The 144,179-nt window shown below is 32.7% G+C and overlaps 3 protein-coding genes and 1 long non-coding RNA gene across 6 annotated transcripts in view; 1 reads left to right on the top strand and 3 right to left on the bottom strand.

The window, feature by feature from the left end:
• Positions 1-26,949: 26,949 nt before the first annotated feature.
• LOC141285108 (protein FAM131A-like) lies at positions 26,950-77,707 on the bottom strand. Of its 3 annotated transcripts, XM_073818160.1 has the most exons (6): positions 77,562-77,707; positions 52,571-52,704; positions 42,780-42,873; positions 41,418-41,600; positions 35,795-35,926; positions 26,950-28,276 (listed from the first exon to the last, which is right to left on the bottom strand). In XM_073818160.1, exons 3-6 carry the CDS (start codon positions 42,847-42,849, stop codon positions 27,753-27,755), a joined length of 909 nt encoding a protein of 302 aa, XP_073674261.1. In that variant the 5' UTR covers positions 42,850-42,873; positions 52,571-52,704; positions 77,562-77,707; the 3' UTR covers positions 26,950-27,752. The 3 variants fall into 3 exon arrangements, with proteins under 3 accessions (XP_073674261.1, XP_073674260.1, XP_073674262.1); XM_073818159.1 differs by lacking the exons at positions 52,571-52,704; positions 77,562-77,707 and adding an exon at positions 46,403-46,621; XM_073818161.1 differs by lacking the exons at positions 52,571-52,704; positions 77,562-77,707 and adding an exon at positions 43,030-43,225.
• Positions 77,708-80,293: 2,586 nt separating this feature from the next.
• LOC141285439 (uncharacterized) lies at positions 80,294-88,026 on the top strand. The gene is made up of 4 exons (XR_012338607.1): positions 80,294-80,830; positions 80,979-81,059; positions 81,864-81,955; positions 87,987-88,026. It is a non-coding gene; the product is annotated as an uncharacterized lncRNA (long non-coding RNA).
• Positions 88,027-98,719: 10,693 nt separating this feature from the next.
• On the bottom strand, positions 98,720-119,181 carry LOC141284674 (alkaline phosphatase-like). Its single transcript, XM_073817665.1, has 11 exons — positions 119,111-119,181; positions 115,759-115,875; positions 111,843-111,958; positions 110,470-110,644; positions 109,168-109,340; positions 106,924-107,064; positions 106,731-106,800; positions 105,347-105,481; positions 104,982-105,173; positions 100,260-100,376; positions 98,720-100,190 (listed from the first exon to the last, which is right to left on the bottom strand). Exons 1-11 carry the CDS (start codon positions 119,166-119,168, stop codon positions 99,883-99,885), a joined length of 1,602 nt encoding a protein of 533 aa, XP_073673766.1. The 5' UTR covers positions 119,169-119,181; the 3' UTR covers positions 98,720-99,882.
• Positions 119,182-125,479: 6,298 nt separating this feature from the next.
• The window catches only part of LOC141285217 (eukaryotic translation initiation factor 4 gamma 1), a 35,549-nt gene continuing 16,849 nt past the window's right edge, over positions 125,480-144,179 (bottom strand). Inside the window, exons 5-16 of the mRNA XM_073818257.1 lie at positions 144,026-144,137; positions 143,826-143,940; positions 140,118-140,365; positions 137,896-138,020; positions 137,556-137,728; positions 134,848-134,973; positions 134,653-134,734; positions 133,563-133,661; positions 133,330-133,467; positions 130,342-130,423; positions 129,162-129,302; positions 125,480-125,845 (exon numbers count right to left, since the gene is read on the bottom strand). Of these exons, the coding sequence (XP_073674358.1) occupies positions 125,664-125,845; positions 129,162-129,302; positions 130,342-130,423; positions 133,330-133,467; positions 133,563-133,661; positions 134,653-134,734; positions 134,848-134,973; positions 137,556-137,728; positions 137,896-138,020; positions 140,118-140,365; positions 143,826-143,940; positions 144,026-144,137 (1,623 nt within the window). The 3' untranslated portion in view covers positions 125,480-125,663. The remainder of the gene's footprint in view (positions 125,846-129,161; positions 129,303-130,341; positions 130,424-133,329; positions 133,468-133,562; positions 133,662-134,652; positions 134,735-134,847; positions 134,974-137,555; positions 137,729-137,895; positions 138,021-140,117; positions 140,366-143,825; positions 143,941-144,025; positions 144,138-144,179) is intronic.

The raw sequence follows: 144,179 nt of genomic DNA, 5'->3' as shown, positions 1-144,179 counted from the left end.
GAAATCCACCTGGTGACATAGTTCACAGAAGTCAGCCACATACTCCTCAATAGGCCGGTTGTTCTGGCGAAGACGAACTAGACGGTCTCCTGGGTTGGCAGACATCTTATGCTGTGGCTCTGAGCTGGAACTTACTGTGGAAAGATGGTCCTCCTCCACAATTCCCACAGTAAAAGGAGAGCCACACAACAAAAGAGCAAGATCCACATAATATTGCAAAGTCCAGCCAGGTTCAAACATTGGCATGAGGGAAGCCAATGGCTCTAAGAGTCCTCCACGGAAGAAAATCATAAGGCATTGATCATCCATAGAAGACAGATTTGCCAATTCAATAAAGTCCATAGCATAATCCTCAATAGTCCGCTCACCCTGCTTGAGACGCATGATCTGTACAGTGGGGTTCGTGCTGGAACCGGATGACACCAAACTAGCTGCTGGATCCTTGTAGCGGCGAAGTCTTCTGTCACAAGGAAGGTCAGAGACGTACGGATCCATTTGCAGCATTTATTGAAACAAAACAAACACAAAGGGGCAGGCAGAAATCGTCGTCAAAAAACAGGCAGAAAGGTCGGGGCTGGCAGCAAGAATCAAACACGGGAGGGAGTCCAGGAATCAAAACACAGGGAAAACAAACTCGGGAAGAAACGCTCGGAAATACAGACCATACGGAACAATAAGACTTCGCAAGGTGGCTGTGTGTGTCAGTGGCTTAAATGCATGAGAGTCAATGTGAAACAGATGTGTGCAGCAATCAGTGCAGTGGGAAACGAGGAGCAGCTGTGTGCAGTGATTGGTGCAGTGGCTTATGGGGATTGCAGTCCAGAATGTGTGTGCAAGAGTTGATGATGACAAGACGACCAATACGTGACACTATGAGAATTAAGTCAAAATACTACCAGAATAAAGTCGAATACTATGTGAAGAAAGTCGAAATACTACCAGAATAAAGTCGAATACTATGAGAAGAAAGTCGAAATACTACCAGAATAAAGTCGAATACTACGAGAAGAAAGTCGAAATACTACCAGAATAAAGTCGAATACTATGAGAAGAAAGTCGAAATACTACCAGAATAAAGTCGAATACTACGAGAAGAAAGTCAAAATACTACCAGAATAAAGTCGAATACTATGAGAAGAAAGTCGAAATACTACCAGAATAAAGTCGAATACTACGAGAAGAAAGTCAAAATACTACCAGAATAAAGTCGAATACTATGAGAAGAAAGTCGAAATACTACCAGAATAAAGTCGAATACTACGAGAAGAAAGTCGAAATACTACCAGAATAAAGTCGAATACTACGAGAAGAAAGTCGAAATACTACCAGAATAAAGTCGAATACTATGAGAAGAAAGTCGAAATACTACCAGAATAAAGTCGAATACTACGAGAAGAAAGTCGAAATACTACCAGAATAAAGTCGAATACTACGAGAAGAAAGTCGAAATACTACCAGAATAAAGTCGAATACTATGAGAAGAAAGTCGAAATACTACCAGAATAAAGTCGAATACTACGAGAAGAAAGTCGAAATACTACCAGAATAAAGTCGAATACTACCAGAATAAAGTCGAATACTACGAGAAGAAAGTCGAAATACTACCAGATTAAAGTCGAAATACTATGAGATTGAAGTGGAAATACTACCAGAATAAAGTCGAAATACTATGAGAAGAAAGTCGAAATACTACCAGAATAAAGTCGAAATACTACCAGAATAAAGTCGAAATACTATGAGAAGAAAGTCGAAATACTACCAGAATAAAGTCGAAATACTACCAGAATAAAGTCGAAATACTATGAGAAGAAAGTCGAAATACTACCAGATTAAAGTCGAAATACTATGAGATTGAAGTGGAAATACTACCAGAATAAAGTCGAAATACTATGAGAAGAAAGTCGAAATACTACCAGAATAAAGTCGAAATACTATGAGAAGAAAGTCGAAATACTACCAGAATAAAGTCGAAATACTACCAGAATAAAGTCGAAATACTATGAGAAGAAAGTCGAAATACTACCAGATTAAAGTCGAAATACTATGAGATTGAAGTGGAAATACTACCAGAATAAAGTCGAAATACTATGAGATTGAAGTGGAAATACTACCAGAATAAAGTCGAAATACTATGAGATTGAAGTGGAAATACTACCAGATTAAAGTCGAAATACTATGAGATTGAAGTGGAAATACTACCAGAATAAAGTCGAAATACTATGAGAAGAAAGTCGAAATACTACCAGAATAAAGTCGAAATACTACCAGAAGAAAGTCGAAATACTACCATGTTACAGGTCCCTGGCAGTCGGGAAGACTGTAAGCAGTAGTCTTTGCAGTAAATAAGAGAGAGAGACAAGAGTTACTTGTTGCTTTCACGAGTCCTCTTTGTTGTCTGTTTATTACACATACACGTTTGTATTTTAGAGTCAGTAAGACACTTTAAATCTCAATAAATAAATCAATACACACATAACAACATGAAACCTTGACCATATGTACAGAAATGCTCTAATCCTTATACAAACTGGCTAAATTAACATTAGTGTGTCAGGTAGACAGCTCAGGTAAGTAGTTACGGTAAGTAATAAACATAGATCACTCAGTTGGATACATGAACAAACTTCTATATGACATAGACATCTTAAAATTATTAATAAAATAATCAGTTGAAACAAATTATATGTACATTAAAGCATGTAAATTACAGTTTGATAAGATATTTAATTAATTTAACCAACCTTTGCTGTAAATAAGAGAGACAAGAGTTACTTGTTGCTTTCACGAGTCCTCTTTGTTGTCTGAGGATGCGCTGCAGTCGTCGTGGTAACCCAACTCTCTCAACTGCCACTCGGAATTCAGAAGATGCAGCTAAACTGTTCAGTGTAAACCACTGATCTATAATAGAGAATTATCATTATATAGATCAGTGGTGTAAACTCACTATACACGGTTTCAACGGCAACAACATAAACAAACGTTACTGCGCATGAGCGCTTTTGTGGCCCAAACTTAACTTCCGGTATACATCCAAATAGAATCAATAACAACAGCTAAGTCCTTCTAGAATAGATTATTTTTTTAATAACAAGCGAAATATGTTGGCTGCGTAAATTAGACTGATTTATTAAAAATGCAAACTCATTACTTCCCAGTAGGAGGTGCTTTAAGCACGAGAAACGAGGTTTCCCCGGTAATGGCTATAGACAAAGCAGCTCTTAATTTAAAAACGCTGCCTCATGCAGGATGAAATGAAAATGACATTTTCTAAAGACAGTCTTTCTTCAGAAATACAGTGATATAAAAACACCAACGCCTGGGTTTGATTTTTAAACGTGTATTACGTTTATTCAACGAAGTCTATTAACAGATTAAAGAATTAGTCTATTAATTCCAATTTCCAATTGTAAAATCAGTCGGTTTTTATATCGTGGCAGGTCGCCACAAATAAATAAATGTTTGGGAAACACATACCACAGCACAATAACCTGAGACCAACTTCATTACTCATTATTAGCTGCGTTTGTAGCCCGCGACACGAACCAGACAGATAAACAAACACAGACCGGAAGTTAACTTAGGTCCAGGCGCGTGCGCCCGATGAAACCGTCTCGGTCTGGTTCGTGTCGCGGGCTACAAACGCAGCTAATAATGAGTAATGAAGTTGGTCTCAGGTTATTGTGCTGTGGTATGTGTTTCCCAAACATTTATTTATTTGTGGCGACCTGCCATGATATAAAAACCGACCGATTTTCCAATAGGCTTTGTTGAATAAACATGAGCACGTAATGCACGTTTAAAAATCAAACCGAGGCGTGGGTGTTTTTATATCACTGTATTTCTGAAGAAAGACTGTCTTTAGAAAATGTCATTTTCATTTCACCCTGCATAAGGCAGCGTTTGTAAATTAAGAGCTGCTTTGTCTATAGCAGGGGTGCCCACACTTTTTCGGCTTGTGAGCTACTTATAAAATGACGAAGTCAAAATGATCTACCTACTATATTCTTTATATGTTGGTGTAGCTTGCTTAACTACATGAACCCATATTGCACAATACAACTACATACAAGCACATTTTTTTGTAATCACTTTACTCTGATGACTTGCACTGAATGGAATCAGCCACTTGGCGCCGCTCTATGCACGTTCATGCGCGGTGATTCGTGTCATAAAAGGACAGATTTCAGACTGGCTGCCTTGTACGTCAATCAAGTGACAAAATGAATAGTGAGGACGGATGATTGGCTGACTACATTGGCTGATCGTCTACTTTATTTGACGTCTAATTAATGCCGTGCGATCTACCCACACCACCTTTGCGATCGACCGGTAGATCGCGATCGACGTATTGGGCACCCCTGGTCTATAGCCATTACCGGGGAAACCTCGTTTCTCGTGCTTAAAGCACCTCCTGCTGGCAGAGAATGAGTTTGCAATTTTAATAAATCTAATTTACGCAGCCAACATATTTCGCTTGTTATTAAAAAAATAATCTACTCTAGAAGGATTTAGCTGTTGTTATTGATTCTATTTGGATGTCTACCGGAAGTTAAGTTAGGGCCACAAAAGCACGCATGCGCAGTAACGTTTATTATGTTGTTGTTGTTGAAACCGTCTATACAGTACATGCTTTTAAGTTATTTAAATACAGAAGAGCTCATATACACATACACATAGAAATACACAAATAAAAGTGAAATATATAAATCATTTAATTTGTGACCCAAACTATATGTGGGATGGTCACAACCAGAAGAAAGTCGAATACTATGAGAAGAAAGTCAAAATACTACGAGAATACTGTCTAAATACTACCGGAAGAAAGTCAAAATACTATGAGATTAAAGTCGAAATACTATGAGAATAATGTCTAAATACTACGAGAAGAAAGTCAAAATACTACGAGATTAAAGTCGAAATACTATGAGATTAAAGTCAAAATACTATGAGATTAAAGTCAAAATACTATGAGATTAAAGTCAAAATACTATGAGAATAAAGTCGAAATACTATGAGAAGAAAGTCGAAATATGACGAGAATAAAGTCAAATACTACGAGAAGAAAGTCGAAACACTACGAGAATAAAGTCGAATACTACGAGAAGAAAGTCGAAATATGACGAGAATAAAGTCAAATACTACGAGAAGAAAGTCGAAACACTATGAGAATAAAGTCGAATACTACGAGAAGAAAGTCGAAACACTACGAGAATAAAGTCGAATACTAAGAGAAGAAAGTCGAAATATGACGAGAATAAAGTCAAATACTACGAGAAGAAAGTCGAAACACTACGAGAATAAAGTCGAATACTAAGAGAAGAAAGTCGAAATACTACGAGAATAAAGTCGAATACTAAGAGAAGAAAGTCGAAATATGACGAGAATAAAGTCAAATACTACGAGAAGAAAGTCGAAACACTACGAGAATAAAGTCAAATACTACGAGAAGAAAGTCGAAACACTATGAGAATAAAGTCAAATACTAAGAGAAGAAAGTCGAAATACTACGAGAATAAAGTCGAATACTAAGAGAAGAAAGTCGAAATATGACGAGAATAAAGTCGAATACTAAGAGAAGAAAGTCGAAACACTACGAGAATAAAGTCGAATACTAAGAGAAGAAAGTCGAAATACTACCAGAATAAAGTCGAATACTATGAGAAGAAAGTCGAAATACTACCAGAATAAAGTCGAATACTATGAGAAGAAAGTCGAAATACTACCAGAATAAAGTCGAATACTATGTGAAGAAAGTCGAAATACTACCAGAATAAAGTCGAATACTATGAGAAGAAAGTCGAAATACTACCAGAATAAAGTCGAATACTATGTGAAGAAAGTCGAAATACTACCAGAATAAAGTCGAAATACTATGAGAATTAAGTCAAAATACTACCAGAATAAAGTCGAATACTATGTGAAGAAAGTCGAAATACTACCAGAATAAAGTCGAATACTATGAGAAGAAAGTCGAAATACTACCAGAATAAAGTCGAATACTATGAGAATTAAGTCAAAATACTACCAGAATAAAGTCGAATACTATGTGAAGAAAGTCGAAATACTACCAGAATAAAGTCGAATACTATGAGAAGAAAGTCGAAATACTACCAGAATAAAGTCGAATACTATGTGAAGAAAGTCGAAATACTACCAGAATAAAGTCGAAATACTATGAGAATTAAGTCAAAATACTACCAGAATAAAGTCGAATACTATGTGAAGAAAGTCGAAATACTACCAGAATAAAGTCGAATACTATGTGAAGAAAGTCGAAATACTACCAGAATAAAGTCGAATACTATGTGAAGAAAGTCGAAATACTATGAGAATTAAGTCAAAATACTACCAGAATAAAGTCGAATACTATGTGAAGAAAGTCGAAATACTACCAGAATAAAGTCGAATACTATGTGAAGAAAGTCGAAATACTACCAGAATAAAGTCGAATACTACGAGAAGAAAGTCGAAATACTACGAGATTAAAGTCGAAATACTATGAGATTCAAGTGGAAATACTACCAGAATAAAGTTGAATACTATGAGATTGAAGTGGAAATACTACCAGAATAAAGTTGAATACTATGAGATTGAAGTGGAAATACTACCAGAATAAAGTTGAATACTATGAGATTGAAGTGGAAATACTACCAGAATAAAGTCGAATACTACGAGAAGAAAGTCGAAATACTACAAGAATAAAGTCGAAATACTATGAGAATTAAGTCAAAATACTACCAGAATAAAGTCGAATACTATGTGAAGAAAGTCGAAATACTACCAGAATAAAGTCGAATACTACGAGAAGAAAGTCGAAATACTACGAGATTAAAGTCGAAATACTATGAGATTCAAGTGGAAATACTACCAGAATAAAGTTGAATACTATGAGATTGAAGTGGAAATACTACCAGAATAAAGTTGAATACTATGAGATTGAAGTGGAAATACTACCAGAATAAAGTTGAATACTATGAGATTGAAGTGGAAATACTACCAGAATAAAGTCGAATACTATGAGATTGAAGTGGAAATACTACCAGAATAAAGTTGAATACTATGTGAAGAAAGTGGAAATACTACCAGAATAAAGTCGAATACTATGAGATTGAAGTGGAAATACTACCAGAATAAAGTCGAAATACTATGAGAATTAAGTCAAAATACTACCAGAATAAAGTCGAACACTACGAGAAGAAAGTCGAAATACTACAAGAATAAAGTCGAAATACTATGTGTCACAAGGAAGGTCAGAGACGTACGGATCCATTTGCAGCATTTATTGAAACAAAACAAACACAAAGGGGCAGGCAGAAATCGTCGTCAAAAAACACGCAGAAAGGTCGGGGCTGGCAGCAAGAATCAAACACGGGAGGGAGTCCAGGAATCAAAACACAGGGAAAACAAACTCGGGAAGAAACGCTCGGAAATACAGACCATACGGAACAATAAGACTTCGCAAGGTGGCTGTGTGTGTCAGTGGCAGACCGACGGAGGTGGAGCCGGTGGAGCCCGAGGCGGAACCGGAGAGTCGATGGTCCTGGACGACACAGAGGATCCGGAGGGCCAAGGCGGAACCCAAGGCTCTGGCGACCCCGGCGGAGATTGAGGTCCGGAGGTACGCAGCGGAGCCGGAGTGACAGAGGATCGAGGCTGTGCCCACGGGAGGGAGGAGGTCCACAGAGCCGGCAGGACGGAGTGACGAGGCGCAGCCGGAGGAGTAGAGTCCAGAGGCGAAGGTGGGGCGACGACTGACCGGGGCGGAGCCGGAGAGACGATGGAGCCCCGAGGAGCTGGTGGGCCGACGGCCGACAACGGAGACGAGGGAGCACAGAGCCGGGGTGGAGCCGCAGGGTCGGAGGGCCGAGGTGGAGTCCAGGACTCTGAGACTGGAGGTGATGGTGAGGGATCCTTCAGTCTGGACATCGATGGAAACTGGCAGTCCCACGGCAAGTCCTCTGCACTGAAGGTGGGATGTGGGTGAGCAGAGGGACTGTCAGGAGACAGAGGTGGCGGGACTGGAGCAGCAGGGAGGGTGGGTGGGAGAACCCACACAGTCCATGCATGGGTGGGTGGGAGAACCCACACAGTCCATGCATGGCCTCCGTGACCAGAACCGCGCAGACAGGAATCTCAGGACGACTGGATGGAACCAGCGGAGGCTCTGGAAGACTGGGCTGAACCAGCGGAGGCTCTGGAAGGCTGGGCGGGACCAGCGAAGACTCTGGAAGGCCGGGCGGAACCAGCGGAGACTCTGGAAGGCCGGGCGGGACCAGCGGAGACTCTGGAAGGCCGGGCGGGACCAGCGGAGACTCTGGAAGGCCGGGCGGGACCAGCGGAGACTTTGGAAGGCCGGGCGGAACCAGCGGAGACTCTGGAAGGCCGGGCGGGACCAGCGGAGACTCTGGAAGGCCGGGCGGGACCAGCGGAGACTCTGGAAGGCCGGGCGGGACCAGCGGAGACTCTGGAAGGCCGGGCGGGACCAGCGGAGACTTTGGAAGGCCGGGCGGAACCAGCGGAGACTCTGGAAGGCCGGGCGGAACCAGCGGAGACTCTGGAAGGCCGGGCTGAACCAGCGGAGGCTCTGGAAGGCCGGGCTGAACCAGCGGAGGCTCTGGAAGGCTGGGCTGAACCAGCGGAGGCTCTGGAAGACTCTCTTGAGGAGAGGGCTCTGGACGGCGCTCTTGAGGAGCGGGCTCTGGAGAACTGGACGACCCCAGCGGAGACTCTGGAGGGCTGGGCGTCTCCAGTGGAGACTCTTGAAGAGCAGGCTCTGGGCGAGCGGTCACAGGAGGGCGCTCTGGCGGCGCGGTCACTGGAGGGCGCTCTGGCGGCGCGGTCACTGGAGGGTGCTCTGGCAGCGGAGACTCTGGAAGGCTGGGCGGAACCAGCGGAGACTCTGACTTGGCGGTAGCCATCTTGGGTGCATACTCAGGCGTGGCAGCCATCTTGCTTGCAGACTTGGGCGGTTTGGTAGATGTGGCTCGAACCGTTCCAGGCATGACAGATGGGATGTGTGAAAGTTCTGGTGATATGGGTGCTGTAGGACTGTGGGGCTCCTCATCCGCAGTCCCAACAGTAAATGTTGAACCGGCCAGCAGGAGAGCATAGTCTATGTATCGTTCAAGTGTCCAGTGCGGGGTGTGTAAAGGCATACTGGGTTTTAACTCCTGGTTCAGTCCATAATAAAAAATGTGCTTGAAAAAAATGACAGTGAAATCCACCTGGTGACATAGTTCACAGAAGTCAGCCACATACTCCTCAATAGGCCGGTTGTTCTGGCGAAGACGAACTAGACGGTCTCCTGGGTTGGCAGACATCTCATGCTGTGGCTCTGAGCTGGAACTTACTGTGGAAAGATGGTCCTCCTCCACAATTCCCACAGTAAAAGGAGAGCCACACAACAAAAGAGCAAGATCCACATAATATTGCAAAGTCCAGCCAGGTTCAAACATTGGCATGAGGGAAGCCAATGGCTCTAAGAGTCCTCCACGGAAGAAAATCATAAGGCATTGATCATCCATAGAAGACAGATTTGCCAATTCAATAAAGTCCATAGCATAATCCTCAATAGTCCGCTCACCCTGCTTGAGACGCATGATCTGTACAGTGGGGTTCGTGCTGGAACCGGATGACACCAAACTAGCTGCTGGATCCTTGTAGCGGCGAAGTCTTCTGTCACAAGGAAGGTCAGAGACGTACGGATCCATTTGCAGCATTTATTGAAACAAAACAAACACAAAGGGGCAGGCAGAAATCGTCGTCAAAAAACAGGCAGAAAGGTCGGGGCTGGCAGCAAGAATCAAACACGGGAGGGAGTCCAGGAATCAAAACACAGGGAAAACAAACTCGGGAAGAAACGCTCGGAAATACAGACCATACGGAACAATAAGACTTCGCAAGGTGGCTGTGTGTGTCAGTGGCTTAAATGCATGAGAGTCAATGTGAAACAGATGTGTGCAGCAATCAGTGCAGTGGGAAACGAGGAGCAGCTGTGTGCAGTGATTGGTGCAGTGGCTTATGGGGATTGCAGTCCAGAATGTGTGTGCAAGAGTTGATGATGACAAGACGACCAATACGTGACACTATGAGAATTAAGTCAAAATACTACCAGAATAAAGTCGAATACTATGTGAAGAAAGTCGAAATACTACCAGAATAAAGTCGAATACTATGAGAAGAAAGTCGAAATACTACCAGAATAAAGTCGAATACTATGAGAAGAAAGTCGAAATACTACCAGAATAAAGTCGAATACTATGAGAAGAAAGTCAAAATACTACCAGAATAAAGTCGAATACTATGAGAAGAAAGTCGAAATACTACCAGAATAAAGTCGAATACTACGAGAAGAAAGTCGAAATACTACCAGAATAAAGTCGAATACTATGAGAAGAAAGTCGAAATACTACCAGAATAAAGTCGAATACTACGAGAAGAAAGTCGAAATACTACCAGAATAAAGTCGAATACTATGAGAAGAAAGTCGAAATACTACCAGAATAAAGTCGAATACTACGAGAAGAAAGTCGAAATACTACCAGAATAAAGTCGAATACTACGAGAAGAAAGTCGAAATACTACCAGAATAAAGTCGAATACTATGAGAAGAAAGTCGAAATACTACCAGAATAAAGTCGAATACTACGAGAAGAAAGTCGAAATACTACCAGAATAAAGTCGAATACTACCAGAATAAAGTCGAATACTACGAGAAGAAAGTCGAAATACTACCAGAATAAAGTCGAATACTACCAGAATAAAGTCGAAATACTATGAGAAGAAAGTCGAAATACTACCAGAATAAAGTCGAAATACTACCAGAATAAAGTCGAAATACTATGAGAAGAAAGTCGAAATACTACCAGAATAAAGTCGAAATACTACCAGAATAAAGTCGAAATACTATGAGAAGAAAGTCGAAATACTACCAGATTAAAGTCGAAATACTACCAGAATAAAGTCGAAATACTATGAGAAGAAAGTCGAAATACTACCAGATTAAAGTCGAAATACTATGAGAAGAAAGTCGAAATACTACCAGAATAAAGTCGAAATACTATGAGAAGAAAGTCGAAATACTATGAGATTGAAGTGGAAATACTACCAGAATAAAGTCGAAATACTATGAGAAGAAAGTCGAAATACTACCAGAATAAAGTCGAAATACTATGAGAAGAAAGTCGAAATACTACCAGAATAAAGTCGAAATACTACCAGAATAAAGTCGAAATACTATGAGAAGAAAGTCGAAATACTACCAGATTAAAGTCGAAATACTATGAGATTGAAGTGGAAATACTACCAGAATAAAGTCGAAATACTATGAGAAGAAAGTCGAAATACTACCAGAATAAAGTCGAAATACTACCAGAAGAAAGTCGAAATACTACCATGTTACAGGTCCCTGGCAGTCGGGAAGACTGTAAGCAGTAGTCTTTGCAGTAAATAAGAGAGAGAGACAAGAGTTACTTGTTGCTTTCACGAGTCCTCTTTGTTGTCTGTTTATTACACATACACGTTTGTATTTTAGAGTCAGTAAGACACTTTAAATCTCAATAAATAAATCAATACACACATAACAACATGAAACCTTGACCATATGTACAGAAATGCTCTAATCCTTATACAAACTGGCTAAATTAACATTAGTGTGTCAGGTAGACAGCTCAGGTAAGTAGTTACGGTAAGTAATAAACATAGATCACTCAGTTGGATACATGAACAAACTTCTATATGACATAGACATCTTAAAATTATTAATAAAATAATCAGTTGAAACAAATTATATGTACATTAAAGCATGTAAATTACAGTTTGATAAGATATTTAATTAATTTAACCAACCTTTGCTGTAAATAAGAGAGACAAGAGTTACTTGTTGCTTTCACGAGTCCTCTTTGTTGTCTGAGGATGCGCTGCAGTCGTCGTGGTAACCCAACTCTCTCAACTGCCACTCGGAATTCAGAAGATGCAGCTAAACTGTTCAGTGTAAACCACTGATCTATAATAGAGAATTATCATTATATAGATCAGTGGTGTAAACTCACTATACACGGTTTCAACGGCAACAACATAAACAAACGTTACTGCGCATGAGCGCTTTTGTGGCCCAAACTTAACTTCCGGTATACATCCAAATAGAATCAATAACAACAGCTAAGTCCTTCTAGAATAGATTATTTTTTTAATAACAAGCGAAATATGTTGGCTGCGTAAATTAGACTGATTTATTAAAAATGCAAACTCATTACTTCCCAGTAGGAGGTGCTTTAAGCACGAGAAACGAGGTTTCCCCGGTAATGGCTATAGACAAAGCAGCTCTTAATTTAAAAACGCTGCCTCATGCAGGATGAAATGAAAATGACATTTTCTAAAGACAGTCTTTCTTCAGAAATACAGTGATATAAAAACACCAACGCCTGGGTTTGATTTTTAAACGTGTATTACGTTTATTCAACGAAGTCTATTAACAGATTAAAGAATTAGTCTATTAATTCCAATTTCCAATTGTAAAATCAGTCGGTTTTTATATCGTGGCAGGTCGCCACAAATAAATAAATGTTTGGGAAACACATACCACAGCACAATAACCTGAGACCAACTTCATTACTCATTATTAGCTGCGTTTGTAGCCCGCGACACGAACCAGACAGATAAACAAACACAGACCGGAAGTTAACTTAGGTCCAGGTGCGTGCGCCCGATGAAACCGTCTCGGTCTGGTTCGTGTCGCGGGCTACAAACGCAGCTAATAATGAGTAATGAAGTTGGTCTCAGGTTATTGTGCTGTGGTATGTGTTTCCCAAACATTTATTTATTTGTGGCGACCTGCCATGATATAAAAACCGACCGATTTTCCAATAGGCTTTGTTGAATAAACATGAGCACGTAATGCACGTTTAAAAATCAAACCGAGGCGTGGGTGTTTTTATATCACTGTATTTCTGAAGAAAGACTGTCTTTAGAAAATGTCATTTTCATTTCACCCTGCATAAGGCAGCGTTTGTAAATTAAGAGCTGCTTTGTCTATAGCAGGGGTGCCCACACTTTTTCGGCTTGTGAGCTACTTATAAAATGACGAAGTCAAAATGATCTACCTACTATATTCTTTATATGTTGGTGTAGCTTGCTTAACTACATGAACCCATATTGCACAATACAACTACATACAAGCACATTTTTTTGTAATCACTTTACTCTGATGACTTGCACTGAATGGAATCAGCCACTTGGCGCCGCTCTATGCACGTTCATGCGCGGTGATTCGTGTCATAAAAGGACAGATTTCAGACTGGCTGCCTTGTACGTCAATCAAGTGACAAAATGAATAGTGAGGACGGATGATTGGCTGACTACATTGGCTGATCGTCTACTTTATTTGACGTCTAATTAATGCCGTGCGATCTACCCACACCACCTTTGCGATCGACCGGTAGATCGCGATCGACGTATTGGGCACCCCTGGTCTATAGCCATTACCGGGGAAACCTCGTTTCTCGTGCTTAAAGCACCTCCTGCTGGCAGAGAATGAGTTTGCAATTTTAATAAATCTAATTTACGCAGCCAACATATTTCGCTTGTTATTAAAAAAATAATCTACTCTAGAAGGATTTAGCTGTTGTTATTGATTCTATTTGGATGTCTACCGGAAGTTAAGTTAGGGCCACAAAAGCACGCATGCGCAGTAACGTTTATTATGTTGTTGTTGTTGAAACCGTCTATACAGTACATGCTTTTAAGTTATTTAAATACAGAAGAGCTCATATACACATACACATAGAAATACACAAATAAAAGTGAAATATATAAATCATTTAATTTGTGACCCAAACTATATGTGGGATGGTCACAACCAGAAGAAAGTCGAATACTATGAGAAGAAAGTCAAAATACTACGAGAATACTGTCTAAATACTACCGGAAGAAAGTCAAAATACTATGAGATTAAAGTCGAAATACTATGAGAATAATGTCTAAATACTACGAGAAGAAAGTCAAAATACTACGAGATTAAAGTCGAAATACTATGAGATTAAAGTCAAAATACTATGAGATTAAAGTCAAAATACTATGAGATTAAAGTCAAAATACTATGAGAATAAAGTCGAAATACTATGAGAAGAAAGTCGAAATATGACGAGAATAAAGTCAAATACTACGAGAAGAAAGTCGAAACACTACGAGAATAAAGTCGAATACTACGAGAAGAAAGTCGAAATATGACGAGAATAAAGTCAAATACTACGAGAAGAAAGTCGAAACACTATGAGAATAAAGTCGAATACTACGAGAAGAAAGTCGAAACACTACGAGAATAAAGTCGAATACTAAGAGAAGAAAGTCGAAATATGACGAGAATAAAGTCAAATACTACGAGAAGAAAGTCGAAACACTACGAGAATAAAGTCGAATACTAAGAGAAGAAAGTCGAAATATGACGAGAATAAAGTCAAATACTACGAGAAGAAAGTCAAAACACTACGAGAATAAAGTCAAATACTACGAGAAGAAAGTCGAAACACTATGAGAATAAAGTCAAATACTAAGAGAAGAAAGTCGAAATACTACGAGAATAAAGTCGAATACTAAGAGAAGAAAGTCGAAATATGACGAGAATAAAGTCGAATACTAAGAGAAGAAAGTCGAAACACTACGAGAATAAAGTCGAATACTAAGAGAAGAAAGTCGAAATACTACGAGAATAAAGTCGAATACTAAGAGAAGAAAGTCGAAATACTACGAGAATAAAGTCGAATACTAAGAGAAGAAAGTCGAAACACTACGAGAATAAAGTCAAATACTACGAGAAGAAAGTCGAAACACTACGAGAATAAAGTCAAATACTACGAGAAGAAAGTCGAAATATGACGAGAATAAAGTCGAATACTAAGAGAAGAAAGTCGAAACACTACGAGAATAAAGTCGAATACTAAGAGAAGAAAGTCGAAATATGACGAGAATAAAGTCGAATACTAAGAGAAGAAAGTCGAAACACTACGAGAATAAAGTCAAATACTACGAGAAGAAAGTCGAAACACTACGAGAATAAAGTCAAATACTACGAGAAGAAAGTCGAAACACTATGAGAATAAAGTCGAATACTACGAGAAGAAAGTCGAAACACTATGAGAAGAAAGTCGAAACACTACGAGAATAAAGTCGAATACTAAGAGAAGAAAGTCGAAACACTACGAGAATAAAGTCAAATACTACGAGAAGAAAGTCGAAACACTATGAGAAGAAAGTCGAAACACTACGAGAATAAAGTCGAATACTACGAGAAGAAAGTCGAAACACTATGAGAAGAAAGTCGAAACACTATGAGAAGAAAGTCGAAATATGACGAGAAGAAAGTCAAATACTACGAGAAGAAAGTCGAAACACTACGAGAAGAAAGTCGAAACACTACGAGAATAAAGTCGAATACTACGAGAATAAAGTCGAAACACTACGAGAAGAAAGTCGAAACACTACGAGAAGAAAGTCGAAACACTATGAGAAGAAAGTCGAAATATGACGAGAATAAAGTCAAATACTACGAGAAGAAAGTCGAAACACTACGAGAATAAAGTCGAATACTACGAGAAGAAAGTCGAAATATGACGAGAATAAAGTCAAATACTACGAGAAGAAAGTCGAAACACTATGAGAATAAAGTCGAATACTACGAGAAGAAAGTCGAAACACTACGAGAATAAAGTCGAATACTAAGAGAAGAAAGTCGAAATATGACGAGAATAAAGTCAAATACTACGAGAAGAAAGTCGAAACACTACGAGAATAAAGTCAAATACTACGAGAAGAAAGTCGAAACACTATGAGAATAAAGTCGAATACTACGAGAAGAAAGTCGAAACACTATGAGAAGAAAGTCGAAACACTACGAGAATAAAGTCGAATACTAAGAGAAGAAAGTCGAAATATGACGAGAATAAAGTCAAATACTACGAGAAGAAAGTCGAAACACTACGAGAATAAAGTCGAATACTACGAGAAGAAAGTCGAAACACTATGAGAAGAAAGTCGAAACACTACGAGAATAAAGTCGAATACTACGAGAAGAAAGTCGAAACACTATGAGAAGAAAGTCGAAACACTACGAGAATAAAGTCGAATACTAAGAGAAGAAAGTCGAAACACTACGAGAAGAAAGTCATACTATGAGAAGAAAGTCGAAACACTACGGGTAGAAAATCAAAACACTGAGAAGAAAGTCGAAACACTATGAGTTTAAAGTCTAAATATTATGAGATTAATGTCATAATATTTCAAGAATAAAGTCAAAATATGACGAGAATCAAGCTGAAAGGAAATGTCAGTAAACCACACTTTTCTGTTTTCTTTTTTATCACTTTTATTTCACATTGATTTAATCTTCTCTCCACAGTTCAGTGCAGTCGGTTGTGGTCTCAGGGCAGCTGTAGCTCACATAAAGCATCAGTTTTGTGGTTAGTTTGAGTCTGGGTGATGATTTATTCTGTCTAGAGTCAAACTGAGTCTCAGTATGTTTCATTACTCACACCACTCCAAACCCAGGGGAGAGAAAAGTCAAATGAGTTTGAGAGTTTCACATCTCAAACTTGGCAAGAGCAAAACATTTCAGATCAAATTCATCTAGAGTTGAATGTTCGAAGCTCCTATTTACATTCATTCATGTTCTGAAGGAGCAATAAGAGGAACAGTAGAAACAATACTTACATGAAAACAATTAACTCAGTCTCCTGAACTGAGAAAACAAGCTCTCAGTGAACAAGTGATCATCAGTGGTGTATCATTTTAATTATATTGTTCTGCCAACAGCTTGATATTTATAAACATTTTACTTCACAAAAATATCCACAAATAAATGTTGCATCTTTGTGAACTTTACATTGTGCACTAAAATGAACTATCCTCACTTACCCTGTATGTTGTCACCAAGACTCCAGTCGATCTGGTTTCCTGCTTGCGCGTACTGATGCTCTCCATGGTAACCTCCAAAAGACTCTTCATCACTTTGGTAACCTACAAAACACTTGATTAGCTTAGTAACCCAAAAAAACTTTCTAAATCACCCTGGTAACCTATCAAAAAACTAAATCACCATGGTAACCTATAAAAAAACTGAACCACCTTAGAACCATAAATGACTCTTGATCACCTTAGTAACCTTTGAGACACTTAATTACCTTGGTAACCTATAAAACATTCTCAGTCACCTTGGCAACCCATAAATGACTTGATCATTGTAGTAACCCATGAAACACTTGATTACCATGGTAACACATAAAAAAAAGATAAAACACCTTGGTATCCCATAAAAGATTCTTGAACATCTTGGTAACCTATAAAATATTTGATTACCCTGGTAACCCATTAAAGATTCTAAATCACCATGGTAACCCATAAGAGACTCTCAATCACCATGGTAACCAACAAAATACTTGATTACTTTGGTAACCTATCAACATTTTTGATTACCATGGTAACCCATAAAAACCATCATCCACCGTGGTAACCTACAAAACACTTGGTTACCATGGTAACCTATTAAAGACTCTCAATTACTACTGTGGTAACTAACTTGATTACCATAGTAACACACCTTGGAAGGCCATAAAAGCTAGATTCTTGATTGCCTAGGTAACCTATAAAACTATTGTCTTGTAACCTAGCAAAGATTTTAGATCACTCTCAGCCACCTTAGTAACCCACAGAACACTTGATTACCTTGGTAACCCAACAAAAAAAAAACTAAATTACCATGGTAACTTATAAAAGCCTTGGTAATTTATGGAACACCTAATCACCTTGGCAACCTATCAAAGATTCTAAATTACCATGGTAATCTATTCAGACTCTAAATCACTGTGGTAACTAACAAAATACCCAAAAAAACTGAACCACCTTAGTACCCTACAATAATCTTGATTACCTTAGTAACCCACAGAAACACTTGGTAACACCTTGGTAACCTAGAAACACCTTGGTATCCTATGATTTTTAAATCACCCTGGTAACCTATTAAAGACTCTCGGTCACTGTGATAACCATCAAAAGGCTTGATTACCATTGTAACCTATCAAAAATACTAATGCACCAAGGGAACCCATAAAAAAACTCTCTCAACCATTTTAGTAACCTACAAAACACTTGATTACCATGGCAACACAAAAAAATAATCAAACACCTTGGTATCACGTAAAATGTTCTTGATCACCTTGGTAACCTATAAAACGCTTAATTACCTTGGTATCCCATCAAAGACTAAATCACTGTAGTAACCCATATAAAACTGTCAAATTCCTTGGTAACCTAATTAATTACTTTGGTAATCTTTCAGAAGTTTTTAAATCATCATGGTAACCTATTAAAGACTCTCAAGACCTATAAGACAGTTAAGTAAGTACAATGGTAACTTGTCAAAGATTCTCATGAACCATTGTGACCAATACAAGACTCTTGATTACCTTGGCAACCCCCAGTGGACTCGGCCCAGGATGACTGGTCCAGTGTATCACCATGGTATCGACTGAAGCGGATGGAGGATTCCTCCTGGAAGCAGCTGTGCAGTCTGGGCCGGAGCGGAGCGCCACTGACGGAGCTGGTGCTGTAACGAGACGCCATGAGCTGACGGATTGCTGGAGAACAAGAGCACTGTCACTCTCTGCTGACATATAGAGAGCTGAACCAGTGCATTATGGGATGTCTGGACTCAAGAACCACACCATAAAAGGCAGAGCTCCTGGAATCCACTCCTGGAATAACGGTCAGAGAGATAAGACGTGGAAAACTGCTCCAAACCAGCGGGAGAAACTGTGTTATCAGAACCAACTGCAGAATCCCTCTCTGATAAACAACTCAAAATAAATACAATCATAAAATTAAATGCAACAAAAAAAGTTTTTAGCAATTTTATTATTTAATTTAATCAATTACTAGTGAATCCAGTCAGTCTCATCAATAAATAAAAAAATAAAATATAAATATCAAAGATTCCAAATCACCACAGTAACCTAAAAACACTCTTAATCACCATGGCAACCTATAAAAAAACTCAATTACCTTAGTCATTCATAAAACACTCAACCACCTTTGCAACCCATCAAAGACTCTAGATCACCATGGTAACCTATAAAACAATCTTAATTGCCATGGTAACTCATAAAACACTCAACCACCTTGGTAACCCATTAAACATTTAAAATAACCACGGTAACCTATGAAACACTCTTAATCGCCATGGTAACTCAAACACCTTGGTAACCCATCAAAGATTTTAAATAACCACGGTAACCTATGAAACACTCTTAATCGCCATGGTAACTCAAACACCTTGGTAACCCATCAAATATTTTAAATCACCACGGTAACCTATGAAACACTCAAACACCTTGGTAACCCATCAAAGATTTTAAATAACCACGGTAACCTATGAAACACTCTTAATCGCCATGGTAACTCAAACACCTTGGTAACCCATCAAAGATTTTAAATAACCACGGTAACCTATGAAACACTTTTAATCGCCATGGTAACTCAAGCACCTTGGTAACCCATCAAAGATTTTAAATCACCACGGTAACCTATGAAACACTCAAACACCTTGGTAACCCATCAAAGATTTTAAATAACCACAGTAACCTATGAAACACTCTTAATCGCCATGGTAACTCAAACACCTTGGTAACCCATCAAAGATTTTAAATAACCACGGTAACCTATGAAACACTTTTAATCGCCATGGTAACTCAAGCACCTTGGTAACCCATCAAAGATTTTAAATAACCACGGTAACCTATGAAACACTCAAACACCTTGGTAACCTATCAAAGATTTTAAATAACCACGGTAACCTATGAAACACTCAAACACCTTGGTAACCCATCAAAGATTTTAAATAACCATGGTAACCTATGAAACACTTTTAATCGCCATGGTAACTCAAGCACCTTGGTAACCCATCAAAGATTTTAAATCACCACGGTAACCTATGAAACACTCAAACACCTTGGTAACCCATCAAAGATTTTAAATAACCATGGTAACCTATGAAACACTCTTAATCGCCATGGTAACTCAAACACCTTGGTAACCCATCAAATATTTTAAATAACCACGGTAACCTATGAAACACTCTTAATCGCCATGGTAACTCAAACACCTTGGTAACCCATCAAAGATTTTAAATAACCACGGTAACCTATGAAACACTCTTAATCGCCATGGTAACTCAAACACCTTGGTAACCCATCAAAGATTTTAAATCACCACGGTAACCTATGAATCACTCTTAATCGCCATGGTAACTCAAACACCTTGGGAACCCATCAAAGATTTTAAATCACCACGGTAACCTATGAAACACTCTTAATTACCATGGTAACTCAAACACCTTGGTAACCCATCAAAGATTTTAAATCACGGTAACCTATGAAACACTCTTAATGGCTATGGTAACTCATAAAGTCTAGATCACCCTGGTATTACTTATATTGCATTACAATGTATTGCTCTTTTTGTATGTAATATTTTCTGCATTGATTTTTAAACTTCATTTTTATTCTTTCATTTAAACTGTAATGTTTATTTAATAATGCATACATTTGTGTTCTTAAAACCAATTTGTGATATTTATAAAAGCTTGACAGTTACAAATAATCACTATTGACAATTTTAAAATATGTAAATAAATACAAAAATAATAATTCAAAAATAAATTCAGGACTAAATACAATAAAATAAATGAAATAACTAATAAATATATATAGTTTTTTTTTGTTATAATTTAAATTAATTTAGTGTAATTTTTACATTTTTTTTCTTCTTACTTTTAACGCTCAGTGGAGATGATTTGTAAGATATCCAGACAGCAACTTAAATAACATTAAGCACTTTTATTTACGATCCAAACAAGATGCAAAAACACTCTGATATTAAAATAAGCAATCAAGCAGTCAAATACCCAAAAGAAAAAACAAAGTGTACAAAATGAAAGGTGCCGAGTCAGACTGTAACACGTGTGGTTCGTTCACTACCGAGGGACTGAAGAGAGTCTAATTAAGCGCTGAATGAGAGACTTGAGTCCACAGAGAGAGTCACTTCCAGAACACAAACCTGCAGAGACCCGTGAACGGATCTAATTAAGACACGAACGCATGTTTAACACTCGCACATAATGACGCCCTGACTGCTGATTCTAGAGACGAGGTCAATATTTGTCTATTTATAGATGTTAACCTCACGTCACACTCACATAAACACACACTCAATGTCGTCTCTGGCCCCGGGAAAGTGTCCGCAGAAGGGGGCCTTCACTCCGTCACAGTCTAGCGACGCCATTGGACGGTTAAATGTGCATCACAACAGGCATCATCCAGCCAATCAGAGCGCAGAGTGACAGACAACTTAAGACGCTTTTTATAGAGTTTAACCTTAAAAAGAGCTAATCTTCACAGAGAGAGAGAGAGAGAGAAAGAGTTAAAGGACAAACACAAGGAGAAAGAGAAAGATAAGAGAAAAAAAATCTATCTGAGGGGTGCCAAAAAATTCAATATCGAGAAGATTGCCTTTGTTTTAAGATTGCCTTAGCAATGCATATTACTTATCAAAAATTAAGTTTTGATATATTTACGGTAGGAAATGTACTAAATATCTTCATGGAACATGATCTTAATATCCTAATGATTTCTGGCATAAAAGAAAAAATGATCATTTGAACCCATACTATGTATTTTTGGCTATTTCTACAAATATAGTTTGGGATCACTTAGATTTTTAATGCTTTTTCTGCTCATCTAGGCTGTGTTTATTTGATTAAAAATACAGAAAAACTGTAATATTGTAAAATGTTAATGCAATTTAAAATAGAGGTTTTCTACTTTAATACACTTTCAAATATAATTTATTTCTGTGATGCAATGCTGAATTTTCAGCATCATTACTCTAATATTCCAGTGATCCTTCAGAAATCATTCTAATATGCTGATTTATTATCAGTGTTGGACACAGTATTTCTTTTTGTAACCTGTGATACGTTTTTAGGATTCTTTGATGAATAAAACTTTTATTTAAAATAGAAAAATGTTGTTATAAACACCTTGTTTAAATTTTGGGGTCAGTAATTGGCTGATGAAAATTCAGCTTTGCATCACAGAAATAAATTATATATTAAAATATATAAATAGAACTGATCCCAAACGTTTGAGTGGCTATATATATATATATATATATATATATATAATTTTATTAAAAATATTACATTTCTGTATATTGTTTTAAAAGTAACATATTCGTTCAGTTTATTAGAATGATTTCTGAAGGATAATGTGACACTGAAGACTGGAATAATGATGCTGAAATTCAGCTTTGATCACAGAAATAAATTCGATTTTTAATATATATTAAAATAGAAGAATGTTATTTTACATCGTAATATTTCACAATATTAAATTTTTTCTGTATTTTTGATCAAATGAACACAGCCTTAATGAGCATTAGAATGCATTTATTTAAAATACAGTAAATTCTTATTGATCCCAAACTTAAATTTGGAGGGAAAAATATAATTATAAAATTATATTTTCAAAAAATATTTTTTAAAACTGTATTGATAGAAAATCTATCTTAGCCTTATTTTTTATTTTTAAAAATAGATTTATTTGTTGCTGTAATGCAATTGAGGATGAAATGTAAAATCGGTACGACACTTGTTGTGTTTGAAATGGAGTCCAAGCGATGAATCATAATCAGACTGTAAGAGGCTGTTGGCAAATGGAGCATCAGTGCGTTACATAAGCGACTCCTGCAGAGACACTGAGAGACGCTATTGATCATCAACCAGAAACTAAACCGCAGAAAACTCACCACAGTCACACAATCATTTGGAATATCGCATGCGTTTGATAAGGTGTTCAAAATACATTGGAGTGTGTTGCTGCTATAGCGATCTAACAACAGAGAATACCATAGCAACCGCATGACAATGTGACAACATTTAGAACACAAAATATGCATTTTCAAATATTTGAATTTTTAAATATACAGTTGACGTCAAAAGTTTACACCCCCTCTTCAGAATCTGCAAAAATGTTAATTATTTTACCAAAAATAAGAGGGATCAGACAAAATGCATGTTATTGTTTATTTAGTACATTCTCTTGATTCATAACACTGTGTTGTTACCTAAATGTTTAGTGATAGTTGTTCATGAGTCCCTTGTTTGTCCTGAACACTTAAACTGCCTGCTGTTCTTCAGAAAAATCTGTTTCTGTTGGTTTTCCAGCATTTTTGTGTGTTTGAACCCTTTCCAACAATGACTGTATGATTTAGAGATGCATCTTTTCACACTGAGGACAACTGAGGGACTCATACGCAACTATTACAGAAGCTTCAAACACTCACTGATGCTCCAGAAGGAAAAACCATGCATTAAGAGCCAGGGGTGAAAACTTTTGGAATTTGTAGATGAGGGTAAATTGAACCTATTTTGTCTTCTGGGGAACATGTAAGTATTTTCTGTAGCTTCCGAAGGGCTGTACTAAATTAAAAAAAATTATGATTATGGCAAAAAATAAGAAAAATGCACACATCTCCATTCTCTTCAAAAGTTTTCACCCCCGGCTCTTAATGCATGGTTTTTCCTTCTGGAGCATCAGTGAGTGTTTGAACCTTCTGTAATAGTTGCATATGAGTCCCTCAGTTGTCCTCAGTGTGAAAAGATGCATCTCTAAATCATACAGTCATTGTTGGAAAGGGTTCAAATACACAAAAATGCTGGAAAACCAAAGAATTTGTGGGACCTGAAGGACTTTTCTGAAGAACAGCAGACAGTTTAACTGTTCAGGGCAAACAAGGGACTCATGAACAACTATCACTAAACAAACAAACAAACAAAAAACATTACGAATCAAGTAAATGGGGTCCTTTTAATAAATTCAACTATAATTTTCTCTTGTGGACTATAAATAATGTCTTTTATGTGAAATATCTTCTTCAGGTCAGTATTAAATAAATAATAAGCATTTTGTATCCCTCTTATTTTGCTAAAATAGTTAGCATTCTGCAGAGGATGTAAACTTTTGACTATTTTTTTTAAAAAATGTGAATATTTTTAAAAAGCATTTAAAAATAAATAGTTATATATTTAGCTATTCATATATTTTAATTCAAGTAAATAAAAGAAAAATTAAGAAAAACTTGATTTGTTGGATGTTGAGATTTTAATTTTCTAAAATATTTTAACATTTTGAAATATATTTTTATGAATCGACTTTTTTAATTTACAGTGAAGTTCACGTTTTTTTTTATTGACAATTTTTCCTTCTTATGTTCATCTTATGTTGTTAAATGAGTTTACTTCATTGTTTTAGTGTTGTGTGTTTTTGCATTTGTGTTTAATAATAACTTTAGACTTTTTAGACTTTGAACTATTAGTTACAATCTCATGTGGACTATATGTAATGTATTTTATGAGATATATCTTATTCAGGTCAGTACTAAATAAACAATAACATGCATTTTGTATGATCCCTCTTATTTTGATAAAATAATTAATATGTAAACTTTTGACCTCAACTGTATTTTTTTTTAAATTTTGAATATTTTTAAAAAGCATTTAAAAATAAATATTTAGATATTTAGATATTCATATATTTTAATCCAAGGAAAAAAAAAAAAGAAAAAAGATTTTTTGAATTGAACTGAATTTTCTAAAATATTGCAATATTTTTAAAAATATTTTAAAATATATTTTTGTGAATTGATGTTTTTAATTTACAGTGAACAACATTTTTTCTTCTTATGTTCATCTGTGTTTTGCATTTGTGTTTAATAATTCAGTTCATCAAAAAAGCTGTGAAATCAAGGCTAATTCGTAAGACAAATGTATGACATCTTTAGCTGGTAATAATCTCATCTGCAAACAAGCAGCTGTGTCTCTGTAGGACTGCTGTTGCTATGGAAACACTGGATGAGACAGGAAGTGGCTGGCTGAAGGGGGGAAGTGATGTAATGAGGTTTAGAGTGCAGTCTGGCATTTGGACATTATTCACAGCAACCAAAACAGATCTGAGTGACCACAGATAAAAATGAAAAATCTGTTGTTGCTTCAAACCTGTATACATTTCTTCAGCAGAAAAAAGAAGAAGAAACACTGCAGAGTATTTTACAGTTTTTAATTTAAATAGCTTTATTTTAATAATTTCAGTTTGCTTTGGTCATTTCATTGTGCTTTGGCATTTTTTTATATTTCTCTTTGGCTGTAATTCATAACTTATTTAGTTCAGTTTGAGTTTTAGTAATTTCAGTACTTCAACTTAATGGGAAAAACAGAAATAATTTCTTAAAAACTTTTAAGTTCTTTACATAAAATTGTAAAATGTATTTTTTTAATTTTAGCTTTATTCCAATTAAAAATAATAATTATATATATATATATATATATATATATATATATATATATATATATATATATATAAACAAATTAAATATATTTATTGAATTTAAACACAAAGGGTAAAATATAAAATTTTGAAAGTGTTTTGAAAATTATATTTTTATTTGTTAAATATATTTTTTTTAAAATGCAAAAATATATTGGCAGAAAATAAATGTTAGCAAATAAATTTCTTGTCCATATTTTAAAATAGTTAAAAAATAGAACGCTTTTTGCTGTAATGCAATGAAGAATAAAATGGAAAATTGTTGTGCTTTTGGCATTTCATTTTTTAAATATTTTTATTTAGCTGTAATAATGTATTTAGCTATAGTTAGCTGTAATTTTTTTTTTTACTTCAGTGTATGTGTGTGAAGTTTTAGTAATTTCAATACTTTCAATACAGAAATAAATTCTTTTAGCTTTATTCCATGCAATAATTGTGTGTGTGTGTGTGTGTGTGTGTGTGTGTGTGTGTATTATGATTTTTTTAAAAGTTCTATACATAACATTAATTTTTTTGGTAACACTTTACAATAAGGTTCATTAGTTAAACATTAGTTAATGTATTAACTAACATGAACTAACCATGACCAATACATTAGTTACTGTATTTACTAATCTTCATTAATGTTAGTTAACGGAAATACAGTTGTTCATTGTTTGTTCATGTTAGTTCACACTGCATTAACTAATGTTAACAAGATTTTAATAACGTATTTTTAATGATGTATTAGTAAATGTTGAAATTAACATTAACAAAGATTAATAAATGCTGTATAAGTGCAGTTCATTATTAGTTCATGTTAACTAATGTGGTTAACTAATGTTAACTAATGAACCTTATTGTAAAGTGTTACCATTTTTTTTTATTTCAGCTATATTTCAGTTAACAAGAATTATTTTTTTAGTTTTAGTGTTAACAATAACAGAGAAAGAAAGAAAGAATACATGTATATAAAAGCCTAATTTAAACCCTTAATGACTATAATAGTATATAAATGATCCTAAAACAACACTGGTTGGTGTTTCAGTTAATAACTTAGATTCGTTTAATATATTATGAATTATCTTCATGTTTTTTTTTTTTTTTTGGAGTTTGCCACTCATAATGGAAAAAAGCAGCATGAACATTCAGCTAAACATCTTTTGTGTTCCACATAAGAAAAGTCAGGTTTTTAATTGTATAAAAGAGAGAAAATTGAGTAAAGGGAACATAATTTCCATTTTTGGTTGAAATATCCTTTATATCACTCATTTAAGTGTGTGTGTGTGTGTGTGTGTGTGTGTGTGTGTGTGTGTGTGTGTGTGTGTGTGTGCACTAATTAGATTGTCAAAACTGTCTGATTGACTACAACCCATAATTTGCCGGCGAATCACCGATCTCCATGGTAACACTGGAACATCGGAGAACAAAAGTGGCCCTTATAGCAAAACAGAGAGTGCTTGACATTTACCGAAAGCGAGAACAAAAGCCGGACGAGCAACAGGAACACAATCACACCGAGACAAAGAACGAAAAAGGGCCGTGGTTTGGTTTTCACATTAGTCTTATTTTTTCCTGATGTAGACAATATCACACAGTGATAATTCAGAGACAGAAAGAGAGAGAGAGAAAGCAATAAACAAGCATCTTGTGAACAAACCACAGCGTTACTTAGTCCAAATGCACCGCAAAAACCACACAGTACAAAAATAGAGCAACTCTCCCAAAGTCCTTCAGACTGACCCACATTTACGGTTCACGACTCCTAAACATTCATCGCGTTCGTCAGGTGACGATAATGCTTTAACGGCTGAAAAGCAAACATTCCATTCAATTAATAATCATAACAATAATAGAAAAACAGCATAACTTGATTGATCGTCGGTATTCTTACGCATTCTATGTTTTGAAACGTCAGTTTTCGCCGTAATCAGCAAGCCATGCCAACCGGGGACCAGGGAACAGGCGTCATGTGATCAAGACCCAGAATGCAATGGGGCCAGACGTCACATAAGGAGCGGGATTACACAACAGCCAAATCCACAAACCGTGCTAAACAACATCCGGACCCGAACACTTAAGGACTTCACGTTCAGTTCGGCACTTGCGACACATGCATGATAATGAGGTCGACGTCAGTCTTGCGTTCCTCCGTTAAGTTCGTCAAGATGCATTTTTTTTTATTCGTGAGCCTGAGAACCAGTTAGTGTTTTCGAAAAAATACAGAATTAAGACGCAACTGGCGCCCAAAATGCAAACGAGTGGGCGGAGTCCAAAATGCAAACGAGTGGGCGGAGCCCAAATGCAAAGTAGTGGGCGGAGTCCGAAAGAAAACATGCACTGTTCCGTTCACTGTTCCTCTCGCTCGTCTTCCTCTACGTCTACGTCTTCCTCGTCGAGCGAGACGACGCCGGAGGAAGCCACGTCTGACACCTTCCTGCGCGTCGAATATTCTGGCGGGAGACAGACTCCGCCTCCACCTCCGCAGTCCTTACAAGGCATGTCGTCATCTTCGAAAGTCTCGGAAAACGTTTCCAAGCTGCAAGGGGAGTGGCCTCGTCTATGCCCCGCCCGGTGTAGGCGGGCTAACAGTAGCTCCTCCCCTCCCTGAAGGGCGCCGAGGATCTTGGCGGTGAGGTCGGCGGTGGGCGTGTCCCCGTGGCGCCCGAGGTCCCGCAGCAAGGGGTGTCTCTCGTCCAAACTGCACATGCTGGAGCAGAGCGTGTCTGACGGTGACCCCGGCGAGCCCACAGGAGGAGAGAGATCAGCACCCACGCCGCTCTCGGCCTCGCACAGGCCACGCCCCCGCAGGTGAGCCTGACACACCTGGGTGTGCAAGAGATCCCGCAGGTAGTGAGGGTACGAGGACAGATCTGAGAGGAAAGCATAGGTGGGTTAGAATCACAGTATATATATTTATAACATTTCCACTAGTGCTGAGAAATATAACAAGGCTGGTAATCTATTTTAAGGGTATTTTTTCTCACTTAGCTGGGAAATTTTTTCTTGTTTAAACGTCTCCAAAATGTTTTAGTTAGGCTCAAAATTTAATAAGTGCAATCTGTGAATATATAAATGCAGCAAGAAATAAATAAAATGTATATAAATAAAGTATATGTGAATATAGTAGGAAAGAAATATCTGCAAAACATGCTTTACAATATATATGTAAAAAAACAATATATTTATTTATGTATTAATAACACACATTTATGCAATATTTTCTTGGTTTTATATTCTTATTTGTTCATTAAGTCACTTATTCATTCATTTATTATTATGATATAAAAAAAATCTATAATTTAGGTGTGTGTGTGTGTGTATATATATATATAATATAAATGAATAATTATATAGTAACCATAATTAATAATACGCATATATATATATATATATATATATATATGCAATTTTTCGAATATATTTCCTCTTAAAATATATTAATTTAATTATTTATTTAATTATTATTTTATTAATAATAATAATAATAATAATAATAATAATAATATGTATAAAAATTAATAACACAAATATGTGTTTTTAAAATTGTATTTTCTTAGTTTTTATTCTTATTTATTTGTTCATTCATTCACTCATTTATTCATATAATTATACATATATAAATTAACAATATATGTATGTGTAATAGTTATAATTTTTTAGTATAATATTATAATTAATAATTATATAATTAATCATATGCAATCATATTAATTATGAATGCACATTACATGTATTTACATATATACACATAAACGTAAATTAACAATTATATAATAATTACAATTAATATATTATAATTAATATATTAAATTATATAACATCATTTGCAAATTATTATTATAACATAATTAATCATATGCAAATTGATTATATATGCACATTTTATGCATTTACATACACACATGTAAATTAATTATTATATAATTATAATTAATAAATTATTGTAATAATTTATATATTATATTATAATTAATATATATAATGTATCATATGCAAATTTATATATTTCACATATACATACACACAAATGTATTTATGCAATTTTTAATCTATCTATCTATCTATCTATCTATCTATCTATCTATCTACCTATCTATCAATCATAAATAGTAATAATTAGGGCCGGGACTCGATTAAAAATTTTAATCTAATTAATTAGAGGCTTTGTAATTAATTAATCGAAATTAATCGCATTTTAATCGCATGTAAATATTTGACCTGAGAACAGTGAGAATTAAGATTTTTACATGGATTTTTAGTATACCATTGAATAATGACTGAATACATAAGCTTAAGCAACAAAATATTGTTTATTTTTGTTCAACCAAGTCCAACAGACCAGTACAATATTGCCATTAAAAGTGTAGCAAGAGGCACGTTCTTTAACGAGTCTTTCATTCCGAGAACTCTGCTCTTGTGTTTGCTTAATTGTGCATTTAAACTTTAATGACCAAACCTATCATTATAAATGTTGCTGCACATGGAATATAACGCGGATAACATTTAAAAAAATAGTTTTTATCAGGTTACACACTGATTATTTATCACTCAAACCCCTTTCTCTACCTGTCCGTTGGTCGCGTATATCCTCCATGTTTGTAGTTTTTTAACACTTTTTATGCGTGTTTGTAGTTCTAATCGAATCCATGTTCACGGCGCAGTGTGTTGCTGGCAATATAAGCAGTTAAGAGTGTGCATTGATCGTTAAGTAGTAGACCATCCGGGAATCTTTGGAATACTTTTTAAACATACTACGATTTGGGACATACAATACTATTTAGGACGGACGTCTTTGGCTTGTCTGAACCTGAACGCTAGTTTGTGCTCCAGTATAAATGGTCCGCCGAATCTCATCTAGTGAGAAACGTTCCGCGGTGCAAAACGTATTGCGATTAAAATGCGTTAAATTTTAACGCGTTATTTTTGTGTAATTAATTAATCTAAATTAACGCGTTAAAGTCCCGGCCCTAATAATAATACAACTAAGACATGAATAAATGATCCAAAAATTTAATAAATATATAAAAAGTAATATAAACACCAAGAAAACACATTAAAAAGTATCTAAAATTATTATATATTTATATTTATGTAGTGTACATAAATATAACTGGCATAAACTATTTACATTGCATTACGCTATTTTGATATGTCACTTTCCATTAGTCACTTCAGTGTTTTCCCCATTCACCATCATTTGGCTGAGAGTTTCCTTTTTCCATAATGGTGGTTATATATTAAAGATCAAATATGTCCTGATTGTCTGAGATTGTCAGTTAATTGCCGCTGGAAGCGTGTCGTAATGCGTCTAGTTAGAACACGCTGTAAACCTGCAAACTGTATCTGTACAAAGAGACGAGCTGGATGAGGTTCAGCTTCACTCTCTGTCTCTACGGTCTGCCGCAGCAGAACACATTAAACTTGCAAGAGAAATGAATGCTAGGATATCAAATAGCGCCGGAGAGCAAAACGAGAGAGAGATGTTTTCTGAATGAAAGTAGGGCACTAGGACAATAATGTCTGTGCTGCGTTTCTGCGTTTAGTTTGATGGGGAGAAAAAAAAAGAAAATAAAAAAAGAAAATAGATAAAAGGATGGATAAAAGAAACATACTGATATGCTGCAATTACATCTGTGTGTAGACAATAATGTTTTGAGAAGAGTGACGTGTAAGGTCTTGTTTTCACATAAAAATATTAGGGCTGTCAATCGATTAATTTTTTTTTAAAATCGTGATTAATCGCATGGTTGTCTTGAGTTAACTCACGATTAATCGCGCATTTTTATCTGTTCTAAATGTACCTTAAATTAATACTTTTCAATGTTTTTAATACTCTAATCAACATTGGCTTGGACAAATATGGATGCTTTAAGCAAATACGTGTTAATTATTAGTGAAACCATACTCGACATAGAGCATGAAGACTAACATGTTTCAAATGTCATAGATGTTTTTCAAATAACTTGTTCATGTCTATTCGACACATGGAGAAAAAAGAACATAGAAACACCAGGTTCCCATTACTTCTCTTTCTTTGCACTGAGCAATTTACTTCCACAAGCCTGTTTACATTATTTGCAGCACAGGGCAGCTCACTTCTTCTGAACATGCAATATGTGCATTTATTATTACATTTGTTTGCCTCTAGGTGCCCACATACTGTCATTTGATGCAGCCAAGTTCTCAACAAAACTGTTTCCATTGTTATAATTTAGTATTTCTGTTATCAGACAACCAAAGTAATATGAAATAATAACTGAAAAAAATCCTGAATTATGATCATGATTCAATCACTGAAAAGAATCATTTACAGGCATCTGGACATAAGCCACTATTCCCTGCATTATTATCGTTGTTTTAACTTCCCGTTTGAATGCCTTCACGATCCTTTGACTTTTTAGGAGTTCACCCGTTTAAAGTTATGTGATCGAAAAACCTGCTTTTATTTTTTTAAGGTGTTGTTTTCATTATAATGTACTGATTCGAGAGCCTGGTCTCATGAAAATGCGCACTAGCACGATTTTCTGTTTCTATTTGGCGTGCTATTAATAAGCTGAAATTAACTTTGGCGTGCATATGATATGCAATTAAGCATGTGTTTGACGTGCATTTAATACGCCGTTTTCGCTTGCATACTCGTATGTGGCTTTACGCATCAACCCCACAGCAACAATCCTAAAGTAGACCGACTCCGCTTGCATTCATTAAATATGCCAGAAGTGCCATATTCAAGCACTGGAAGCAACATAATATCTGGTTTAACTGAAAGCGCTGCTCCACTGCCGCTCGCTGAACAGAGCAGACGCAGATATAAAGAGAGGGAGGTGCGCGCACATTGGGAGACCTCACACTCATTTGGCAAATCCGAAGAGCCTCAGAAACTATATTAGGTTTGTTCAATTATGTGTTTATGTATTGTTGCTAGACACGTTTCGCTAGGTTGGCAGCATTGTGCATCCATTTCTTTAACTGCTAGGCAGTGGGTCAAACAGAAAATGCGCGCTGCGTTAATTGCGCGTTAATAAAATTAGTGCCGTTAAAATGAATTTGCGTTAACGTGCTATTAACATGTTAATTTTGACAGCCCTAAAAAATACTAATAATAAATTACTTCTATTCAAAATTCATAATTATTTTTTCCCTGATATATTTTTGCTGTATTTACATTTTTACAAATTACACAAAATTGCATTTAAAGCCCAACTAATATAAACAAGCAAATGAATGAAAAATAAGATCAATAATAATAAAAAATATATTTTACATATGTGACCCTGGACCACAAAACCAGTCTTAAGTCGCTGGGGTATATTTGTAGCAATAGCCAAAAATACATTGCTTGGGTCAAAATTATTGATTTTTCTTTTATGTCAAAAATCATTAGGAAATTAAGTAAAGATCATGTTACATGAAGATTTTTTGTAAAATTCCTACTGTAAACCTATCCAAATGTAATTTTTGATTAGTAATGTGCATTGTTAAGAACTTAATTTGGGGAACTTTAAAGGTGATTTTCTCAGTATTTTGATTTTTTTGTACCCTTAGATTCCAGATTTTCGAATAGATGTATCTCGGACAAATATTGTCCTATCCTAACAAACCATACATCAATAGAAAGCTTATTTATTGAGCTTTCGTGTGATGTATACATCTCAGTTTTGTAAAATTTAACCTTATGACTGGTTTTGTGGTCCAGGGTCACATATAATATATAATTATTATATTATAAGTAATTTATATTATAGTTTCTAGTATTACAATTATAACTAGATAAAGTTTGTCAGGACAAAGCAGCTGTAAAACCTTAAAGTTTTGGACTTTATATAGATAGATGTTATATATATATAGATGTTGCTAACATGATTAGCATGTCATTAACAAGTTTCTAGCATTTTTCTTACGTAATTAACATGTTACTTGCATTAATATTGTCATTAGCAAGTTGCTAACGTGTTTCTAGCATGATTAGCACGCTATTTACCTGTCATTAGCATGACTGACAAGTTACTAACATGATTAGCAAGTTGCTAGCATGTTTTTAACATTAACAAGTTGCAAGCATGTTTCTAGCATGATTAACAAGTTTTTAACATATTAGCAAGTTACTAGCATGTTATTAGCATGTTTCTAATATGATTAGCAAGTTGCAAGCATGTGTCTAGCATGATTAACAAGTTGCTAACATGTTTCTAGCATGTTTCTTACGTAATTAACATGTTACTTGCATTAATAATGTCATTAGCAAGTTGCTAACGTGTTTCTAGCATGATTAGCAATTTTTAGCATGTTTTTAACATATTAGCAAGTTACTAGCATGTTATTAGCATGTTTCTAATATGATTAGCAAGTTGCAAGCATGTTTCTAGCATGATTAACAAGTTGCTAACATGTTTCTAACATGTTTCTTACGTAATTAACATGTTACTTGCATTAATAATGTCATTAGCAAGTTGCTAACGTGTTTCTAGCATGATTAGCAATTTTTTAGCATGTTTTTAACATATTAGCAAGTTACTAGCATGTTATTAGCATGTTTCTAATATGATTAGCAAGTTGCAAGCATGTTTCTAGCATGTTTCTTACGTAATTAACATGTTACTTGCATTAATAATGTCATTAGCAAGTTGCTAACGTGTTTCTAGCATGATTAGCAATTTTTTAGCATGTTTTTAACATATTAGCAAGTTACTAGCATGTTATTAGCATGTTTCTAATATGATTAGCAAGTTGCAAGCATGATTAACAAGTTGCTAGCATGTTTCTAGCATGTTTCTTACGTAATTAACATGTTACTTGCATTAATAATGTCATTAGCAAGTTGTTAACGTGTTTCTAGCATGATTAGCAATTTCTAGCATGTTTTTAACATATTAGCAAGTTACTAGCATGTTATTAGCATGTTTCTAATATGATTAGCAAGTTGCAAGCATGTTTCTAGCATGATTAACAAGTTGCTAGCATGTTTCTAGCATGTTTCTTACGTAATTAACATGTTACTTGCATTAATAATGTCATTAGCAAGTTGCTAACGTGTTTCTAGCATGATTAGCAATTTTTAAGCATGTTTTTAACATATTAGCAAGTTACTAGCATGTTATTAGCATGTTTCTAATATGATTAGCAAGTTGCTAACATGTTTCTAGCATGTTTCTTACGTAATTAACATGTTACTTGCATTAATAATGTCATTAGCAAGTTGCTAACGTGTTTCTAGCATGATTAGCACTTTATTTACCTGTCATTAGCATGACTGACAAGTTACTACCATGTTTTTAACATTAACAAGTTGCTAACGTGTTTCTAGCATGATTAGCAAGTTTTAACATGTTTCTAACCTGATTAACACGCTATTTACCTGTCATTAGCATGACTGACAAGTTACTAACATGATTAGCAAGTTGCTAGCATGTTTTTAACATTATTAACAAGCTGCTAACGTGTTTCTATCATGATTAGTAAGTTAGCATGTTTCTAGGCTGACTAACAAGTTGCTGGCACATTTCTAACATGCTTCTAGCATGATTAGCAAGTTGCTAATGTGTTTCTACCATGCTTAACACTTTATTTACCTGTCATTAGCATGACTGACAAGTTACTACCATGTTTCTAACTTTAACAAGTTGCTAACGTGTTTCTTTCATGATTAGTAAGTCGATAGCATGTTTCTAGCATGATTAGCAAGTTATTAGCATGTTTTTAAGATATTAACAAGTTACTAGCATGTTATTAGCATGTTTCTAATTTGATTAACGAGTTACAAGCATGTTTCTAGCATGATTAACAAGTTGCTAACATGTTTCTAACCTGATTAGCACGCTATTTACCTGTCATTTGCATGACTGACAAGTTACTAACATGATTAGCAAGTTGCTAGCATGTTTTTAACATTAACAAGTTGCTAACGTGTTTCTAGCATGATTAGCAAGTTGCTAATGTGTTTCTAGCATGTTTCTAACATGTTTCCAGCCTGACTGGCAAGTTGCTAGCATTGTTTCTAGCATGGTTAACAAGTTGCTAGTATTATAAACAAATCACTAAGATGTTTCCAGCATGAATACCAAGTTGCTAACTTGTGTCTAACATGATTAGCACATTATTTACATGTTATTAGCATGACTGACAAGTTACTAGCATGTTTTTAACATGATTAACAAGCTACTAGCATGTTGCTAGCATGATTAGCAAGTTACTAGCATGATTGTAGTTGCTAGACTAGGCTAGATAGTTAAATAGATTAGAAATATTAGATAGAATGGAAGTTTGAATGGATTAGAAATAGTTCATAGAAGGGAAGCTTGATTTAGTCTCAAAGGATTCTGGGAGTTTAAATTTGAATTTTGACAGTTGGAGTTTGAATAGTTAAGTATATCAAGTGTTTGTGTGTGTACCTGTGCTCTGTGTAACCGGCTCATTTGCAGGTAGAAAATCTTCATCATAAGAATCATCATTAGACTCGTCACCATCCACTGAAGACCAGGCGCGAAGCTTTGCCTCTGCGATGGCAAACTGCTCTGCCACTCCTAATAAAAACACACACAATTATTTACGTTACATACATTAATTTAAATCAGATTTGACAGGACACAAATGATTTTTTTTTTTATTTACCACAGATGCACTTGCAGCATATCTGCGTACAGTGAGAAATTGCAAAATATGTACAATAAAATGAAAGTTCACGCTGAGATATAAAGAACAAAAATAGGTGCAAAATAATAATAATAATAATAATAAAGTGCAAAATAAAATAAGTGCAAAATAAATAAAAATAAAAAAAAATTCAAAAAAGCAGAAAACAAAAAAATTGTTAGGTGCTAAATTAAATAGACAATAAAACTAAACAAAATAATTAAATACTCAGTAAGTGCAAAAAAAAGAAACAATACTTAAACAAATTACAATTAAATAAAGCAAAATCTCAATAATTACAAAAAACTAAAATAATTACTGTTAAATCGTAATGTGTGCAAAACAAAATAGAATAATAAAAAAAAAAACTAATATCATTAGGTGTGAAATAAAAAGTAATAAAATATAATAAAATAAAACCAAATAATTAATCTCAATATGTGCAAAACTAAATAAAATGATAATAAAATTCAATGAAATAAATAAATTAAAATTATTAATATCATTATGTGCGAAAAAAAATAAATAAATAAACCAATAAAATATAATAAAACAAAACCAAATAATTAATCTCAATTGGTGCAAAACAAAATAAAATTATATGATAATAAAAAATAAATAAATAAAAAATAATTGTTACCCTGGAGAACAAAACGAGTCATAAGGGTAATTTTTTTTGCACTTTATCTACTTGCGCCTGTATATTTCAATTAAAATCCTTATATTTAAAGGTTTTCTTTACTTTTACAGAAGGGTTTGTTCATAAATCATTCGCATGGTATTATTTTTGCACTTTATCGGTTTGCGCCTGTACATTTTGAACGCAATCTTTGTCTTTAAAAGTTTTTTCTCCACTTCAGCAGAACATACATAAACCAAATCTTAGAATTTTATTCCTTTCTATATTCTGAACGTTTTTACAGAAGGGTTTGTTCATAAATCATTCGCATGGTATTATTTTTGCACTTTATCGGTTTGCGTCTGTACATTTTGAACACAATCCATATCTTTAAAAGTTTTTTTCTCCACTTCAGCAGAACATACATAAACCAAAACTTAGAATTTTATTCCTTTCTATATTCTGAACGTTTTTACAGAAGGGTTTGTTCATAAATCATTCGCATGGTATTATTTTTGCACTTTATCGGTTTGCGTCTGTACATTTTGAACGCAATCCATATCTTTAAAAGTTTTTTTCTCCACTTCACCAGAACATACATAAACCAAAACTTAGAATTTTATTCCTTTCTATATTCTGAACGTTTTTACAGAAGGGTTTGTTCATAAATCATTCGCATGGTATTATTTTTGCACTTTATCGGTTTGCGTCTGTACATTTTGAACACAATCCTTATCTTTAAAAAGTTTTTTCTCTACTTCAGCAGAACATACATAAACCAAAACTTAGAATTTTATTCCTTTCTATATTCTGAAAGTTTTTACTGAAGGGTTTGTTCATAAATCACTTGCATTGTTTTATTTTTGCACTTTATTTAATCTTTTTAAATTGAGATTTTTTTTACCCTTTACTGAGAAAATTGCCTTTATAGTTGTCCAAATTAAGGTCTTAACCATGCATATTACTAATCAAAAATTAAGTTTTGATATTTATGGTAGATATATTTCACAATACAAAGTATCTTCATGGAACATTATCTTTACATAATATCCTAATGATTTTTGGCATAAAAGAAAAATCGATCATTTTGACCCATACAATGTATTTTTGACTATTGCTACAAATATACCCATGCTACTTAAGACTGGTTTTGTGATCCAGTGTCACAATTAATCTCAATAGTTGCAAAATATAATTTAGATAAAATAAAAATAGAGTAATAAAAATCCAGCTCAACCATCTGCAACCAAAAAGACCTAAATGACCAGCATTAAACCGGCATGTAAATGAGCGATTAATAAATAAGGAATAAACCTATTTTTGTTGCAAAATGCAAAATACTCAAACAGATCAAAATGTTCTGAATATCGTTTGAGTCTTTCCTTCTCTCTTGTGCTCTCAGCATCTTTGCTTGCATTAATTTATGGATTCATCCTTCCATTCATCCTTTACCCTTCGCTGAAGGCTTGGTCAGCAAACTCACACACAAAGAGTTTTGGCAAATTTCCTAGAGTTCGATTTTATCCACAGAGTCACCGAATGTGTTTCCGCAGGACGAACAGTAAATAGACACACACATACAATAGTACACTCACAAGGACATTCACAAACCTCAGCTGTAAGTGAACAATCCTCTCACACAAACAAAATAGTATTAATTCTTAGTCACTGTATGAAAAGGACAATCCTGTGACATTGACAGAGAGAAAGAGAGAGAGATTGAGAGAGCTGTGAATGAATTCCTCTCGGGTTCAGCCCATAAATTGTCATGTCGTTCCTGGAAAAACGCTTCGTCACACTAAGGGCAACAGAAAGTAACCTTCAGAGGACAGACAGGCTCCTGTCTCACCTTGTACTCACCTTAAGAAAAGGTCAGAGGTATGGATGGGAGTCATTTAAAGAATTGTTAAGGAAGTGGAATCATTAAGCAAACATAAACCGATAACTCTTGAGCTTGATCATTAGTCTGAATGCTTTATTAAAGGAGCTAGCTCTCAAGAGTTATTTTTCCGGCAGTCAAACTGGGGTGTGTGGTTTGTTGGTGAGGTCAGTGAAACAAGATTATTTATCATCTTAGATATCTGAAAATTCTCTTATTCTTTATTATCGTCTATAGTTGTGTTTTTGCAGTTTAAGATGTTTAAAACATGTTTATTTTGAACATTTTTAAAGCAAGACACTATGGTTCAAACTCATGCTGTGGTCAATTTTTAGATTTTGGGCTGCTTGGCTTTTTATAACATGGTTTTTATGAAAGAAAACAAACACACATTTAAGTGTTTTTAATTTGCAGTTTATCTATTTGCGCCTGTATATTTCAATTACAATCCTTAGCTTTAAAAGTTTTTTCTACACTTCAGCAGCACTTATATACACCAAAACTTAGAATTTTATTCCTTTCTATATTCTGAAAGTTTTTACTGAAGGGTTTGTTCATATATCATTTGCATGGTTTTATTTTTACACTTTATCCATTTGCGCCTGTACATTTTAAACACAATCCATATCTTTAAAAGTTTTTTCTCCACTTCAGCAGCACTTATATACAACTAAACTTAGAATTTTATTCCTCTCTATATTCTGAAAGTTTTTACTGAAGGGTTTGTTCATATATCATTCACATGGTTTTATTTTTGCACTTTATCTATATTTGTGCCTGTATTGTACATTTTGAACACAATCCATATCTTTAAAAGTTTTTTTTCTCCACTTCAGCAGAACGTACATAAACCAAAGCTTAGAATTTTATTCCTCTCTATATGCTGAAATTTTTTATGGAAGGGTTTGTTCATAAATCATTTGCATGGTTTTATTTTTGCATCTGTTTCTATTTGTGGATTTCCATTACAATATATAACTTTAAAGGTCATTTTCTCAAAATGAATTGGTTTCTCCACTTCAGCAGCACTTACATACACCAAACTTAGCAGCTTTATTCCTATTTATATTCTGAAGGTTTTTACTGAAGGGTTTGTTCATATCACTTGCATGTTTTTATTTTTTTTCCACTTTATTTAATTGCATTTGTAGATATTAATTACAATATATAACTTTAAAGGCATTTTCTCTACTTCAGCAGAATGTACATAAACCAAAACTTAGAATATTATTTCTCTCTATATTCTAAAGGTTTTTACTGAAGGGTTTGTTCATATATCATTTGCATGGTTTTATTTTTGCACTTTATCCATTTGCGCCTGTACATTTTAAACACAATCCATATCTTTAAAAGTTTTTTCTCCACTTCAGCAGCACTTATATACAACTAAACTTAGAATTTTATTCCTCTCTATATTCTGAAAGTTTTTACTGAAGGGTTTGTTCATAAATCATTTGCATGGTTTTATTTTTGCACTTTATCCATTTGCGTTTGTAGATTTCAATTACAATACATAACTTCAAATGCAGTTTTCTCAAAACAAGTTTCTTTCTCCACTTCAGCAGCACTTATATACACCAAAACTTACAGTTTTGTTCCTCTCTAAATTCTGAAAGTCTTTACTGAATGGTTTGTTCATATATCATTCACATGGTTTTATTTTTGCACTTTATCCATTTGCGCCTGTACATTTTAAACACAATCCATATCTTTAAAAGTTTTTTCTCCACTTCAGCAGCACTTATATACACCAAAACTTAGAATTTTATTCCCATTTATATTCTGAAGGTTTTTACTGAAGGGTTTGTTCATATCACTTGCATGGTTTAATTTTTTTCCCACTTTATTTAATTGCATTTGTCTATATTAATTACAATATATAACTTTAAAGGCAGTTTTTTTCTCTACTTCAGCAGAATGTACATAAACCAAAACTTAGAATATTATTTCTCTCTATATTCTAAAGGTTTTTACTGAAGGGCTCATTCATATATCACTTGCATGATTTTATTTTGGCACTTTATCTATTCGCATTTAAAGATCTCATTTGCAGTATATAATTTTAAAGACTTTCATAAAATGAATTTGCTTCTCCACTTCAGCAGCAATTGCATACACCAAAACTTAGTTGTTTTTTTCCGCTCTATATTCTAAAGGATTTTACTGAAGGGTTTGTTTATATATCATTTGCATGTTTTATTTTTGCACTTTATCTCTTTGTACCTATAGATTTGAAACACAATTCATCTTTTTTTGATGGTTTTGTTGATATATTACTAGCATGTTTTTTTTTTTCACTTTATTTATTTGTGCTTCTTGATTTCAAATTACCATATAGAGTAGTCAACATTTGAAGTGGATCAAAAAAGTGAATCATAGTTGTCCTAAGACAAGAACAGGTATTGTTTTGGTTTTAGGACAACTTTGATGAAAGGTTTTGATACACTTCAAATGTTGACTACTAGATAACGTTTTCTCAAAACGAGTTTCTCCTCTTACATTCCAGCAGCACTTACATGCACCAAATTCTAAACATGGCTTTATCCAATGTTCTGATTTATTATCTGTAAATGTATGCAAATAAGTGCGTATTTAAATAATATTTAAGATAATGCCTCATTTGTGTATTTAAATATAAAAAAAAAAAAAAAAAGCTGGCTATTCTTAAAGTAATCAGTCAAATGGGAAAGTATGGTGATATGGTATTATAGATAAAACAGATACTTTCCCATATTCACCTGTAGTGTCTTGCCTTAAAATTAGATACATTTTGTGTATTGTTTTATTGCAAGTTCTTTTTGTAATGAAAAAAATAACTTCTAATCTCAGTATTTTAATACTGTATACCATGCTTTGATAAGGTAACATGCCAACAATCACTGACCTGCAGCAAATCGCGCCTCCTGCTCGCCCTCGGACAGATGCGAGTATGACGTGAGGTGTGACTCAAGGGCGCTGGGCGTGTCGGTGGGTTTACACCAGCCCTTCCACTCGATCAGGTGAGCTACGCGACCCTGCGCCATCGCCGTGGGCTTCGTCACATGATCTTTGACCACCTGCGAGATACCTGAACACACACAGACAGATGCAAGGGTCAGTGACCCGAATGCTGCATAATACATGAGGAATAATCCAGGTCACTGTCATGCTGTCAATCAGTATGACACAAAGGACTCATCACATGCAATGAAAGCGTGTGTGTGTTTACCGTGAAGATTTAGTGAGCTGCGATCTCTTTTATTCAATGTGTGTGTGTGTGTGTGTGTGTGTGTGTGTGTGTGTGTGTCAGGTTTTGTGATCTTTGTGCAGACCAAATGACCTAAGAACAATACAGCATCTCAATGGAGACGCTTCATGTTCAAATCTATTGTTATTTGCCATTATTGTTGTAACTTTTATTACACTACCATTAATCAGTTTTAAATTACTGCGTTTACTATTGAGAAGGTTTTAAAGAAGGTGCATCACCTACAACAGGAACCTACATTAAACTTAACAGGTATTTAAATTTTGCTTAACATTAACATAAAATGAATGCATTTTAAGTACTGACAATGCTATAAAAACGAAAAATTAAGTTTTTGTAACTTAATTTAACATTATAGAAAAGGATCTAAAAATGTGCACCACTTACAAAGGCAGGCTAAAATAACTAAATAGATATTTGTCTATTGATTAACATTAACGGTCAGCTTTGCATTACTGAATTTTAACTACTGATAAGTTTATAAATAGGTGCATTACCTACAACATCAGCTTAAAATAAACTAAATAGATATTTGACTACTGGTTAACATTAAATCAGCATTTAATGGCTGTCCTAAATATTGACAAGGTAATAAAAAAAAGGGCAGCCTAAAATAACCTAAACAATTATTGGAGTTTCGGTTAACATTAACATTAATCTGCATAAAATCAATGCATTTTAACTATTGACAAAGTTATAAAAAGGTGCATCACCTACAAGCAGCTTAAAATAAACTAAATAGATATCTGGCTATTCATTAACATGAATCAGTATCCCATGAGGTCTGCATCCAAATTTGATGTAGAAACAATTTATCAAAGAAACACACTGGATTAAATCGAATTTTGAAGTAGAAAGACTGAAATACACACCAATAATCTGTTAATTTAAATGTTGTGTTTCAAAGGCTGTGCTAATTAATTATATCTTGACAAACATTTTTAATTGCAAGTATTCTTGTAAATAATACATCAATATGCAAGCAGTAGGGTTTATTACCGTGAAGTGAAGATCTCGCCAGCGCTGCGATCTCTTGAATGGTGAGAGCTCGTCTGGATTTAGGTAACATGTCGCTGTTGTCCTCAACATTTACCTGAGAGAAGAAAACAAATCATTGAGTAAAAGCTTGAAAGAAGAGTCTTATTTCAAATGGTTCTCATCTGAACAACTCTTCACTAGTTTGCTCTCTAATGGACCTGGCATTGTATATTATGAATATTCACTTGTGAAATCATAAAGCTGCACTTACACACTCAACTTCAAGACTTGGTGATGTGAAACCTCTAGCGCTGAGCACTAGTAACAGGTTGTTGATATTTCAGCAAAATCTTGGCCTCAGAGTGAGAATCCCTCAAGAGCAAAGCTGCTTTTCAAGACCTTCACGTCTCAGACTGTACAGTAGGTTACAGTGCGTGTGAATGTAAGCCCACATGGGTTTCTCAGCAACATGTGCACCTGGCGTGTATTATTCACAAGGGTAAATGCATTAGACGACACGTTATGGCACAGTTAGTGGAGCGGGAGGCAAATAACAACAGATACATATTGAAAAAAGCCGCATGCACACTATTGCCTACTGCCCTACTGAACACTGAGCTGAGCTTCAGTTCCTTAAGAGCTCAAGCCCAGGAGAACGGCGCACATTCAATGAGCGTCATACAGCAGGAGTCTGTTAAAGGAGCTCTATGCCTAAAACTACAGCTGATGGCCTGTTGACAAATGACATCGACCACAGCCCAGACACTGACTAGAGAATAGAAAAGAAAGATCTTCAGAGCAGTACAAGTCTAGCCTATACCAGTCTAGCCTAGATAGAGAAAATATTAGTAAAAGGGAATAAAATAAAACAGAGCTGAATAGAATAGAGGGATTTCAGTAGGGCTGGGCGATTAATCGAAAAGTAATCGAAATCGACATTCAGAACCTATAATCGATCAAATTTTTCCAGGTCAATTATTTCAATTACTTTCCCTTTAAAAACACTACTGCGTGTGGAGTCAGGTGACCCCGCTCCGTTACGTTACGTTATTCCTCCGACATGTCGATGGAGAGCTTAAGCAGTATTTATACAGTAAAAAGTATTTACAAGATATACAAGAGTAATTTTATTTAGAAGAGATACTGCTTATTTTCTACTTTTAATATTTATTATTATTTTATAAATAATTTATTTGGTTTCCAAAAGTTCAAGTTATTTATTTTCACTAATTTAAGAAAAATGTGACTTTTCATTTTAAGCAATGTGTGCTTTAATTTCAGTTGTTCAACACTGATGTTCAATAAATAATCATAGATAGTAGATAGTGTGTGCACCCTTCATTCAAAAATCTCTCACTTGTAATATGTACGCGTATTTACTGTACAAAACTTGTCAGTGAACTATGAGGGCAAAAAAATAAATATTATTTAAATATAATTAAATATAATTTTATTAATGAATAAAATAATCGTTCATTAATCGTAATCGGGTTAAAATGTTCAATTAATCGAGATTTTGATTTTAGGCCAAACAGGGGAGCAGAATATAACATTAAAAGAATAGAATAGAATAGAATAGAATAGAATAGAATGCAGATCACATCACTCTCTAGACGAGAAGGAGAAAATAGTAGTAGAAGGGAATAAAATTAACCAGAGCTGAATAGAACAGAACAGAAAGCAGAACTTTAAAGCAGTAGAACAGAAAATGCCAATCTAGACGAGAAGGAGAAAACAGTAGTAGAAGGGAATAAAAAAAACAGAGCTGAATAGAATAGATTTAAATAGAATACAGAACTTTAAAGCAGTAGAACAGAAAATGCCCATCTAGACGAGAAGGAGAAAATAGTAGTAGAATGGAATAAAATAAACCAGAGCTGAATAGAGTAGAATAGAATAGAATACAGAACTTCAAACCAGTAGAATATAATACCAATCTAGACTAGATGGGGGTATTGGTAGTATAAGGGAATAAAATACACCATAAAAGAATAGAATAGAATAGAATAGAATAGAATACAGAACATCAAAGCAGTAGAACATAAAATGCCAATCTAGACTAGGAGAAAATAGTAGTAGAAGGGAATAAAATAAACCAGAGCTGAAGAGAGTAGAATAGAATAGAATAGAATAGAATAGAATAGAATAGAATAGAATAGAATAGAATGCAGAACAAAGCAGTAGAACAGAAAATGCCAATCTAGACTAGAAGAAAATAGTAGTAGAAGGGATTAAAATAAACCAGAGCTGAATTGAGTAGAATAGAATAGAGAATGCAGAACATCAAAGCAGTAGAACATAAAATGCCAATCTAGACTAGGAGAAAATAGTAGTAGAAGGGAATAAAATAAACCAGAGCTGAAGAGAGTAGAATAGAATAGAATAGAATAGAATAGAATAGAATAGAATGCAGAACAAAGCAGTAGAACAGAAAATGCCAATCTAGACTACAAGATAATAGTAGTAGAAGGGATTAAAATAAACCGGAGCTGAATAGAATAGAATAGAATAGCAGTACAAAATAACAGTCTAGAATCGATGGTAAGAATAGATGAGTACAGTGGAGTTTAATAATACAATAGAATGCAGATCTTCAGAGCAGTACACCAGTCTCTAGCCTAAATGGAGAAAATAGTAGTAGAAGTGAATAAAATAAACGAGAGCTGAACAGAACAGAACGGAATAGAATATAATAGAATGACTGCAGTACTGTAGAAAACAACAGTCTAGAATAGACAGTGAGAACAGATGAGTACAGTGAAGTTTAATCGAATATTAAAAGAATAGAATATAAGTCACACCAGTTTCTAGCCTAGATGGAGAAAATAGTAGAAGGGAATAAAATAAACCAGAGCTGAATAGAACAGAACAGAATGGAATGGAATCGAATGCAGAACATCAAAGCAGTAGAACAGAAAATGCCAATCTAGACTAGATGGAGAAAATAGAAGGGAATAAAATAGAAAAGAATACAATAGAAGGACTGCAGTACAGTACAAAACTACAGTCTAGAATAGATGGTGAGAACAGATTGGTACAATGGACCACACTAGAACAATATGAAATAAGAGAAAGAAAATAAAATTAACAGTTTAGAAAACATTTCAGTGCAGCAAAACAGAAAATAACAAGATGGATAGGATCAGAGTACAATAGAGTAGAACAGAATAGAATAGAAAATAAATATTTATTTTCTAATCTGTTCTATTCTATTCCATTCTATTCCAATGACTTAAATGCAGTAAAACTGCTGTAAAAACATAATGGAACAGACGGACATCTGTGGAAAATAAACAGGAGTACAGCAGAGTCGAACAGAATAGAAAATAATAAACTTGAGGGAAAAATGGAATAGAATAGAACAGATCAAAGTAGACCAGACTAGACCGCTTAAAGCAGACTACAGATCAAATCAGAACAGACTATTACACTAGTACAGTGTCAGACTGAATCTAGACTCCTCTATTTGCATGCAAACCAACCCGCGGAGCACAGACACACACACACACACACACACACACACACACACACACACACACACACACACGGCTCCAGCGCTTCAGCACAGCAAACCAGCAAAGACGTGATCCTCTGCATTCCCAAACACAAACACACACACAATGATGAATATTGAGCAGTGATACCGGCTCTCCGCTCGCTCCACACAGGAACAAAAGCTTCTCCATCGAGTCGGTCGTCAGCGACATGCCACGTCGCGCTCACACCCCGTTATTCCGCTGGAACTTGGAAGGAAACGAGCATTTCTATAGCAACCAGTCACCATGGAACGATTTCTCCAAGGATACGGCGGGCTGGATGCTGATGACGTCACATGCTGCACGTTTGATCAGTGTTACTGTCTCTCTCTCTCTCTCTTTCTCCCTCTCTCACACATGAACACACATGCAATCCACACATTACACACACACACACACACACTCTCTCTCTCTCTCTCTCTCTCTCTATCATGACACCTGTCTTGCTCTCATGAGACCTGCAATTTCCTTTTGTGTTGCAGCATCATTGTACAGTGTTTATATTTTATATCCTGTAGTATTATTTATGTTATTTTAGTGGTAGTATAATTTTAGTATCATATGATTATAGTTTTTGTTTTGGATTTAATTTAATTTGTTATATTTTAAAATTTATATTATATATGTCAAAAAATATATATATTAATTTAGATATATTTTTATTTAATTTATTTTATATTTTCTGTTTTTATTTTAATTATAGTTTTTAATTGTAGCATTTTCATAGTTTTTATTTATTTTTAATTTTTTTTCCATAGTATTTTTTTTTTTTTTTTTTTTTTTTTTAGTAAATCACATTAAATTAAATGAAAAGAGTTTCTTTGGCAACTAGCTGAAATATTTAAACTTTCTCAGATTTTATTTCAGCTAATGTTTATTTTATGTTAAGTAATAAATTTATTTTTTATGGTTTTATTAATAGTTTTAGTTACAGTTATAGCCAAGCTCAAAAGTTTTTGTAGGTCTGATAATTAATAACTTAAATACAATTATAATAAAATAATAATAATTAAAATAAAAAAGTATACATTTATTAAATATATATATTTTATTTATTTTATTATTTATTTATTTATTTATTTATTTATTTAACCAAAATACCAGTAACCACATTAAAAAAAGATTTTGTATAAAGGATTTTTTATAATAAACAAGCCAGAAATTGAGCAGGACTCTTAATGTGAAATGTATATTCTCTACTACTTTTACCAGTTCATTAAAAAAAATGAGAAATATGGAAACCACAATACCAAAAAAATAACCAAACTAAAGAGATTTTATGCATAATGAGGGACTTTTATTCAAAAACAAACCCAAAACACTTTATTATTTTGAAATGTCCATTCTCTACTGCTTTTAACTACACAATCAAAAAGATGAGAAATATGCGAACTAAAAAGATTTTATGCAAAATGAGGGACTTTTAAATCATAAACAAGCCCAAAATAAACCAAGACTCTTAAAATAAATTATTTTTATTTAAAAAATTTTTTATTTATTTATTTATATATTTACATAAATGTATAACAAAAGTTATTTAAAATGTAATAAATTTCAACTATATAAAATATAATATAACTAAAATACAGTTAACTTTAATGATTGTTAAAATATATTATTAATAAATAAATTATATAGTATAATTTAATATTTTAACAAACTCTGAAAGAAACACTGACAGAAATATCAACAAATATGAATCAGTATATTAATTAAGGTGTGGAATTAATTCGGCATTTGGATTTAGTTTACATTTTCCCCATCTTAATAATTAAATACGTTTATAATTAATAAAAAAATAAACTTAACAAAAAATAATAATTTGGGGTAAATGGTAATAAAAAAGGCATTTGAAAAAGTATTTAATTCAAAAACATGTATATAATAAATATAACTTACTTTAATGATTGTTATAAAATATAATTAATAATTATTTAAAAAAGAAAGAAATAATATATAAATATTATATATAATATTAATAATAACAATAACAATAGTAATGATAAATATGTAATAAATAAATGAATTTGGATTTAGTTGACATTTTTCCATCTTGGATCAAATGTGTGCCAATAAACAGAAATTCGTAGTATTACGAGATGCATTATAAACTTGACATTTCCAACCAAATCAGTCAAGAACAGTTTAAAAAAGGCAGAGTATTATCAAAGTCAAACAAAAACTCAAACCCAAGACTAAAGAACAGAAAAGAGAAGTTTTTCACGCTGAAACCCTAAAGACGTCCCATGGCAAGTCTGTTAAATGACATGAAGTCAAAGGCAAAACACATTAGCGTTTGAAAAACCACATTAAGAACTAATTGCTAATTACTCAGAATGACTCGTCAATGATTAGAAAACTAACTAGTGAACATTTAAATGAAACTCGGAGCGAGGAACCGAGTCTAGCGCAATTGGGGCGTTAACGACGTGGACGCTCGTGTTAATTAGGTCATTATCAATCCCAGAAAAGCTGAGAAAATCATTTTCTGGAAACTCCTAATCAGCTCCGATCTGACAGAAGCAGCGCTTGACAGCGTTTGGCTTTCTTCATGTCAAGCGAGGACGTTTGGAAGACGTGGTGTTATGCGAATGTAGGCTTCCTCGACCGCTAACCATATAATGATGACAGAAATAGCTCATGAATGGCAGGCCTCGGAGCGAGACGGCAGAAGCACGATCCGTGGCCCACTTTCTAATAACGCTGGGATTCTGCAGAGTTTGGGAATCAAATTTAAGAGTTGAAGACTTGGACAAAATTAATACTGAAAGCAGCTACGAAAAACAAACAAACATGCAATCTCAAATTAAATCAAGTATCTCAAATTCTTTTACTAAATTTAAACAGACTGCAGTACATTCAGCTGCAAGTTGGATAACTGCAGGTTTAAATACTCAAAATGTGTTTTAGTTAATATTTACTTTCTTTCTAAGCTAGAGAGTGGATACAAGAGTTTGTTGATTTAAATGCCAGACACTATTTATTGTGTGACCAAAATACCAATAATAACCAGGAAAAAAACACTTTATGCATAATTAGGAACAAGCCCTAAAAATACCAGGACTCTTATTTTGAAATGTATATTCTCTACTACTTCCGGCTGCTGATACAAACAGATGGAAAATATGGGAACCAAAACACCAATAATAACCTTTTAATCAAAAAACAAGCCCAAAACTACAGTGGGACTCTTATTTTGAAGTGTATGTTATCTACCACCACAAATGTCTGTGCTTTACTACTTCCAGCTACTCATTAAAAGATGAGTAATATGGGAACCAAAACACAGATAATAACCAAACTAAAATAAATGTAAGCATAACTTTTTTTCTGGGACTTTTATTTTGAAATGTCTATGCTTTACTACTTCTGGCTGTGTGTTCAAAAAGATGAGAAATATGGAAACCAAAATACAGACATTAACCAGACTAAGAGAATTTAAAGCATACAGATGGATTTATTCCAAAACAAGCCCAAAATACAGCAGGACTCTTATTTTGAAATGGATATGCTTTTCTACTTCCGGCTGCTGATACAAACAGATAGAAAATATGGGAACCAATATACCAATAATAACCAAATTAACAAGATTTTATGTAAAATGATGGACTTTTTAAAATCACAGACAAGCCCAAAAATACTAGGATTATTTCGAAATGTATATTCTCTACTATTTCTGGCTGCTCATTCAAAAAGATGTTAAAAGTGGAAACCAAAATACCAATAATAACCCAACTAAAATGATTATATGCAAAAACGAAGGACTTTTAATCAAAAAACAAGCAGAAAAACTACACTGGGACTCTTATTTTGAAGTGCATGTTATCTACTACCACAAATGTATGTGCTTTACTACTTCCAGCTACTCATTAAAAGTTGAGTAATATGGGAACCAAAACACAGATAATAACCAAACTAAAATAATTTAGGCGTAATGATCGATTTATCAAAAACAAGCCCAAAATACAGCAGGACTCTTATTTTGAAATGGATACGTTTTTCTACTTCTCACTGCTCATTCAAAAGGATGAGAAATATGGGAACCAAAATACCAATAATAAGCAAATGAACAAGATTTTATGTAAAATGAGCTTGTAAATCACAAATGTAAATCAAATTGTAAAATTAGCTTGTAAATTACAAACAAGCCTTTTTTTTTTACAAAAAAAATATTTTGAAATGTACATTCTCTACCACTTCCAGCTGCTCATTCAAAAAGATGAGAAATATGGGAACCAAATTACTAATAACCAAACTAAGGAGATTTTATGCATAATGGCATTTTTCTATCATAAAAAGTACTCAATTAAACAAGACTCTTATTTTGAAATGTATATTCTCTACTACTTCCGGCTGCTCATTCAAAAAGATGAGCAATATTAAACCAAAATATCAATAACTACGAAAAAACTATTTTATGTATAATGGGGGACTTTTAATAATAAACAAGCCAGAAATTAAGCAGGACTCTTACTTTGAAATGATTACTCATTACTACTTCTGGCTGCTCATACAAAAAGTTGAGATATGGGAAATACACTAAGACTCTTATTTTGAAATGTCTATTATCTACTACTTTCAACTGCTCAATCAAAAAGATGAGAAATATGGGAACAAAAAAAAACAACAATAACCAATCTAAAATATCTAAACTAATAATAATAATAATAAAAATAAATAAATAAATAAATAAATAAATAATAACAATAAAAATAATAATAATGATAATAATGAGGGACGTTTAATAATAAACAAGCCCAAAACTGACTCTTATTTTGAAAAGAATACTCTCTACTACAATGACTACAAAAAGATGAGAAATATGGGGACCAAAATAACAATAACCAAAGTATAAAGATTAAGCATAATTAGGGACTTTTAATCAAAAACAAGCCCAAAATATACCAGGACTCTTATTTTGAAATGTATATTCTCTACAACGTCCAGCTGCTCAAAAAAAAAAAAAAAAAGGAGAAATATGGGAACTGAAATACCAATAACAACCGAAATAAAAATACTTTACGTAAAATGAGAGGCTTTATCACAACAAGCCCGAAATATAAGGACTCTTATTTTGAAATGTCTACATTTCACAACTTCCAGCTGCTTATTCAAAAAGATGAGAAACAAAATACCACTAATAACAACTGAGAAATGTTAAAAACAAAATACTAACAATAAACAAACTAAATAGATTTTATACATAAAGACATACTTTTAATCATAAAACATGCACCAAATACACAGGGACTCTTATTTTGAAATGTGTATGCTTTACTACTTCAGCTGCTCATTCAAAAATATGAAATAAAAAAAAGGGAACTAAAGTACTAATAATAACCAAACTAAAAAGATTGTATGCATAATGACAGACTTTTAATCACAAACCCAAAATATGAGGACTCTTATTTTGAAATATTTACGCTTTACCATTTCATCTGCTCATTTTTAAAAATGTGAAATATGGGAACCAAAATACCGATAATAACCAAACTGAAATGATTTTACAGCAATGATAACAAAGGACTTTTTTTTTTACCAGGACTCTTATTTTGAAATGTATATTCTCTACTACTTTCACCCGCTTATTCAAAGAGATAAGAAATATTGAATAACTAATCGTTTTGTTCTACTATAAGACTTTTTATGGCCTTGACTTTGATCAAACAAAAATGTAAAGAAATAGTTTCTTGCACAGACCGATCGTTTCACTTCATAAGACCTCAATATATCGTCAATGTGTTGCAGCTAATTGTATTTTTTGGGTGAACTGTCACTTTAAGAGTGTTTTCGGAGCGGCAGAGATGCTGTGACAGCAGAGGAAGAAAAGCGCGAGCGTTGTTTCTGGACGCTGTGAAGTAAAATAATGAGGGACTTTTAATAATAAACAAGCCCAAAACTGACTCTTATTTTGAAAAGAATACTCTCTACTACAATGACTACAAAAAGATGAGAAATATGGGGACCAAAATACCAATAATAACCTAACTAAAATGATTGTATGCTAAAAATTACTTAAGTCCAAAGTATATCAGGACTCTTATTTTGAAATGACTACTCTCTACTACAATGATTACAAAAAGATGAGAAATATGGGAACCAAAATATCGTCAATGTGTTGCAGCTAATTGTATTTTTTGGGTGAACTGTCACTTTAAGAGTGTTTTCGGAGCGGCAGAGACGCTGTGACAGCAGAGGAAGGAAAGCGCGAGCGTTGTTTCCGGACGCTGTGAAGTAAAAATGGACATGGAACAGATTGAGAGGAAACTTTGGCACCTTGAGGTAACGGTCCGAGCGGCCAAATGTCACGCCCAGGCCGTGCGCCAAACTGGTCCGTGTGTTGCCCAAGAGCACCAGGTCGGAGTGGGAACTCCTCGGGCTCCAGTCCACACGCAACCTGTCGCCCGCCACTGTGGGGAAGAGAGCATGAGCCACTCACTACTGACCCCTACTGACCTGGAGACCAAACCCTAAAATATCTCACCACTACTGGGATATTATATAAAATAAATATTTAAATAAATAAATAAACATCTGGTTATCCTATCTATCCATATCTATATTTATATGTCTATCGAATTTTTATCTGTATATCTATCTATATTTATTTTCTAAATTTATGCAAGTAAAAAAAAATTTTTTTTTACTTGCATAAATTTAGAAAATACATTTAGACATATATAAATATAGATACGGATAGATAGGATGACCAGATGTTTATTTATTTATTTATTTATTTATTATTTGTTTTAATTAAAAATAAAAATTTATTGTAAAAAAAATTTTTTTTGGCTCCATAAAATATCTTGATTGCTTCTCAGAGTGTAAATAAATATGAATTACATTAATAATATTTAAAATATTATAATTAAATATTACAAAATTATTTAATAATATTTTTTTCTAAATGTAAATATTAATACAAAAATAAAATATATATGATAAATAACATCTATTAATATTACAATATTAATTATTATATTGCTCAAATAATTTATTATTATATGTACATATAAATAAATAAATAAATAAATAAAATAAAAAGATACTGATAGATATTTTATTTTTAATTAAACTAAAAATACAAATGAGCGTTCTGCTATAATAAAAATACACAATACAAAACCTGAACACATTTATCGTAAAAATAGTATTTTTGGCTCCATAAAATTTCTGACTATATATATATATATATATATTTATTTATTAATATATATTTTTTTATTTATATATATTTTTTTTTTACAAAAAATGATCAAGATTTGTATTTTGTATATTTTTATTATAGCAGAATGCTCAGTTGTATTTTTAACTTAATTAAAAAAATCTAGTCACAATTTCTGTCTTTATTTATTTTTCATTTTAGATGTATTTTTATAATATGTACATAAATAAAATTAAAATATAATATAATTTGTATTGTAATATTATTGGAACATATATATATATATATATATATATATATATATATATATACACACACACACACACACACACACACACATAAAATATAAATATATATATAAAAATATATATGATTGCTACTTGGATATTGTATAAATGAATATGAAATTCATATAACAAATATTACAAAAATTACATTTTATTTATTTGCATATAATAAATTCTAAATATATAATATATATTATAAATATAATGAATAATAAAAATATTAATTCTTACATTGCTCCAAATAATAATTTATTATATTATAATTGTTTATGTACATATAATAAATACATATAAAATGAGTAAATAAGTCAATAAATATTAAACTACTACTACTTTATCATTATTTAATATAATATTTAAAAAAATGATTAATTCTAAAAGAAATAAACAATATAAAATATAATGAATAATCCTTTACTACTATTAACATTAAGATATGAATTCTATTTTTATATTGTGCAAAATAATGTATTTATAATTAAAATTGAACATAAACATGATTAAAAAAATATTATTAAATTATTATTTATATAATTATTACATTTACATTTTGCATTTATTAAAAATACAAATACAAATGTTTCCTCATAACAATAAGTAAATTGAGAAGTCATTGTGCACAGCCATAATTGCACAAATTATAACAACAGTATTTTCCATTCTGTTGTTTTTTTGGCCGTACTTCCCTCCAAAGGCAAAGCGCAGTAACTACACATTTGGTCAAAATTGAGTTAAGGCTTAAAATGGACATTGTGACAACCGTTTTGTCTCGTGGCAAAGTCTCCTGGTTTAATTTTGTCCTGTTTCAGAGAAATGAGAGTGTTTGACTAGCTGGCATTTTTCTCAGTTTCAGTGTTCGCGTAGTTACTGCACTTTGCCTTTGGAGGGCAGCGTAGCCTATAAAAAAAAAAAAAAAAAAAAAACTTTTAGAAATGAATTGACAGTCATCAAATCTTAACCAGAGCAGAATTTGTAGCTTTCTGTGCCATTTATGTTTAATTCCTATGCAAGTTCAAACTCATCTGATCAATTTTCAAGAACCAAAGTCATCTGGTCTCCCTAATGCTATATATAAACCATTTCAGCAGAGTTTTAGAGATGGACAAAAGCTTCATCCGATTGCTTTCAATGGCAGAAGTGTTTCTCTAAAGCTCTCATGCATCAACATGCATTCAAGGTGCAAGATTTATACAACTTTTACAGCCAAACACACCACCAAAATGCAGAAATGATCAAGAAAAATTCTAAACTGATTGGCTGGATTGATGCATCAGTTTAGTTGGATGTTTTGTTTGATGTTAATTTACGCAGCAGACACCTGTGACGTCCAATCCTGATCGAGTCACACGTCACACGGATCGGCAGGAGGCCACACGCGTGTTCAAATGTCACGCTCCCTCAGGTGAGGCTAAACGGAGCACAACTTTACTGATGACATCACTTCCTGTCATTAACACTTACAGCAGGTTCACTACACAAGTATTGCTTCGACAGACAACTATAGCATTAAAAGAAAAAGACAAGAAAGAAATCAGAAAAAATATTTTGCAGAAATTTAAGCAGAAATGTTATTTATATTAAAAAACATTTAAATAAAAAAATATATAAGCACTGCTGCTCAAAAGTTAGGGATCAGTAAGATTTGTAATGCTTTTTAAAAGGAGACTTTTATTGCTCATCAAGGCTGTGTTTATTTGATTAAAAATACAGAGAAAAGGTTAAATATTGTGAAATATTAATGCAATTTAAAATAGTGGTTTTCTATTTTAATATACTTTAAAATGTAATTTATTTCTGTGATGCAATGCTGAATTTTGAGCATCATTACTCTAGTATTCTAGTGATTCTTCAGAAATCATTCTAATATACTGATTTAATATGCATAATTAAAACTAAAATCAGAAAAAAATATTTTGCATTAGAAATTTAAGCAGTAATATTATTCATTTATTTATATTTAAAAAAAAAACATTTAAATAAAAAATAAATAAACACTGCTGCTCAAAAGTTAGGGATCAGTAAGATTTGTAATGCTTTTTCATTGCTCATCAAGGCTGTTTATTTGATTAAAAATACAGAAAAAAGGTTAAATATTGTGAAATATTAATGCAATTTAAAATAGTGGTTTTCTATTTTAATATACTTTAAAATGTAATTTATTTCTGAGATGCAAAGCTGAATTTTGAGCATCATTACTCTAGTATTCCAGTGATTCTTCAGAAATCATTCTAATATGCTGATTTAATATGCATCATTAAAAATAAAATCAGAAAAAATATTTTGCATTAGAAATTTAAGCAGTAATATTATTCATTTATTTATATAAAAAAAACCATTTAAATAAAAATAAATAAGCACTGCTGCTCAAAAGTTAGGGATCAGTAAGATTTGTAATGCTTTTTAAAAGGAGACTTTCATTGCTCATCAAGGCTGTTTATTTGATTAAAAATACAGAAAAAAGGTTAAATATTGTGAAATATTAATGCAATTTAAAATAGTGGTTTTCTATTTTAATACACTTTAAAATATAATTTATTTCTGAGATGCAATGCTGAATTTTGAGCATCATTACTCTAGTATTCTAGTGATTCTTCAGAAATCATTCTAATATGCTGATTTAATATGCATCATTAAAACTAAAATCAGAAAAAGATATTTTGCATAAGAAATTTAAGCAGTAATATTATTCATTTATTTATATTAAAAAAAAAAACATTTAAATAAAAATAAATAAACACTGCTGCTCAAAAGTTAGGGATCAGTAAGATTTGTAATGCTTTTTCATTGCTCATCAAGGCTGTTTATTTGATTAAAAATACAGAAAAAAGGTGTAATATTGTGAAATATTAATGCAATTTAAAATAGTGGTTTTCTATTTTAATATACTTTAAAATGTAATATTTTTTTCTGTGATGCAAAGCTGAATTTTGAGCATCATTACTCTAGTATTCCAGTGATTCTTCAGAAATCATTCTAATATGCTGATTTAATATGCATCATTAAAAATAAAATCAGAAAAAATATTTTGCATTAGAAATTTAAGCAGTAATATTATTCATTTATTTATATTTAAAAAAAAACACATTTAAATAAAAATAAATAAACACTGCTGCTCAAAAGTTAGGGATTAGTAAGATTTGTAATGCTTTTTAAAAGGAGATTTTATTGCTCATCAAGGCTGTGTTTATTTGATTAAAAATACAGAAAAAAGGTTAAATATTGTGAAATATTAATGCAATTTAAAATAGTGGTTTTCTATTTTAATATACTTTAAAATGTAATTTATTTCTGTGATGCAATGCTGAATTTTGAGCATCATTACTCTAGTATTCCAGTGATTCTTCAGAAATCATTCTAATATGCTGATTTATTTTCAGTGTTGAAAACAGTTGTGCTGCTTAATATTGTTTTTTAAACCTGTGATACTTTTTTCAGGATTCTATGATGAATAAAAAGTTAAAAAGAACTGCATTTGTTTAAAATAGAAAGGTTTTCTAACAATATACACTACATAATAAAAGTAATAAATTAGCAAATTAGAACGATTTCTGGAGGATCATGTGACACTGAAGACTGGAGTAACAGCTGATGAAAATTCAGCTTTGCATCACAGAAATAAATTACATTTTAAAGTATATTAAAATCAAAAGATGTTATTTTGAATTGCAATAATATTAAGTTTTTTCCTGTATTTTTGATAAAATAAGAGATAAAAAACCATTAAAAAAAAAATCATACTGATTTATTATGTGTTCATTATTAATGATTTTAAATAATTAAATAAAGAAAAATTAACTACAGAAGCCAATTTCCACCACTGAATAAAACATTGCAATTCTGAGAAAAAAAAGTCACAATTGTGAAATAAAAACTTGCATTTCTGACTTTTTACTCAGAATTGTGGGATATAAATTCACAAATCTAAGAAATAAAATCTGAATTGTGAGATATAAACTCGCAATTTTAAGAAATAAAGTCACAATTGTGAGTTATAAAGTCATTAGCAAGTATTAGCAATTTTGATTTTTTTCTGAGATTTATGGGATATAAACTTGCACTTTTAAGAAATAAAGTCAGAATTGTGTAATAAAATTGAGCAATTTTGATTTTTTCTGAGAATTATGGGATATAAACTTGCAATTTTAAGAAATAAAGTCAAAATTGTGTAATAAAATTGAACAATTTTGATTTTTTTCCTGAGAATTATGGGATATAAACTTGCAATTTTAAGAAATAAAGTCAAAATTGTGTAATAAAATTTAGCAATTTTGATTTTTTCTGAGAATTATGGGATATAAACTTGCAATTTTAAGAAATAAAGTCAAAATTGTGTAATAAAATTTAGCAATTTTGATTTTTTCTGAGAATTATGGGATATAAACTTGCAATTTTAAGAAATAAAGTCAGAATTGTGTAATAAAATTGAGCAATTTTGATTTTTTTCCTGAGAATTATGGGATATAAACTTGCAATTTTAAGAAATAAAGTCAGAATTGTGTAATAAAATTTAGCAATTTTGATTTTTTTTCTGAGAAATATGGGATATAAACTCTCAATTCTAAGAAAAAGTCACAATTGAAAATTATAAAGTCAGAATTATGTAATAAAATTGAGCTATTTTGATTTTTTTCTGAGAATTATGGGATATAAACTTGCAATTTTAAGAAATAAAGTCAGAATTATGTAATAAAATTGAGCAATTTTGATTTTTTTCTGAGAATTATGGGATATAAACTCGCAATTTTAAGAAATAAAGTCACAATTGAAAATTATAAAGTCAAAATTGTAAAATAAAACTTGCGATTCGGACTTTTCACTTAGAATTGTGAGATATAAACTCGCAATTCTGTGAACATATATTTTTGTTCTCCTCAGAAATAGACGTTATATCTCACAATTGTGAAAAAAAAAAAAAAGAGATACAAACTCGTTTTGAGAAAAAAAAAAATTCCAAATTACAAGATTTAAATTCAAAATTGCGAGATAAGAATTTGTAATTCCCTTTTTTATTCAGTGGTGGAAACAGGCTTCTATAATAAACTCCAGATGATCCTTGATGTCAACTAGTGGTGTAATTGTGGGTAAAAGCCAAAGAGCTAAAGCAGACGGGTCAGAGGTTAAAGCGGCTCTCCTGCGTTCCTGTTAAAAGCCTCTGTTAGATCAGGTTTGTGTTTCAGCTGTTCTCAAAGCTCTTTCCTAATGAGAGTGTGATTGTGAGTGAGTCTGGACTCCAGCAGGGGTGTTCGTTTCTCTCAATAACACCATTTAACTAATGAGAGAATTTAATGAAACGTGTCAAGAACACGTCCAGGTCACATTAAACACCATTACAGTATGAAGAAAAAAAAAAATCTTAAAAAAAAAAAAAAAAAAAAAAAAACACTTAAAGATTTAAATTGTTTAGACATTATATTAGAAACAAAGCAAACACATTTCTCCCCCCAAATTGTCATAAAAGATAATTAAGTTTTTTTAATAACAGAAAATGTTCATAAATGCTCATTAAAAATAAATAAAATATTTTCTTACTAAAATATTGGATTGCTGCAGAGATATTATATATTAAAAATATAAATATTCTATTAATAATATAAATACTATTATACTTGTTTATTATTATTATTATATAATAATCTTTTTTTTTTTTTAATGTCCGGATCAGATGATCCATTAAAAAAGAAAAAAAAAAGAAAACAATTATTTCTTCATAAAATATCCGATAGCTACAGGCATATTACATAAATAATTGATATTAAATATATTATTATATAAATATTAAATTAATAATATTTCTAATATTCATTTACCATTTAATAATTATAACAAAATTACTTATTTACTATTATAATGGTATAATATTTCATATATTGGTATATAATTATTTAAAATTAAATAAATACATTTAAAAATTAATAAAATGATTTTATTAAAAATGAATAAATAAAAAAAATGCATTTAAAAATAAAATTAATAAAAAAAAACTTAAAAAACAAATACATTTAAAAATGAATGAATACAGTTAAATACACTTAAAAATAAATTAATAAAAAAATAAATAATTTAAAAATAAATAAATACGTTTCAAAAGAAATAAAAAAAACAAACATTTAAAAATCAATAAATGCACTTTAAATAAATGCACTTAAAAAGAAAATAAAAATCAATAAATACATTTAAATGAATGAATAAATACAATAAAAAATAAATACAATTTAAAAAATGCATTTAAAAATAATAATAATTAAAAATAAATAAACAAATAAATAAATAAATAAATAAAAGAATAAAATAAATAAATCTATTTATCTATCTGAGAGCAATATCACTCTTGTAGACTTGAGATATGGCTGTATATCGTCTGACACTGAAGACTGGAGTAATGATGAAAATTCAGCTTTGGTCACAGAAATAAATTACATTTTACAACATATTCAAACATATTACAAGCAGTTATTTTAACTAAAAATATTTCAGAATTTGACTGCTTTTGCTGTACTTTGAATCAAATAAATGAAGGCTTGGTGAACAGAGAGGCTGTTATGATCTACAATAACAGCAGCGCGACTCTCTGCGTGAATCAACAGGGAGCTTCTGACTCTCAAACAGCGTTTTACAGACATTTAGTTCTAGCTGAGTGACCCACAAACAAATCAAACACCAGAAGAAAACACAGCCACGGTGTACAGTACAGAGCTGTTCAATAGTAAATACTCTGTTCCTCTCTGGCAAACCGTATCCAATCCATCTGCTCATCTATAGGCCATCTGGGGAGAAAGAATGACCTCACTGGCTCTGGACAGGAAGCGTTTGACTTCTGCGTTTGGCACCGAAACACTTTTATGAGCAGATTCTCCGTCCTTGTCCTGATAACTGTACTAAAACCATCTCCTGTACTATGTATTTACAATTATATTATTATAACAAAATTCTTTACTTGCATATAATAAATTATATACATCAATCCTAAAATAAAAAACTGTTTTATTTAATATCCCAGTACCAATAAGTAATATTAAATATTAAAAATATAATATTATACTTAATTACCATTATATTTTAAATTACATGAGAAAAAAAAAATAATAATAATAATAATAACAAAAACAATAAATAAAAATTAAAAAAAATAAATTCATTAATTTAAAAATTAATTAAAATCAATGAATTAAATATAATATTACACTTAATTACCATTATAAAATTAAATTAAAAAATAAATATAAATTAAGAAAAAAATTAATAAATAAATTAAAAAAAAAAACATTTAAAAATAAACAAATAAAAAATATAAATTAAATATTTTATTTTTTTATTTATAATAATATAAGCTTTAAAAAAAAATACATTCATTTAAAAATACACAAATAAATAAAAATACATTAAAAAAAACTTAAATTAAAATTCAAATAAATTAAAAATAAATTAATAAAAAATAAATAAAAACCAATAAATTAATTCATTTAAAAATAAATAGAATAAAAAACAATAAATTGATAAATATTAAAAACCAATAAATTAATTAATTAAAAAAATCTATTCTTTACTTGCATATAATAAATGATGATTTTCAATCCTAAAAATTAATTAATAAATTTATAAAAAAAATAAATTAAAATAAAAAAAATAAAAAATAAATTTAAAAATAAATCAAATAAAAATCAACTTAAAAAAAACAATAAATCAATTAAATAAATAAATTCATTCATTCAAAAATTTATTAATTAAAATCAATAAATTAAATATATAATATTACACTTAATTACCATTATAAAATTAAATTTAAAAAATAAATTAATAAATAAATTAATAAAAAAATTTATATAAATTAAATTTATTAAATAAATATTCATTTAAAAATAAACAAATAAATTAATAAATAAAATAACTAAATAAATTGAAAATCAAATAAATAAAAAATAAATTAATAAAAAATAAATAAAAAAACAATAAATTCATTCATTTAAAAATAAATAGAATAAAAAACAATAAATAAATTGATAAAAAAATATTAAAAACTAATAAATGAATTTAAAAAAATCTATTCTTTACTTGCATATAATAAATTATGATTTTCAATCCTAAAAATTAATTAAATTAATTAATAAAAAATGAATTAAAAAAAATTAAAATAAATAAATAAATACATTTAAAAATTCATTTAAAAAAATAAAAATAAATAAAATAAATAAAATTAATTAATTAATTAAAAATAAATAAATGAATTAACTAAAAATAACTAACCAACTAACTAACTAACCAACCATCTATCTATAGGTCACCTGGGGAGAAAGAATGACCTCACTGGCTCTGGATAGGAAGCGTTTGACTTCTGCGTTTGGCACCGAACCGCTTTTACAAGCGGACTCTCCGTCCTTGTCCTGATAACTGTAGCGAAACCATCTCCTGTCCTCGTCCTCTCCGCACGACGGTGGAAGTTATAAAGCGTCCGCAGGTCAGAGCTGATGTAATCTCAGTCCGCTGATGGGTTTCGACACTCTTACGCTTTGGGAAGTCAATTTTGAGATAATAAAAAGACTAGGAGTCAAAACGCAGCTGCTATAATCTTTGTGAAGCGGATTTGAAAGGTTCCTTAAGCCAAGAAACAATTGATGGCAATAAAGAACATTTATTGTAAGTGTAGTTTACAGTAATTCTTTACAGATACATGACAAAACAACAACCAAAAAAAAAAAAAGTTATCAAAAGTGTGTATTATATGTGAAATTATTTAACTACATAATAACAATTATATTAATATTAAATAAAATTATACTATTAAAAATATTATCATTTTAATTAAATTAAATGAATAAAAACAAATAAATAAATACAAATAATGAGGGGAAAAAAGGAATGTTCTTTCTAAAATATCTTGTTGTGGTATATTATATAAATAAATAATATTAAATATGTAACAACAATTTAAACATATTATAATGAATTACGTGAATATTAAGAATATTAAGTTTTAATTACTAATATTGTGTCAATTAAAATAATTTAAAAAATTCTTATTATTTGAATTTATTTATTTTTGTTTATTTATATTAATTTAATAAGTAAATGAATAAAAATAACATTTTGTAAGTGTATATATATATATATATATATATATATATTTTTTTTTTTTTTTTTTTTTTTAACTCACGTAAAACACAAAAATAAATATAGATGGGCACAGAAGATATATAGTTAAAGATTAGGAAATATTATAACAGATTTTTTTTTTTTTTTTTTAATTATAATTATTAAAAATTAAATGTATTTTTTTAAAATCAATGTCTTTTAGAAAAGATTAGGAAATAATATATTTATCAATTTTTTATATATATTTAATTGTAATTATCAAAAAAGTATTATGATTATTATACATTGTATGGGTTGGTAAAAAAAATTAAATCTTAATTTTAGTTTTAAAATAACTGATTGCTATGGGATGTTATATAAATAAACAAACGACATAAATATAAAATATTTTATTATTATTACTATTATTAAAAAAAACTTCATGTTTAAAAAAAATCTTCTTCTATAAGACATTGATTTAGGAAATTATATGTAACCATTTTTATATGTATATAAAAAGAATATTTAAAAAATAAATAATGAATGAAAAAATATCAATGTCTTGTAGAAAAAGATTAATAAATAATTTATTAATTAAATTATATTTAATTTTTCAATAATTTTTTTATTAATGTATTTAAGAAAATCTATATCTTATAGAAAAAGTTTAAGAAATTATGTAACTTATGTAACTTAACTTAAATTGTAACTTAAATTATGTAATCTTTTTTTTTTTTTATATATGTAAAATGCAATTTTTGCATTGACAAAATAATAATAATAAATAAATAAATAGTATCTTTTGACTCTAATAACAAAGCTGCCAAAAGGGTATTTTGGAAGTGATGCAATAAAAAAATAAAATAAATAATAATAATAATAAAAAAAACTTTTGGCTCTCCAAAGAAATTAAGTTACCATTATTTACTAGAACCATTATTTTTCTTTTTTCAATTTAATCATCTAAAGAACATTTTACACCAATAAAAACCTGGAAATGTTCAATGAACGTTAAAGTTTCTTCACCAATAAACAACCTTCATTATAAGTGCCGTGTATTCCTTAGAAAAACAGCAAAACAAAAGAAAGGTGATCAGTTCTCGCCCCGACGGATCTCAACCTTAACCGGCACGTTTATGGCCAATTAACAGGACAAGCCGACGCAGGGGTAATGGTGCGTGCGGGTTTGAGCTCCGGTGTCCTGATACGTCATTAATAATTACAGCAGCAGATTAAAAAACGATTTGCATGGTGAAAATAAATCTGAGGTCATTTGTTCGGGACTCTCGGAGTGGAAAGGCGTTGGATTTAGTTTTTTCCGTGCTCACTTCATGTTCAGAACATGAGGAAAGACCTGGATGCTCATCACGATGGACAAAAGTGCTCAAATTAAATGAACGTCAATGTCAAGGTGGTCCAGATCATGTATTATATAGGATGCATACAGGTGTCTCTAAGAATAGGGACACTTTCTGGAATTGTTCCCTTTGTTTTTATATCTCTAGTCAGGAAATTTGTAATTTTTCTCAGGAATGTCATGCAAAATTTTTTTTATAAAAATGTCACAAAAAAAAAAAAAAAAAAAAAAAAAGAAGTACAATATTTACATATTACATTTAATTGCAATGATTTGAAACATCTCTGGAATAAAATGTCAGGTCAATATAATACCATGCATTTCATAGTATATATTTTCTTAATACAGCTTGATTGGAAATAATGCATTGATATTTTTGGTAACGTTTTATAATAAGGTTAAAATTACTTGACATTAACAATGGAAATTACTTCTAAAAAAAATTATCAATGTTAGTTAATGCTAATTTAAACATTTACTAATACATTATTAAAATCAAAAGTTGCATCTGATATATATACACACACACTAAATATAAATTATAAAAATTAAATTATATTTATTACTCATAATATAATTGCATCTGTTATATAATAAAAAATAAAAAAATAAACAATAAATAAAAAGAAGAATTAATAACTAAAAAAAGAATTAATTAATAAAAAAATAACTAAAAAAGAATAAACAAATAAATAAATATTAAACAATAATAATTAAACAAATAATTACAAGTAATAAAATATTTATTATATATTTAATTATATTTTATTATTTAATAGTATTTAATTGAACTGGGTTAATGTGAACCAAGAATATAATAGCATAATTTTTATTAAAATTAATTGCATTTATTAAAAAATAAATAAAAATTTAATAAATAATTTATTTATATAGTGATTTTGCTGACGCTTAAAGCATTGCCATATTTTCAATATTGATCAAAAGTGATTAAAAAAACAATTAAAAAAAGATAAATATGAATGTCTTAATCGAGCACAAGATATTAAATATAAATCATTAAAATAATAATAATATAATTACAGCTGTAAGATAATTACAATAATTAAATGTGTATTATATATAATTACATTATATATTACATATATAATTAAAAAATAAATAATTACAAGTAATAAAATATGTATTTAATTATATTTTATTTAATATTATTAATTGACATGGGCTAAAGTGAAAAAAATAAAATAATAATAAGTTTATTAAAATGTATTCAATTCATTAATAAAAATAATTAATTATTTATATAGTGCTATATAAATGATTACAATTAATAAAATATTATATATTTAATTATATATTTTTATCTATCATTTAATTTACCTGGGTTAATGTGAACCAAAAGTAATAATACTTTTATTAAAATTAATTTAATAAAATAATTACATACAATATAAATTGCATCTGTGATATAATTATAAGTGCTTTATACACTTTAAGAGGGAAACTAATAACATTAATAAAGATTAATAAATAACAAATGTCTAGCTCATTGTTAGTTGATGTTAGCTAAACTAATTTTACTAATGTTACCATATTTTTAACACTGATCAAAAGTTATTTAAAAAAAATAAATAAATAAATAAACAGGATAAATATTTTACAACACAAGCTTTGAAATGATTTACTCTTTCAAAGTTTCAAAAGTTTACCAATTATTTTTAAGACAGATTTTTATATTTAAAACTGAATGCCATAATCTTGAAGATGCTATAAAATCAATGCATTGTAAAAAGTTTCCAAATCACTTTTAATGTGACCTTCGTAAATTAAATCAAAAGCTCAAATCTGTTTGTTCAGAAACACCCTCTGACGCAGTCACCAGATGATACGGCAGTAATTGTCATTGACATGCTGTAAATGAAGACAGGGACAAGGGCGAAACGCACGAGATCTGCTGTTTACTGCATACTGTACATGCAGAACGACTGCATCGCCTCCATTGCCTCACAACCCAGACCATTGTAACCTGAGCCGAGCATTCAGCGTGTGATGAACGAGCGCTGAAGCAGGGTTAATGCAGATGCATGCAGAAGCAGTGACTCTGAAGCGTGCAAATCTGGCCTGATCATTGAAAAGCACTGCAATGCCAATGCATCCATGCACTCGCAAACCCTGCAGTTTGTGCACGTCTCCGTCTCTCCGTCAGAAGTGTGTGTGGGCTGCAGTCGGACTCGGGTTTCTGCTGCGAGCTGCTTTCATGCTCGGAGGAAAACGGAGCGTGCGATTCTCACCTACTGGCGTTCTGGAGGCGGCGCAACCCATGCTCCGGGTAATTAGGTGGCCAAACGCAAACCATGAACGGATTTGAGCCGCACGAATGCAAAGAGATGGCAGAAGAGCTTGCGGAGCCTTCTCTCCATCTCTCTTCCTCTCCTGCTGTTCTCACAAATATCCAGTGCGCGCTAGTTTCACAACTACAGTCCTGCGCTGGAGGAAAACTGGACGGACGCTCCCAAACATGTGTGGACTAAACCAGTCTTTCTCCCAAATGCAAATGGACTTAAATGCTGTTCTCTACATATACAGACTATACTACATTTCTGCAAACACAAACCCAATAACAACAGTTTAGTCCAGATTTAAGTGGAAGAAAGGCAGTTTAGTCCATATATTTGAACCAAAATATGTTTTTTAGTGCCTTAACGTGTGGAAAAAAAGACAAATTCTCCCAAAAACTGCCTTCTATATTGAGAAGTTTTAGTAAACCAACTGTTTTCCAGTTAAAATACCAATTAAACTGACGCTCTCAAAGAAATATGAACTAAACCGGCATTTCTCCCAAATGCAAATGGTTTAATTTGTCATTTTTCACACATATATGGACAAAACTACGTTTTTTCAAACATTAAGGCACTAAAAACCATAGCTAGGTTCAAATACATGGACTAAACTGCATTTCTTCCACTTAAATATGGACTAAAACGGTTTTCCAGTTAAAATACCAATTAAAGTGACACTCTCAAATAAATATGAACTAAACCTGCATTTCCCCCAAATGCAAATGGTTTAATTTGTCATTTTTTGAAACATATATGGACTAAACTACATTTTTTCAAACATTAAGGCACTAAAAACCATAGTTTGGTCCAAATACATGGACTAAACTGCATTTCTTCCACTTAAATATGGACTAAACTACGTTTTTTCAAACATTAAGGCACTAAAAACCATAGTTTGGTCCAAATACATGGACTAAACTGCCTTTCTTTCACTAAAATATGGACTACACAAACAGTTTTCCAGTTAAAATACCAATTAAACTGACGCTCTGAAACAAATATGAACTAAACCTGCATTTCTCCCAAATGCAAATGGTTTAATTTGTCATTTTTCACACATATATGGACTAAACTACGTTTTTTCAAACATTAAGGCACTAAAAGCCATAGTTTGGTCCAAATACATGGACTAAACTGCCTTTCTTTCACTAAAATATGGACTACACAAACAGTTTTCCAGTTAAAATACCAATTAAACTGACGCTCTGAAACAAATATGAACTAAACCTGCATTTCTCCCAAATCCAAATGGTTTAATTTGTCATTTTTCACACATATATGGACTAAACTACGTTTTTTCAAACATTAAGGCACTAAAAGCCATAGTTTGGTCCAAATACATGGACTAAACTGCCTTTCTTTCACTAAAATATGGACTACACAAACAGTTTTCCAGTTAAAATACCAATTAAACTGACGCTCTGAAACAAATATGAACTAAACCTGCATTTCTCCCAAATCCAAATGGTTTAATTTGTCATTTTTCACACATATATGGACAAAACTACGTTTTTTCAAACATTAAGGCACTAAAAGCCATACTTTGGTCCAAATACATGGACTAAACTGCCTTTCTTTCACTAAAATATGGACTACACAAACAGTTTTCCAGTTAAAATACCAATTAAACTGACGCTCTGAAACAAATATGAACTAAACCTGCATTTCTCCCAAATCCAAATGGTTTAATTTGTCATTTTTCACACATATATGGACAAAACTACGTTTTTTCAAACATTAAGGCACTAAAAGCCATAGTTTGGTCCAAATACATGGACTAAACTGCCTTTCTTTCACTAAAATATGGACTACACAAACAGTTTTCCAGTTAAAATACCAATTAAACTGACGCTCTGAAACAAATATGAACTAAACCTACATTTCTCCCAAATGCAAATGGTTTAATTTGTCATTTTTCACACATATATGGACTAAACTACGTTTTTTCAAACATTAAGGCACTAAAAGCCATACACTGTAAGCAAGCCCGGATTAACCATACGGGCAACTGGGCAATTGCCCAGGGGCCCACGACATCTAAAGGGCCCAGGACAGCAAGGGCACGAGCAAAATAAATTGCCTTATGTTATTTATCTTATTTACACGAAGGCATGTCATTTCTGTCTCTATAGTCGCGCGTTTATAATGTCTCCTCCGCGAAAACACGGACGGGATCGCGCACTCCATTCATAAAAACGGAATTTACTATAGCGCGGAATACCACGGAATTCGTCGATTTTTGGATTAATAAATCAAAAGTTGGTCTGTCACTTAATTCAAATCGCGATATTGACTACTGTCTGTGAAAACTGAAATGCAAAAAGACCGTTTTAATATGAATGGTGGAGACGCGTTTTCTTTTACTGCGCGCGTACTGAAGCACGCGTGACGCTCACGTTAATTTTTTGCATTTGCACCTCACATGAACAGATAAACTCAATCTCCAAAACTGCTGTGAGTGTCACTTTTACCGTTTCATTTAAGAAAACTAGCATCATATCATAGTGTACACACAGAAACTTCACGGCAACCTGTCAAAATAAAAGAACGGTTCAACATGTAACAACAATATTAGTCTTGTATTCCTTTTGTACAGTATAATGTAGGTGTTTATATATTCCTATTTAAATAATTTACATAAAACAATATATATGATAAAAAAAAAAATATTACAACAAGATTAACCACTTAATTGTAGAAAAAAAATACTACAATTATTATTTAAACGTTTTAAACTGAATATAATTTTTCTTCCATGTATTGATTTTAACAGTAAACCTCTGTTTGTTTGCCAAAAATTAAAAGGGTTTATTTTTCATTTGATTAAAAATAAATAAATGTTTATGCTTTCATTTGATTATCAGAAAAATTAAAACACATAAGAATTTCTAAAAAAAAAAAAAAAAAAAGATTGTTCAAAATGTTAAAATAGAGAGTTTTGGACTTATTTTTCACTGAAATAAATGTTTTCGTTTTTACACAAAGTAGGCTAAAGTACCGGGAAAAAAAGTAATGTTGGCTACTGGCAAATGGTTTGAAAGTGGTTGCTTATCTATTCATTTTTTGTGAAAATGGAGGATACTTCCCTCCCTCTCAATGTAGTGGGTCAATTTTACCAGATTATACTGTACAGATGCTGATGTGTTTTGTTTTCATAGCATCATATGTGAGTGAATGTCTTTGATAGGGCACATAGTAGTGCATTTGTAGTTCTATAAGCATTTAAATATTTGTAAATCAAAATATGATGACAGTAAGGATTTGAAGTATTGAATATATTTACTGTATATTACAGTAATATATTCTATATATGACCATATTATGGTGATCCTGGGGTCGTGATGATGGGCCCTTGAATATTGTTGCCCAGGGTACAACAAAGTGTTAATCTGGCCCTGACTGTAAGAAATGATTCTGTGGTCATGTAGATTTGAATTAATGTTTTTGGTTAAAATGTATTCAATATAATTGTGTTTTGGATTTTGAGGCAAATATTTAATTAAATTTCAAATAAAAATGTTTGGAATAAAATCTACCCATTGTAGTTAAATAAAACTTAAGCATTATATTTATCTAATTCCAAATGGAGAGAATATTGAGTGAATTCAAATTAATGTAATCAGGCAAATTTTAATTGAAAAGCACTTCCTGTCAAGGCTCGACTTTTTTTAAAAAAAAGAAAAAAAATGCAGCCGGCTAACGTTACCTAGCCACAAGGCATTTGAAGAGACAGTGAATGTTCGTCTTCTTCCACATTGCTTATCTTGCAAAATTTAACTGGTTGACTAAGGTAAGAAAACTTCTTTTGTTATCACTGGGCTAGTGAAGAACGCATGTAGTGGTATATTACAATATAAAATGAGTTATCACAGAAATAGAGACTCAGCAGCAACACAAAGTTGGCTTCTGTTGAAAGGCTATATAACTAATGTAACGTAGAAACTTAGTGTGATTTTGCTGCGCTATAATATGAACACAGGATTATACATTTTGTAAGAATTCTTATGTATTGAAGTCAAACTTTTATATTGAAGGATGTGGGTTAGCATTTCCACTAACTTATCATGGTTCCTAGGTCCTTTGCGTGTTAATATCATATCCTCAGTATGTTTTTATGAAATTGCGTTAAAAAGTACATTGGGTTTAATTTTAAGGTTCCATAAAGAGAAATAGTTGGGGTTATCGCTGGAAGAGCATCTTATATTTCAAGACGGCACTTGACGCACTTCTGTTGGCTTTTCTTCCCGTGGAGCTCGTCTTCCCGAGGCAGGTAACGTAAATTCTCACTGTTGTTTCACTGTTTTGTTGCAACTTGCAAATTTGAAGGTAACTTAGCTAAATCCAGGCGAAGTCAGTCTATTAACAGTGTTACGTTTTAGAGCCGCAATTTTATTTATTTTCATGCATAAATCTGTTAATTTTAGTGTGGTAATGTCGCGGCTAGCACTTAAGTTAGTTAGTTAACGTAACTTTAGCAGGATGGGTGGACGCTTAACATGCCACAAACTCTTTTACAGCTAAATCGTACATTAAAAGTTTCTGAAAACATTTTATCATTTTATCATTTTAAAATCCCTCATTACAATGGAAGAACATTTGTAGACTACAAAACATCAAAATAGAGAAGAAAACAAAGCAAAGAACAATTTGAACCCAAGGCCTGCGAGAAAATAAAATTAAAATTAAAAAAATAAAATAGATTTATAAGCTATGAAAACAATAATGAATGTATTTTCTAGTAATGTGAAATGCTTGCAATATATTTCTGACAGTTTTATACTAAGACAATAACAATTTCATGTTGCAGGACACTGAGAACTTAGAGGAACTTGAACGGGTCATAATGGCCATTACTGTGACCCCAAAGCCTGGAGCTTCTACAAGCAACAGCCCAAAGAACATTGGGATCGTCATAGAGGGTGTGGAAGTCATCACAGGACTTGGAGATATTGCAAGGGCTTGCTCTCTCCTCCTTGGCTTGACCTACGCGCTGAATTTCGATTATCCCAGACAGCTGAAGTACACCTTTGAGGTGTTCCAAAAACTTTTCTTGGAACTGGATGATTCAAAGCTTTCAAACAAAGTCCAGTCCCTCAAGAGCAAACTTCTGGCTTGAAATGAGACTGTATTACAGTGCAGACTTTGTGCTACACAATGTCCATCTTCTACAGAGCTTGAGAATTGCACATTTGAAAGTGCCATGTTTGTAAGTTGGCACTGATTTGTCCCACAAATGTCGAGACATTTCGATTGTTCTAAGTTCCAAGTACAAATGTATTTTACTCTTGTTCAATTTGCACTTTTATGATTTGTTTTGGCACATTCCATTATGGAGTATTTTTCTTTAAGATCAATATTGCTCTTTTTTTTTAAATAGCTGAAGTTAACATTTTGTCCTTTTCATAGTTCTGGTTTTAAATGCGTGAGCAAACTTCTGGCTTGAAAATGAGACTGTAGTTGCAGTGTACATGTTTAGCTACACAATGTTTAGCTTCTACAGAGCTTGGGAATTGCTATGTTATAGTGCTATGTTTGTAAGTTAGCACTGATTTGGACTCTTATCCCACGAATATCTTTGAGATTTCTAGTTACGAAAGGTACGAAATGTTTTTTACTCCGTACAAATTACACTTTTCTGCTTTTGTTTTGATACATGCACCTCTGGAGGATTTTTCTTTAAGATCATTATTGACCCAATTTAGTGGCTAAGTGAGGTGAGAAAGCATGGAAACAGGTTTATGGACACATCACCATTCTGTAATATGGCTTTTATTTTTGTTTTTACAAAATATTTTGAAGTTAGCATTCTGTCCTTTTCAAATATCTGGTTTGAAATGCAAGATCCAACTTCTGGCTTGAAATGAGACTGTGGTTACAGTGTACAATGATATGCTACAGTGTGTTGAAAGCACAAAAGTGAATTGTTAATAAAATTCTTATTTGACTATTTAAGTTCTGTACTTTCTGGGCCATATTATTCATAAGAAAGGAATGTTTAGATTTAATTCATTGCATTGATTAAATTTAAATCAATGTGCAGATTAATGTAGATGATGATTACTCAATTATGATATGTAGAATTAAATTAATTTTTATTAGTACTATTTACACATTAGGGAGTTTATCTTTTAAATTAAATCAATATTTTTGTTTAGGTTTTAATTAATTCTGTACTGTTTTCTATTCAAATCTACTCATATTAAATGGATAACTATTAAGGGTCTCATTTAATTAATATTTACTCAATACCAAACCTTGTGAAATTTAATTAATAATATTGCTTGTAATCTGTTGCCTCATTTTTATTAATTAGATATGGTGTATCTTTTCTTACAGTGTAGTTTGGTCCAAATACATGGACTAAACTGCCTTTCTTTCACTAAAATATGGACTACACAAACAGTTTTCCAGTTAAAATACCAATTAAACTGACGCTCTGAAACAAATATGAACTAAACCTGCATTTCTCCCAAATCCAAATGGTTTAATTTGTCATTTTTCACACATATATGGACAAAACTACGTTTTTTCAAACATTAAGGCACTAAAAGCCATAGTTTGGTCCAAATACATGGACTAAACTGCCTTTCTTTCACTAAAATATGGACTACACAAACAGTTTTCCAGTTAAAATACCAATTAAACTGACGCTCTGAAACAAATATGAACTAAACCTGCATTTCTCCCAAATCCAAATGGTTTAATTTGTCATTTTTCACACATATATGGACTAAACTACGTTTTTTCAAACATTAAGGCACTAAAAGCCATAGTTTGGTCCAAATACATGGACTAAACTGCCTTTCTTTCACTAAAATATGGACTACACAAACAGTTTTCCAGTTAAAATACCAATTAAACTGACGCTCTGAAACAAATATGAACTAAACCTGCATTTCTCCCAAATGCAAATGGTTTAATTTGTCATTTTTCACACATATATGGACTAAACTACGTTTTTTCAAACATTAAGGCACTAAAAGCCATAGTTTGGTCCAAATACATGGACTAAACTGCCTTTCTTCCACTTAAATATGGACTAAAACGGTTTTCCAGTTAAAATGCCAATTAAAGTGACACTCCCAAAAATATAAAGAGTAAATCAGTGGTTCTTCCAGACCCAAATAGATTTAACTGCTGTTCTTAATACAATTACTGACTAAACTACATTTCTCCAAACACACTAAAATGGTTGTTCACCACAAATGTACAGACTAACCCCAAATGCAAAGACTAAAAACTATAGTTTGGTCCAAATATTTGGACTAAGCCACCTTTGTCCCAAAAACTGCCTTTCTCCTTTATAAATATGGACCAAACTAACCATTTTCCAATTAAAAAACCCCTGCATTTTCCCCAAATGGTTGTTCTCCTCACATATATGGAATAAACTAATTTTTTTCAAACACTAACACACTAAAAAACATTGTTTAGGCCAAATATACTAATTAAACTGAAGTTCTCAAACACATACAGACTAACCCACTCTTTCTCCCAAATGCAAATTAATTAAACTGCTGTTCTTCATAAATACTGACCAAACTACATTTCTGCACACAAAAACCCACTAAAGACAGTTGTTCGCCACAAATACAGACTAAATAAGATTTCAGACTAATGTGTTGTTCTTCAAGACACAATGAATGAAACAGACTTTTCTCCCAAATGCAAAGACTACACTGTTTTTGGCCACAAATAAAGACAAAACTGCAGTTTTTATCCGTATATGGACCAAGCTCTTCAAACACACTAAACTATTTGGTTTGGTCCAAACATTTTAACTAAAACACGTTTCTCTCAAAAAACTGCCTTTCTTCTATATAAGTTAAAAGTTATAGTTAAAAATACCAACTAAACTCACGCTCTCAAACATGTACAGACTAAAACGCATACGGACTAAACCAGCATTGCTCCTGAACGCAAATTGATTGAAGTGTTGTTCTCCACAAATATGGACTAAAACACAATTTTTGCAAACATAAATGCTCAAAAGGACTGAAACAAGTTCTCCAGATTACAAAAACAGGCTACATTTCTGCAAACACACTAAAATTGTCATTTGACACAGATTTTTCAAACTCATTCAAACAAAGACTGACTAGGAAAGACTAAACTGTGCTTTTCCCAGACTAAACTACCTTCCAGACACATACTGTATGAACAAAACCAACCTTCCCCAAATGCTTTTGGCTACACATATATATATAGAGAAAACAGCATTTTTTCAAACACAGACCAACTAACTGGCTGTTTGCCATAAATATACAGAATGAACTGCCTTTCTTCCAAACGCATATGGACTAAACCAACTGTTCACCATTAAAAACAAACAACTAAACCAGTTTAACTGAAGATCAAACATATGCAGACTACAGGATTTCTTCAAATGCAAAGAGACTACTGTTCTATTAACTATTGTTCTCCACACATTAATGGACTAAACTACATTTCTGCAAACACAAACATGCTAAAAATGGTTGTTCACCACAAATACACACTAAACAACCTTTCCTAAAAACACCTTTTTTCCAGACACATATGGACTAAACAGACTGTTCTCCAGTTTAAAAAAAAAAAACTACACCAGCATTTCTCCCAAATGCAAACAGACTAAACTGTTGTTCTCTACAAAAATATGGACTTAACACTGTTCGCCACAAACATACAGACTAAACCTAGTCACAAAACATAAAGACTAAACCTGACTTATCTCAAACACATACAGATTATCATTTTTTTATGCCAAAAATCATTAGGATATTGAGTAAAGATGATGTTTCATGAAAATATTTAGTAAATTTCCTACCGTAAATATCAAAACTTCATTTTTGATTAGTAATATGCATTGCTAAAAACTTCCTTTAGACAACTTCATAGGCGATTTTCTCAATATTTAGTTTTTTGCACCCTTAGATTTCAGATGTTCAAGACAAATATGAATGAAACCAGCTTTTCTACCAAATGGGAAGACTATAGACTAAACTGCCTTTTTTCCCCAGACACATATGGACTAAACTGACTGTTCTCCAGTTAAAAAAACAAAAACAGCCAATACAGACTATACCAGCATTTCTCCCAAATGCAAATAGACTAAACTGTTGTTCGCCACAAACATACAGATTATCATTTTTTATGCCAAAAATCATTAGGATATTGAGTAAAGATGATGTTTCATGAAAATATTTAGTAAATTTCCTACCGTAAATAATCAAAACTTCATTTCTGATTAGTAATATGCATTGCTAAAAACTTCTTTTAGACAACTTTACAGGCGATTTTCTCAATATTTAGATTTTTTTGCACCCTCAGATTGCAGATTTTCAAGACTAATGAATAAAACCAGCTTTTTCTACCAAATGTGAACGGTAGGACACATATGGACTAAACAAGCTGTTCTCCAGAACAAAAACAGACTAAACAGTTGTTCTTATATAGGCAAATATGAACGAAACCAGCTTTTTTACTAAATAAAAGATTTGAAATACATTCATACAAATCTGCTTTTTTTGCGTCCTTAAACTAAACTGAGCCTCTCTCAAAAATATGAAGACTTAAAACTGCTGGTTTTCCCAGACTATGCAGATTAAAAACACATACATGCCGTTCATTAAAGACTAAAATATCCATCGGCAGTTTTTCCAACACACATACAGTCTATAGAATACAGACTACACCAGCATTTCTCCCAAATGCAAACAGACTGAACTGTTGTTCTCCACAAAAATATGGACTTAACACTGTTGTTCGCCACAAAGAGACTAAACCTGACATATTATCCCAAACACGTACAGATTATCATTTTTTATGCCAAAAATAATTAGGATATTAAGTAAAGATCATGTTCCGTGAACATTTTGTATTTGTTATTTTGTATTTCACATTTTGTAACATGTTTCCTAACGTAAATATATCAAAGCTTAATTTTTGATTAGTAATATGCATTGCTAAAAACTTCATTTGGACAACTTTATAGGCAATTTTCTCAAAATTTAGATTTTTTGCACCCTCAAATTGCAGATTTTCAAAACAATATGAATGAAACCAGCTTTTCTTCCAAATGTGAAGGCTAAGACTAAACTGCCTTTCTTCCAGAAACATACGTACCAAACAAGCTGTTTTTCAGTTACAAAACCAACTAAATGAATGCCCTCAAATATATAGACACTAAACAAGCTGTTCACCAGAACAAAAACAGACTACACTGTTGTTCTTATATGTGACCCTGGACCACAAAACCAGTCTTAAGTCGCTGGGGTATATTTGTAGCAATAGCCAAAAATACATTGTATGGGTCAAAATTATTGATTTTTCTTTTATGCCAAAAATCATTAGGAAATTAAGTAAAGATCATGTTCCATGAAGATCTTTTGTAAAATTCCTACTGTAAACCTATCAAAATGTAATTTTTGATTAGTAATATGCATTGTTAAGAACCTAATTTGGACAACTTTAAAGGTGATTTTCTCAGGATTCCAGATTTTCAAATAGATGTATGTATCTCGGCCAAATATTGTCCTATCCTAACAAACCATACATCAATAGAAAGCTTATTTACTGAGCTTTCATATTATATATACATCTCAGTTTTGTAAAATTTAACCTTATGACTGGTTTTGTGGTCCAGGGTCACATATAGGCAAATATGAACAAAACCAGCTTTTCTACCAAATAATATAAAGATGAAAAAGTCTTTTTTGCATTCTTGACAAACTAAACCGAAGCTCTCTCAAAAATATAAAGACTTAAAAGTGCTGATTTTCCCAGACTATGCAGAATAAAAACATACATGCCCTGCTTTAAAGACTAAAATATCTACAGTTTTTCCAACACACATGTAGTCTATTAAACATCTGTTTTCCTGAAAACAAACTGTCATTCCTAATATATACACATTAAATTGCTGTTATTCAAACGTGCACAGATTAAACCAGCTGTTCACCACACATTAAAACACCAAACCAGCTGTTTCACAACAAATTGCACTTGACAGAGACTAAGCTATCTTGCTATTAAAATGGAAACGCATGAAGGTTTAATTCAATTATAACAAGTGAGGTCTATTATATATAGCCTACAGTTGATCAGTGAATCTCACCTCTAGATGATGCGGGTCGGATTGATCCTCGAGTTCTCGCGCATTGGCGTCTCCTGCGGCTCGGTTCCGTTCACACCCCCGTCAAGTCCAAACACACACCGGTACGAAACCCTCCGTGAGCGAACGGCTCCGTTCTTTCTCCCTCCTGCGAGCTGGAGGAACTGAAGGCTGAGGATCACATGCGAAAACGAGCTTTATAAGGGAGCCGCAGGATGCGCAAAGAGCTCTGATTGGACAGATCCTGCGCTGACTCCGCCCACAACATATTGATGGACGTGCGGCTGCTTGAGAAAGAAGTAAAGCGTGTTTACTCAACTAGAGTCTCAAATTACCTTTTGACTGAAAATGTCTCCAGAAATTAAATATATATATATATATATATAATTTAAGTGAAATAGAATAGAAGAGATTCCAAAAAAATTGCTAAAATGTGACCCTGGACCACAAAACCAGTCATAAGGTAAAATTTTACAAAACTGAGATATATACATCATATGAAAGTTCAATAATTAAGCTTTCTATTGACGTATGTTTTGTTTGGATAGGACAATATTTGGCTGAGATACATCTATTTGAAAATCTGGAATCTGAGGGTGTAAAATACTGAGAAAATCACCTTTAAAGTTGTCCAAATGAAGTTCTTAACAATGCATATTACTAATCAAAAATTACATTTTGATATATTTACAGTAGGTATTTTACAAAAAATCTTCATGGAACATGATTTTTACATAATTTCCTAATGATTTTTGGCATAAAAGAAAAATCAATAATTTTGACCCATACAAAGTATTTTTGGCTATTGCTACAAATATACCCCAGCGACTTAAGACTGGTTTTGTGGTCCAGGGTCACAAATATGTTTCCAAATTTTTAAACAGTAAGATTTTTAATGTTTTAATGTAAGAAAAGTATTTTCTGCTCACCAAGCCTGCATTTATTTGATCTAAGGTACAGCAAAAACTGTAAAATTTTGAAATATTTTTACTATTTAAAATAGCTGTTTTCTATTTGAATGTATTTTAAAATGTAATTTATTTGTGTGATTTCATCTGAATTTTCTGCATCATTACTCCAGTCTTGAGTGTCACATGATCCTTCAGAAATCATTCTAATATTCTGATTTATTCTCATTTTTTATTATTATTATGTTGAAAACAGCTGAGTAGAATTTTTTAGGTTTGATGAATAGAAAGCTTAGAAAAACAGCATTTGTCTGAAATCAAAATCTTTTATAACACCTCTATCATCACTTTTTTAATCAATTTAAAGCATCCTTGCTAAATAAAAGTATTAATTTCTATAATTTCTTTCAGAAAATGTAGAATGACTCCAAAATTTTGAATGATATAGTGTTAAAATTTCCAAAAGCTTTTTATTTCCGATAAATGCTGAACTTTGGATCTTACTATTTATCAAAGAATCCTGAAAAAATGTACTCAACCGTTTAAAATATTGATGATGATAATAATAATAATAAATGTTTCTTGAACAGCAAATTATAATGATTTCTAAAGGACCATGTGACACTGAAGACTGGAGTAATGATGGTGAAAATTCAGCTTTGATCACAGAAACAAATTAAATTAAAAAAATATTCAAATAAAAGAAATTTTATTTTAAATAACAAATATATTTCACAATATTACAGCTTTTGCTGTACTTTGAATCAAATGAATGCAGGCTTGGTGAGCAGAAGAGACATCTTTATAAAACATAAAAAATAAAAAAACACTGGCAGTGTATATTTTTAACTTTTGTATAAAAACTAAAAATAAACATTTTTTTAAATCAACTTTAAATGCATTTTGCCCATTAGATAAAAAACATACAACACATAATTTAAATAAAAATCAGCAAGGAACATATTTCACAATGCAATATGCATATTAATATATAAATATATTTATATACATATATAAATAAACATATTAATATATTTTGTCATAATTTAAAATATTTTAAAAACAATAGAAGCTGCTAACAATGTCTCTATTTAGTAGGTATCTACTGTATAAATCAGTGTGTTTCTGTGAGTCAGATTTTCTCTTAAGTCAGCAAGTTTAACCTCCATCCATCTCTCATTCGCTCACAGGGGAAGCGAGTGCAATAATTCTCTTACTTGTGCAACATCTTGATCTGAACACTTGCTCGGGTCTCTGGGGTGATCGCAGATGCGAGGCTTGTTTACACCGCGGTAAAAGCGCGTGCTCGTCTCTTCTCTTTGATACGGACGCGCTCGGCCTCTCTGGGAATAAACCTCATCTCTGCATTTACCGCAGGGCGAACAAGACCACAGATTTTCCTTAAAGATGTTGATGCCGTAGGGGGAAATATCTTTCATCATACAGTTCAGATAAAAAAAACATGTTTATCCTCTTTTAGATTTGTAGAGGAAAATTGGAAAAACAAGACGTTTTCTGAAACACTAATTATTGTCAATCGGAATGAATCCAATAAGTCTGAGATCTTTAAAGTTTTGTTTATAGGCAGTACGATCCGCAGATTTGTTTACATGTGAGTTACTGCGAAATCCGAAACTTCCGCGCATGCGCAGTTGGCCAGTCGCGCGTTTAAAAGAAGTAAAAACTACCGCGATAACTGGAGCTAGGTGAGTATAATCGTTCTGTTTGCTTTATAAAATATGTTGTTTGTCAAGCAATACGATCCACAGATTTGTTTACATGTGCGTTACTCCGAAATCCGAACAAAACTTAAGCGGATGCGCAGTTGCACTGTAAACCCCACTGTTGTCATTAATAAAGAGATTAAGTTAATATAACTTGACATTACTTAAAATACCAAGTTTTGGCATCAAAACTTAAACAGGTGTGGTTAACTTACTCATTTGGCAGCAAAAAACTTTTTAATTGATATTTTAAGTTATCTGAACTCAACATTTTAATTAATTTGAAAGATTCACAATGTCTATTTAAAATGATTGGTCGCACTTGAAATTCTGCTTTGACAACCGCGCTGATTGGTCGATATAAGTTATATGACACAAGGCGGTATTTTTTCTCGTCATGCTGAATTTTGCTGAAGAACCAGCAGGACAGACGCACTAGCAGAAACCATCTGACACAAGAAAGACAAAAGTTAAATCAGTAAGTAGAGATTTAAACGCTCATATACATTTTTTTTAATTGATTTACACGTTATTCCAATGCTATTTTTTGTTTTGCTCCAGTAGCAGCACAAGTAAGCTGGCGGTAAAGCAGGCGGGAAGAAAGCCGTCGTGAAAGATTCATTAGAGTGAAGTTACACAGGTAGGTTAACTTAATGGTAAAATATAAGTGTAAATTTTGCTTGCTTCCGTTTTATTTTTGGAGTATTTTGTACTAATAAATATGCCGGAGTTTCTAAATTTCTATAAGAACATTTGAATTTCCCGCTTAACTTTTTTTCCTCCCCCAGCGGCACTTGCAGGCAGGCGGTCGTGAAGCAGGCAGGGACAGGGATGGAGTCGGTCGTGACGAAGGCCCATGGATTACGCTGGTAAGTTAATGTTTAACACGCCTGTACGTTGTGACTTGCTTAATTTATTAATGTTTCTTTGATGTTGTGTTTTTAAAAGCGAGAATGAGAACTTGCGCTGTTGTGTATGCGCTTATGAGGGAACAAAACACGGACATGTACCGTTAAAGTTCGCTTTTACCTCAAGGTGCGCGCATAAACGGTCAAATGCACGCAAAAATATTTCAAAATGAGGCGCTCGCTTGGTGATTATTCACGTAAACCCTTGTCAGTTATGTCTTAAATGGTCATAAACAGTTGAGAATGAAAATACGTTTGTAACAGTATATTGCATCCGTGTGGCTATTAATGCAGGTTTACTAAAGGTTTCATGAGGAGAACAATGCAAAGCTAAAAATTAACGAAATTGTGACACATTTACAGAGATAGGCCTATGTTTTTAATTAATAATTCTGTTCATGTAATGTGTTCTTGGTGCATAATATTAATTATTCGTTTTTAATAGATTTTATAAAATGTATTCAATCCTATCTGCATTTTGTTTTTAATCAAGTTACCATTAGCAGAGCTGTGACTGTTTTACATGTCCCTGTGAGCGATTTGTTGACTTTTTACTGTCGGGAAAGACGTGCAAAAATGTTGTAACAACGTTAACTTAGTTGGATCAGGTGTGTTTAATTAGGATTTCATCTAAACTCTGCAGGGCTCTGTCCCTCCAAGAATTGACACCCCTGATTTAAATGCTGTTATGAATTTCATTAAAAAAAAGTAGTAATAGCCAGTGGTTAGATTTAATATAATTGTTTTTTTTTTGTTTTCACACAGAAGTTGTCAGAGCCGACTGAGGACCGAACTCTTGTGCTCCAAGGACCACCTCTTGTGTTTGGAGATGTTTGGGGATTTCTTCGACATGTTTGGTAAGTATTCCATGTAGAAAATAATGTCAAAAAGACAAGCACACATTAGATCACTCACACTCATTATATAAATTTGAATCTAAAGTGTTATTTCACTCAAAAATTAGAATTTTGTCAGTAGTTACCCTCGTGTCATTCCATATTCGTAAGACTTCCGTTCCTCTTTGGAACACAAATGAAGATTTTTAAAATAATTTTCAAGAGTTTTCCATTTCTCCATAGAGGGACAAGAAAAGGTAAGAAAGACATGTGGTTCCAGTGTGTCACGACCACACACAAAGGGAGAAGGTGAGTATCTTTCAAGGTATTTATTAACAAACGTGCACAGTACAACACACGTGCAATCGGGTGAAATAAGGTCTCTGTGGTCAAATCTTCAAACAAACACAACAGGTGAGTTCAAGTTCATAAGGATCATAGCGTTAGCAATAGTCACTTCCCTTTAACACGATTAACGTGTATCACAGGAGAACATCAGAGCAATCCACGAGGAGCACAGGAGAACATCGGAAGAATCCACGAGGAGCACAGGAGAGACAACAGGAGGGGGAGAAGATCCACAGAGAAACATCCATGCAACTTTGATACCAGCCGATGAGTGAGTGGCAGAGGTAGGTATATAAAGGGTGTGGTGATTGCCGGTGCAGGTGACGGTGATTAGTATTCTGGTGATGGTTCACGGGTGTGCTGTGGTGGTGATTGGCTGGTTGGTGGAGGATCGTGGTGATTGGGGCTGAGGGAACGTGCAGAGGGTGTGACATCACCCCCTCCTCCACGGGTGACTCCTGGCACCCAAGAACGGCGACGGGGACGACCACGACCTCTGGGAGCTGGGCGTTCGGGATGTTGGCGGTGGAATTCCTCGAGGAGAGTCGGGTCCAGGATGTCGTCACGGGGTATCCACGATCTCTCCTCGGGTCCGAACCCCTCCCAGTCCACTAGGTACTGGAGCTGGCCGTTCCGCCGCCGGGAGTCTAGGATTTCTTGGACTTGGTAGATGTTATCTCCAAGGATCTCTGGCGGGTCGGGAGGAGGAGGTGACTCCGACTCTGTGGAGGAAGGGAACAGGGGTTCAGTGTGGCGCTTGAGTAGGGAAACGTGAAACGAGGGGGCGATTCGGTAATGTGGAGGTAGGTTTAGACGGTAGGTGACAGGGTTGATCTGTGAGTGCACGGTGAAGGGCCCTATGTAGCGGGGACTCAGCTTCCTACTGGGCAGCCGGAGGCGTATGTCTCGAGTGGACAACCATACCTGGTCCCCGGGGAGGTAAACTGGGTTGGGTAACCTACGGCGGTTGGCATGTTCCGTATGCCTCCGTACTGCCCGCTGGAGATGGACGTGCGCTGAGTCCCACACCCTCTCGCTCTCTCGGAACCAGTGATCTACCGCGGGCACCTCGGAGGACTCTCCAGTCCATGGAAACAGAGCTGGTTGATAACCTAGAATGCATTGGAATGGGGTTAGACCAGTAGAGGTTTGACGGAGGGAATTTTGCGCATACTCAGCCCACGGTAGATACTGGCTCCAGGTGTTTTGATGTTGGGAACAGTACGTCCGAAGGTAGCGGGAGATTTCCTGTATTTTCCGTTCGGTCTGCCCGTTCGTTTGAGGGTGATATCCGGATGACAGGCTGACTGTGGTACCCAGAAGTTGGAAGAAGGCCCGCCAGACCCTGGAAATGAATTGGGGTCCCCGATCGGACACGATGTCTTCTGGGAGTCCGAAGTTCCGGAATACATTGTGGAATAGTGCCTCTGCGGTTTCTAGTGCTGTGGGGAGACCTTTGAGAGGTATTAATTTGCAAGCTTTCGAGAATCGATCGACTACCACTAAAATTGTGGTGTAACCCTGAGAGGGGGGCAGGTCTGTGGCGAAGTCAATGCCCAAGTGTGTCCAGGGTCGGCGGGGAATAGGTAACGGTTGTAATTTACCTTCGGGTAAGCGGCGTGGGGTTGTGTTGACGGCGCAGACCGAACATCCTTGGACGTACCGTTCCACTTCCCTGCTCATGTTGGGCCACCAATATTTCTGCTGGAGGAGCGAGAGGGTTCGCCTGCTGCCAGGATGTCCTGAGCCGGGGGACGTGTGCGTACTATCCAGCAGAAGGGGTCTGAGACGGCTTGGGACATAGACACGACCCGGGGGAAGCTCCGGTGGTGCAGGTTCCTCGAAGGTGGCGGCCCGTATATCTTCATCCAGCTGCCATAGTATGGGTGCGAGAAAGACAGATGGGGGTAGAATTGGATCAGGATCGTCAGAGGTAGGTTCAGGTGAGTGCATACGTGATAGGGCGTCTGCTTTGGTGTTTTTGTGGCCGGGTTGGTAAGTAATGTGGAAATTGAATCGGGCAAAGAATAATGACCAGCGAGCTTGGCGGGCATTTAGTCTCTTGGCGTTCTGAATGTACTGGAGGTTCTTGTGGTCGGTTATTACGGTGAAGGGGAACTGGGCTCCTTCCAACCAGTGCCGCCACTCTTCGAGGGCGAGCTTTATGGCCAGCAGTTCGCGGTCTCCAATTCCATAATTCTGCTCAGCTGGGGTAAGTTTTTTGGAATAGTACGCACACGGGTGGAGGGATCGGGGTTCATCAGACCACTGGGACAGCACGGCTCCTACGCCCACGTCCGCCGCATCTACCTCCACCACGAAGGGCCTTGAAGGGTCGGGGTGCTTGAGGATGGGAGCGGTGGTGAACATTAGTTTTAGACGGTCGAAGGCTTGCTGAGCCTCTGGAGTCCACTGTAGTACCCGGCGACCTCCCTTTAAGAGGGAAGTGAGTGGAGCCGATAGGAGGCTATAGTTCTTTATAAAGCGTCGGTAGAAGTTAGCGAAGCCTAAGAAACGCTGAAGCTCCTTCACCGTCCTGGGCTCCGCCCACTTGGCCACTGCGTCCACCTTGCCGGCTTCCATGTGAACTCCCTCCGCAGTGATCACGTATCCGAGAAAGGAGATGGTGGGCTGATGGAATTCACATTTTTCTAATTTTAGATAGAGTTGGTACTCACGGAGGCGTTGGAGAACCTGACGGACGTGGTCTTGATGTTCCTTTAGGTTACGTGAGTAAATGAGGATATCGTCAATGTAGATGATTACGAATCGATGGAGGTAGTCGCGGAAGATTTCGTTCATGAAATTCTGAAATACGGAAGGACTGTTAGCCAGGCCATAGGGCATCACCTGATATTCATAGTGACCGGTGGGGGTGATGAAGGCGGTCTTCCACTCATCTCCTTCTCGGATACGGATCAGGTTGTATGCACTGCGGAGGTCGAGTTTGGTGAAGACGCGGGCTTCCCGTAGTTCCTCCAAGGCAGCTGGCACTAGAGGAAGTGGATAGGCGAATTTCACCGTGGCGTCGTTGAGCACCCGGTAGTCAATGCAAGGTCTGAGCCCACCATCCTTCTTGGGGACGAAGAAGAAACTGGATGCTGCTGGGGACGTGGAAGGTCTGATGAACCCCTGTTGGAGAGCCTCCTGGATGTAATTCTCCATGGCTTCCTGCTCAGGACGTGAGAGGGGGTAGATCTTCCCGTGGGGTAGTTTGGCGCCTGGCAGCAGGTCGATACTACAGTCCCAGGGCCGGTGCGGTGGTAGTTGTGTGGCCCGTTCCTTGCTGAAGACATCGGTGAAAGACTGATAGACGGGGGGAATGGTGGTGGCGGATTGAGTGGCAGGGCTCTCTATGGTGGTGGCGTGCAGAGGGATAGGACGGTATGGAGACTTTGCATCTGACGAGGAAGGATGGTAGCCGTGGTCCTCACACGTTGCGCCCCACTCCAGGACCTCTCCTGTGCTCCAATCTATGCGGGGTTGGTGCTTAATGAGCCATGGTCTGCCCAGGATGACATCCACGTTGGCTCGCGGGAGTACTAGGAGGGTCAGATGTTCCCGGTGGTTGTGTTGGGAGACGAGGGTCACTTTTCTGGTCCGGCGAGATATCTTACCATCGCCCAATGGTGAGTTTTGGATTGTGGTTATGTGGTATGTGACCTCATTTTGAACGGTGGGAATTCGATGTTTAGCAATGAAGTGTGATGAAACAAAATTGCCAGCCGCTCCGGAATCCACGAGCACATAGATGGGGAGAGTACGAGAGTTTACTATTAGTTTAGCGGTAATATGGGGTAAGAGAGACATGGCCGGAGTAATAGATACGGTACTCACCATTGGACGAGGCGGGCGGACTGGACAGGCACTGATGAAGTGAGAGGCTTCTCCACAATATAGGCACAGATGATTATTAATTCGTCGTTTCCTCTCCGCAGGATCCAGGCGATAGGAGTCAGTAATCATAGGCTCCTCCGCGTTTCGTTGGGGTGACGGTGTTCGGAGTGGAGGGAAGCTGGGTACAGACTTTGTAGAAGGACACGCTGAGAGATGTTGAGAAATGCCTACTGCCTTCTTAATAAAGGTTTCCAGCGGTACGTTGTCATCGTAAATAACCATATGCTTGCGGATCTGGGGTTTAAGCCCCTTACGGTAGGCTGCTAGGAGAGCTACTTGGTTCCAACCACTGGTGGCCGCTAGGGAGCGGAAGCGCAGGGTGTATTCATGGATATTGGACGCACCTTGATTCAGAGTGATCAGCTCGTCGTGCACCGAAAGGGGAGTGAGCGCAGCTCCAAACACGTCCTTGAAGTGGGCAACGAAAGCATTATAGGAGATTAAAGCGTCGCTCCGTGAATTCCAGAGTGCGTCTGCCCATTGGAGTGCCTGTCCAGTGAGGAGGGAAATCATAAAAGATATTTTAGAAATTTCGTTAGGAAACTGGTGTGCGTTGGCTTCAATATAGAGGGAACTTTGCAGGAGGAAACCATTGCAACCACCCGGGTCTCCGGAATAACTCATGGGGCGAGAGAGGGGCGTGTTGGAAATCGTCGTTGGAGCAGCAGGTAGAGATTGACGAAGGACGTTTACCATATCCGCAAATGGATCGGGGGTGTCTTCGGTGATAGCGGCACTCGCCTCCATGAGTGAAGCGGTGAGTTAATATTTTAGGGGCTGGTATCCTGTCACGACCACACACAAAGGGAGAAGGTGAGTATCTTTCAAGGTATTTATTAACAAACGTGCACAGTACAACACACGTGCAATCGGGTGAAATAAGGTCTCTGTGGTCAAATCTTCAAACAAACACAACAGGTGAGTTCAAGTTCATAAGGATCATAGCGTTAGCAATAGTCACTTCCCTTTAACACGATTAACGTGTATCACAGGAGAACATCAGAGCAATCCACGAGGAGCACAGGAGAACATCGGAAGAATCCACGAGGAGCACAGGAGAGACAACAGGAGGGGGAGAAGATCCACAGAGAAACATCCATGCAACTTTGATACCAGCCGATGAGTGAGTGGCAGAGGTAGGTATATAAAGGGTGTGGTGATTGCCGGTGCAGGTGACGGTGATTAGTATTCTGGTGATGGTTCACGGGTGTGCTGTGGTGGTGATTGGCTGGTTGGTGGAGGATCGTGGTGATTGGGGCTGAGGGAACGTGCAGAGGGTGTGACACAGTGATTTAACCTCAATTTTATTAAACAACGCACATGCTTAGGTTTGCATGAAACAAACTATAAAAACTATTAAAAATACAGATCCCCAATGCATGTTCACGAGAGCATCACAGTGCATGTGTTTTGTGTTCACGCAAGATCTGAAATCTGAACAGGCCTTGAATAATTTTATTTTGTAAGTGGTAAATTACATGTTTTTGCACTAAACACTCGCGCTGCTTCATAAAATTGAGTTTAAACCACTGAAGTCTCATGGATTTTTTTTCTAGACCTTGAAAATGTTACATTGGATCTCTGGAGAAACAGAAATCTCTTGGGTTTCCTTAAAAAAATCTTAATTTTTGTTTGGAAGAAGAACAAAGGTGTTAGGGGTGTGGAATGACATGAGAGTGAGCAATGACAGAATTTGCATTTTTGGGTGAACTGTTCCTTAAGATTAAGTTGCACTGTTTGAAATCTACATGAGTTTGCATGCATGTGAATTAACTTTAATTTGATAATGTTTTTTCATCTTTAATAGATGTCTGATGATCACAGCTCAAATCTTGCTGTTGTCAGTGGGGATTGTAATAGTTGAAGATGGGACTACTCTTCAGCCTCTCAACTCTTGGAAAAGTGGTGATGGACAATCTAAGTGACCATCCTGAATCAATGTGCCTTCTGTTTGGACAAATTTATGTTACAGGTTTTGTGCTTTTCTTGTCAGCTGAGAAAAAAAAAATGAAAATGACCTTTACATTGGAAATTAAAAACATGTTTATGTTAACAGTCAGTAAGACTTTCACCAACAGAGAAGAAACACCTTTTTTTTTTTTTTGTATAACACACACTCCAAGGAACTGGTATATCTCAAATTTGTCTTGTAAAAATGTGAAAAAATAAATAAATAATAGGTTTACATTTAAAACAGTTAACTGTTAAAAAAAATGCTTATGTTGTTGTTCATGTCTTTTAAAAATGTAAGCTTACTATTAAAAATGAGCTGTTTTGTTTAAAAATGTGATATTAAATGTGAGTTTACAGTCAAAAATAGGAGTTTACTGTTAAAAAATGTGAATGTACTTTAAAAAATGTAAGCTCATGATGCTGTTGTTCATGTCTTTCTGGAAATGTGAGCTTACTGTTAAAATTAAAAATTAGCTATTTTGTTGTACATATGTCTTTTAAAAATATGACAGTGTGGGCTTACAGACAAAAATATGAGTTTACTGTTAAAAAAGGAGCTCATGATTTTGTTCATGAATTTTATAAATGTGAGCTTACTGTTATAAGTAATGTAAATGCAGTATAAGCCTAATAAAGTGGTTGATGTGGAAAAAAAACCTTGTTTTAATGATTTATAAATTATTTAATACAAGTAGAATATATATATTTATATATAAGCTGAAAATTTAGGAAGTTTAGTCTGTTAGCCCTTTTAAGTTATCTGTACTTAAACATTTAAGTTAATTCAATGAAGAGACCACATTCGTTCAACTCAATAAATCGAGTTGTCATTTTCCCATTACTCAAACGAACTGAGGGAATCACTTTCCTCAAATCATTTGAGTAGTCTGAACTTATTAGGGTTTACAGTGTGCAGAGTCGCGGCGTTTAAAAGAAGTAAAAATCGGGGATAAAACACCACGATAATTGACCATATTCACGAATTACTTCCTTGTTTAGTCAAGCCAGCTCAGTCATTTCCGGTCAACTGTACTGCCATAATATGAGCATAGGCTACTTTGTTCGTTTTCTCGACATAATCTATTCACAATCGAAGAAAAGTGTTGTTTGTCTAAGAGGACCAAACGTCCATGTATACCGTTTCAAAAATGACAAAGGCCAGTTTAAAAAAATTCGCTAAAATAAATCAGCTAAATATGCGCTTGAGTCATTGCTATGATTGATTTTACAGTTCAAGATAAAACTTAAAAGATGCATTTATTCAATTTTATAAAATATTTCAAACTCCTATTGAGTGCATCATTTAATTATTATACCATCAATATTTAACGTATTTGTAGTGAACTATATTAGTATTTAAATAAATAATTCACCCTTATAGGCTGTTTGTGTCTGAGTTTAATGACTTTCTGCACTTGCTATACTATATACTTAAGGACGGTAAAAGTACTACAATTGAATTTATTATAGGCTACTAGTAATTTTATAATAAATCGAAAATAAAACGTCATAATAATTAATCCTCTGCTGCCAAGTGCCAACTATTGGTTATTTGGGTAATTCCATATTATTTTAGCCAAAAAATAGACGTTGTTTTCCTTGAAAAGTCATTTTTTCCGATGCCGTTTTTATGAATGAAAAGTGAGTCCTTGAAATACATTTTGTTTCACAGCTGTAGAGTTAGAAAATAATAAAGGCTTTAAAATATTGCAAGATTTTAAAAAGGTGTTAATGAATATGAAGGCAAGTAAGTGATTATCAAGAATACATTAAAATGTCCTTGGTTTATCTTTATGCGGAAGTTCTAAAGAAGGCTCCGTGCATAAGGTCAATTGGAGCTAGGTGAGTATAATCCTTCTGTTTGCTTTATAAAATAGCCTATCTAAAAGAAAGTAGGACATGTCAGAACAGTATTTTGTGTATTGAATAGGCCTACTTCGTTTTCTCAAATGACCGGTAAAGATATAAATAAACATAGGTCTCAAAGTGAAGCGTAAACAAATAGGTAGCGGAACTGCGCATGCGCGCGAGGTATTTGTCAATTTGGTTTAAAGTTGTTAACATGCTTAATTGTTTTCTTATCGATCGTTTTATTGCAGGTTTGTATCTCACTAGAGCTGCAAAAGGATTAGTCGTGATTAATCGATTTAAAATAAAAGTTTATACATACATGTATGTATTTATACAAAATATATATTTATGTTAAATATTTATATTAATATATAACAAATTATATACAACTGTTTACATACAATTACATACAATACATACAAATAAAAATATATGGGATCATAAATACAGAAAAAAAAACTAATATTGTGAAATATTATTACAGTTCTTCTATTTCAATAAACATTAAAAATCTAATTTATTTTTCACATTAACCTTCAGAAATCATTCTATTATGCTGATTTAGTATCAGTTGTGTTGCTTAACATTTTTTGGAACCTGTGATGCTTTTTTGGGGGATTCTCTGATAATAATTCCATTGATAATTCTAATAATAAATCAGCATATTAATGGTTTCTGAAGGATCATGTGACACTGAAGACCAGAGTAATGGCTGATGAAAATTCAGCTCTGCATCACAGGATTTTTTTTTAATGTATATTAAAATAGTAACCATTATTTTATATTGCAATAACATTTTGCAGTATTATTGTTGTTTTCTGTATTTTCGATCAAATAAATGCATGTCTTGATAAGCATAAGAGACTTCTTTAAAAAACATTACAAGTCCTACTGATCCCAAACATCTGTTTATGTTTGTGCATTTAAATATATACATAATAAATATACACATATAGTATGCAAACATAAACTTTTATTTTGAATCAATTAATCACGACTAGTCTCTTTGCAAACTCGGATTCGGATCGTTTGTGGTGTTTATATAAGGCCATTAATCTAATTACTAACAGATGATTGGGTTGCATGTAAATCTAGCTACTGTCCTGTACATTTTATCTGCTCACAAACTCTAATCAGCATGGTCAACCAGATCCCAATTCAGGCCTGATAATTAATATAAATGACTGATTTAGACACTCAAAAAACCTTGTTAATCAAAAGTCTATTTTTGCATCCATTTCTCAAAAGTTTCATGACAAAAAATTCCAGGGATTCCTTTTGACTTTCTACTGGGTTCTTGTCTATGTATTTTTAAAACTTTCATATTGAGTTATTGAGTGGAAATCTTGAGCTGTAATGAGGACGTGCAGCAGGTGCATTTTGGCTCATGGTCCGACACAGAGAAACCAATCCAGGAATCTGAGAGGCCAGTGACAAAGGGAAAGTTGGCAGGACGGTGTCTCGGTTACAAACACACACTCGTGTGTCCGAGGACAGTAACAGAATGAACTTTCATGTGCAGTGAACACTCAGATTTTTGTCCGCTGTGTCGGATCAAATCACATTCATTGATGCTGTTCTCATAGGTAACAAACAACAACAAAAAGACAGTTCTGGCCATAAAAAATTACTATAAAAATGGTCAAGAATTGATGGAAGCCCGGTTCCGGCACTGAATAATAATTTTAAAAAAATCTCACAATTCTGTATGATTTAAAATTGTATGATACAAACTAGCAATTCTGACTTTCTCAATTGCTACAAAGTTACAAAGTCGGAATTGCAAGATATATACTGGCAACACAATTGCGACTCGAGTTATAAAGTCAGAATTCCGAGATATAAACTTGCAATTCTGAGAAATAACGTCACTATTGTGTGAAATATACTCACAATTTCAGACTTTTTTCTCAGAATTGTGAGATATAAACACAATTGCGAGTTATAAAGACAAAATTCCAGGATATAAACTCTTAATTCTGAGAAATAGTCACTATTGTGTGATATAACTCGCAATTCTGACTTTTTTTCCCATCAGAATTATGAGATATAAACACAATTGCGAGTTACAAAGTCAGAATTCCAAGATATAAACTCGCAATTCTGAGAAATAACGTCACTATTGTGTGATATAACTCGCAATTCTGACTTGTTTCTATCAGAATTTTGAGATATAACACAATTGCGAGTTATTAAGTCAGAATTCCAAGATATAAACTCGCAATTCTGAGAAATACAGTTGTAATTGTTAGATATAAACTCGTAATTCTGACTTTTTTCTCAGATTTGTGAAATATAGAGAATTGCGAGTTATAAAGACAAAATTCCGAGATATAAACTCGCAATTCTGAGAAATTAAGTCACTATTGTGTAATAAAAAATTGCAATTCTGACTTTTTTTCTCAGAATTGTGAGATATAAACACAATTTAGAGTTATAAAGTCAGAAGTGTACGATATAAACTTTGTTCTGTAATCAGTCTTTTTTTTTTTTTTTTTTTGTCTCATCAGAACTGGACTTTATAACTCGCAATTGCGAGTTTATATTTCACAGTTAAGAGAAAAAAAGTCAGAATTGCGAGAATCTCATTATTGCAATGCAATGCCAAAATAAAAATGATAATAAAAATAGAAAACAACGATTAATTAATTTAAGATGACTGTAATTTTTAAGCTTTGAAGAATTATTTAAAAAGAAAGCATGACCACTAAGACGTAAATATAGGCTCTTTCTTGAAGCATAAATTTGTGCATTTGTGAATCCGATTTAGAAAGAAGTCGGATTCGACTGTTTACATGCTTATTTTTTTCTTATTGATCGTTTTATTTCCTACATTTCACTTTTCAATTCACTCCATTGATCCTGCTCACAGGCAACAAACAACAAAAAGAACGTTTAAGATATTAAAGCTGACCATGAAAATAGTCAAAAAGTCTCATAATTGCAATTCAATGCAAAAAGGAAAAAAAATACTATAATAATAAACTAGAAAATAATAATAATTCTAAGGTGCATTGCAGTAAGAACGGTTAAATTGTCACAAATAAAAATATAAAAATAAATGATAATAAATAAAATATAATGCTATTTCCTTTTAATTTTAACTCCAGAATTCATATGACTAGCATTCTGAAGATTTATTGAGGGTTTAACTGTATGAAGTATAGATATACAGCAGAGGAAAACTGTAACATTTGCTCTCAGAGGAGCAGTTTTTAATGATTACATGCTTTTATTCTCTTTGATGCTTTCAGCATGTTCTCTCTCAACTCTCTGCACACTGTTGCGTTTCTCTGTCAGTCCTGCAGTGCAATAGTGTGCAGTGTTACAGCGCCACCTGTAGGTCAACACAACCTTTTCATCTACCTGCACTGATTAATAAACAGAGAGAAAGATGTTGCTTTAAAAGAAACTGGAACCTAAATGGAACTTATTTGAAACGCAAAAGAGATGCAGCTCACAGATTTCAGTTTGCAAAGTTAATAATGCACTGGACTAATATTTAGAAAATTACAGAGCACACACAAATACTGTGTCAAATACTAACATTTTTCACTGAGCTCATCAGAATGCATTCTGGGATTGCCCTAGATCTCTATAAAGACAAAGAATATTTAATGCCAGAATTATTTGAGATGTAGGCAGCTCACTAGGTTTTGTGACAGAGAGTTTCCGTCTCAGGAAAAACATGTGGATTTGTCTTCTTTTCATCTGTTACGCCTGGCCTGTTTCTGTCTACCTGTCGACAGGTGTAACAAACACATCGTAACACACTTATATAAGACTCTCTCTCAGGTTTGATGAGCAGCAGATGTTCTAACAGTTGCATTAATGACTCACGCGCTGCTAAAAATAGCCGTCTTTGGGGTGTGATTTATTATTTATGAGCGTGTGTGTGTGTGATAATGACATCAAATGTGCTCTGACTCCACCTCTCTCTTTAATTAGACACACCGATCAGCTGTATGGAGATCAAACAGGAAGTGCAAGCAGCAGCAAACGGATGTCCGCGGCTCTGCGCTTGTCTGGTGGCACGTCTCTGAACTGATACGACAAAACGTCCTGTGAAAAAACACAGCTGAAGACCCTCTGTTTAATAGCATGTCGTTAATAGACTTTATTAAGGTGGCTGAGAGAGCTCAACGTGCTGCAACTTAAGAAAACACATGCAAACAATAAAAAACGACAACAAATTTAGAAAACATCTACATCAGTTTGACAACACAGGTGCTGCAAATCCTCGCAAAGCAAACACAAATACGAAAACGCTGCAAACTCACGAACGCGCTGCAAATAGCACGGAGCACAACGGAAATGTTTCAGGGGGACCTCAAAAAGTGATGAACCCATCTGGGACCTGATTATTTGTTCAGTGGCTGTTGGTCAGAGCAGAGGTGTTGTCAGTGAACTAAAAGGTGATAGTTCATCTTTATCACACTAACCGCGTTGAGCTCTCTCGGCCACCATACTTTATACCTAGTTTTCCACTGTTTAATAAAAAAAAAAAAACAGAAACCACTCCGAAGTTCCTATCTAAATCAAATTATTCATGAATCTCTCCAAAGTTCACGATAAGCAAAGTTCCGATGATTTGCGAAACCCACTCTGAACAAAGTCCGATTTAAATAAAATGTTTCGCGAAACCAGGCGCTCTGAATAAAATCTCAAACTAAATCAAATGATTCACGAACCCGCTCTGAAGTTCAGAACTGAATCAAGTGAACCCGCTCTGAAGTTCCGATCTGAATCAAGTGAACCCGCTCCAAAGTTCCGATCTGAATCAAGTGAACCCGCTCCGAAGTTCCGATCTGAATCAAGTGAACCCGCTCCGAAGTTCCGATCTGAATCAAGTGAACCCGCTCCGAAGTTCCGATCTGAATCAAGTGAACCCGCTCCGAAGTTCCGATCTGAATCAAGTGAACCCGCTCCGAAGTTCCGATCTGAATCAAGTGAACCCGCTCCGAAGTTCCGATCTGAATCAAGTGAACCCGCTCCGAAGTTCCGATCTGAATCAAGTGAACCCGCTCCGAAGTTCCGATCTGAATCAAGTGAACCCGCTCCGAAGTTCCGATCTGAATCAAGTGAACCCGCTCCGAAGTTCCTATCTGAATCAAGTGAACCCGCTCCGAAGTTCCGATCTGAATCAAGTGAACCCGCTCCGAAGTTCCGATCTGAATCAAGTGAACCCGCTCCGAAGTTCCGATCTGAATCAAGTGAACCCGCTCCGAAGTTCCGATCTGAATCAAGTGAACCCGCTCCGAAGTTCCGATCTGAATCAAGTGAACCCGCTCCGAAGTTCCGATCTGAATCAAGTGAACCCGCTCCGAAGTTCCGATCTGAATCAAGTGAACCCGCTCCGAAGTTCCGATCTGAATCAAGTGAACCCGCTCCGAAGTTCCGATCTGAATCAAGTGAACCCGCTCCGAAGTTCCTATCTGAATCAAGTGAACCCGCTCCGAAGTTCCTATCTGAATCAAGTGAACCCGCTCCGAAGTTCCGATCTGAATCAAGTGAACCCGCTCCGAAGTTCCTATCTGAATCAAGTGAACCCGCTCCGAAGTTCCGATCTGAATCAAGTGAACCCGCTCCGAAGTTCCGATCTGAATCAAGTGAACCCGCTCCGAAGTTCCGATCTGAATCAAGTGAACCCGCTCCGAAGTTCCGATCTGAATCAAGTGAACCCGCTCCGAAGTTCCGATCTGAATCAAGTGAACCCGCTCCGAAGTTCCGATCTGAATCAAGTGAACCCGCTCCGAAGTTCCGATCTGAATCAAGTGAACCCGCTCCGAAGTTCCGATCTGAATCAAGTGAACCCGCTCCGAAGTTCCGATCTGAATCAAGTGAACCCGCTCCGAAGTTCCGATCTGAATCAAGTGAACCCGCTCCGAAGTTCCGATCTGAATCAAGTGAACCCGCTCCGAAGTTCCGATCTGAATCAAGTGAACCCGCTCCGAAGTTCCTATCTGAATCAAGTGAACCCGCTCCGAAGTTCCGATCTGAATCAAGTGAACCCGCTCTGAAGTTCCGATCTGAATCAAGTGAACCCGCTCCGAAGTTCCGATCTGAATCAAGTGAACCCGCTCCGAAGTTCCGATCTGAATCAAGTGAACCCGCTCCGAAGTTCCGATCTGAATCAAGTGAACCCGCTCCGAAGTTCCGATCTGAATCAAGTGAACCCGCTCCGAAGTTCCGATCTGAATCAAGTGAACCCGCTCCGAAGTTCCTATCTGAATCAAGTGAACCCGCTCCGAAGTTCCGATCTGAATCAAGTGAACCCGCTCCGAAGTTCCGATCTGAATCAAGTGAACCCGCTCCGAAGTTCCGATCTGAATCAAGTGAACCCGCTCCGAAGTTCCGATCTGAATCAAGTGAACCCGCTCCGAAGTTCCTATCTGAATCAAGTGAACCCGCTCCGAAGTTCCGATCTGAATCAAGTGAACCCGCTCCGAAGTTCCTATCTGAATCAAGTGAACCCGCTCTGAAGTTCCGATCTGAATCAAGTGAACCCGCTCCGAAGTTCCGATCTGAATCAAGTGAACCCGCTCTGAAGTTCCGATCTGAATCAAGTGAACCCGCTCCGAGGTTCCGATCTGAATCAAGTGAACCCGCTCCGAGGTTCCGATCTGAATCAAGTGAACCCGCTCCGAAGTTCCGATCTGAATCAAGTGAACCCGCTCCGAAGTTCCGATCTGAATCAAGTGAACCCGCTCCGAAGTTCCGATCTGAATCAAGTGAACCCGCTCCGAAGTTCCGATCTGAATCAAGTGAACCCGCTCCGAAGTTCCGATCTGAATCAAGTGAACCCGCTCTGAAGTTCCGATCTGAATCAATCCCAAGTTCCGATCTGAATCAAGTGAACCCGCTCCGAAGTTCCGATCTGAATCAAGTCAACCCGCTCCGAAGTTCCGATCTGAATCAAGTCAACCCGCTCCGAAGTTCCGATCTGAATCAAGTCAACCCGCTCCGAAGTTCCGATCTGAATCAAGTCAACCCGCTCCGAAGTTCCGATCTGAATCAAGTCAACCCGCTCCGAAGTTCCGATCTGAATCAAGTCAACCCGCTCCGAAGTTCCGATCTGAATCAAGTCAACCCGCTCCGAAGTTCCGATCTGAATCAAGTGAACCCGCTCCGAAGTTCCGATCTGAATCAAGTGAACCCGCTCCGAAGTTCCGATCTGAATCAAGTGAACCCGCTCCGAAGTTCCGATCTGAATCAAGTGAACCCGCTCCGAAGTTCCGATCTGAATCAAGTGAACCCGCTCCGAAGTTCCGATCTGAATCAAGTGAACCCGCTCCGAAGTTCCGATCTGAATCAAGTGATTTGCGATACTCAAAGTTCAAACCAAATGATTTGCGAACCTCTCCGAAGTTTAGAACTGAATCGAATGATTCGTGATACGCAAAGTTCAGATCAAATGATTCACAAACCCGCTCCGAAGTTCCTATCCAAATCAAATAATTTGCCATACTCAAAGTTCAGATCAAATGATTCGTGAACCTCTCCGAAGTTCAGAACTGAATCAAATGATTCGTGATACGCAAAGTTTCGTTGATTTGCGAACCCACTCTGAACAAAGTCCGATTTAAATAAAATGATTTGCGAACCATCATTTTAGATCAGATCTGAGCGTGAATCACAAGTCATTCAATTTACAAAATAATTCGCAAATCCAGCTGCTTTGAATGAAGTCTCAATCTAAATCAAATGATTTGCGATACGCAAAGTTCCAATGATTCGCAAAGCCGCTCTGAAGGAAGGACAGATCTAAATCAAATGATTCATGAACCCCCTCCATAGTTCCAAACTAAATCAAATGATTTGCGATACTCAAAGTTCAGATCAAATGATTCGCGAACCTCTCCGAAGTTCTGATCTGAATCAAATGATTTGCGATACGCAAAGTTGCAATGATTCGCGAACCCGTTCTGAACGAAGTCTCGATCTAAATCAAATGATTTGTGATACGTGAAGTTCCGTCAAATGATTTGCGAACCATTTTCGAAGCCCCGATGAGTTCGCACTCCTCGATCTAAATCAAATGATTCACGATATCTGAATCAATCCCATATGTGTGCTTTATTTAATTATTACAAGTGATGTTGAAATTCACAAATGAATGGCTCTTTTAAACTGCCTTTGTGAACTGAATGATCAAGTCTCGAGTTTTAGTTTGAATCAATCAGAGCGGTTCCAGCAAAAATGACTCAATTGATTCAGTTTGTCTGTTGCTTGTTTTGCTCCTTCAGCCATGCACTACTACTGGCTTATAGTTTACTAGTTTTATAAGATTAACAAAAATAATGGGGAAAAAAATATGTTTACAAATAAAATATCTAGACATTTCTATTCTAGACGACATCCAACACAAATCTACAAACCAGGTGAGGTAAAAAGTTTAATGCTAACTAGTGGAAAAACTCCATTAATATAATGAGCTGCAGCTCAAAATACACATTAGATGGAAATATTTTGCATTATGATGGCGTTTGTAGCTTAATTCACTATATCTGAAATAGTTTGAGCACTGCAGTTTAGTTAGTGACAGTTCAACAGGAATTAGTTGAAATGATGCAGTCATACCACTGAAGTTAATCTTACATTTATCAGTATATACTCTAATGAATATTTGAGATATTATTGTTGTATCTGACTAGATCTAGTCTATATAGAGTGATAGTTAATGTAAAAAGAGCAAATGGGAGAAGCAGATGAGCACAAAACCACAGAACAACAAAGTTAAAGAGGGTAAACCTTATTATTCAACTGAATTGCAGCTGATTTGAATTTGCTATTTCGGATACAGATGAAATTACAACAACAGTGGTTGCATACACATATTTTTAATTGCTTAAATAAAATTATAGCTAGGGACATTTTAGTAGTTGCTGGAGAATGTTTGGTTACAACTTTGAGAGCTGTTAGATAAGATTATTACCAGGAGGGACATTCTCATGCTAAAAGCATTTTATTGGACAAAAATCTGTACATGCGGCTGAATGCAAGATGATGACGTTATATTTCTGGACTGTTTCCACTGGAGGAGAAAGACCAATTTGAATCCAATCTGCTTAAGGGGAGACACTGCAGGCAAAAACACCTGTCAAGTTTGAGATTTTGGGCTTTTCGGTGTTTCATAAAGTGTTTTTTTAGACTAGTGGAAAGAAAACATCCAAAAGACACTGTTAAGTGTTTCTTTTATAGCACTTTATCAATGTGTCAATAGATTTCAATTATAATCCATATTTTTAAAGGCCATGAGTTTTGTTCTCCTACACTGAGATATAAATCTCCACTTCAGTTGCACTTACACACACTGAACTTTGCATTTTTATTCCTGTCTATATCCTGAAGGATTTGTTCATATAGAATTGGCTTGATTTTATACAACATTTTATTTCTCAAAAACTGTGAAAAATATATCGTTTTATGCCCGTTCTAAGTATTTTCTGAATTACGGCGTGACAAAATCACCTCTGTAAAAACATTTGACTCTAATATGTCAAAAATTTTAATTAAACAAGAATTTTGAAACTGACTTCATCCAGTGTTTAGATTTTTGTACTAGAAATGTATGCAAATTTGCATTTATTTAATTAAATATTGCCTCATTTGCATATTTAATCCTAACATTTTAGAAAACTTGTAATACAAAAAATGTTTGCAATTATCAATGGAATCGATCAACTCAATAAGTAAGGCGATACCTATTAGTTATTTTTTTTACCCTATTCACCTGCAGTGTCTCGCCTTAATGCAAGATGTGGAAAAAAAACATGTGATGCATTTGCCATTTCATTTTTTTTGTTTTGTTTTTTCGTTTAGACTCCCCAAATCTTATAATTAAAGGGTTTTCTTGACTAAAGGCTTGATATGCTCAGATTATGATTGATTGCTCAGTCTCAGTGCAGTAAAACGCTCATTAATATGCTCAGCATCACTGTCATCAAAGTGCAGAGGGGCGTGTCGGGGGCGGAGCCTCCCACATCAGTGCATGTGAAGGGAATTTCAGTTTGAGCAGTGACAGCGCAGTGTTCCTGATTGGTGCCGACGCAGGATGCGTATGCCATTGCATGTGCGATATAGTTCTGCTCAAAAACACCCTGGAAGAGATGAGCCATGGGGCCGCGGGCAAACAGAGCCACGTCCTCGCCTCCGTGGGTCTCAGAATCCAGCGGGACGGCCGACTGCTGAACGTAGTCGTCAGCGGCTGAGAGAGAGAATGGAATAAACGCCCACATAATATCATAATATAAGAGATGAAATGTGAGATTCTTACTGGTGTCAACATCACGGATGTCTGGACGCTTGTTGTTGGTGATTTTGTGTCCCGGTCCGTTTCCGTACATCAGAGTTGTGTAGGGTAAAAGGTCCATGGCAAAGAGTGGAGACTTTCCTGAGAAACAACATGAGAATTGAGAATTGAGATGATTCAGAATTGAGTCAGAATTTGATCAAAATAAGAGGATCGTACAAAATGCATGTTATTGTGTATTTAGTACTGACCTGAATGAGATATTTCAGATAAAAGATGTTTACATATAGTCCACAAGAGAAGATAATAGTTGAATTTATAAAAATGACCCTGTTCAAAAGTTTACTTAATAAAAAGATTCACAAACCTGCTCTGAGGTTTCGATCTGAATCAAATGATTTACGAACCTGCTCCAAAGTCTCAATCTGAATCAAATGATTTGCGATACGCAAAGTTCTGATTAAATGATTTGTGATTCTCATTCTGAAATTACGATCTGAATCAAATGATTCACGAACCCGCTCCGAAGTCTCGATCTGAATCAAATGATTTACGATACACAAAGTGCTGATTAAATGACTGACGCTTCGAAATTTCGATCTGAATCAAAAGATTTATGAACCTGCTCAATCCGAATCAAATGATTCGTGATATGCTAAGTTTAGATCAAATGATTTACGATACATGCTGCGAAATTATGATCTGAATCAAAAGATTCATGATATGCCAAGTTACGATTAAATGATTCGCAATTTTTGCTTCGAAGTCCCTATCTGAATCAAATGATTCGTGATATGCAAAGTTCCATTCAAATGATTCATGATTTGAATCCAAAGATTCATTAACCGCTATGAAGTCTCGATCTGAATCAAATGATTTGCGAACCCGCTCCAAAATCTTGATCTGAATCAAATGAAATGCGAAGTTCCGATCAAATTATTTGTGATTCACACTTTGAAATTCCGATCTGAATCAAAAGATTTACAAACCTGCTCTGAAGTCTTGATCTGAATCAAATCATTTGCGATACGCGAAGTTCTGATTAAATGATTTGCGATTTGAAATTCTGTTTTGAATCAAAAGATTCACAAACGTACTCCAAAGTCTTGATCTGAATCAAATGATATGCGAATATCTGATCAAATGATTCGCAATTTGCACTTCGAAATTCTGATCTGAATCAAATGATTCACGAACCAGCTCTAAAGTCTCGATCTGAATTAAATGATTTACGATACGCAAAGTGCTGATTAAATGATTTGTGATTCTCATTCTGAAATTCCGATCTGAATCAAAAGATTCACGAACCAGCTCTAAAGTCTCGATCTGAATCAAATGATTTGCGATACACAAAGTGCTGATTAAATGATTGACGCTTCGAAATTTCGATCTGAATCAAAAGATTTATGAACCTGCTCAATCCGAATCAAATGATTCATGATATGCTAAGTTTAGATCAAATGATTCACGATACATGCTGCGAAATTATGATCTGAATCAAAAGATTCATGATATGCCAAGTTACGATTAAATGATTCGCAATTTTTGCTTCGAAGTCCCTATCTGAATCAAATAATTCGTGATATGCAAAGTTCCATTCAAATGATTCATGATTTGAATCAAAAGATTCATTAACCGCTCTGAAGTCTCGATCTGAATCAAATGATTTGCGAACCCGCTCCAAAATCTTGATCTGAATCAAATGATATGCGAAGTTCCGATCAAATTATTTGTGATTCACACTTTGAAATTCCGATCTGAATCAAAAGATTTACAAACCTGCTCTGAAGTCTTGATCTGAATCAAATCATTTGCGATACGTGAAGTTCAGATTAAATGATTTGCGATTTGAAATTCTGTTTTGAATCAAAAGATTCACAAACGTACTCCAAAGTCTTGATCTGAATCAAATGATATGCGAATATCTGATCAAATGATTTGCAATTTGCACTTCGAAATTCTGATCTGAATCAAATGATTCACGAACCAGCTCTAAAGTCCCGATCTGAATCAAATAATTCGTGATATGCAAAGTTCCATTCAAATGATTCATGATTTGAATCAAAAGATTCATTAACCGCTCTGAAGTCTCGATCTGAATCAAATGATTTGCGATTTGCAGTTCGATATTCTGGGCTGAATCAAAAGTTTCACAAACCCGCTCCAAAGTCCTGATCTGAATCAAATGATTTGTGATATGCGAATATCTAAATAAAAATGATTTGCAATCTGCACCTTGAAATTCTGATCTGAATCAAATGATTTGCGAACCCGCTCCAAAGTCTCGATCTGAATTAAATGATTAGTGATACGCAAAGTTCTGATTAAATGATTTGTGATTTGAAATACTGATTTTGATCAAAAGATTCACAAACATACTCCAAAGTCTTGATCTGAATCAAATGATATACGAAGTTCCGATCAAATTATTTGTGATTCACGCTTTGAAATTCCGATCTGAATCAAAAGATTTACAAACCTGCTCTGAAGTCTTGATCTGAATCAAATCATTTGCGATACGCAAAGTTCTGATTTGCGATTTGAAATTCTGTTTTGAATCAAAAGATTCACAAACCCACTTCAAAGTGTCGATCTAAATCATATAATTTGTGAAATGCGAATATCTGATCAAATGATTCGCAATTTGCACTTCGAAATTCTGATCTGAATCAAATGATTCATGAACCAGCTCCAAAGTCTCGATCTGAATCAAATGATTTGCGATATGCAAAGTTCTGATTAAAAAATTTGTGATTCTCATTCTGAAATTATGATCTGAAATTATGACACAAAGTTCCAGTCAAATTATTCACAATTTACGCCTCGAAATTCTAATCTAAATCAAATGATTCATGAACCCTCTCCGCAGGCCCAATCTGAATCAAATGATTTGTTATATGTGCGATGATTCATGATTCACGCTTTAAAATTCCGATCTGAATCAAATGATTTGTGATTCACGCTTCGGAATTTTGATCTGAATCAAAAGATTCACGCACCTGCTCAAATTCCCGATCTGAATCAAATGATTTGTGATACATGAAGTTCCGATTAAATGATTCACAAACCTGCTTCAAAGTCCCAATCTGAATCAAATAATTTACAAACTCACGCTAAAGTGCCAATCTGAATCAAATGATTCATGATTCACGCTTTGAAAATACGATCTGAATCAAAAGATTCATGAACCCACTCCGAAGGCCCAATCTGAATCAAATGATTCGCAATACGTTAAGTTCAGATCAAATGATTCACAATTTGAAATTCTGATTTGAATTAAAAGATTCACAAACCCATTCTGAAGTCTCGATCTGAATTAAATGATTCACGATATGCGAATATCTGATCAAATGATTTGCAATTTGCACTTCGAAATTCCGATCTGAATGAAATGATTTGAGAATCCGTTCCAAAGTCTCGATCTGAATCAAATGATTCGCGATACACAAAGTTCCAGTCAAATTATTCAAACTCCGAAAGTCACAATTTGAATCAAAAGATTCATGAACGCACTCCGAAGGCCCAATCTGAATCAAATGATTCGCAAAGTTCCGATCAAATGATTTGCAATTTGAATAAAAAGATTCATGAACCCGCTCCAAAATCTTGATCTGAATCAAATGATTCATGATATGCGAATATCTGATCAAATGATTTGCAATTTGCACTTCGAATTTCCGATCTGAATCAAATGATTTGCGAACCCGCTCCAAAGTCTCAATCTAAATTAAATGATTCGCGATACACAAAGTTCCAGTCAAATGATTCACGATTCAAATTCGAAATTCCAATCTGAATCAAAAGATTCACAAACCCGCTCCGAAGGCCCAATCTGAATCAAATGATCTGCAATATGCAAAGTTTCAATGAAATGATTTGTGAGTCACGCTTCAAAATTCTGATCTAAAACAAAAGATTCACGAACCCGCTACGAAGTCTTGATCTGAATCAAATGATTCGTGATTCATGCTTTGAAATTTTGATCTGAATCTAAAGATTCATGAACCCGCTGCGAAGTCCCAATCTGAATAAAATAATTCACGATGATATGCAAATTTCCGATTAAATGATTGGTAAACCTGCTTTAAAGTCTGATGTTGAAATTTGCAAATGAATGGCTCATTTAAACTGTCTTTTTGAACTGGAAGACCGAGTTTAAGTTTGAAACAATCGGAGCGCTTCCAGAAGAAAAAAACATGCATGAAGAGCCGGGGAGTGAAAACATTTTGAATTTGAAGATCAGGGTAAATTTAATTAATTTTGTCTTCTGGAAAACATGTATCTGTAGCCTCTGAAAGGCAGTACTAAATGAAAAAATACGATATTTAGGCAAAATAAGAAAAATGTACACATCTCGAATTCTGTTCAAAAGTTTTCACCCCGTCTCCTAATGCATGGTTTTTCCTTCTGGAGCATCAGTGAGTGTTTGAACCTTCTGTAATAGTTGCATATGAGTCCCTCAGTTGTCCTCAGTGTGAAAAGATGCATCTCAAAATCATACAGTCATTGTTGGAAAGGGTTCAAATAGACAAAAATGATGGAAAAACCAAAGAATTTGTGGAAGCTGAAGGATTTTTCTGAAGAACAGCAGGCAGTTGAACTGTTCAGGACAAACAAGGGACTCATGAACAACTATCACTAGACAAAGTGAAGTATTAAGAGTCAAGTGGGCTCTTGTGGGCTATATTTAAACATCTTTTATGTGAAATATCTTATTCAGGTCAGTACTAGCGAACAGAAACATACCCAGAATGCTGTTTCCTCTGAAGGGGTATCCGTTGAAGGTAAAGGCGTGGGAGTGGTCAGCCGTGACGACCGTCAGAGTCTCCTCCTCATTGGTCAGCGCCAGTCCGCGGGCGATAGCTTCATCGAGGGCAACCGCCTCATGCAGCGCCATGGAAGCGCGACTGTCATGATGTCCCTGATCGATACGACCGCCTGTGAAAGGATACAAATCTGATCAGGTCTGATTGATAAATGTGTGAGATTTTAATTTATAGTGTTTAAATCATCAGACAGTGCTGCTAAACTATTGCACATGGTTTATTCATAAATTCTGATTGATTTTGGAATGGATTTGGGGATGGGTTGGTTGTTTGTAAATTGATTACCTTCCACCAGCAGGAAGAATCCGTTGGGATTTTTCCTCAGGATCTGAATGGCTTTTTCTGTGGTTTCTGAGATGGACGGATCCATATTGGGATCTCTCTCCACATCAAACCGAAGATCACCCGGCTCAAATAGAGCTGGAGAGACCAAAAAATGTCAACATTTTTGTTAAAAGTTCATTTGAAATCTTCATCAAGACAGGGTTATTTTTATTCAAAATAAATATTAGAATAAATACAAATAAATGTAGTAAATATTATAAATTTAAACTTACAATTTTTACAAACATTATGTAATGTTATAATTAGAGTTAGGGTTATTTTAAATGAAAGATTAAATAAAAAATATATATAATAACTATTGTACATATTTAAAAAAAATAAATAAATAAATAAAGTAAAATTGTTAAAAACATTTTAATTGCTAGGGTTAGAGTTAGATGGATTTTAACTGAAAGATTAAAATAAATGTAGTAAATATGATCAATATTACACATAAAATAAAATTATTAAAAACATTTGAATTGTTAAGGTTAGAGAAATATAAAATATAAAACTATAATAAAATAATATTGTAAATATTCAAAAAAAAAATGAAATAAAGAAATTGTTAAAAACATTTTAATTGCTATCGTTAGAGTTACTTGAAAGATTAAATACAAATAATATAATAAATATGATAAATATTACAAATAAATACAAATAAAATAATATTAGAAAAAAGTTTGGTTATTGTAATTAAAATAAAACTTAAATAAAAATAAATGTAATAAATATAAATATTAAAAATAAAATTTAAATAAAACAAATAAAAATTAATGTCATAAATATTATAGATATTACAAATTAATGCAAATAAAAAAAACAATAAAACATTTTAATTGTTATAGTCAGAGTTAGGGTTATTTTAACTGAAAGAAAGATAAAATATAGTTTTATAAACATTTTAATTGTTAGGACTAAAGTTATGTTTTTTTTGTTTTTATTAAAAAAAGATTAAGTAGTATAAATAAAGATAACAATAATAAGTATTTAAAATATTTAAAAAATAAAATAAATATAAAATATATTACCTGAAAAACGTAAACTAAATAAAAATGTAAAATGTTGTCTTGGTAACTAACTGAAATAAGTTTAAGTAACTAACTGGAAATAAACAATAAAAAAAGAACTTAAATGAATATAAAAAAGAATTTATACCTAAATATTAATATTAAAAAAAAAACAAACGCATACAACAAAATGGCTACAAAATTAAACTAAAATTAAAATGTAAATCAAGCTTAATTAAAAATATTAACAAAAACTTGTATGAAGCTCATGAGCTCAGTTGCTCTGGTTTAGAAACTCAAACCCATTTGTTTTTATCTTTATAAATGCCTCTCACCCATCAGATAATCAGTTTTTTCAGGATCCACAGCATCAAAGTCCGTCTTATTCCACACGTATCTCGCAACCTACACATTTATCAGAAATATTGCATGTAAAGATGATGCTGAAATATGTTTTCAGCATTCTTTAAGATATCAAAATGTTTACTTTTTTATTAATAAACCAGATGCTCTTCTGGTTCTCCTCACCTTTCCCTCCTTCATGCTCAGCCACTCATCTATGAGGTTTCTGTTGTCTTCTCTCTTTCCCTGTGCGCTCAGATCTGCGGGATACTCCGGATCGGGAAACCCTTTAGGCGTCATGTACTTCCGTCCTCCTCCGATGATCACCTGCATGTGCACAAAGTCATCTGTTTGCTCTCAAGGTTTCATCAGGTAAAAGAACACTGAGTGCAAATGATACGACTACAGTAAACAATTTCTAAATGAGTTTGTTTGTTCATCAGATTTGGAGAAATTTTTTTTTGTGTGTCTTTTTATTGTTTTATGGTTCTTTCTATCGTTCTTTCTATCATTCTTTCGGTCATTTTACAGTTTTCTTTTGGTCATTTTATGGTTCTTTTCTTTTTTTTTTAAAGTCATTTTCCTGGATTTTTTCAATAGAGGAAGTGTTATTATAGATTATGGACTCATATTTTAGCTGGAAACAACAGTTTGAAGTTAAAAACATCTTAATTATGGATTCATGTCTTACAAACACACAACTTCTAGCTTCACTAGACGTTAATTGATGGACTGGACGAGTATTGTGGATTATCAATGGATCCACTGCAGTGAATGGGTGCCGTCAGAATGAGAGTCCAAACAGCTGATAAAAACATCACAAAAATCCACAAGTAATCCACACCACTCCAGTCCATCAGTTAACATCTGGAGAAGACAAAAGATGCATGTTTGTAAGAAACAAACCCATCTTTAAGATGTTTTTAACTAAAATACGAGTCCATAATTCATAATAACGCTTCCTCCAGTGAAAAAGTGGTCTGGTCTGAATCAGGAGAGAAATCTGCACAGATCAAGCACCGTTTACGAGACAAAACAGCTCTAAACTTTAACATTCTGACGGAACCCATTCACTCCAGAGGATCCATTGGTGAGACAGTGAGGAAATCACACATTTCTACAGATCTGATGACAAATTCTATTGTTTTATCATTCCTTCTGTCATTGTATTTTTCTTTCTAATGTCTTTTCTATCATTGTTTAATATTTTTCTATCAGTCATTCTATCATTTTATGGTTCTTTTTTATAATTTTTTTCTATCTTACAGTTCTTTCTATCATCTTATTAGTGTTTTATTGTTCTTTCTGTCATTTTATAGTTCTTTCTACGATTTTATCATACTTTGTCAATTTTTCTAATGTTTTATCGTTTTATCTTTTGAAATATTTTATTTATTCTATTTAATTCTTTCTATCATTTTACAGTTTTTTATATCGTTTTATTTTTTTTCCAAGTGTTTTTACAGTTCTTTCTGTCGCTTTATGATTCTTTTCTATTTTTAAAAAGTCCATCTTCTGTTTTCTCTCACATCAAAATCCAGCCACATATTTGTTGTTTAGGACTGTTTTGTCTTGTAAACGGTGTTTGATCTGTGCAGATTTCTCTCCTGATTCAGACCAGACCACTTTTTCACTGGAGGAAGCGTTATTATGGATTATAGACTCGTATTTTAGATAAAAACGTCTTGATGGATTTGTTTCAGCTCTTGTCTTCTTAAGATGTTAACTGATGGACCGGAGTGGTGTGGATTACCAATGGATCCATTGCAGTGAATGGGTGCCGTCAGAATGAGAGTCCAAACATCACAATAATCCACAAGTAATCCACACCACTCCAGTCCTTCAGCGAACATCTTGAGAAAACAAAAGCTGCGTGTTTCTAAGAAACAAATCTATCTTTAAGACATTGTTTTTTAAAACTAAGTCCATAATCCCTAAAAACACTTCCTTCAGTAAAAAAAAAAGTGGTCTGGTCTGAATCAGGAGAGAAATCTGCACAGATCAAGCACCGCTTAAAGCAAAAACAGCTCTAAACAATTATGTAGGTGAATTTTGATGTGAGAGACAACAAAAGATGGACTTTTTTCACTGGCGGAAGCTTTGATATGGATTATGGACTCATATTTTTGTTAAAAACATCTTAATGCTGGATTTGTTTCAGCTTTTGTCTTCTCCAGATGTTCACTGATGGACTGGAGTGGCGTGGATTACTTGTGGATTATTGTGATGTTTTTATCAGCCGTTTGGACTCTCATTCTGACGGCACCCATTCACTGCAATGGATCCATTGGTGAGCAAGTGATGGAATGACACATGTCTACAAATCTGATCCTAATCTTGAATGACCTGAGGATGAGCACAACTACTGCTTTAACATGGCCATGTTGCACTTCTGATATAAATGCAAACAGTGTCAAACGTCTCTCTCACGTCTATGTCTGTGTTTCGGAGCAGCTGCGAGGCGATATCCACACAGCCTTCTGTGACGGCAGACGAGGGCAGGTCGGCATCGCTGTACCAGGTCCGGCTGACGCTGTGGGCGTATGAAGCAGCAGGCGTGGCGTGTTGAACACGTGTTGTCGTCACTATTCCCACAGATTTACCTTAAGAGAAACACACATCAGTCGTGCTCTGATTTATGATATTAATACATATTATGCATGTACAGTGCCTTGCAAAAGTATTCACACCCCTTTATTTTTTTCACATTTAGTTATGTTGCAGCATTATGTAAAACTGCTTTAAATTACTTTTTTTCCCACATCAATCTACATCTCATACACCATAATGACAAAGCACAAAACAGGTTTGTAACAAAAAACTGAAAAGATACCGTTGCTTAAGTATTCATACCCTTTTCTGGGACACTCGAAATTTAGCTCAGGAGCATTCATATTGCTTCTAGATGTTCCTACACTTGGAGTGGAGTTAAACTGTGGCAAATTCATTCGAATGAGTCTGATTTAGAAAGGCACACACCTCTCAGAAAAGGTCTAACAGCTGAAAATGCATCTCAGAGCAAAAACCAAGATAACTGCCTGTAGAGCTCAGTGATAGACTTGCGTTAAGGCGATGATCTAGAGAAGAGTTCAGAAACAAATCTGCTGCATTGACGGTTCACAGAAGCATTCTCCATAATGGAAGACGATTGGAGCAACTAGGACTCTAGAAAATGTCTGCCAGCCCCCATCCAAGCTGACAGAGATGGAGAGGTGAAAAGGTGAGGCAAAGAATGGCAGATAATTGCCAAATGCAGATGTGCAAAGCTTGTCACATCAGACCCAAAAAGACTTGAGGCTGTAAAGGGGCTTCAACTATGTACTGAGTTAAGGGTATGAATACTTATGCAATCTACTTATTTCAGTGTTTTATTTTTAATAGATTTGTAAAATTTGCAAATCTGTTTTTTGCTTTGTCATTATTATGGTGTATGGAGTGTAAATTGATGTGGGGGAAAACTAATTTAAAGCAGTTTAACATAATGCTGCAACAATACAAAATGTGAAAAAAAATGAATACTTTTGCAAGGCACTGTATATATTTATCCTCCTGAGACCCAGCATTATATTTTACTGCATAATTTATTTATCTATCAAACTTTAAGCCTTAAAACTACTTTAAACTTCAAACTATTTTAGACTTAAAACCATCAAACTTAATTTAAACTTTTTAAACTTTCTGGTCCGGCTTTCTCAAGTTCTAGTTTAAGAGTGAAATCCTCTGTTGGTGTACCTGCATCTTTAGCCCATTTGAGGATGGACGTCACCTCGTTGCCTTTCTGTGAGCTACACACACCGCTGCGAGCGGCTGCGCTCACACCTACAGTGTTCAGGTTGGTTTTGACTCCACACAGATACGCTGTAGCCGTCGACGCGCTGTCAGGAATCTGAAAATTCACCGAATACACCTGCAAACACACACATTTACAGTCACTAATAGTTTGATGCATGGGTTATAAAGGAAATGGGAAAAAAGTTAGAGTAAATATTATATGAACATTAAACAAAAATGCTGTATTGGCAAATAACTGAAATAAGTTTAAGCACTAAAATTACTAACTGGAAATAAATAAGAATAAAAAAGATTTTAAAAATGCCAAAAGCACATAAAAGGAATAAAAAAATATATAGTATATAAATAATACTAAAATAATCATTTAACTACAACTAAAATTATTACAAACCTTTTTTAATTGAACTAAAACATAAATATTAGATGCAAGACTTAAACTTAGAAATGTTGCCTTGCCAACTTAAGTTGAAATACTAAAACTGTTAACTGGGAAAATAATGCCAAAAGCACATAAATAATACTAAAAACAAAATAAAAAAAATAGTTTATATAATAAACTATTTATAGTATATAAAATTACTTAAATAATTGTGGAACTATAACTAAAACTAAAACATTTTAATAAAATAATTTAAATTAATTTAACTAAAGTTAAAGATGAAAAACTTAGACTAAACAAACTTTAAAAATATTGCAATTGGAACTGAAATCAATTTAAGTGGAAGCACTAAAATTACTAACTGGTAGAAAATAAACAAAAAAACTAATATAAATGACAAAACACGTAATTATTTAAAATGAAATTAAAATGAAAATATAACTTAATTCATGTAAACAAAATATTCATAAAAAACTATGATAGTATGCAAGCAATACTAAAATATTAATTTAACTAAAATTTAAGTTAACTGGAATTCAATTTAAATATTAGATGACATTTAATTTCAATTTTGCCTTGGCAACTAAAATTACAAACTGGAAATAAATCAAAACTACTAAAATTAAAACTGAATTAAAAATAAATTAAAACTTAACAGTAATATTTTCAAAAAAACACAAGCACATAACAAAATTATTAAGAATGATATCAAATTAAAATGAAAACTGAAAATATATCAAATAAAAGCAAATTAAAAATATGAATAAAAACTATAATAGTATTTAATAATACTAAAATAACTTATTGATATTGTGAAGAGTGAAACTGACACTTTTTTAAAACATTGATTCTGGCTCAACCAATGGGGTGAGTTTGTGGGCAGATCTATTTGTTTGACTGACCAATGATAGACTTAAGGAAACCTGTTTGTTACCTTAGACAGACCCACATACGGGAAGGTGTCCATATTCATGACGGTCTCCTCTCCAGAGCGGTTCTGTAACTGACCCTTCAGGATCCGTGCAGCGGTGATGGTGGTTATACCCATACCTGTCCAAATTAATAAAAAATAAAAACACACTCCATCATCACATCCACAGGCTGCTCACTGCATATCGCACACAAACGTCTGAAATGGCCTAATCTGATTGGCTGATGCATAGTTTGTGTGCTGAGCTTTAAGGCAAAACACTACAGTTTTCACTTTCATTTTGGTCTATATTGCTTTTATAATATTATAGTCTTCTAGTCTAGTGGAAAGAAAACATCCAAAATACATATTTAAGTGTTAATTCTATTATACGTTTTCTGTTTGCCTGTAGATTTCAATTACAATACATGTCTTTGAAGAGTTTTTTCTCTACTTTAGCAGCACTTACATACACCAAAACTTACAGTTTTATTCATATTCATATTATGAAAGTTTTTACTGAGGGGTTTGTTTAAATGTCATTCACATGGTTTTAAAAATTTTTTTTTCACTTCTATCTATTTGCGTCTATAGGTTTCAAATACAATACATATCTTAAAAAGAGCTTTTTTTCTCTTCTTCAGCAGCACTTACATACACCAAAAATAAGAGTTTTTTCTGTCTATATTCAAAAAAGTTTTTATTCATATGGTTTTATTATTGCACTTTATCTATTTACGTCTATATATTTCAATTACAATACATATCTTTAAATAGTTTTTTTCTCTTCTTCAACAGCACTTACATAAACCAAAACTTAAGAGTTTTATTTCTGTCTATATTCCGAAGGTTTTTATTTCTGTCTATATTCTGAAGGTTTTTTACTGAGGGGTTTGTTTATATATCATTCACATGGTTTTATTATTGCACTTTATCTATTTACGTCTATAGATGTCAATTACAATACATATCTTTAAAGAGTTTTTTCTCTACTTTAGCAGCACTTACATACACCAAAACTTACAGTTTTATTCATATTCAAGTTATGAAAGTTTTTACTGAGGGGTTTGTTTATATGTCATTCACATGGTTTTACATTTTTTTTTCACTTTATCTATTTGAGTCTATAGGTTTCAAATACAATACATATCTTTAAAGAGTTTTTTTCTCTACTTCAGCAGCACTAACATATACCAAAACTTACAGTCTTATTCCTATCTATATTCTGAAAGTTTTTACTGAGGGGTTTGTTTATATATCATTCACATGGTTTTATTATTGCACTTTATCTATTTACGTCTATAGATGTCAATTACAATACATATCTTTAAAGAGTTTTTTCTCTACTTTAGCAGCACTAACATATACCAAAACTTAGAGTTTTATTTCTGTCTATATTCTGAAGGTTTTTACTGAGGGGTTTGTTTATATATCATTCACATGGTTTTATTATTGCACTTTATCTATTTACATCTATAGATGTCAATTACAATACATATCTTTAAAGAGTTTTTTCTCTACTTTAGCAGCACTTACATACACCAAAACTTAGAGTTTTATTCCTATCTATATTCTGAAAGTTTTTACTGAGGGGTTTGTTTATATATCATTCACATGGTTTTATTATTGCACTTTATCTATTTACGTCTATAGATGTCAATTACAATACATATCTTTGAAGAGTTTTTTTTCTCTACTTTAGCAGCACTTACATACACCAAAACTTAGAGTTTTATTCCTATCTATATTCTGAAAGTTTTTACTGAGGGGTTTGTTTATATATCATTCACATGGTTTTATTATTGCACTTTATCTATTTACGTCTATAGATGTCAATTACAATACATATCTTTAAAGAGTTTTTTCTCTACTTTAGCAGCACTTACATACACCAAAACTTACAGTTTTATTCCTATCTATATTCTGAAAGTTTTTACTGAGGGGTTTGTTTATATATCATTCACATGGTTTTATTATTGCACTTTATCTATTTACGTCTATAGATGTCAATTACAATACATATCTTTAAAGAGTTTTTTCTCTACTTTAGCAGCACTTACATACACCAAAACTTACAGTTTTATTCATATTCATATTATGAAAGTTTTTACTGAGGGGTTTGTTTATATGTCATTCACATGGTTTTACTTTTTTTTTCACTTTATCTATTTGCGTCTATAGGTTTCAAATACAATACATATCTTTAAAGAGTTTTTTTCTCTACTTCAGCAGCACTAACATACACCCAAACTTACAGTTTTATTCCTATCTATATTCTGAAAGTTTTTACTGAGGGGTTTGTTTATATATCATTCACATGGTTTTATTATTGCACTTTTTCTATTTACGTCTATAGATGTCAATTACAATACATATCTTTAAAGAGTTTTTTCTCTACTTTAGCAGCACTTACATACACCAAAACTTAGAGTTTTATTCCTATCTATATTCTGAAGGTTTTTACTGAGGGGTTTGTTTATATATCATTCACATGGTTTTATTATTGCACTTTATCTATTTACGTCTATAGATGTCAATTACAATACATATCTTTAAAGAGTTTTTTCTCTACTTCAGCAGCACTTACATACACCAAAACTTAGAGTTTTATTTTTGTCTATATTCTGAAGGTTTTTACTGAGGGGTTTGTTTATATATCATTCACATGGTTTTATTATTGCACTTTTTCTATTTACGTCTATAGATGTCAATTACAATACATATCTTTAAAGGGTTTTTTCTCTACTTCAGCAGCACTTACATACACCAAAACTTAGAGTTTTATTTCTGTCTATATTCCGAAGGTTTTTACTGAGGGGTTTGTTTATATATCATTCAAATGGTTTTATTATTGCCCTTGATCTATTTACGTCTATAGATGTCAATTACAATACATATCTTTAAAGAGTTTTTTCTCTACTTTAGCAGCACTTACATACACCAAAACTTAGAGTTTTATTCCTATCTATATTCTGAAGGTTTTTACTGAGGGGTTTGTTTATATATCATTCACATGGTTTTATTATTGCACTTTATCTATTTACGTCTATAGATGTCAATTACAATGCATATCTTTAAAGAGTTTTTTCTCTACTTCAGCAGCACTTACATACACCAAAACTTAGAGTTTTATTCATATTCATATTATGAAAGTTTTTACTGAGGGGTTTGTTTATATGTCATTCACATGGTTTTAAATTTTTTTTTCACTTTATCTATTTGCATCTATAGGTTTCAAATACAATACATATCTTTAAAGAGTTTTTTCTCTACTTCAGCAGCACTAACATATACCAAAACTTACAGTTTTATTCCTATCTATATTCTGAAAGTTTTTACTGAGGGGTTTGTTTATATATCATTCACATGGTTTTATTATTGCACTTTATCTATTTACGTCTAACAAGATGTCAATTACAACACATATCTTTAAAGAGTTTTTTCTCTACTTCAACAGCACTTACATACACCAAAACTTAGAGTTTTATTTCTGTCTATATTCCGAAGGTTTTTACTGAGGGGTTTGTTCATTTATCATTCACACTGATTTTAATCCAAAACATGGTATTTTCTGATTTATAAAGTGATAAAAAGATAAATCCAAAATCCTCACAGTAAAAATCTTTGACATTTTGAACAAGAATTCTGACTTTATTCAATGCTTAGATTTATACCATAAAAATGTGTGCAAATAAGTAAAATTAAACTAGACAATGCCTCATTTACATAGGTAAACATAACATTTCAGAAAACTTGTAATGTAAAACAATTGTCTTAATGTGCTGTGTACTGTATTACTGTTATGTACTTAATGTAATCAGCTGAGGAAGCATAGTGATATGTATTAGTTAAATTTTAATAAAATAAAATAAAAAATCACTTGCAGTCTTTCACCTTAATCTTAAGCACTTTACTGAAGGTTGTAAAACATTCTTCTTACCGTCACCCAGAAACAGCACAACATTTTTGGCCACATTAGTGTTGAGATTCCTGTTCAGAGCCGAACGCAGTGTGTTTTGAGCTGAACTCCTCCAGAACTCTGGATTCTCCTCTTCAACTGAGAGAAAGACAAACAAATTTTACACAAATTAGTTTTGTGCAAGATATCAATATAAAAACAACTTCCAAAATGAGTTCCCTCTCCTCTGCTCCACTCTCAAACACTCAGGTTTAACCTTCTTCTCATCAAGAAGCATTTTCACTTTCTTTCTTCAGTTGACTTTTTTTTATTTTTAAGATAAAAAGGAACCTTTTATAGGCAATTTTAAGTTTATTTGTTAATGCATCTAAAATGTTGTCATTGAGTACTAAAACTAAAGTGATTGCAAGATTGTTTTCACTTATTGAAACTAATTCAAACTATAATAAAATACAAATATGTGATGAAAAACAAACTTAAACATAAACAAAAATTAGAAATGTTGCTTTAGTAACCAACTGAAATAAGTACTTCAATTCTTAAAAATAAAAAACTAAATAATAAAAATAATAACTAAAAAGTTATAAATTAAAGATATAAACAAATATAATTAGAACAAAAATAATAAAAATGACAAAAGAACATAAAATTACTACAACTTAAACCAAAATGAAAACTATATAAAAATCTTGTAATAGCTCGTAATAAATATTACGAAATACTATATAAATAAAACTGAAATGTCACTGTCCTGAAAGAACTGCATGTCCTTTTTCATTTTTATGTTTTACAGAATATTAAAAATAAAATCTAATTCAAAATATTAATAAATACTACAATAATATAGAAACAAACAAATAAATAAATAAATATAAAACACCACTTTTATTCGATTTTCTATTTTCAGATTTCGGTTGAAAAGACCATTCAGGTTGAATTTAAAAATGAATGAATGGTTAAAGGGAGAATTTCACCTGTAAAGCTCTATATATATTATGTCATTATATAATCTACAGTGTCCAAAAGCAACCACAGGGGGAAACTGACACACACACATAGAAATTCATACATGCTGGAGTTTTATTCTGTGGTTTGTGAGATCTCTAATACCCCAATCATTTCTCCCAGACAGCAGTGAGAGATCAAATGAACAGAAATCTCCTGCTTCCAAGACATTTCTCCTGGGAAAGCGATGCCAGTGAATGAAAGAGAGCAGCTGTCTGAAGACAGAAGCGCAGGAACCCTTCAGAACGACTCCAAATGACTTTGATGTGGAGTGGATCCTCTTGAAAGTGGACCGGGGTGCATTGAATTCACGCGCCGCAGGCATTAATTAGAAAAAACAGCTCAAAACTCAAACCCACACACTTTTTAGAGATGAAAAGCGCTCGTCCACTCAGTGGAGATGGTTACTTAACCATACGCCTCTCTATCTCTCTGAATAATACAGCAGATACAGTACAGGCCAAAAACTACTAGAAAAAACAAAACCTTTTTTTATAATATAGTGCTGGTTTGATGCAACTAAATGACCATGAATATGACAAAACCAGTCTTAAGTAGCACAGGTATATTTTTAGCAATAGCCAAAAATGCATTATTTTATGCCCAAAATCATTGGAATTCTAAGATCATGCTTTTAAAAAACCAAAAAAACGAAATTTTTGTGCATTTTCTACTATTAATACATCAAACCTTAAGTTTTGAACTTCATTTGGACAACTTTAAAGGCGATTTTCTCAATATTTCGATTTAAAAAAAAAAAAAGTAATTTTCAAATAGTTGTATCGGCTTCAAAAATTACAGTTTTGCTCATTATTTGTCTGAGACACTGCAGGCAAAAACACTGTTTTTTCACGCACCTGTTAAGGCAGATTTTGGGCTGTTTGTTCTTTCAGACTAGTGAAAAGAAAACACCCAAAAACACAAGTGTTTCTTTTATAGCACTTTATCTATTTGTGTCGAAAGATTTCAATTACAATACATATTTCTGGCTGTTTTTTCAAAATGACTTTAATCTCGTACATTGAGCCATAAATCTCCACTTCAGTAATTTTACATTTTTATTTTTGTCTATATTCTGAAGGTTTTTACGGAGGAATTTGTTCATATATAATTTGCTTGATTTTATACATTTTATGCCCCCAAAAAACTTAAAATATTTAGACTCCATTATTGCTAAATTAAACAAGAATTTTGAAACTGACTTCATCCAGTGTTTCGAATTTTGTAATACATTTTTTTTTACCCTATTCCCCTGCAGTGTCTTGTTATCTGGTAAATGACCCAAAATTAAGTTTATTTGCCAATCTCATTTTTACTTTAAATTGAGTTTAATTTTCTGAGCCTAATAGATGTTTTTTCTTGTTTTAGAACAGACAAAAAAACTATTTTAAATTGTATGGGTCAGCATTATCGATTTTTCTTTTATTCCAAAAATCATTCAGATATTAAGATCATGTTCCATGAAGATATTTAGTCAATTTCCTACCATAAATACATCTAAACTTAATTTTTGATTAGTAATATGCATTGCTCAGAACTTCATATGAACAACTTTAAAGGTGATTTTCTCAATATTTAGATTTTTTACACCCTCAGATATCAAGTTTTCAAATATTGTCCTATCCTAACAAACCAAACATTAATGGAAAGCTTATTTATTTGGTTTCAGATGATGCATAAATCTCAAATCTAATAAAAAATGACACTTATGTTTTCCAGGGTCACATATACTCTATGGTTGCATGTCCTAAAAATACCCAAAATATGATTTTTTTTTAATGGTATATATACAGTATACACTGTAAAAAGCAGTGAAATATTATTAGAATTTCAAATAGCTCTTTTCTATGTGCATATCTGATAAAATGTAATTTCAAAACTGAATTTTCAGCATCATTACTTTGTCTTCAATGTCACATGATCCTTCAGAAATCATTGCAATGTACTGATTTGCTGCTCTAAAAACATTTCTGATTATTTTCACTGCTGAAAGCAGTTGTGCTGCACAATGTTTTTGTGGAACCCATCATGTGTTTTATTTTGTAATGATTCACTGATGAATAAAAATTCAAAAGAACAGCATTTATTTATAATAGAAATCTTTTGGAACATTATAAATGTCTTCACTGTCAATTTTAATCAATTTAATGTGTCCTTGATGTATAAAAGTATTTATTTCTTAGGGGGAAAAAAGTGTAAAAAAATTCCAGATGCCAAACTGACAGCTCTACCGTGTCAAAACAACAACAAAAAATATGTTTAGATTATTTATGTGACTAATTACTATATTTAAATACATCCCAAACCCCATCATATTATTAAAATAGTTAGTTTTGTAGGTATAAGTCCATAAAGAGGTGCGTCTCACCTGATCCAGAGCTCATGGACAGAAGATAACAGAGGACGGACACACGGACAGCAAACATGACGAGACCACAGCCGGACACTCAGAAAACACACAAGAAACTGATAAACCATAAATCCCTTCAGACAGACGACCTCTGACCCTCAGCTGATGCAAACACCGTCTCCACCAATCAGCACGCAGATCAGGGACAATCCAAGAGTTCATGGACACTGGAAACACATGTGCGTAAATGATCCCTGATAAACACTAATGAGCGACTGTAAACTTACTGTAATAAATTAATCTCTTCCTCAGTATCTTTGACTTGCTTAACAGTATAAATATGTTAACATTCTTAAATCAAATTACATTCAGGATGTATTTAAATATAGTATGGAGGATATATATTTTTATAAATTATATATATTTCACAATAATATATTTTTATTTCAATTATAAATAAATACATAAATAAATAAATGTAGAAATACATAAATTAATCAACAAATAAATAAATGAATAAACATGAAACTGATGTAAATAAATAAATGGAGCAATGCAAAGGAAAATAAATATTTAAATGCATGAATAAATAAATTTGTCAAGTGTAATTTTTTAATTGTGCTATTTCTGTACCAATTGTGCATATCTGCATTTATTTATTTCCACATTTACTTTATGCATTTCTACATTTATTTCCACATTCATGTTTTTTTGTTTGTTGATTCATTCATTTTTGCATTTCTACATTTATTTATTTCAGCATTCATGTATTTATTTATATTATTTTATTTGTTTGTTGATTAATTAAATAATTAATGTATTTTCTACATTTATTTATTTATTCCTTTATTTATCTACATTTATTTATGCATTTCTACATCCATTTATTTCAGCATTCATGTATGTATGTATTTATGAATTAATTTATTTAATGATTAATTAATTTATATATTTCTACATTTATTTATTTCAGGATTCATGTATTTATTAATTAATGAATTAATTGATTCATTTATTGATTAATGTATTTCTACATTTTTTATTCCTTAATTTATATATTTATGTACTTCTACATTTATTCATTTATGTATCAATTCATTTATTTATACTTAAGTCATTTCTCGCCCTCCATAATATAGTAATTAGTCACATAAATTATATATTATATATTTATAAAAAATGTATTATATATATATTTTTGTTTGTTTGTTGATTAATTAAATAATTAATGTATTTCTACATTTATTTATTTTAGCATTCATGTATTTATTTATTAATTAATTCATTTGTTGATTATTTAATTTATGCAGTTGTACATTTATTTATTTCAGCATTCATGTATTTATTTATATTATTTTATTTGTTTGTTGATTAATTAATAATTAATGTATTTCTACATTTATTTATTTCAGCAATCATGTATTTATTTATTTGTTGATAATTCATGTATTTTCTACATTTATTTATTTATTCCTTTATTTATGTACTTCTACATTCATTTATTTCAGCATTCATGTAGGCTATGTATGTATTTATGAATTAATTTATTTAATGATTAATTAATTTATATATTTCTACATTTATTTATTTCAGGATTCATGTATTAATGAATTAATTAATTGATATATTTATTAATTAATGTATTTCTACATTTATTTATTCCTTAATTTATGTATTTATGTACTTCTACATTTATTCATTTATGTATCAATTCATTTATTTATACTTAAGTCATTTCTCGCCCTCCATAATATAGTAATTAGTCACATAAATTATATATAAATATATATATATATTTATAAAAAAATTATTATATATAAATATTATATATATATATATATATATATATATATTTTTTTTTTTTTTTTTTGACATGGTAGAGCCAGTAAAGACATTTATAATGTTCCAAAGGTTTCATATTTCAAATAAATGCCATTCTTTTGAACTTTCTACTCATCTGTGAATTATTAAAAATAAAACGTATGATGGGTTCCACAAAAATATTGTGCAGCAAAACTGTTTTCAACTTTGATAATAAACAGATATGTTTCATGAGCAGCAAATCAAGATCACAGAAATAAATTACATAGTAACAGCCATTTTAAATTCTAATAGTATTTCACTATTTTTGATGATTTTTTATATATATATATGTGCCATAAAAAAACTAAACTAAACTAAAAACTAAAAGTTTGTTCTTGTTTCAAGCAAAAACACCAATCATAAGGGTTTATTTTTTAAATAAATAGATTTTATACATAAACTTAAAGCTGAATAAATATGTTTTCCATTGAAAATCAGCAAAAAAAGATCTTAGAAAGAGCTTTTGACATACTTACGGTAGGAAATTTACAAAATATCTTCATGGAACATCATCTTTACTTAACATCTATGACTTCTGAAAAGAAAAATCAATCATTTTGACCCACACAATGCATTTTTGGCTATTTCTACAAATACACCCGTGATCCTTAAAACTGGTTTTGTCTTCCAGGGTCACAAATATATCTTAATTAAGAAATGTTTAGATATTTGTACTAAAAAAATGTGATTTTGATCCTTCACCGCAATCCTTTAGGGTTTAATGATTATTATAAGCAACTGATATGAGGATATTTATGAATGAAGAGCCATAAAAGAGGATAAAACCAACAGATTAGCATCAGACAGATAAAAGCTTGGCTTATATAACGCAGATAACACTCATTTATCAAATCATTGACTATATTTCACACACTAAACAAAGAACAAAGTATGAACCTGCATCAATCACAACACAATCTTGTCTAAAAGCAAAAACTAGTGTGAATCTTTTTAAAATATCACATAAAAGCTCTATTTCAGTGCTAACACACAAATAAACAAACTCTGACTTGTAAAATCTGTTAAAGCTGGACAATTCTCAAAGCAAACTGTTGAAAAACAAACCTTATTTGATCATTTGAGACTGGAGCGCCACCTTGTGGCCACGAGCGGAACGCATTTCCTGTAATTTGTGAATAAGGGCAGTAATTGTAAAACTGATTATGATAATATCCTAAGAAAGAACAATTAACAATATTAAGCAAAAGAACACGCCGTTTTTCTGTGGTAAAATAACTGGAAGCGGAGACCGGAAGTTGCGCTCTCAATTTGAAAAATGGCGGCGCCGCTCTTGCTGTACGTTAAAAATAAGGCGGATAAAATAATAACGGACGAGATTAATCCTGAAAACTCTCATTGTAAGGGCACAGGGTCTGTAATTAAATGCAAATATGTTTTCTAAACTCACTAAGTTCAAAATATATGTGTCCCTGGGCCACAAAACCAGTCTTAATGGTAATTTTTTTGAAATGGAGTTATAGCTAAAAGCTGAATAAACAGCTTTCCATTAAAATACTGAGAAAATCGCCTTTAAAGTTGTTCAAATGAAGTTCTTAGCAATGTATATTACTAATTTTGACATATTTATGGTAGGAAATTTATGAAATATCTTCATGGAACATGATATTTACTTAATATCCTAATGATTTTTGGCATTCAAGAAAAATTGATAATTAGTGAATAGTTATCTGAACATTATATCAAAATTAAGTGAGTTTTTGCTTCAAACAAGAGAAAACATTTACTACTGGGTTCAAAGGAAAAATGAGATATTGGTATTGGTCCTTGTTTTAGGAAAAAATTCACTTCATTTGGGGTCATTTACCAGAAAACAAGACTTTCCTCATATATCTTACCTCATGTTCCTTCTCAGGTAAATGTATCTGATTAAAAAATGTTTGTACTAAAAAAAAAACAAGACAATAAGGAGCAAAAATTAAATTTTTGCAGCCAAGATACAACTATTTGAAAATCTGAGGGTGCAAAAGGATAAAAAAAATTATATATATATATATATATAAAAAAAACAAAAAAACAAAAAAAACAAAACGCCTTTATATTACTGATCAAAAGTTTGGGGTCAGTAAATTTTTCTTTTTTTTTTTGAAAGAAATTTATACTTTTATTCACCAAGGGTGTGTTAAATTGACAAAAAGTGATAGCAAATACTTACATTGTTAGAAAATATTTATATTTTGAACAAATGCTGTTCTTTTGAGCTTTTTTATTCATCAAAGAATCCTGAAAAAATATCACAATTTCTAAATAAATACTTTGCAGGGCAACTGTTGCAATATGAATATATAATCCAATAAAGAGCCAATATTGATAATTCTAATAATAAATCAGTATATTAGAATGATTTCTCAAGGATCATGTGACACTTTAGACTGAAGTAATGGCTGATGAAAATTCAGCTTTGCACCACAGGAATAACTTAAATTTTTAAGTATATTACAATAGAAACCATTATTTTATATTGTAATAACATTTCACAATATTACAGTTTTTTTTTCTATATTTTTGATTAAATAAATGTAGCACTGATGAGCAGAAGAGACTTCTTTAAAAACATTACAACTCTTCCGGACCCCAAACTTTTGAGCGGTAGTGTATTTATGGTAGGAAATGTACAAAATATCTTCATGAAACATGATCTTTACTTAATATCCTAATTTTGACCCATACAATCTAAAACAGTTTTCTGAACATTATATCAAAATTAGGCAAATTTATTGCTTAAAACAAGAGAAAACCAAAAAAAAAAAAAAGATTGAATTTACTAATTTTTTTTAAGGTAAGTGGTTGCAATCAATTTATTTTAGCTGCATTTAAGTAAAAAAAAAGTTGAAAGTTAGTCAACAAAATGTTTTTATTTAAATGTGAATGAATCATTTTTTTCAATGAGCTCAGAAAATGTAATCTTTTTTTGTTTTAAGCTAAAATTCACTTCATTTTGGGTCATTTGCCAGAAAACAAGACTCAATATCTTAAACCATTTTCCTTGTTTTCTGAAAATTATATAGGCTATATATATATATATATATATATATATATATATATATATAAAATAGACAAATTATGGGCAAGATACAACCATTTGAAAATCTGAAAAAAAAAAAGTATTGCAAAAAATCACCTTTAAAGTTGTCCAAATGAAGTTCTTAGCAATGCATATTACTAATCAAAAAATACATTTTGATGTATTTACGGTAGGAAATGTACAAAATATCTTCATGGAACATGATCTTTACTGAATATCTTAATGATTTTTGGCATAAAAGACAAATCAATAATTTTGACCCATACAATATAAAATTGTTTTCTGAACAATCTGGAATCTGAGGGTGCAAAAATATGACTTAATTACTTATTATCTATGATTTTTGGAAAGAAAACTGCAAAATTTAATATACCCATGCTACTTACGTCACAAAATCTCAGCGTCTTTCTGAAAACAGAAAAGTAACACATCTTTGTCATTTTCTTTCATTGCAATGTTCTTTATTATCTTTTCCAGTTTCAAATGTGAAAAGAGGCATTAATTTCTCTCAATTAAATACTTAAAGCAAAAAAAAAAAAAAAAAGAGAAATATTTACATAATTTCATTAAACTATAATCAATAACTAGAGGAGGATAATTATACAAGCCGCCAAAAAAAAAAAAAAAAAAAAAAAAATTAAATAAAGGAAAAAAAGCCAAAAAATTAATACATGGCATTAAAGTTAGCATTTTTATTATTGGAAAACAAAAAACAAAACATGTATTTACAGTTGGCTCTCCAGGGAGCTGAAAGGCATGTAGTATTCGTACTCTCTCTCTCTCATTCTCCAGCGTTTTTTTTTTTTTTCTTTTCCTTTTCAACACTTATCTCTCTATATATAATTTTTCAAGTCGTAATATTGATTTGTTTTTCGTAAAGTCCACAAGAGGCGCAATAGAGTCTCATTGTCAAGTGTTTATGTTTCTCCATGAAGTGTGATGTGAACCGTACGTCGGCTGAAGCGTCAGCAGCAGCAAAAAGGTCAAAGGTTAAAGGTCAAAAGGTCGTCGCCCAGAGCTCGAAGCAACACTCAAAGCCCCAGCTTCGACAGGGGCGACTTGCATTTTTTTAATGTATTTCGGTCATAAAAAACGTAGAAAAAAAAGAGCTCAGAACACTCCACTAGAACTAAACCAAATCCCAAATCCAAAAAAAAATGACAATAAATCCGGTCCTCCTCGATTACAGCAACACGCACACAATCAGCCGCTCCGCGCAAAACCACATCAGCGCCCGCCAATAGATTTATTCATATTTGTATATGTATATATTTATATAAAGGGTTTCGGAACGAAAAATAGAACTCTGAGCAGCGTTCTGTCACCAGGAAGTGACATCATAAACAAACGAGCGACGATGTCATCGGCGTTCCGTCTCGGCGGCGACGGCGGGAGCGGGAAACTGGAGGAAGTCGCGATGCTAACGGCTAACGGCTAAAATTCCATAAACGGAGCAGATAAGGCTTGTCATCCTCTAATACTTTATTTCGTTTCAGTTCAACGGCTTTTTTTTTTTTTTTTTTTTTTTGCGCAAACGTCAAAACTAAAGACAAAACTAAAAAAAAAAAAAAAAAAAAGTAAAAAGGTGTGGAAAATCTCCCAAACGTTTCATTTTCCTCTTTTCCCATCCATGTCAGTCATCTCTAGTGGGCGTGGCTTAGGCTCCTAGCTGTTGTCTGATTCGTCCTCGGCCTCGCGGAGCCAGGTGAAGAAGGCGGTGACGGATTTGAGGGCGACGCCCTTTCCTTGCTGCTCCGCCGGGTCTTTGCTGGACTCCCATCTGTAAAAGCCTTCCTCTTTGATGACGTCCTCGTCGTACAGGACGTCGAAGAACATGCGCAGAAGATCTGCGGAGAGAGAAACGGGCCGGTGTTACACTTCACCCTTAATCTGAAATGACTCCAGACTCGAGGAAAAGGACTCGTGAATATTTTAAAAGCAACTCGAGTCTTTTATCCTTCTGAACATTATATCAAAATGAAGCGAGTTTTTGCTTCAAAGAAGAGAAAACATCTACTATTGGGCTCAGAAAATTAAACTAGATTCAAAGTCAAAATGATATTGGCAGGTAAACTTTTTGGGTCATTTAAAAGGAAACTAGACTTAATATCTTTACTAATTTTCCTTCAAGTAAATAGATATTTGTAGTAAAACAAGACAAATAATGAGCAATAAAGGCATTTTTCGCTTAATCTAAGGGTACAAAAAAAAAAAAAAAAAAAAAATCACAATATTGAAAAAAAAAATCACCTTTAAAGTTGTCCAAATGAAGTTCTTAGCAATGCCTATTACTAATCAAAAATTAAGTTTTGGTATATTTATGGTAGGAAATTTACAAAATATCTTGATTGTTGGCATAAAAGAAAAATCAATCTTTTTGACCCATACAATATAAAATTGTTTTCTGAATGTTATATCAAAATGAAGTGAGTTTTTGCTTCAAACTAGAAAAAAACAAACTCAATTCAAAGGGAACATTTTTTTTTTTTTTTAACTTCATTTTGGGTCATTTACCAGAAAACAAGACTTAACATCTTAAATCATTTTCCTTCTCAAGGAAATGTATCTGATTAAAGAATGTTTAGATATTTGTACTAAAACAAAAAGACAAATAATGAGCAAAAATTAAATTTGAGAGTGCTAAAAAAAAAATCTTAAAAAAAAAAAAAAAAAAAAAAAAAAAAATAATAATAATAATAATAATATTGAGAAAAAAAAAAAAAAAAATAGCCTTTAAAGTTGTCCAAATGAAGTTCTTAGCAATGCATATTACTAAACAAAAATAAAGTTTTGATATATTTACAGTAGGAAATGTCCAAAATATCTTCATGGAACATAATCTTTACTTAATATCCTAATGATTTTTGGCATAAAAGAAAAATCGATAATTTTGACCCATACAATATAAAATTGTTTTCTGAACGTTATATCAAAATTAAGTGAGTTTTTGCTTCAAACAAGAGAAAACTTTTTTTTAAGCAAAAATCTACTTCATTTTGGGTTATTTACCAGAAAACAAGACTTAACATCTTAAATCATTTTCCTTCTCAAGCAAATGTATCTGATTAAAGAATGTTGAGATATTTGTACTAAAACAATAAGACAAATAATGAGCAAAAATGTAATTTTTCTCTTAATCTAAGGGTACAAAAAAAAAAAAAAAAAAAAAAAAAAAAAAAAATCACAATATTGAAAAAAAAAATCACCTTTAAAGTTGTCCAAATGAAGTTCTTAGCAATGGCTATTACTAATCAAAAATTAAGTTTTGGTATATTTATGGTAGGAAATTTACAAAATATCTTAATGGAACATAATCTTGACTTAATATCCTAATGATTGTTGGCATAAAAGAAAAATCGATCTTTTTTTACCCATACAATATAAAATTGCTTTGTGAACGTTACATCAAAATGAAGTGAGTTTTTGCTTCAAACAAGAGAAAACAAACTCAATTCAAAGGGAACATTTTAATTTTTTTTTTTTTTTACTTCATTTTGGGTCATTTACCAGAAAACAAGACTTAACATCTTAAATCATTTTCCTTCTCAAGCAAATGTATCTGATTAAATAATGTTGAGATATTTGTACTAAAACAAAAAGACAAATAATGAGCAAAAATTAAATTTGAGGGTGCTAAAAAAAATCAAAATAATATAAAAAAAAAAAATAATAAATTGAAAAAAAAAAAAAAAATAGCCTTTAAAGTTGTCAAAATGAAGTTCTTAGCAATGCATATTACTAAACTAAAAATAAAGTTTTGATATATTTACAGTAGGAAATGTACAAAATATCTTAATGGAACATAATATTTACTTAATATCCTAATGATTTTTGGCATAAAAGAAAAATCGATAATTTTGACCCATACAATATGAAATTGTTTTCTGAACGTTATATCAAAATTAAGTGAGTTTTTGCTTCAAACAAGAGAAAACATTTTTTTTTAAGCAAAAATCTACTTCATTTTGGGTTATTTACCAGAAAACAAGACTTAATATCTTAAATCATTTTCCTTCTCATGCAAATGTATCTGATTAAAGAATGTTGAGATATTTGTACTAAAACAAAAAGACAAATAATGAGCAAAAATGAAATTTGAGGGTGCTAAAAAAAAAAAAAAAAAAAAAAAGCCTTTAAAGTTGTCCAAATGAAGTTCTTAGCAATGCATATTACTAAACAAAAATAAAGTTTTGATATATTTACAGTAGGAAATGTCCAAAATATCTTCATGGAACATAACCTTTACTTAATATCCTAATGATTTTTGGCATAAAAGAAAAATCGATAAATTTGACCCATACAATATAAAATTGTTTTCTGAACGTTATATCAAAATTAAGTGAGTTTTTGCTTCAAACAAGAGAAAACATTTTTTTTTTTAAAGCAAAAATCTACTTCATTTTGGGTTATTTACCAGAAAACAAGACTTAACATCTTAAATCATTTTCCTTCTCAAGCAAATGTATCTGATTAAAGAATGATTAGATATTTGTACTAAAACAATAAGACAAATAATGAGCAAAAATGTAATTTTTCTCTTAATGTGAGGGTGCAAAAAAAAAAAAAAAAAAATCAAAATATTCAACAAAAAAAAAAGGCCTTTAAAGAAATTCTGACCCATACAATATAAAATAGTTTTCCGAACATTAAGTGAGTTTTTGCTTAAAACAAGAGAAAAACATCTACTAATGAGCTCCTCCTAATTAAAAAAATTCAGAAGCATCTTCTGATAAAATATCTTAAAAATTCTGATAAAAATTAGCCTTCCTAATATGAGGCGATATTTGACTCCTTAAAGTGATTTAGAGCAGCATTTTCTTTTTACCCTTTTTAAAATTTTATTAAAATCATGTCAATATCTGTCAAATTCAAAAATGTGTATTCATAAGCTTTTAAAAATATCTAATTAAAACAATATAATAAAAAAAGTTCAAACAAGTTCACGAAAAAGCAACAGAGAACCGAGATCAGAGAACGCGCATCCTGTTTGTGTGCTTTATTTTACAAAAGCACAAATGTTTTGTTTTTACTGTGAGTGTGCAAAAATAAAAGTAATTATGTCCAACTCTTATCTGTATGACCAAAAAATAGTGGAGTACTTTATTTTTAGTGATTCAGACTCCAAGTTAAAGACCTGGGAACATCTCTGACACAAACACTCACTTGGCGGCTGCTCCATCTGCACCATCAGACTCTGTAAGGCGTACAGCGCCTGCAGCTCCTTCTGCTCATCTTTAATGTAGCGCTGCAGCAGCTTGGCCCTCTGGGTAATTTCTTTAGTGTCTACTTTATATGGATTATCACCTGGAGAAGATGAAAACAACATTGAAGACAGCAAAACTTAAAGTTTTTGACAATATTATAAAGAGAAATTACACTAAAGCATCTCTGTTGATGCAGGGATTCCTAACTATTTTTGTCAGTAGAATCAGTTTTGAGCTAAAATATTTATTTCACGTCTGCCTGACATTGAGACTCAATATTTTAAATTTTTAAACACATTTGCATGTTTGTGGTTCTCTGATATCAGTGGTGCAAATAAACAATTATAAAAACATTTTTTTTTAGTTTTAAGTTTTATTTATTTTTCAATTTTTTAAATGTTTTATTTTATGGTTTAATTTAATTTGATCAATTACACGATTATTTAAGAACCCCAGTTATTTTAAAAAGCATTTACTTTAATTTACAATTATTATGAATTATATTTTTATATATTAGTTAAACTATTAATTTAACTTTTCAACAACTTTCACACCCTCTGCAGTTCTATTGTTATTTAAAAAATATTAAAATTTAGAATTGATTATAATATTCTTATTTATTAATTATAAACAGCTTAGTTATATTTTATAAACATTAATTATTAGCTTTAACACTGTAGTTCTCTCAAGAACCTGTCATTTGGACAATTATTCATTTTAATTTCCAATTAGTTATTAATTCTAATATTCTTATATATTAATTATAAATAATCGTAACATTAATTGACTAACAACTTACAAACCCCCTACCGTTCCTTCCTATTTAATTTACAATAAACTATTAATTACAATATCAATATACAATAATTATAACATTATTAATTTACATTATGCTTGCATTTTAATTTTAGGTAGAGTTTTAGTAATTTTGCTGTGTGTGTAATTTTTATTTGTTGTGTTTTTTTTATGTCTATATAGTTTTTTAGTTTAGTTTAAGTTATTTCAGTACATCATTGTTGCCTAAATAGCTGAAATAAAATTAGTTTTTATATTTGATTTCACTCAAACTATACTCAAGTCCTATTGTATAAAATCAAGCTTCAGCTCACTTTAATTCCCCCTAAATGACTGTGACTCACAGATGATGGCAGACTGACAGACGGCGGTCATCAGCGCTCGAACAAATGCATTCGATGATGGTTGCTGCTCGTCCAGATTGGCCTGCAAAAAGAGAGAGAGGTCAAAGATCACAGAAGTGAAAAACACAGCTGCAAAAGCTGTAACAAAACATTTCATGGTGGAACACAACACGTTTGAGGTTCTAGTCAAAAGCAAACATTTTGGAGCGAATGCAAAAGCATTAAAAAAATTTCCAAATCCAAAACTTGCATTTGATTTCATTGGTTATTTCAACCATTTTATGAACGAATGCAAAGCTTTTTAGAGGAATGCAAAAGCAAAATTAAAAATTTGTCAGGCGCCACGGACACGCCCAACGAAGACTCAAGATCTTCGCAATTTACCATCGCTAAGGCCTTTAGATTAGACTGACCAAGTATAATGTTAATATCATTAAATCTCTAGGAGGAGTTTGTTACAGCGTAAAACATGTCACTTCCTGTTGCCAGCAGCTGGCGCTATGACAATTTCATGGAAATCTGTCGGGCCGCCATGGACTCCAACGAAAACTCTAGATGTTTGCAATTTAATGTCACATGGGCCTTTAGATTAGACTCACCAAATTTGGTGTTGATCTGAACAAATCTCTAGGAGGAGTATGTTCAAGTACAACGCCTGAAAATGGCAAAAAGTCACTGTGAAAATGAAAAATAACCAACTTCCTGTTGGGTTACGGATTTTACTCCAAGAGACTTTTTTGTAGGTATTGTTGTGTTACATGTGTGTACCAATTTTCATATATGTATGTGAAGCGCAGCTCTAAGTGCGCTCTGCTGAATGTGTATAGGTGGTGTTATCAAACCTTTTTGCCACACCCACTACTAATACCCATATCGGACATAACTTTTCACCAGTTTTGATGTGTGTGCGAAGTTTCATGAGTTTGAGCATTTTTAGGCCCTAAAAAATGCGACTCAAGTTTTTTGCAATTTAACAACACAAAGGCCTTTAGATTAGACTGACCAAATATAATGTTGATATCATTAACCCTCTAGGAGGAGTTTGTTCAAGTGTGACGAGTGAAAATGGCAAAAATCACACACAATTTGCTGAGAAAATGAAAAATAACCAACTTCCTGTTGAGTTTCGAATTTTGCTCCAAGAGACTTTTTTGTAGGTATTGGTTTGTTACATGTGTTTTCCGATTTTCGTGCATGTACGTGAAGTGTAGCTCAAAGTGCACACCGCGGAACGTGTAAAGGTGGCACTATCGAGCCATTTTGCCACACCCACTTCTGAAACCCATATCAGATGTACATTTTCACCCAGTTCTGATGCGTGTGCAAAGTTGAATGATTTTGAGCATGTTTAGGCCCTCAAAAATGCGATTAATTTTGGAGAATATTTATCGCGCTGCCACGGACACGCCCTTTAAACGAAAATGAAATTTCTTTGCAATTTACCATCGCTAAGGCCTTTAGATTAGACTGACCAAGTATAATGTTAATAGCATTAAATCTCTAGGAGGAGTTTGTTACAGTGTAAACATGTCACTTCCTGTTGCCAGCTGGCGCTATGACAATTTCATGGAAATCTGTCGGGCCGCCATGGACACACTCTCCAACGAAAATGTAAGATCTTTGCAATTTACCAACGCAAAGGCCTTTAGATTAGATTAATCAAATATAATGTTGATATCATCAAATCTCTAGAAGGAGTACATTCAAGTACAACGCCTGAAAATGGCAAAAATCTGTTGTGAAAATTAAAAATAACCGACTTCCTGTTGGGTTTCGAATTTTGCTCCAAGAGACTTTTTTATAGGTATTGGTGTGTTACATGTGTTTTCCGATTTTCGTGCATGTACGTGAAGCGTAGCTCAAAGTGCACTCCGCTAAACGTGTTTATTGGTGGCACTATCGAGCCATTTTGCCACACCCACTTCTGAAACCCATATCAGATGTAAATTTTCGCCCAGTTCTGATGTGTGTGCAAAGTTGAATGAGTTTGAGCATGTTTAGGCCCTCAAAAATGCGATTAATTTTGGAGAATATTTATCGCACTGCCACGGACACGCCCTTTAAACGAAAATGTAAGATCTTCGCAATTTAACATCGCAAAGGCCTTTAGATTAGATTCACCAAATATAATGTTGATATCATCAAATCTCTAGGAGGAGTACATTCAAGTACAACGTCTGAAAATGGCAAAAATCTGTTGTGAAAATTAAAAATAACCGACTTCCTGTTGGGTTTGGAGTTTTGACCCAAGAGGCTTTTTTGTAGGTATTGGTGTGTTACATGTGTTTTCCGATTTCCGTGCATGTACGTGAAGTGTAGCTCAAAGTGCACACCGCGGAACGTGTAAAGGTGGCACTATCGAGCCATTTTGCCACACCCACTTCTGAAACCCATATCAGATGTAAATTTTCGCCCAGTTCTGATGTGTGTGCGAAGTTGAATGAGTTTGAGCATGTTTAGGCCCTCAAAAATGCGATTAATTTTGGAGAATATTTATCGCGCTGCCACGGACACGCCCTTTAAACGAAAATGTAAGATCTTCGCAATTTAACATCGCAAAGGCCTTTAGATTAGATTCACCAAATATAATGTTGATATCATCAAATCTCTAGGAGGAGTACATTCAAGTACAACGTCTGAAAATGGCAAAAATCTGTTGTGAAAATTAAAAATAACCGACTTCCTGTTGGGTTTGGAGTTTTGACCCAAGAGGCTTTTTTGTAGGTATTGGTGTGTTACATGTGTGTACCGATTTTCGTGCATGTATGTGAAGCGTAGCTCAAAGTGCACTCCGCTAAACGTGTTTATTGGTGGCACTATCGAGCCATTTTGCCACACCCACTTCTGAAACCCATATCAGACGTAAATTTTCTCAAAGTTTCATGAGTTTTGGCCCTCTATGTTTTTTTACGCACAGCTAATATTTTTCACTCAAAACTTCTGTATTCTCATGCAAATGTTTCTTTAAGGAAGGCAAACGAGTCGTACCTCTACCCAGTCAAAGATCCTCTGGTTGTCGGCTTTCTCCTGCAGGAGTCTCTCCAGCTCTCTAGACATGTCTTCTGGACTCAGAGTCACTTTACTGCTCTTCCTCACTAAGTCCTCACCCAGAGTGAACTCTACTCCCTGAACACACACACATAATCATATAGCTTAATATCATAACGAAGAATACTGCCATTGGTCAATCTACTGCTGGTTCGACTGAAGTCACCACTAACCTTTTCGGTGACAAACTTATTGATATCCTCATCTTCAGGCAGGAAGTCTTTCCAGCTCAGCGCTGCATCTCTCCACATCGCTCCCACCTTCTTATGACTCTGAGACAGGAAACAGTTCAGAACACTTTTAGACACTTTTTAGAAATACACCTAAAATTGCTCCCTATATAGGGCACTATGTTCACTGTTTTGTACCAAATGAAATGATTAAGCAAAATAAGAAATATTAACAATGCTATATTTCACTTTAAAATAAATAAAAAGGTAAAAAAAAAATGTAAACTAAAATGTATATAATAAATAATAATAATATTACTTCACGTATTGTTGCTTTTATTATGATTTAATATGATAAAATACAGATATGACATGAATAATGTAATATTTCACTTTAAAATAAAAAAGCTACCAAATAAAATGTATTATTATTGCTTTTATCATGATTATTTTAACATAATAAAATGATTCAACAAGATAAAAAAATATGAATAATGTAATATTCAACAAAACAAAAAATAATGTAATATTTCACTTTAAAATTAAAATAAAATATGTAAATTAAAATGTATAACAATAACAAAATTTATACTCTTATTATTGCTTTTATTATGATTATTTTTTATCTAAAATTATTCAACAAAATCAAAATATGACTAATGTAAAATTTCACTTTAAAATAAAAAATATATTAAAAAAACTTAAACGTATAACAATATTATTATTAGTCTTATAAATAAAATTCAAAAGTAAAAAAAATTTAATAATAATAATAATAATAATAATAATAATAATAATAATATTTTATTTAGAAAAAAATATAAAATATGTTAACTCAAATGTATAATAATAATATTATTAGTACTCTTATTATTGCTCTTATTATTTTTACCTCATAAAACAAAATATTAGGAATAATATTTACAGTATTTAGAAAATAAAATTCCCAATGCATTTAAGTGACTCAAACTCAGAATAGACCAATTAATTCATATAAAGCAGCATTTACTGAGACTGAAAACACCACTTCATTCTCTAAGAAGCACATTTATTTAATCAAATCACAGACTAAATTTATTCACAGGGATCCTACCATTCCTTTACAGAGCAGCTTGAGGATTTCCAAAAGCAGAACTCCAGCTTTCCCAAGAGGCACCAGTGGTTTAGACACCTCCCTATGAACAGGTCAGAGGTCGTTCGATCAGCCGCAGCTCCTTATATCTTACTGCCCGTTTGATTGATTTAATGATTTGTGTGTGGTGTTATCAGCAGGTAATGGAAGGCTCACCTGAAGAGCGGCCCCATGGGAATCCCTCCCTCATGCAGCATGGGACAGATGAGCTCAGCCAGATACAGCCAGAAGTGAGGAATATCTATAGCCATGTCCTCCGCAACCTCCAACACCTCCAACAGCCTGCAACAAGCATTAGCATTAGAACAATGAACACTGCATTTTGTATACATTTACATGCAACCATAACAAACATTTTCCTTACTTGAAAAAAAATAAATAAATAAAATAAACAAGCCCATTTCTCAAACAGGAGTTGATAAAAAGCGAATTAAGAATTCAAATCATAAAAACCTCAAATTAAAATACTATTTAAAATATTTAAAAATACTGAACAAACTGTTTAAATGATAAAAATTTGCATTAATAAATAACATTAATGCAATAATAAAAAAGCTAATACTTAATTCTATCACAAAAACAATATAAATCATCTTTAAAATAATATAAAATAAATCAACAACCAAAATAACTATTGCATTAAAAAAGCGAATAATAAATTCTATAAAAAACGAACATTTAAAATATTTTTAAAATAAAACAAAATTAACAATCAAAATAAGTATTGCATTAATAAATAATTGCAATTATATTGCAATAATAAAAAAATCTAATAACTAATTCTAGCACAAAAAACAAAATAATATATTAAATATATAAAAATCTAAATATATAAAATGTTTAAATATTTAAAAATAATACTTAAAATAATCATGAAAAATATCAAAATAATTATTGCATTAATTAATAATCATATTACAATAATAAAAAAGCTAATAATTAACTCTATAAAAATTAACGAACAAAATAAGTATTGCATTAATAAATAATTGCAATTATATTGCAATAATAAAAAATCTAATAACTAATTCTAGCACAAAAACCAAAATAATATATTAAATATATAAAAATCAAAATAATATATAAAATGTTTAAATATTTTAAAATACTTAAAATAATCATGAAAAATATCAAAATAATTATTGCATTAATTAATAATCATAATATTACAATAATAAAAAGCGAATAATTAACTCTATAAAAATTAACGATCAAAATAAGTATTGCATTAATAAATAATTGCAATTGTATTACAATAATAAAAAATCTAATAACTAATTCTAGCACAAAAACCAAAATAATATATTAAATATATAAAAATCTAAATAATATATAAAATGTTTAAATATTTAAAAATAATACTTAAAATAATCATGAAAAATATCAAAATAATTATTGCATTAATTAATAATCATAATATTACAATAATAAAAAGCGAATAATTAACTCTATAAAAATTAACAATCAAAATAAGTATTGCATTAATAAATAATTGCAATTGTATTACAATAATAAAAAATCTAATAACTAATTCTAGCACAAAAACCAAAATAATATATTAAATATATAAAAATCAAAATAATATATAAAATGTTTAAATATTTAAAAGTAATACTTAAAATAATCATGAAAAATATCAAAATAATTATTGCATTAATTAATAATCATAATATTACAATAATAAAAAGCAAATAATTAACTTTATAAAAATTAACAATCAAAATAAGTATTGCATTAATAAATAATTGCAATTGTATTACAATAATAAAAAATCTAATAACTAATTCTAGCACAAAAACCAAAATAATATATTAAATATATAAAAATCAAAATAATATATAAAAAGTTTAAATATTTAAAAATACTTAAAATAATCATGAAAAATATCAAAATAATTATTGCATTAATTAATAATCATATTACAATAATAAAAAAGTGAATAATTAACTCTATAAAAAATTTACAATCTAAATAATTATTGCATTAATAAATAATCATAATATTACAATAATAAAAAAACGAATAATTAACTATAAAAATTAACAATCAAAATAGGTATTGCATTAATAAATAATTGCAATTATATTGCAATAATAAAAAATCTAATAACTAATTCTAGCACAAAAACCAAAATAATATATTAAATATATAAAAATCAAAATAATATATAAAATGTTTAAATATTTAAAAATAATACTTAAAATAATCATGAAAAATATCAAAATAATTATTGCATTAATTAATAATCATAATATTACAATAATAAAAAAACGAATAATTAACTATAAAAATTAACAATCTAAATAATTATTACATTAATAAATAATCATAATATTACAATAATAAAAAAACGAATAATTAACTATAAAAATTAACAATCAAAATAGGTATTGCATTAATAAATAATTGCAATTATATTGCAATAATAAAAAATCTAATAACTAATTCTAGCACAAAAACCAAAATAATATATTAAATATATAAAAATCAAAATAATATATAAAATGTTTAAATATTTAAAAATACTTAAAATAATCATGAAAAATATCAAAATAATTATTGCATTAATTAATAATCATATTACAATAATAAAAAAGCTAATAATTAACTCTATAAAAAATTAACAACAAAACAACAAATTGTAATATTGCAATAATAAAAAGCTAATAATTAATTCTATAACAAAAACAAAAAATCTAAATAATATTTAAAATGTTTAAATATTTAAATAAAAAAACTAAACAAAACCATTTCTAAAACAGCAAAAATAAACAAAAACTAAAATAATGCAATTGAAAATTTTTTTATATATATATATAAAAAACAATAATAGTATGCACACACATTAGGAATGGGTGTCTCACCCTTTGTAGTATTGTTGTGTGGATAGTGTTTGTGTTTTGACGAGTTGTTGAAACAGTAAACCCAAGTGTTCTCTAGCGATAGTGCTGCGCTCCAGCGTGGACTCGATTCCCGTCCGAACGAACACAGACAGCAGAGACGAGCAATTCAGCTCAGCCACGCACTGCAGCGCCTCCTACAGGAACAACAGCAGCACATGTTAAAAACAGGCCACATCTGTGTGTGTTTATGTGTGTGTGTGTGTGTGTGTGTGTGTGTGTGTGTGTTTATGTGTGTGTGTGTGTGTGTGTGTGTGTGTGTGTGTGTGTGTGTGTGTGTGTTTATGTGTGTGTGTGTGTGTACCTTCAGGTCATTGATGTGCAGATACTCCTCGATGATGGCTGTGGATTTCTTCTCCAGTTCCTCCTCAGTCAGCGCCGGTTTGGAGGAAGCAGGTGGAGGAGTGGGAATACTTTCTCTCTTTACTGCTTCAAAACAAATATAAAAAATTATTTCTCAAACTGGTTTGTGAGGGAAATGCAGGAGTTGATGAAAAAACGAATAATTAAATCATAAAAACTTCAAATAAAAAACATTTTAAAAATCTAAACAAATGTTTATTTAAAATGATACAAATGATCAATCAAAATAAATATAGCATTAATAAGTAATATTACTAATACTGCAATAGTAAAAAGCTAATCAATAATTCTAATAATTAATTCTATCACAAAAACAGAAAAATTTAAATAATATTTGTTTAAATATTTAAAAATAATCTTTAAAAGAATGAAAAACAACAATCACACTAACTATTGAATTAATAAATTATATTAATAACATTGCATTAATAAAAAAGCTAATATACAATTCTTCCACAAAAACAAAAACAAAATATATTTTAAATGTTTACATATTTAAAAATATTCTTTAAAGCATAAACAAATAACAATTGGAATAACTATTGCAAAAATAAATCATATTAGTAATATTGGAATTAATAAAAAAGCCAATATATAATTCTATCACAAAAAATATATATATTTAACATCTTTAAATATTAAAAAACAACAACTTTAAAATAACACAAATATATAATTCTATCACAACAAAATTAAAATAATATAATAATCTTTAAAAAAATTAAAAAAAAAATCTGATTAACTATTGCATTAATAAATACCAATAATATTGCAATAATAAAAAGCTAATATATAATTTTATAATAAAAATGAAAAAAAAAAAAAAAAAAAACTGGTTAAATGTTTAAAAATAATTTTTAAAATAATAAATTAACAATTAACAATAATAACTCTTGCATGCATTTAAAAATAATCGTAATTATATTGCAATTATTAAAAAGCTAATTTATTATTCTATCATCAAAAGAAAATGAAAAATATTTAAAAATAATCTTTAAAAGAATACAAAAATAACAATATGAATAACTATTGCAATAATAAATAATATTAGTATATTTAATATTTTTAAATATTTAAACATGTTAAATATTTTTGTTTGTTTGTTTGTTTTTTGGGATGAATTACATATTACATTAGCTTTTTTATTAATGCATTATTATTTATACTTATTTATTCAATAGTCATTTTTAATAAATCTAAATAATATAAAAAAAATGTTTAAATATTTAAAAATAATCAAATAATTAAGAATCAAAATAAGAAATATTCAAAATAAAAATAATAACATTAATAAATAATTGTAAATATATTAAGAGTTCAAGAAAAGCTAAGAATTGAATCATAAAAACTTAAATCATATAAAATAATATTTAAAATGTTTAACTATTTAAAAATGACGATAAACATGACTTTTGCATTAAAATGTAAATATTAAAAATGTTTAAATATTTAAAAATAATCAAATAATTAAGAATCAAAATAAGAAATATTCAAAATAAAAATAATAACATTAATAAATAATTGTAAATATATTAAGAGTTCAAGAAAAGCTAAGAATTGAATCATAAAAACTTAAATCATATAAAATAATATTTAAAATGTTTAACTATTTAAAAATGACGATAAACATGACTTTTGCATTAAAATGTAAATATTAAAAATGTTTAAATATTTAAAAAAAATTAAGAATCAAAATAAGAAATATTTAAAATAAAAAAATAACAATAGCATTAATAATTACCTGTAAAAACCGTTCACGAAAAGCTAAGAATTAAATCTCAAAAACTTAAAAATAGAATAATATTTAAAATGTTCAAATATTTAAAAATCAATCTTAAAAATGAACAATAAAAATAACTATTGCATTAATAACTAATAAGAATTATATTGCAATAAGAAAAATGCAATAGTTAACTCTAATCATAAAAACGAACAAATTAAAATGTTTAAATATTTAAAAAATATTTCAAATAATAAAAATGTAACAATCAAAATAGTTATTGCATTAATAAATTATCTTATTAATATTGCAGTAATAGTAATAAAATTATTATTATGATTATTAATTAGTAAATAATTCAATTACAAATAAAATCGTACAATTCTAACAAAAATGTTAAAAACAAAAAAAAAACAAAAACCTTTGACCTGAGTTGGCCGTACCATTGCCGCGTTCTCTCTCGCGTTCGTCTGTCATGCTTGACACGCGGCGCACCATCTCTGCGGGACGCTGCTCTCGTTCCCGACTCCTCTCCTCCTTTTCACGGCTGAAACTGCGTTTGCCGACAGCGGGCCGATTCCGGTCCAGCCGGTCTGATCCGCGGTCGTCACGGCGATCGTAGCGGTCGCCACGGTCCATGCGATCATCGCGCCGCTCGAAACGGTCGCTACGTTCCCGACTGGAGCTGTTCCTGACAAACAAACACAACCACAGACCATCAGAGGAAGATCCCACCAATTCACCACTGTGCTATTACTATTATTACTCTCTCTCTCTCTCTATCACTAGCCAAGCCTAGAAACTAGAATCATGCTAGTAGCTTGCTAATCATGTTAGAAACATGCTAACAACATGCTAATCAGGCTAAAACATGTTAACATGCTAATCATGGTAGTAACATTCTAACAACACGCTATTATGTTAAAACAAGCTTATAACATGTTAATCATGTTAAAACAGGCTAATCATGAAAACAACATGCTAGTACCTTGCTAATCATGCTAAAAACATTCTAGTAATATGCTAGTCATGGTAGGAACATCATAACACACTATCATGTCAAAAACAAGCTAGTAACATGTTAACCATGTTAAAAAATGTCAACACGCTAATCATGCTAACATGTTAATCGTGGTAGTTTCATTCTAACAACACGCTATCATGTTAAAACAAGCTAGTAACATGTTAATCATGTTAAAACATGCTAACATGTGAAAACATGATAACAATAAGCTACCAATATGCTAATCATGTTAGAATAATGCTAATAACATGCTGATCATGTTAAAAACAAGCTAATAACATGTTACCTTTCAAAAAAACATGGTATGCTACTCATGCTAAAACATGTTAAATACAAGCTAGTAACAAGTAAAAAAAAAAAAAAAGTTAATCATGCTGTAAACATGCTAACTACATGCCAATCATGCTATCAGCACTTTATTCACATGCTAATCATGTTAAAAACATGTTAGCAGCATGATAGTAACTTGATAATCATGCTAAAACATGCTAACATGCTAATCGTGGTAGTAACATTCTAACAACACGCTATTATGTAAAAACAAGCTAGTAACATGTTAATCATGCTAAAACATTCTAGCAACGTGCTAGTCATGGTAGGAATATTATAACACGCTATCATGGCAAAAATTAGTATCATGTTGATGATGTTAAAACATGCTTACATGCTAATCATGCTAATTGTGGTAGTAACATTCTAACAACACGCTATCATGTTAAAAACAAGCTAGTAACATGTTAAAACATGCTAACAACATGTAAAACATGGTAACAATAAGCTACCAATATGCTAATCATGTTAGAATCATGCTAGCAACATGCTAATTATTTTAAAAACGAGCTAATAACATGTTATCTAAAAAAACATGTTAGCAACATGGTAACATGCTAATCAAAACCATGTTAACTACATGTTAACCGTGTTACCAATATGATAGGAAAATGCCATCAATATATCTATCAACATGCTAGTAACTTGCTAATCATGCTGGAAACATGTCAACAACAGGCTAATCATGCTAACAACTTGCAAATCATGCTAGAAACATTTTAACAACATGTTAATATGCTAGCAGCATGTTAATCAGCTAAAAACATGTTTACATGCTAGAAACATGCTAGCAACATGCTAATCATGCTAGAAAAATGTTAACAACATGCCAGTAACTTGCTAATCATGGTAACAACATGCTAGAAACATGCTAATATGCTAGCAGCACGTTAATCATGCTAGAAACATGTTATCAACATGCTAATTATGCTAGAAAAATGTAAGCAACATGCTACTTATACTAGAAAAATGTTAGCAACATGCTAGCAACTTGCTAATCATGGTAACAACATGCTAGCAACATGCTAATTATACCAGAAAAATGTTAGCAACATGCTATCAACTTGCTAATCATGGTAGCAACATGCTAGAAACATGCTAATTATACTAGAAAAATGTTAGCAACATTGCTAGCAACTTGCTCATCATGGTAGCAACATGCTAGAAACATGCTAATTATGCTAAAAAAATGTTAGCAACATACTAATTATACTAGAAAAATGTTAGCAACATGTTAACAACTTGCTAATCATGGTAACAACATGCTAGCAAAATGCTAATTAATACTAGAAAAATGTTAGCAACATTGCTAGCAACTTGCTCATCATGGTAGCAACATGCTAGAAACATGTTAATTATGCTAAAAAAATGTTAGCAACATGCTAACGACATGCTAATTATGCTAGAAAAATGTAAGCAACATGCTAATTATACTAGAAAAATGTTAGCAACATGCTAACAACTTGCTAATCATGGTAACAACATGCTACTAACATGCTAATTATACTAGAAAAATGTTAGCAACATGCTATCAACTTGCTAATCATGGTAGCAACATGCTAGAAACATGCTAATTATACTAGAAAAATGTTAGCAACATTGCTAGCAACTTGCTCATCATGGTAGCAACATGCTAGAAACATGCTAATTATGCTAAAAAAAATGTTAGCAACATGCTAATTATGCTAAAAAAATGTTAGCAACATGCTAGCGACATGCTAATTATGCTAGAAAAATGTAAGCAACATGCTAATTATACTAGAAAAATGTTAGCAACATGCTAATTATACTAGAAAAATGTTAGCAACATTGCTAGCAACTTGCTCATCATGGTAGCAACATGCTAGAAACATGCTAATTATGCTAAAAAAATGTTAGAAACATGTTAATTATGCTAAAAAAATGTTAGCAACATGCTAGCGACATGCTAATTATGCTAGAAAAATGTAAGCAACATGCTAATTATACTAGAAAAATGTTAGCAACATGCTATCAACTTGCTAATCATGGTAGCAACATGCTAGAAACATGCTAATTATACTAGAAAAATGTTAGCAACATTGCTAGCAACTTGCTCATCATGGTAGCAACATGCTAGAAACATGCTAATTATGCTAAAAAAAATGTTAGCAACATGCTAATTATGCTAAAAAAATGTTAGCAACATGCTAATTATACTAGAAAAATGTTAGCAACATGCTAGCAACTTGCTAATCATGGTAACAACATGCTAGCAACATGCTAATTATACTAGAAAAATGTTAGCAACATGCTATCAACTTGCTAATCATGGTAGCAACATGCTAGAAACATGCTAATTATACTAGAAAAATGTTAGCAACATGCTATCAACTAGCTAATCATGGTAGCAAAATGCCAATTATACTAGAAAAATGTTAGCAACATGCTATCAACTTGCTAATCATGGTAACAACATGCTAGCAACATGCTAATTATACTAGAAAAATGTTAGCAACATGCTATCAACTTGCTAATCATGGTAGCAACATGCTAGAAACATGCTAATTATACTAGAAAAATGTTAGCAACATGCTATCTATCTGACGGACTGTATTGCCTCTAAAACATTTAAGCTTTATGCTTTAAAACTACTGTAAACTGCAATCTTTTTCAGACTAAAAATCAAACTTAAAACTTTTCGAATTGTTTAAAACTTTTTCAAACTCTGTTCAGGCTTTCGCAGGCCAACTTCGAAGTTTGTCTTGACTAACTTTTTTATCTAGTTGACTGTAGTACTACTTTGACTTTGTTTTTATTGTGATATTCTATATCTGACCTGTGAGGAACCCTCCTGTCAGAGTCCATGTTGGCGGATGATGATGATGAAGAGGAGGAAGGCTGCTGAAGAGCTGAAAAGCGATTCAAGGTGCTCGCACGACCAGAATCCTGGGCTGTGAAACACACGGAAACAAACACATAAGAGTCACATCAGATCTGAATGAGTGCGTAATAAATCACTAGTGTACAAACACTCACCGGCTTCACTGGGTTTGGCTCCTGAGCCGCCGCTGCTGCCTTTGCCCCAACTGCCCCACATGCCCTTACCTCCGGGGGCAAGAAGCTGATTATTGAAGTCCAAAGCACCTGGCTGTAGAAGACAAACACAAACAGCTTTAGTGCTCAATGATAA

Source organism: Garra rufa, chromosome 14 (assembly GCF_049309525.1).
Source record: "Garra rufa chromosome 14, GarRuf1.0, whole genome shotgun sequence".
Taxonomy (NCBI): Eukaryota; Metazoa; Chordata; class Actinopteri; order Cypriniformes; family Cyprinidae; genus Garra; species Garra rufa.
Note: the sequence above shows the minus strand (reverse complement) of the source record. Positions and strands in the feature narration are given on the sequence as shown.

What these genes read in the sequence shown, in the direction of transcription:
- LOC141285108 (XM_073818159.1), bottom strand. Translation starts at nt 46,465, where the DNA reads ATGTCGCTGACGACCGACTCGATGGAGAAGCTTTTGTTCCTGTGTGGA. An exon ending in GGAGGCGCGATTTGCTGCAG is followed by an intron (nt 35,927 to 41,417) that starts GTCAGTGATTGT and finishes TGTTTTTATTAG; the next exon opens with GAGTGGCAGAGCAGTTTGCC. An exon ending in GCCGGTTACACAGAGCACAG is followed by an intron (nt 28,277 to 35,794) that starts GTACACACACAA and finishes CTTTCCTCTCAG; the next exon opens with ATCTGTCCTCGTACCCTCAC.
- LOC141284674 (XM_073817665.1), bottom strand. Translation starts at nt 119,168, where the DNA reads ATGTTTGCTGTCCGTGTGTCCGTCCTCTGTTATCTTCTGTCCATGAGC. An exon ending in CGTATGTGGGTCTGTCTAAG is followed by an intron (nt 110,645 to 111,842) that starts GTAACAAACAGG and finishes GTGTGTTTGCAG; the next exon opens with GTGTATTCGGTGAATTTTCA. An exon ending in CAAATGGGCTAAAGATGCAG is followed by an intron (nt 109,341 to 110,469) that starts GTACACCAACAG and finishes GTTTCTCTTAAG; the next exon opens with GTAAATCTGTGGGAATAGTG.